Source organism: Alnus glutinosa, chromosome 11 (assembly GCF_958979055.1).
Source record: "Alnus glutinosa chromosome 11, dhAlnGlut1.1, whole genome shotgun sequence".
Taxonomy (NCBI): domain Eukaryota; kingdom Viridiplantae; phylum Streptophyta; class Magnoliopsida; order Fagales; family Betulaceae; genus Alnus; species Alnus glutinosa.
Genome location: NC_084896.1, coordinates 11,728,132 through 11,851,325, shown reverse-complemented (window position 1 = coordinate 11,851,325; position 123,194 = coordinate 11,728,132). Strand labels below are relative to the sequence as shown.

At 39.6% G+C, this 123,194-nt stretch overlaps 1 protein-coding gene across 9 annotated transcripts; it reads left to right on the top strand.

Annotated features, from left to right (window-relative positions):
• The first annotated feature begins 39,394 nt into the window (after positions 1 to 39,394).
• On the top strand, positions 39,395 to 82,269 carry LOC133881525 (sterol 3-beta-glucosyltransferase UGT80B1). Of its 9 annotated transcripts, XM_062320460.1 has the most exons (17): positions 39,397 to 39,630; positions 40,437 to 40,550; positions 42,750 to 42,846; positions 42,971 to 43,119; positions 46,360 to 46,430; positions 51,480 to 51,561; positions 51,750 to 51,851; positions 52,038 to 52,093; positions 52,462 to 52,491; positions 61,942 to 61,976; positions 68,675 to 68,888; positions 69,191 to 69,406; positions 77,819 to 77,878; positions 77,988 to 78,027; positions 80,472 to 80,693; positions 81,955 to 82,020; positions 82,112 to 82,269. In XM_062320460.1, the coding sequence occupies exons 1-16, from the start codon at positions 39,547 to 39,549 to the stop codon at positions 82,009 to 82,011; spliced, it is 1,629 nt and encodes a 542-aa protein (XP_062176444.1). In that variant the 5' UTR covers positions 39,397 to 39,546; the 3' UTR covers positions 82,012 to 82,020; positions 82,112 to 82,269. The 9 variants fall into 9 exon arrangements, with proteins under 9 accessions (XP_062176450.1, XP_062176445.1, XP_062176451.1 ...); XM_062320461.1 differs by having other exon boundaries at positions 39,396 to 39,630; positions 80,499 to 80,693; positions 81,955 to 82,129; XM_062320459.1 differs by having other exon boundaries at positions 81,955 to 82,129.
• The last annotated feature ends 40,925 nt before the right edge of the window (positions 82,270 to 123,194 follow it).

The window sequence follows — 123,194 nt, the reverse complement described above, 5'->3', positions numbered from 1 at the left end:
AGTCGTTCGAGGAAAGGAGTCGGGCAGAATCTTAACTTTATTCCTTTAGTAACCCCTAACCGAGGGGTTTCTTTCCATTGCATCCTTTCCATGACCCTTTCGGGTTGTCCGAGGAAAGGATGAGAGTGGATTCTTTTCTGGGTATCCCCCTATAACTCTTTCGAGTCGTTCGAGGGGGGAAGTCGGGCTATTTCATAATTTTTGAAATGAATTGGAAAGAGATCTTCTTTATTGAATATAAAATTGTGGAGAAAAAAAAATAATTACATATAATATTTCTTCAAGTGCTCGGCGTTCCATGATCTCGGGAGTATCTTCCCTGTCTCGGTCATCAGGCGATAAGCTCATTTTTGATGGCATCCTACTACCTTATAGGGACCTTCCCATTTGGGTGCCATTTTGCCTTCCGTTGGATCTTTTGTCATTAAGCTCACTTTCCTGAGTACCCAATCTCTGAGCTAAAACTTTTTAGGGACCACCAATTTATTGAAGTACCGAGCTGTTCGATTATGGTATGCTGCCCATGTAACTTGAGCGTCGTCTCTTTTCTCCTGTAAATGATCTAGATGTAACTTGGCCTTTTCGTCGTTGAGCCCAGGATTGTAGTAAGCTACACGAAAACTCGGGGATCCCACTTCGACTGGTATCACAGCCTCGGTCCCGTAGGTAAGTGAAAATGGTGTTTCACCTGTTGGAGTTCTTTTTGTGGTTTGGTACGACCAGAGCACCTCTGGAACATATTCAACCCATGCTCCTTTCTTCTTTTTGAGCTTTTTCTTCAATGTCCTTACCAGGGTCTTGTTTGTCGCCTCTACCTGCCCGTTCGCCTTTGGATAAAGTACCAAGGCATAATAGTTTCGGATACGAAGTTCTAAACACCACTTCCGTAATGGTTCACAGTCAAACTGCTTACCATTGTCTGTGACAAAAGCATGAGGGATCCCGAACCGACACACCACCGACTTCCAAAGGAAACTTGTGATATTTGTTATAGTTATAGCTGCTAATGCTTATGCTTCTGCCCATTTAGTAAAATAGTCTATAGCTACAACTAAGAACTTCCGACTCCCTTTCCCTACAGGCATTGGGCCGACAATATCTACCCCCCATTTCGCAAATGGCCATGGAGAAGTAAGGGGAGTAAGCTTCTCGGGACTTGTTTTCATAATTCTTGAGAACCTCTGGCATTTGTCACAATGCTTTACAAGAAGAGCTGAATCCTTACTAATCGTAGGCCAATAATAACCTGCTCGGATGGTCTTTTGTGGCAGCATTCTTCCTCCCGAATGGTTTCTGCAAACACCTTCATGGATTTCCTTAAGAACATAATCCGCCTCGGTCTTAGAGAGGCATTTGAGCAGGGGTTCGGAGTATCCCCTTTTATATAGTACTTCTCCAAGAAGGCAAAACCGTGTTGCTTGTATCTTTACCTTCCGAGCCGCAACCTTGTCTTCGGGTAGCAACCCATTTCTCAGAAACTGAATAATCTCTGTAGCCCATTCTGGTTCATTCGGCGTTGTATCTGCTTCCATAACGTTAATCTTCGGGGTTATCGATGGCTCGGTCAAAACGATAATCTACCGTCTAGACACTTCAATCTCTTCATCTGTTCCTGATGCAATCTTCGAGAATTCATATGCTCAGATATTTGCATCCCGAGGTATCTTTGTGATGACAACCCTTTCAAAATAAGATTGGAATTGGTGCACTTGTTCCAGATATCTGGCCATTCGATCTTCTTGTGCTTCAAATTGTCCTTGAACTTGGCCCACCACTACTTGAGAGTCACTTCGGATTTCAACATTAGTTGCTCCCATCTCTCGGGACAATGCCAAACCTGCTATTACGGCTTCATACTCGGCTTCATTATTCGTTGTGACAAAGTCCAGTTTTATAGCAAAACCGAACTCTTGACCTTCAGGATTCCTGAGGAGGACACCTACCCCGTTTCTGCCCCGTGCCAAGGAGCCATCCACATACACGACCCAGGTTAATTCTTTTGGAAGTTCTTCCGCTTTGGGGATGTTGCAAAATGCCACCAAGAAATCTGCCAGAACCTGTCCCTTGATAGCCGTCCGAGGATGAAACTCGATATCAAATTGTCCGAGTTCCACTGCCCAGTTGACTAACCTTCCCGAGAGATCAGGCTTTTGTAGAACCTTCTTCATCGGATACTCGGTTAAGACTCGAATAGCATGAGCCTGAAAGTATGGCCTCAATCTCCTGGCTGAGATAACCAAAGCGAACGCCAATTTTTTGATCCGGGGATATCTTTCCTCTGCTCCATGAAGTGCTTTACTAGTAAAGTAGACGGGTTTTTGAATAGCCGCATCTTCTTTGACTAGAGCCGAGCTTACCGCTGAGGGGGATACTGCCAGATAAAGATAGAGTATCTCCCCTTCAGTAGGGCGGCTCAACAATGGAGGGTTCGTTAAGTATTCCTTCAACTTTCCGAAAGCTTCCTCACATTCTTCACTCCACGTAAATGCTTTTCTCAAAATTTTAAAGAAGGGAAGGCACTTATCTGTTGACCGTGAAATGAAACAGTTTAGGGCCGCAATCCTTCCTGTCAGCCGTTAGAGTTGTTTTGTTGTTCTCGGTGCCTCCATCTCAAGGACAGCCTTGACCTTCTCTGGGTTTGCTTTGATGCCCCTCTGTGATACCATGAACCCCAAAAATTTTCCTGAACAAACTCCGAAGGCACACTTCATAGAGTTAAGCTTCATCTTGTATTTTCTCAGAGTCTGGAAAGTTTCTCGGAGGTCTTCTATGTGTTTGGTTGCCCGAATACTTTTAACCAGCATATCATCTACGTACACCTCAACGTTTCTGCCAATTTGATTCCAAAAATCTTGTTCACCAGTCTCTGATAAGTGGCTCCCGCATTCTTCAAACCGAAGGGCATCATCTTATAACAGTAAAGTCATCGGTCTGTGATGAAAGCAATTTTCTCTTGATCTGCTTCTTCCATGTAGATCTGGTTGTATCCCGAGAAAGCATCCATAAAGCTTAGGAGCTCATGCCCAGACGTTGAGTCGACCAACAAATCAATTTGAGGCAAAGGAAAACTATCCTTTGGGCATGCCTTATTCAAGTCAGTGAAATCTACGCACATCCTCCACTTACCATTAGACTTCTTCACCAGTACCACATTGGCCAGCCACTCGGGGTAATCCACCTCCCGGATAAATCCGGCTTTCAATAACTTCTCTACCTCTTCTACAACAGCTTGATTTCATTCAGCGGCAAAAGTCCTTCTTCTCTGTTTCACTGGCCGATGATTTGGGTCCACATTTAGCTTATGGACAATGACCGAGGGATCAATCCCTGGCATATCTTCATGGCTCCAGGCGAATACATCACTATTGCGCCTCAAGAACGCCACCAGATCTTCCTTCACGAGTTGGGGGAGTTGTGAGCCTATATGAACTTTCTTTCCCGGATCGCCAATTTCGAACTCCTCCAAGCCCTCTACAGGCTCCCCCAACGATGATTGCTATTTCCCGTCCTCCTTAGCTTTCTCACCCACATTGTGCTGCCTCGGGGTGCTTTTCAGGGACAAGTTGTAACAACGTCTAGCTTCCTTCTGGTCTCCCTTAACCACTCCAACTCCTTCTTCTGTCGGGAACTTCATACTGAGATGCGGTGTTGAGGCTATAGCTTTTAAGTCGTTGAGAGTTGTCCTTCCGATAATGGGGTTATAGGTTGAAACTCTGTCAACTATCAAGAATTTCACCATGATGACCTTTTGCCTTGGATAAGTCCCTGCCGTCACAGGGAGATCGATCGAACCGAGGGGCAGCACCTTCTCTCCAACGAAACCCTGCAAGTGGCATGAGACCGGGACCACTTTCTCCCGTGGGACTCCCATAGTCAAAGGCTGACTTAAATAGAATATCGGCCGAGCTCCCTGTGTCAACAAGGATCCGCCGAGTCTGATAATTTGCTACTGTTAGGGTGACTACAAGAGCGTCTGTGTGCGGAAGTGAGACTCCAGCATAATCATCATCCGAGAACCCTACAATCAGAGGGTTATATTTCCGAGACTTGGGGGGCTTTTGGACCGAATACACTTCGAAATCATCCAGCTACCTGGCATATGCCTTCCGAGCCGAATTGGACTCTCCTCCTCCTCCAAACCCTCTCGAGATGGTGTGAATTATGGGAAGGTTGCCTTGCTGCTCCACCCGAGCTCTACTTCTGCTTCTTTCCCTTCTTTCTTCCCCTCGAGGCCGAGGTGCTGGTTCTCTGCTTCTTCCTCTTCTCTCTTCCTACCTCGGTTGATAGTTTCTTCTTTCATTCCGATCTTCTTCTATTCTAGGCCGCGGATATTGGTCCCGCTCCTGTTGGTTTCTCTCGTTAACGAGAAATCGGACTAGCTTCCCATTTTCGATGAACTTCTCAATCAATTGTCTCAGTGATACACACTGCTCGGTCAGGTGACCATATGAATTATGGAAGGCACAATATTTATGAGCCAAACGTGGAGGCGGATCTCCTTGAATGGGCCTCAGCCTCTGGTAATTCGGATCTTTTTTTAGTTCCATAAGCACCTCGGTGAGGGAGGCATTTAATGGAGTCCACTTGTAATCTCTGAAATTCTTCTTTGTCTTCTTGTACTCCCCGGGACCGGCATCCTGTATGGCCTCGGGATTCTTCTTTCTCTTGGGTTTCTCGGTGGAAGGCTGTTGTTGCTGCTGAGAATTACCGAGAAGGGCTTAGAGTGTTTCCTCCTGATTAATGTACTTGTCCATCTTCACCATAAAAGTATGGAGATCCTTCGGTGGTTTCAACGCCAAGTCGGCCATCAACAGTCCGTCTTTCTTCAATCCTTGGAAAATCACGTCGTAAATGAAGTCGTCTGGCGCACTTTCTGTCTCCAACTTTTCCTGGTTGAATCTCCATAGATAATCTTTCAAAGATTCGTTTGGTCCCTGTTGTACAAAGAGTATATACCCTCTGGGTTTCCTTTTGGCCCTCCCGGACACAAACTGGGCCAGGAACTTCCTTCCAAGGGTGTCGAAATTATCAATTGACCTTGGGGGAAGGTTTTTGAGCCAGTCTCGGGCTTTTCCTGACAAGGTGAGGGGAAAAGCTCGGCACGCCACAGCGTCAGGTGTCTTGTGCAAGGACACATGAGATCAGAAATTATCCAAGTGCTCCATTGGATCTTCACTACCTCAAAAGAGAGAGATTTCGGGTACCTTAAACCTTCCGGGCAGGTCGAAGTTGGATACTTCTTCGGTAAATATAGACTTCTTATGCTAGAAGAGGTTATCCACAAGAGAGTCTTTCCCGTCGCGCTTCTGATCCATAGTTCTCGATAGTGCATCATACTTCGCGTCCAGGTCCAGTACCATCTGCTGCAGCCTTTTTTCAGCATCCGTTGGTGGGGTTGGAACCGGGTTAATGGGCTCCACACGGTCCTCGGTCCGTGGCTCGCCTTTCTCCCTTAACCCTTTCGAGTTTCCATTAAGATTTGTTCCTTCAACCGCATTGTGATTCAATGGTGGTGGAGTCTGAGCAGCTATCAGCAAGGCATTCTGAGCCAGCAAGTCCTCCACATTCTTTTGCGCTTGAGCCAACTGTTGGCTCAGCTGGGTTATTCTAGCCTCTAGACCGGCAGAATCTGCTTCTCCGTGGACATCATCTCGACCTAGATTAGGGCGTCGCGCTTCATCTTGGGTTTCATCTTGAACCGGATTAGAACGTCTCGTAGTCACCATCACAGATTTATTTTTCGTAAGAACAATTCCTCATTCCCACAGACGGCGCAAAACTGTTGGTACAGTTTCCAGTATGGTGACGTGTCACCTGGTGATTCGCTTCCTCCCTCAAACCGAACTACCTCGATCCCTGCAAAATAACAAACGACTAGTCAGGGGTGCCGACTACGCCCACTCCGATGCCTAAGTCAGTTCAAATCAATTTCCTGGAGAGTATCTGTAATCTCAAAAGCTCAGAGAATATATATCGTATTTAATACCTGGCGTAGTGGTCTTATTTATAGGCTTGTAGTTGCAATTCTACTGGGATTCTTGAAGCCCAGTTGAACTAGGAGTTTGAGTCCTAGTCTGTTCGAATCTTAACCTTATCTTCAGGAATTTGAATAAGGCTACAGAGTCCAAATTGGATAGCACGCATGCCTCTTCAATCTTAATTCCACGTTATTAGCAGTCTTATCCCGTTGATTATGGGATAGAGGCTTATCCCTGGTCTTCCGGGATACTGGCCTTATCTTACTCTAAGACAATTGTAGTATACTTTGACCAACCCCCCGAAATGATAATATCCTAGACATGTTCGCTCCGATCGGACTAGGAGATCTCGGAATATTATCGCACCGTAACAGGGTTGTAGAAAGTCCGAGGTGTTACCATATCAAGGCAATCTTTTTATACCGAGTTGTGATGAAAACTTCCTGGACGGTATCGTAGCTTCTGTCAATCCTCCGAGGCATAAATATCCGAGATATGTTCGCTCCGATCGGACTAGGAGATCTCGGGATATTTCTTACCATTACTGAATTCAATAGGACCGAGGTGTCATCATACCTAGACGATCTTCTTCTACTGGGTCGTAACAAATGTCCGAGATGTAACACCGAGATGTTCCAAGATTAGGATCCACGTGTCCTCGGGGTTAATTTTATCCCCAACAGAAGTCATTACAACAACAAAAGAGAAACAATCAAGTTGGCCACAAAACGATACTTGAAAAGCTTTTGGGACCAACCTGATTGGAAACCTAGTGCTTTGAAAGAAATGATTAGAAGGGATTACAATGTGAAGATGGCGTTGTTGAGTTGCCGCCATGCTAAGAAAATGGCGTTAGACTTGTTGAGTGAGAAACATAATGAGCAATACAAGCATACAAGAGAGTACGCCAATGCAATATTGAAATGGAACCCTAGTAACTCGGATTTTATACAAAGGGATGGAGTATTCTTCCAAAAGATGTATGTTTTGTTGGTTAGTTGTAAGCGAGGCTTTTTAGATGGATGTAGGCCCAAGATTTGTGTAGATGCATGTTTTTTGAAAGGCCTCCATGGTGCACAGCTCCATATTGCTATTGTTCAGGATGCAAACGACAACATTGATGTGGTCTTTTGAAAGCAAAAATATATCTATAATAAATAAACCACTCGCAATAGAACGAATCATTGTAGGACAAAGCTATAGAGAGGATGTCGAACCTCAAGGACTGCAAGGGTGTTGTTATTAAGTTTATGAAGATAAAAAATAACTAAATAAAAGATTTGTTGATTTTGATTTTAACTAAAGTGCTTAAAATAAATGTAAAAGATAATTAAAATGTAAGAGAGAAAGAGAGTAGAGTATTGACTTCACCGCAATCCGCACATCAATGGTCAATCATATTTAATTAGAGAAATTCATTCTATGCATGTTATAAATAAACAAGAAATTACCTCTAAAAAATAAGTATAATTCATATTCAGTTTGCACAGACCGTCCACCTAACCACTAAGATGTGGATTATCTCTAAAGAATAAGTATAATTCATATTAGCCAAATGGATTGTGGATTTTGATATTATTTTAGATAATCTGTTATAGAAATAGATCAATCTTGATTGAGGATTCGCTAAATGATTTATATTGGCTAAGCTTAAGGTTTTAAAAGATTAAATGTTGATATTATGATATCAGCCAAAGATTGAAAATTTGGTGCTTTTGGAGATGATCTTTAATTATCGGATTATTTAATTATTGAAACGATTACAGTCTCATTATGGAGATATGATTTGAATGTTCATTATTGGAGAATAATATGTGAAGATAAATCCATTTTGAGGTCCAACTTGATTAAAATTATGTCTATGAATTAAATTGTGATAGATTTTCCTATTTAGGATCATGGAATGATTCTGACAATATGAAGAATAGGTCCTGATATAGACCCTATATTGAAGTTTAACTGATTTTAGGAAAATGAGAAATGCTACGTAATAAATTAGGAAAAATCATGCTGAAATCAGGTAACAAGAACAAGATAGCTGATTATGATATCTGATGTTTAAGCCTTGTGATTTTGGAATTGTTGATTTACTGAATTGAATATTAAGTATATATTTGATTTCTGGCTGAACTATATTTGAGGTTAAAACTTGCAATGAATGTAAGGATATGGTATAAATTATAGACTATGATCTGTAGAATAATTTGAAGATAGGATTCAAAAATATTATTTTCTTACACCATTTTGGAGTATAAAAGAAACAAGGATTATTTATAGGACTAAATTTTAAGTCTTACATTCCAACTTGATGATAGCATGAATTTAAAGGATAGTCATGATTGTATAGACCAAAGTACCTATGATATAATGGGGATCTGAGTTCGAGGTAAATTTCTAAGATGTGTGATGTCAACCTAGTTGATTGGATGAGACGACTAACTATTTAAGTATTATCATATTGGAGAATCCCGTAGACTGAAATATGACTTGAGGTTGAACAAAAAAGAGAAATATCTCAGTTTCCCACTAAGTTGCATTTGAGGACGATTGAAGTAATTAATATATCTTGATTTGGAATTCGTTGCTTAGTGTAAATTATTATGAATGATATGGTTTATGTTTTCAAGGTCTAAAGAAAGAAACTCCGACCCCTATGGATAACTAAGGACGTACTTTTAATCGAGACATAGACCTTGAAGAAGTTTATTCCCTAGAATTGGGAAGTAGAATTTCAATAACATAAAATGAAATTTCAATAATAGAAAATAAGATGAAATTCTGAAATATTACTTGAGGTATTAAACAATGTGATGGTTTGAACATGCGGTATCCCAGACATACAAGTGATAAGGATCCATCTCAAGAGTAGACCTTTACACTAAAGCAGAGAAATGAAAATGATGTAGATGGTGAAAGTTTTTTTTTTTTTTTTTACATGTCCACACAAGAGGGGGGAGGGGGGATTCGAATTAGTGACCTCCACTTCATGAGGCGTGGTCTTGGTGAAAGTTGAATGTTGACCATATAGATAAAAGTTGTATGTCGAGATGATGTACAAAAAATGAATGTGCATTATTTTCTTGCAATCTTTTCCTTCTTTGGAATATTTCTAAATGGCAACAATTTGAGAAACCAACATTTAGCAAATAGGTGCTACGTTTAAAATTTGAGTCTCTCGATTTAGATTTAGAAATCTAAATCTTCTTCTAGTATAAACTTTATGCGTGGCATAATTTACGAATTTCGAGGACAAAATTCCGTTAAGGAGGGAGGGATGTAGCGGCCCAGATTTTAAGTTATAAAATATGACATCTTAAATTAGAATTTAAGATGACATAAAATAGTTAATCTAGAGTTGGCGCTCGATCCGCAAGACTCGGCGCTTGAGCAGCTTAATACTATAGGAAACAGTATTCACATCCAGCAACTAATAAAATTATGTGTCTTCGAACACAATATTAATCCTCGAGGAATTTATAAGATTACATGAATATTTATGAGAATAAGTATTCATTAGTCTTTATTATTTTATAAATAAAGAATATTATTATTAGATCCTAATAATATTACTGAATAATTATATAGACAAGCTTAAATAATCATTGAAAACCACACCTTCTATATAATTATTCAGTAAACATTCATCTCTTATGTGAAAACCACACCTTCTCTCCTTTTCTCTTCTTATCTTATGTGAGTCAGTCACCCAATGACTCTGGTTCTAGTGAAAACGATGAAAGTATAGCTGTGCTCCAGTTTTTTGGGTAAAGGTTCTACGATGAAGAGCCCGGTCAAGGCGACCTTATTAAAGAGAACACTCGGGACATAAAAGCCTATGGTAATCTCGTCCTTAGTTGCCGAATCTAATGGAGGTTTCAATTCGACGGATCAACCGTAATTTGAAGGTAAAACGAGGCCTCGACGGAGATGATGGATGGGAACTCCTACTCTGACTATAGTTGCGATCTCTAAGCGGGATTTTCAGTCATCTATCCCTTTTCTTTCCCTATCGAGTGAAGAACGAGTGGATGTTTTGAACGAGTGTTGAGCGAGTGAAGTGCCCCATAAGCTATAAGGGCGAGCTATATGTATAAATTCTATGAGTAGCAATTGAACTGAACGTTCCAAGTGCATCCAGCAGGAATCGAACCTACGAATTTGCCTATTTATTAGGTTGGTATAGGTTGGGCGCTTTAACCATTCAGCCATAGATGCAAAAAGACTCAGCGAGTGAACTAGGTTTTGGTGACAACGCACCTTTCCTTTAGAATTCCTCCTTCCTTTTGACTGCCTCTAACTTTGGACAGGGTTAGTATGGAATGATTCCCAGAGCAGGGGAGAGATCAAGCGCAGGAATCTTGGTTCAATTGCATGTGCCAGAGCTTTGGAAAGGCTCCTTTAATTTTGCATGGTTGGTCGAAGCAAAGGTCGCCAATGGATCCAAGGGCGATTTTCGGCGGGACAAGGCTAGCTTCCGGCGATTCATACTGATGAGTGCCAAATATTGTACACTTGGACCCCTTAATTTGCATTTACTAAACCTTTAACTTTGTTATTTTCTAATATTTTTTGTTTGTTTTAGTGTTTTACAGGTCATTGAGGAAAAAAATAGCGGTCTTTATGTAAAATTGCAAAGAAACTGTGATTCCGGGAGAAAAAATGAAGAGTTATGGGAGAGGTGTAATTTATGGGAAAAGTCGAAGGTTTAAATGCTAATCCGTTTGCATGCAAAGGACTTGGGGATTTCTCTTTTAGGAATTGAAGAGAAGTGTGTGGTGCTGTGTGTTTAATCAAGACATATTATTCTCCAACCTAGCAGCCATGCGTGAAAAATAAAAGAGACATGATTTCTTTTCATAATTGAAGAAACTAAAGAAAGCAAAAAGGACCAGCAGCTCTACATGTGAACTGCCAGCAATTCACATTTTTTTTTTCTTTTTTTTTTCCTCCAAGGAAAGTCAAGCAGCTTTGCGTGAGAAGTGGATTATACGTTGCTTTCTAGTTTTAGCACCGAATAAAAACAAAGAGAAGAAGAATGTATACAGTGGGTGACGTGGAGAGCACATAATTTTGACCTAAAAAACACACACACACACACACATTATTCTTGAAGTGAGAGCGTCAAAAACCATAGAGAGGGGAGAGTACATATTTTCTGGTTTATGAGGGAGAAGACAACAGACACACGGGCAGAAGGCTGAACGTGAACGAGTGTGCATGTTGGGGAGGCGTAGTACTTCTTCTTTCACACTCTTCTTTAGATTGGAGAGCAATGTGTTATTTTTTCTTTGAACGTTTTCATGTAGCACATTATCTTTTGTAAGTCAATGATATTTTTTATGTTTTCAATTCAATTTAGCATGTTGTCTTTAGTCATGAGAGGCAAAATCTTCAACTAAGGTTGAAAATGAAACCTCGTCATTGATAACGCACGTTCTTGTTATTTTATTTATACAATCCCGATATTTATCAAAATATTGTTCGAGTCCAATATTCAATTGATTGATTTGTCTTTTAATTGAATGATTATTTATTAAAAGTTGGATATTCAGTGTGTTTCAACCGATGGATACATTGAATCATTTAATTTGAAAGAAGATATTCGTTGTGATTTGTTTATCAAATGGATACATTGGATTATTTAATTTCAATTGGATATTCAATGTGATTTGTTATTGAGTTGGATTCATTAAACGATTTAATATGCATTTTTACGGAACCTTGATAAATGAATATAGCTTAATTGTTTATCGGGTGTATAAATAAAATACAAAAATGTAGTGTTTGATTTGGCGAGATGGATTCTAAAACCTTAGTGCCTTTTTTTTTTTTAATTATCAATTGTTCTTTATTAATTTTGATTTAGTTTATTATTTTGCGTAAAAATCCCAAAAATTCAGAACTTGGTTAAAATATGATTAATTCAAATAGGGATTAATTTTCGCAACGCAATTCCCTGTGAATTCGATCTCGCACTTGCGCACATACTATATTGCAACCGATTCGTGCACTTGCAAATTAATTAAATTTGCACAACACATATCGTTGCGGATTTCACCGTTTTTTCGGTGGATTTTCTGAGAAAATCTCCATGGCATATAAATCCTATAATTTAGTTTGATTTGGTTGTTATTGTTAATATATTGGGATTTTATGATTTTTAGGATTGTTTGGGTGTTTTAACCGATCGGATGTGTGTATGTTACGACTGAGTAATGTTTCGGATTTATGATTTTTTTCCCTGTTTTGCTGGCCGGCCGACTATGATTGTGGTTGTGATGTTCTATTTTGGATATATGTTCAGGTGTTTTGCTGTTTTAGATATGCGTGTATCACAGTTGAATGGGGTACTTTGAGTTTGATGTTTTTGGGTAATGCTAGCCGTGTGGTTTTAAAGTTGGAGTTTATTTCCCTAATTTTAGTTATTGCCTGATTGCCTTGTGATGTTTTGATTTTGTGATATGCTGAAGTGGGGCTTCTTGTTGGCTTTTGTAAGTTTAGCCCGTTGAGTGTGTGTTGGCTGTGAGTGATTGGTTATGTTCTAGAATTGGATATAGGTTTTGATGGTAATCGATTGTTGATAGTTACTGTTAGAGTACATGATGAATCAGCCTCCAACTCAACAACAGATGATCCAATAGATGATCCAGCTCCCACCTCAGCAAATCATCCAGCCTCCTCATCAACAGCCGAGGATCCTTCTGCCGAGGATCCTTCTAAGGATGCTTCCTCCATATCAGAATCAAATCAAGGCATTATTGCCTCATATGCCTTGACACACACGTGTCCAGATTCTCCTAGAATCAAGGCTCCCAATTCAGCAAGCAATATTGCTGATGTGCTACAATCCTTCAACAGCGCACAGAAACTTTCCTTATCTATCGTGCGTACAGTTCAAGACCTATGTGTGCTGCTCAAGAATTTCCTTACACAACTACACGTATTGTCCAAGAATTGACTTTCCTTCTATGTAATTTATTTGTATCCTATAGACTAGGAACATATTTTATACTTATTTTTTGCCTTGTATCTGCTCGATGTACATCAGTATAAATAGAAGCTATGCTACTGGTTTTAGTCAAGTTGACAAAAACCATTATTCCCAAAACTTCTTCATGGTATCAGAGCAACATTAGGTTAACACCTCTTTGATCCTCTTCCCTTACTTCCGCTCAACTTTTCTTCCTTTTTCAACAATTGTTTTTCAATGGCTTCCAGCAGCAACACTGATGCCTCTGCACCTGCTGCCACTTTTGTTTCCTAACTTCAACTAGTTTCTCACTTACAAACTGGATGAATCCAACTACCTACTCTGGCTATCTCAATTGTTCCTATACTGAAAGGCCATGAGCTGATGGGCATTGTGGATGGTTTTGAACCCTGCCCACCTCCATTCCTGACTAATGAAGGCAAAGAGGTCCCAAATCCGTTGTACTCAATTTGGGTCAAAAAGGACCAATGCCTCCTTAGCTGGATCAACGTGACTCTTACTGAGTTAGTGCTTGCCAGTGTTTATGGTCTCCACACCTCTCGGCAGGTTTGGACAACATTGGCTAATCGTTTTGCTTCTCAATCCAGGTCTCGGGTCTCTCATCTGAAGCGCCAATTGCAAAGTCTTCATCAAGGATCCAAGTCTTGTGCTGAATATCTCAAGACTGCCAAAGGATGGGCCAATCAATTTGCTGTTATAGGCAAGCCTACTGATGATGAGGACTTAATCTCCTTCATCATTAGCGGGCTTAATCCAACCTTCAATGGGTTTATCACATCCTATGGTTTAGCTACTAGGGATAATCCTTTGACTTTTACAGATTTCCAAGATGAGCTTCTCAATCATGAGATGTTGCTCAACCAACAGCAGACCCAAGTGCAAGATTCATCCACCTTTGCACTCTTCATGCAGCAACCAAACAATGGTGGTCCTACTAGACCTCATCACCCATCCTAGAAAGGCAAGGCAAAGATGTTTCCACCCAACAAGTTTTCTTCACGACCTGGACAGGCCAAAGGCTCAATAGGCTATGGCCATTTTGCTCCTCCACAATAGCCACCTTCTCAGTTTAGTGGCCCTCCTTTTCAGCCTGCAGCACGTCCTGCTTGCCAAATATGTAGGAAGACCAGTCATCAGGCCCTTGATTGCTTCCATAGAATGGATCATTCATATCAAGGCAGGCATCCTCCATCACAATTGACAGCTATGGTGGCTCACATCAACAACTCCCTTGAGGATCAACAATGGTTTGCTGACAGCGGAGCCAACTCCCACATCACCAATGAGCTGGAAAATTTGACCCTCCAGCAGCAACCCTTCCAGGGCCAGGAGACCGTAGCAGTTGGCAATGGAGGTGGACTTGCCATAGAGAACACTGGTTCAGCCATTCTTCACTCTCCTCACTCTGATTTTCACCTTAACAATATTCTACACTGTCCACAAGTTGCCATTAAATTGCTTTCTATTCAAAAATTTTGTCAAGACAATGCTTGCTATTTTTTACTCACCTCTACTCATTTCTTTGTGAAGGACCTTCGGACGCATGCAATACTCTTGGCAGGAAGGAGTGAAAACAGGTTGTACCCTCTGCGGTTCAAGGGTGCTTCATCAAAAACCTTTCCCTTGTTTACTGCTTTCTTAGGCTTAAGAGCTTCCCTACCCGTGTGACATTATAGGCTAGGCCACTCTTCTTTCAATAATGTCTTTCATGTAATAAAGGCACATAAGCTGCCCACTTCTAATAAGAATTTTAATAAAGATGAATTCTGTGATTCCTGCCAATTGGGTAAAAGCAAAAGGCTTCCATTTTCTGCATCTACCCGAGTCAGTACTACTCCCCTTGAACTTGTCCATACTGATTTGTGGACATCTCCTGTCCCCTCAATAAGCGACTGCAAGTATTATATCATATTTGTGGATGCCTTTAGCCGCTATTCATGGCTCTACCCTTTACATAATAAATCTGAAGCATATGACTCATTCTTGAAGTTCAAAACTCTTGTTGAAACTCAACTAAGCTGCAAAATTAAACAACTCCAATCTGATGGAGGAGGTGAATTCACCTCTCTCCGATTTCAGCAACTCTTATCTCATAATGGAATCATCCACAGAAAGTCATGTCCCCATACTTCTCAACAGAACGGTTTGACCAAAAGAAAGCTTAGACATATCCTTGAAACTGGTCTCACTCTCCTTGCTCATTGTGGCTTATCTAATAGGTATTGGGTAGATGCCTTCCTCACTTCCATTTACATCATCAATAGGCTACCAACTCTTATTTTACATCAGTTCTCTCCTTATGAAAAACTCTTCAACCGATCACCAAACTACTCTCTTTTTAGAGTCTTTGGCTGTAAGTGTTTCCCTTTACTCAGGCCATACACCTCTCACAAGTTGCAATACAGGTCCAAAGCTTGCATATTCTTGGGCTACAGCCATGCCGGCTATAGATGTCTTGATCCTCTTATAGACAAGGTGTATCTCTCCCGTCATGTGATTTTTGATGAGCACTCTTTCCCTGCTAAGGAACATGCCACGATGAAGCTGCCCTCTAGGATAAATGCATCCTCTAATTCTCCTTTTTTACTACCGGTAAGTTTTCCTTTCACTTCCTCTAATAGCCTTCCATCCACTGCTATTGACCCTACATCACCACCTGATTTTGAGGCCTCTACTTCCCTAGACAGCCCTCTCTCTGCTCCATCATCTCCCGAAATTCCTCCTTTATCACCCAGTGCCTCTCCTGTAGCTCCTATCTCCAATCCTTCCAATGTAGATACTGAGATCTCCCATTCTGCTGCAGACCTTCCACCATCACCTACCGACCCAACTTTACCTCCTGTTGAACCTGCACCACTCTCTAGTTCACTTCCTCCTCATAGTCATCACATGGTCTGATGTGAACCCCGTCAAGAATAACAAGACCCAACAATGAAAGGGAACCCAAGATCGTTCTAAGGACAGATTCGAATGGAAAAACCTCGACCCGTTGTTTATGACAAACAAGAACCTCGGTATAAGGAAGACGCCACAAACGGTGGTGGAAATTCCGTTTGATAAGTCGAGATGAACGCCACGGGAAATCCCGATAAGTTCGAGTAGTTCTTCAAAGAACCAAAGAGAATAAAACCTCACAAGTTTTATGAATCATCAATGTTTCCTCGATTACATGGTAGGTACACCTATTTATACAAGAAAATTACTTGCGGAGAAAGTAGTTCTAATCCTAATAAGTAAACAAATCAATTCCTAGCAAGGAAAGAAAATAAAGTCCAAATCAATTCCTAGCAAGGAAAGAAAATAAAGTCCAAATCAATTCCTAGCAAGGAAAGAAAATAAATAAAGATCTTAGGTAGGTAAAGAAAATAAGTCTTGCAATCCGATCCTTCTAAATTAACGAACAATCTCAGCAGTTCTTAGCCTTGACCGGATCCTTCTAGAACTTGAATCAAGGTGACAATTCTTTGTTGCCCACGTGGATCATGCTCAATGGGCCTCCCCGAATTTACTTGAGCCCATAACTCTTGGATGAGTCCGTTGAGCACATCCTTGAACTTCTTTGCTCGTGCTCTCGTAACCGGCCCAATTGGTACTTGAACGAGATCCTTCAAAGCGGTGCCTTGATCTCCATCATTCCCCTCCTCTTGAAAAGGATTTGCCCTCAAATCATCACCTACATCAAAAGGACTCAAATCAGTAACATTAAAAGTGGTACTGACATTGTACTCACCAGGTAAATCTAGCTTGTAAGCGTTGTCATTGATACGCTCGAGGACTTGAAAAGGGCCATCTCCTCTTGGGAGCAATTTGGAACGTCTTTTCACCGGGAATCTTTCTTTTCTCATATGCAGCCAAACCCAATCTCCGGGTTCAAAAACCAGGTTGCGACGTCCCTTGTTGGCTTGTGTGGCATATTGTTCCGTTCTTCACTCAATGTTGAGTCTTGCTTTCTCATGAATCTGCTTCACAAAGTCAGCTTTCTTTTTGCCATCTAAATTAATGTGCTCCGTCAAAGGTAAATGAGACAAATCCAATGGAGTTAAAGGATTAAACCCATACACAATTTCAAATGGCGAAAATTTGGTAGCAGAATGAACAGCTCTATTATATGCAAACTCAACATGTGGTAAACATTCTTCCCATGTTTTGATGTTCTTTCTAATGATTGCCCTTAATAGAGTAGACAAAGTCCTATTTACTACTTCAGTTTGACCATCAGTTTGTGGATGACAAGTAGTGGAAAACAATAGCTTAGTACCTAGCTTACACCACAAAGTCTTCCAAAAATAGCTCAAGAACTTAGCATCTCTATCCGAAACAATTGTCCTAGGCATGCCATGTAATCTCACAATCTCTCTAAAGAACAAATCAGCAACATGCGAAGCATCATCCGTTTTGTGACATGGAATAAAATGTGCCATTTTAGAAAATCTATCCACGACCACAAAAACTGAATCTCTTCCATGTTTAGTCCTAGGCAATCCTAACACAAAATCCATTGAAATATCAATCCAAGGCTCACTAGGAATTGGTAAAGGAGTATACAAACTGTTGGGCTGCACTTTGGATTTAGCTTGCCTACATGTGACACATCTACCACAAATCCGTTCGACATCTCGTTTCATGTGAGGCCAATAGAAGTGTTCCTGCAAAATAGCCAAAGTCTTTGCAACTCCAAAATGTCCCATTAATCCCCCACCATGTGATTCCTGCACTAATAACTCCCTCATAGAACAATTAGGCACGCATAGCTTATTTTCTAGAAATAGGAATCCATCAAGTCTAAAGAACTTACCAGAGGCGATTTTCTCACAAGCTCGATATTCCTCACAAAATTCATGGTCTTCAGCATATAATTCTTTAATGTGTTCAAAACCAAGCAATTTTGCATCAAGTGTGGAGAGTAAGGCATACCTGCGAGAAAGTGCATCAGGGACTACATTCTCCTTACCTTGCTTGTACCGGATGACATATGGAAACGTCTCTATGAACTCCACCCATCGCGCATGTCTTTTGTTTAGCTTGTGTTGGCCCTTCAAGTGTTTCAAGGACTCATGATCGGTGTGAATCACGAACTCCTTAGGCCATAGATAGTGTTGCCACGTCTCTAAAGCCCGAACCAATGCATACAACTCCTTATCATAAGTTGGGTAGTTTAAGGCTGCCCCGCTAAGTTTCTCGCTGAAGTAAGCAATTGGTCGTCCTTCTTGCATAAGAACGGCACCTATACCATCACATTCAATTTCAAACGTTTTCGAAAAGTTAGGTAAAGACAACAAAGGTGTGTTAGTCAGCTTCTCTTTGATTAATTGAAATGCTTTCTCTTGTTCTTCTCCCCACCGAAATCCAACGTTCTTCTTGATCACTTCGGTAAGCGGTGCGGCTAAGCTACTGAAGTCTCTCACGAATCGCCGGTAGAAACTAGCAAGTCCATGAAAACTACGAACATTACCAACACTTGTGGGGCTCGGCCAATCTTGGATTGCACGTACCTTCTCTTCATCAACCTGTATACCTTGTGCACTAACAACAAATCCCAAAAATACAAGCTTATCGGTGTAAAAAGTGCACTTCTTTAAATTAGCAAACAACTTTTCTTTCCTTAGCACATCTAAAACGGATTTCAAATGTACTACATGATCGTCTATGTTTTTGCTATAAATGAGTATATCATCAAAATAGACAACAACAAATCTGCCTATAAATGCACGCAAAACATGGTTCATAAGTCTCATAAAGGTGCTCGGAGCATTAGTCAAACCAAAAGGCATAACTAACCATTCATACAAACCATATTTTGTTTTAAAGGCAGTTTTCCATTCATCTCCTTCTTTTATCCTAATTTGATGATAACCACTTTTTAAATCAATCTTAGAAAATATGCAAGAACCATGCAGCTCATCTAACATATCATCCAAGCGTGGGATAGGATGACGATACTTTACCGTTATGTTGTTGATGGCTCGGTAATCAATGCACATTCTCCACGTCCCATCCTTCTTAGGTACAAGTAAGACCGGAACCGCACATGGGCTCATGCTCTCCCTCACGTGCCCTTTCTCCAACAATTCACTTACCTGCCGTTGAAGCTCCTTTCTCTCCTCGGGATTGCTCCTATAAGCTGGTCGGTTTGGGATGGTTGCACCGGGAACTAAATCAATTTGATGTTCAATCCCTCGGATTGGAGGTAACCCATGTGGTGTTTCCTCGGGGAAGACATCCTCGTACTCCTGCAAAAGAGAAACAATAGAACTAGGCAAAGCAAGGTCAAGTTCGTTATTATTTTAAAGTGCCTCTTTGTACAAAAGTACAATCATCGGCTGTTTTGAAAACATTGCCCGCTTGATCTCACTCACTTTTGCATAAAAATTCTTTTGTTTTCTCTCTGATTTTCTCTCAAGGGCCGAACTTTGATTTTCTTTCTCTCTCTCATTTTTCTCGGCCTCTCTCTGTTTTTCACTCTTTTTCTTTTGCTCACTCTCTTTCTTTTGATCACTCTCCTTTTGTAATCTCACTTGATCCTCGTATACTTGCTGCGGTGTCAATGGTACAAGAGTGATTGATCGTTGATTAAGTACAAAAGAGTACTTGTTCGTAAAGCCATCATGCTTCACTTGCCTATCGAATTGCCATGGACACCCTAGCAATAAGTGTCGCGTTTGCATCGGTACTACATCACACAACACTTCATCTTCATATTTACCGATTCGAAATGCAACTAACACTTGCTTGTTCACCCTTATCTCACCACTATCATTTAGCCATTGCAACTTGTACGGTCTAGGGTGCTTTATCATGGGCAATCCCAATTTCTCCACCATAATTGTGCTTGCAACATTAGTACAACTACCACCATCAATAATCACACTACATACCTTGTCTTTAACGTAGCACCTTGTGTGAAAGATGTTCTCCCGCTGTACTTCATCAACTCCTTTTGCTTGCAAGCTCAATGCTCTTCTCGCCACCAATGTCAATGCGTCAGGGGCTAAATACTCCTCATCGGAAACATCCTCCAATGGCCGCATGTTGTCGGTGTCGGAATCTTCATTATCGGTCACAATTTCTCCATTGGCTTGCAACACCATGGCTTGCTTGTTTGGACATTGACTTGCTATGTGGCCCCTGCCTTGACAAAACACTTAATATCACGATTCCTAGAGGTAGAGGCTTCGGTTTTACCTTGAGGAACGTGGCTGGTGGTCACGGACTTGGGCTCGGGTTTGGGCGTTTGTGACTTGTCCAGCGGCTTGGCTTGACTCAATTTCCAAGAGGTAGAACTAGAGTTATGGCCTGCACGTGTCCCACTCCCTCTCTTGAGTTGTTGTTCCACTTTGATAGCCATATGCACCATATCTTCCAATTCCACATAATGCTGCATCTCTACCTTATCATGGATCTCACGGTGTAAGCCAAGTAAAAATCTAGCCATTGTAGCCTCCCGATCTTCCTCTACATTAGCACGGATCATAGCAATCTCCATCTCCTTGTAGTAATCCTCTACGCTTCGACTCCCTTGTCTAAGACCTTGTAGCCTTTTGTACAACTCTCGGTAGTAGTAACTTGGAATGAACCGTTTTCTCATCACTACTTTCATCTCCTCCCATGTGTCTATTGGGCGTTCTCTATTCCGCCTCCTGTTTATCACAAGCTGATCCCACCAAGTAATAGCATATTCAGAAAATTCAATCACAGCTAATTTTACCTTCTTTGTCTCGGAGTAGTTGTGACAATCAAACACGAACTCCATCTTCTTCTCCCATTCAAGATATGCCTCAGGATCAGATCTACCTTGAAAGGACGGAATCTTCATCTTAATACCACCCAAGTTGTTATCTTCACGATTCCTAGCTTCTCTAAATCTTCCTCCAGGTCTCCTATTGTTAACAATGGAACCCCGATCTTCTTCTTCATCAAAACCAGACCCATAACGCTCTTCATCCTCCTCCCTCGGTGGAACTCTTTCCCTTCTATGAAAATTACGACCGTTTTGTGGTTGCTCCTCACGTCTATTCTCCATCTGATCTATCCGTTCGTGAACCTGCTCCATCTCCATCTTCATCACTCGCCTCATCTCACTCATCATGGCCTCCATAAACATTTTCGGATCGGCCAATTTTGTATCACCTTCGACAATGCTCTTACCACTATCGTGAGACATGATTGCTGCAAAACAAAGGTTAGAAAGAAAAAAAGATCCTCACGAATCACTCCCTTACGTGTTTACACTCAAGAAGGTGGATCACTCTCCACTCGTGTTTCACTCAAAATAATATGGCTTTTACCCTCTGATGTTCTCACCACTCTTGCCTTTTTCCACTCGATAATTCTCTCTTAGTTCTTTTGAAACTAAACAAACAACTCAAAATTTCCAGCAACAATTCACCCAGAACTACTCAAGGAATTTCAGATTTGAACACAAGGAATATGGAAATTTTCAGATTAGAAATAGAAGGAATATGACAGTTTGGAATTTTGGAAGCACAGAATAATGAATTTTTTTTTTTTTTTTTATTTTTTTTTTTTTTTTTCTTTTCTTTCTTGTTTTTTTTTTTTTTTTTTTTTTTTTTTTTTTCTAGTCACAAGCAGCAATAATAATTGTAATTGCCAAAAACGATTGATCAGATTTCAACAAGCACATGAAAACTATACAAAGGACAATTGAAAGAGACGTGTAAATCAAATTTGGAAATTGTAGATATGGAAAGAAAAATCCAAATCTTGAAATTATTGATCAGATTTCAACAAGGACATGGAAATAGACAAAAGGACAATTGATAACGACATGTAATTCAAAGATGGAAGTTGCAGATATGGAAAGAAAATCCAAATCTTGAAATTATTGATCTGAAAATTAAAGCAAAGATTCGCGTAATCAATTAAGAATGGAATTCAAATCTGAAAATTTCAAATCTGAAAAATTAAAGCAAAGATTCGCGTAATCAATTAAGACTGGAATTCACCTATTTATACAAGAAAATTACTTGCGGAGAAAGTAGTTCTAATCCTAATAAGTAAACAAATCAATTCCTAGCAAGGAAAGAAAATAAAGTCCAAATCAATTCCTAGCAAGGAAAGAAAATAAATAAAGATCTTAGGTAGGTAAAGAAAATAAGTCTTGCAATCCGATCCTTCTAAATTAACGAACAATCTCAGCAGTTCTTAGCCTTGACCGGATCCTTCTAGAACTTGAATCAAGGTGACAATTCTTTGTTGCCCACGTGGATCATGCTCAATGGGCCTCCCCGAATTTACTTGAGCCCATAACTCTTGGATGAGTCCGTTGAGCACATCCTTGAACTTCTTTGCTCGTGCTCTCGTAACCGGCCCAATTGGTACTTGAACGAGATCCTTCAAAGCGGTGCCTTGATCTCCATCATTCCCCTCCTCTTGAAAAGGATTTGCCCTCAAATCATCACCTACATCAAAAGGACTCAAATCAGTAACATTAAAAGTGGTACTGACATTGTACTCACCAGGTAAATCTAGCTTGTAAGCGTTGTCATTGATACGCTCGAGGACTTGAAAAGGGCCATCTCCTCTTGGGAGCAATTTGGAACGTCTTTTCACCGGGAATCTTTCTTTTCTCATATGCAGCCAAACCCAATCTCCGGGTTCAAAAACCAGGTTGCGACGTCCCTTGTTGGCTTGTGTGGCATATTGTTCCGTTCTTCACTCAATGTTGAGTCTTGCTTTCTCATGAATCTGCTTCACAAAGTCAGCTTTCTTTTTGCCATCTAAATTAATGTGCTCCGTCAAAGGTAAATGAGACAAATCCAATGGAGTTAAAGGATTAAACCCATACACAATTTCAAATGGCGAAAATTTGGTAGCAGAATGAACAGCTCTATTATATGCAAACTCAACATGTGGTAAACATTCTTCCCATGTTTTGATGTTCTTTCTAATGATTGCCCTTAATAGAGTAGACAAAGTCCTATTTACTACTTCAGTTTGACCATCAGTTTGTGGATGACAAGTAGTGGAAAACAATAGCTTAGTACCTAGCTTACACCACAAAGTCTTCCAAAAATAGCTCAAGAACTTAGCATCTCTATCCGAAACAATTGTCCTAGGCATGCCATGTAATCTCACAATCTCTCTAAAGAACAAATCAGCAACATGCGAAGCATCATCCGTTTTGTGACATGGAATAAAATGTGCCATTTTAGAAAATCTATCCACGACCACAAAAACTGAATCTCTTCCATGTTTAGTCCTAGGCAATCCTAACACAAAATCCATTGAAATATCAATCCAAGGCTCACTAGGAATTGGTAAAGGAGTATACAAACTGTTGGGCTGCACTTTGGATTTAGCTTGCCTACATGTGACACATCTACCACAAATCCGTTCGACATCTCGTTTCATGTGAGGCCAATAGAAGTGTTCCTGCAAAATAGCCAAAGTCTTTGCAACTCCAAAATGTCCCATTAATCCCCCACCATGTGATTCCTGCACTAATAACTCCCTCATAGAACAATTAGGCACGCATAGCTTATTTTCTAGAAATAGGAATCCATCAAGTCTAAAGAACTTACCAGAGGCGATTTTCTCACAAGCTCGATATTCCTCACAAAATTCATGGTCTTCAGCATATAATTCTTTAATGTGTTCAAAACCAAGCAATTTTGCATCAAGTGTGGAGAGTAAGGCATACCTGCGAGAAAGTGCATCAGGGACTACATTCTCCTTACCTTGCTTGTACCGGATGACATATGGAAACGTCTCTATGAACTCCACCCATCGCGCATGTCTTTTGTTTAGCTTGTGTTGGCCCTTCAAGTGTTTCAAGGACTCATGATCGGTGTGAATCACGAACTCCTTAGGCCATAGATAGTGTTGCCACGTCTCTAAAGCCCGAACCAATGCATACAACTCCTTATCATAAGTTGGGTAGTTTAAGGCTGCCCCGCTAAGTTTCTCGCTGAAGTAAGCAATTGGTCGTCCTTCTTGCATAAGAACGGCACCTATACCATCACATTCAATTTCAAACGTTTTCGAAAAGTTAGGTAAAGACAACAAAGGTGTGTTAGTCAGCTTCTCTTTGATTAATTGAAATGCTTTCTCTTGTTCTTCTCCCCACCGAAATCCAACGTTCTTCTTGATCACTTCGGTAAGCGGTGCGGCTAAGCTACTGAAGTCTCTCACGAATCGCCGGTAGAAACTAGCAAGTCCATGAAAACTACGAACATTACCAACACTTGTGGGGCTCGGCCAATCTTGGATTGCACGTACCTTCTCTTCATCAACCTGTATACCTTGTGCACTAACAACAAATCCCAAAAATACAAGCTTATCGGTGTAAAAAGTGCACTTCTTTAAATTAGCAAACAACTTTTCTTTCCTTAGCACATCTAAAACGGATTTCAAATGTACTACATGATCGTCTATGTTTTTGCTATAAATGAGTATATCATCAAAATAGACAACAACAAATCTGCCTATAAATGCACGCAAAACATGGTTCATAAGTCTCATAAAGGTGCTCGGAGCATTAGTCAAACCAAAAGGCATAACTAACCATTCATACAAACCATATTTTGTTTTAAAGGCAGTTTTCCATTCATCTCCTTCTTTTATCCTAATTTGATGATAACCACTTTTTAAATCAATCTTAGAAAATATGCAAGAACCATGCAGCTCATCTAACATATCATCCAAGCGTGGGATAGGATGACGATACTTTACCGTTATGTTGTTGATGGCTCGGTAATCAATGCACATTCTCCACGTCCCATCCTTCTTAGGTACAAGTAAGACCGGAACCGCACATGGGCTCATGCTCTCCCTCACGTGCCCTTTCTCCAACAATTCACTTACCTGCCGTTGAAGCTCCTTTCTCTCCTCGGGATTGCTCCTATAAGCTGGTCGGTTTGGGATGGTTGCACCGGGAACTAAATCAATTTGATGTTCAATCCCTCGGATTGGAGGTAACCCATGTGGTGTTTCCTCGGGGAAGACATCCTCGTACTCCTGCAAAAGAGAAACAATAGAACTAGGCAAAGCAAGGTCAAGTTCGTTATTATTTTAAAGTGCCTCTTTGTACAAAAGTACAATCATCGGCTGTTTTGAAAACATTGCCCGCTTGATCTCACTCACTTTTGCATAAAAATTCTTTTGTTTTCTCTCTGATTTTCTCTCAAGGGCCGAACTTTGATTTTCTTTCTCTCTCTCATTTTTCTCGGCCTCTCTCTGTTTTTCACTCTTTTTCTTTTGCTCACTCTCTTTCTTTTGATCACTCTCCTTTTGTAATCTCACTTGATCCTCGTATACTTGCTGCGGTGTCAATGGTACAAGAGTGATTGATCGTTGATTAAGTACAAAAGAGTACTTGTTCGTAAAGCCATCATGCTTCACTTGCCTATCGAATTGCCATGGACACCCTAGCAATAAGTGTCGCGTTTGCATCGGTACTACATCACACAACACTTCATCTTCATATTTACCGATTCGAAATGCAACTAACACTTGCTTGTTCACCCTTATCTCACCACTATCATTTAGCCATTGCAACTTGTACGGTCTAGGGTGCTTTATCATGGGCAATCCCAATTTCTCCACCATAATTGTGCTTGCAACATTAGTACAACTACCACCATCAATAATCACACTACATACCTTGTCTTTAACGTAGCACCTTGTGTGAAAGATGTTCTCCCGCTGTACTTCATCAACTCCTTTTGCTTGCAAGCTCAATGCTCTTCTCGCCACCAATGTCAATGCGTCAGGGGCTAAATACTCCTCATCGGAAACATCCTCCAATGGCCGCATGTTGTCGGTGTCGGAATCTTCATTATCGGTCACAATTTCTCCATTGGCTTGCAACACCATGGCTTGCTTGTTTGGACATTGACTTGCTATGTGGCCCCTGCCTTGACAAAACACTTAATATCACGATTCCTAGAGGTAGAGGCTTCGGTTTTACCTTGAGGAACGTGGCTGGTGGTCACGGACTTGGGCTCGGGTTTGGGCGTTTGTGACTTGTCCAGCGGCTTGGCTTGACTCAATTTCCAAGAGGTAGAACTAGAGTTATGGCCTGCACGTGTCCCACTCCCTCTCTTGAGTTGTTGTTCCACTTTGATAGCCATATGCACCATATCTTCCAATTCCACATAATGCTGCATCTCTACCTTATCATGGATCTCACGGTGTAAGCCAAGTAAAAATCTAGCCATTGTAGCCTCCCGATCTTCCTCTACATTAGCACGGATCATAGCAATCTCCATCTCCTTGTAGTAATCCTCTACGCTTCGACTCCCTTGTCTAAGACCTTGTAGCCTTTTGTACAACTCTCGGTAGTAGTAACTTGGAATGAACCGTTTTCTCATCACTACTTTCATCTCCTCCCATGTGTCTATTGGGCGTTCTCTATTCCGCCTCCTGTTTATCACAAGCTGATCCCACCAAGTAATAGCATATTCAGAAAATTCAATCACAGCTAATTTTACCTTCTTTGTCTCGGAGTAGTTGTGACAATCAAACACGAACTCCATCTTCTTCTCCCATTCAAGATATGCCTCAGGATCAGATCTACCTTGAAAGGACGGAATCTTCATCTTAATACCACCCAAGTTGTTATCTTCACGATTCCTAGCTTCTCTAAATCTTCCTCCAGGTCTCCTATTGTTAACAATGGAACCCCGATCTTCTTCTTCATCAAAACCAGACCCATAACGCTCTTCATCCTCCTCCCTCGGTGGAACTCTTTCCCTTCTATGAAAATTACGACCGTTTTGTGGTTGCTCCTCACGTCTATTCTCCATCTGATCTATCCGTTCGTGAACCTGCTCCATCTCCATCTTCATCACTCGCCTCATCTCACTCATCATGGCCTCCATAAACATTTTCGGATCGGCCAATTTTGTATCACCTTCGACAATGCTCTTACCACTATCGTGAGACATGATTGCTGCAAAACAAAGGTTAGAAAGAAAAAAAGATCCTCACGAATCACTCCCTTACGTGTTTACACTCAAGAAGGTGGATCACTCTCCACTCGTGTTTCACTCAAAATAATATGGCTTTTACCCTCTGATGTTCTCACCACTCTTGCCTTTTTCCACTCGATAATTCTCTCTTAGTTCTTTTGAAACTAAACAAACAACTCAAAATTTCCAGCAACAATTCACCCAGAACTACTCAAGGAATTTCAGATTTGAACACAAGGAATATGGAAATTTTCAGATTAGAAATAGAAGGAATATGACAGTTTGGAATTTTGGAAGCACAGAATAATGAATTTTTTTATTTTATTTTATTTTTTTCTTTTCTTTTCTTTTCTTTCTTCTTTTTTTTTTTTTTTTTTTTTTTTTTTTTTCTAGTCACAAGCAGCAATAATAATTGTAATTGCCAAAAACGATTGATCAGATTTCAACAAGCACATGAAAACTATACAAAGGACAATTGAAAGAGACGTGTAAATCAAATTTGGAAATTGTAGATATGGAAAGAAAAATCCAAATCTTGAAATTATTGATCAGATTTCAACAAGGACATGGAAATAGACAAAAGGACAATTGATAACGACATGTAATTCAAAGATGGAAGTTGCAGATATGGAAAGAAAATCCAAATCTTGAAATTATTGATCTGAAAATTAAAGCAAAGATTCGCGTAATCAATTAAGAATGGAATTCAAATCTGAAAATTTCAAATCTGAAAAATTAAAGCAAAGATTCGCGTAATCAATTAAGACTGGAATTCACCTATTTATACAAGAAAATTACTTGCGGAGAAAGTAGTTCTAATCCTAATAAGTAAACAAATCAATTCCTAGCAAGGAAAGAAAATAAAGTCCAAATCAATTCCTAGCAAGGAAAGAAAATAAATAAAGATCTTAGGTAGGTAAAGAAAATAAGTCTTGCAATCCGATCCTTCTAAATTAACGAACAATCTCAGCAGTTCTTAGCCTTGACCGGATCCTTCTAGAACTTGAATCAAGGTGACAATTCTTTGTTGCCCACGTGGATCATGCTCAATGGGCCTCCCCGAATTTACTTGAGCCCATAACTCTTGGATGAGTCCGTTGAGCACATCCTTGAACTTCTTTGCTCGTGCTCTCGTAATCGGCCCAATTGGTACTTGAACGAGATCCTTCAAAGCGGTGCCTTGATCTCCATCATGGTCACTCGTTCCCACACCGGTTCACTAAAGCCCAAATCCTTTTCTGATTACCAATTATTCTATCATACCAAACACCCTCCCACTGCCTTCCTTGCCACCTTATCCACCTCTGAACCTACATGTTTCTCTAAAGCAGTCACTGATCCTCGATGGCAAACTGCTATGTCTCAAGAGTTTGCTGCTCTTATCACTAACGGTACTTGGCAACTCTGCCCACGACCCCTCCATCATAATGTCATTCGCAATAAATGGGTGTACAAGATCAAACAAAAACCGGATGGCACTATTGATCGGTTCAAGGCTAGATTAGTGGCTAAGGGGTTTGAATAACAAAGTGGTGTGGATTACACGGACACATTCAGTCCAGTCATTAAACCCTCTACAATTCGGATCATCCTAGCTATGGCAGTGACCTTTAATTGGCCAATCCGGCAATTGGATGTTTCCAATGCCTTTTTGCATGGTACCCTCTTGGAAGAAGTCTATATGGAGCAACGACAGGGCTTCATTAGCAAAGAACACTCTGATTTTGTGTACAAACTTCGAAAATCCATCTACGGGCTCAAACAAGCTCCACTTGGTTCCATTGCCTTTCCACAGCTTTGCAGGAACTTGGGTTTTCAACCTCCTTAGTGGACTCTTCTTTGTTTATATTCATTCATGGTGATATTAAGGTGTTCATATTAATCTATGTTGATGATATTGTAGTTACAGGCACCCATATGCATGTCATTTCTGCTCTCATTCTTCAATTACAGCAGAAGTTCCCCATGAAAGACTTAGGCAATCTTGGCTTCTTCTTGGGCATTCAAGCTACCCGATGTGGAGACTCTCCTCATCTATGCCAAGCCAAGTATATCCGGGACTTATTGCATCGCACACACATGCTTGGTGCCAAGCCAGCTACCTCTCCATATCCTGCTGGTTCTAAACTGTCCAGATATGATGGGGAACCCCTGCCTGACTTCACTAAGTATCGCCAAGTTGTTGGGGCCTTGTTGTACTGTACTCTACTAGGCCTGAAATAGCCTTCTCTGTGAACCAGCTGTGTCAACACATGCATTCTCCTTCAACTTCTCACTGGACAGCAGCAAAACGAGTTCTCAGGTATTTAAAAGACACCATTGATCATGGTCTACTCTACAAGCCAGGCTCTCTTCATTTGCAGGCTTTCTCTGACTCTGACTAGGCTGGTAGCCCTGATGATCGGCGTTCTACTTCTGTTTTTGGTGTCTACCTTGGCCACTGTCTGGTGTCATGGAGTGCAAAGAAACAAGCCGTGGTCTCTCGCTCTAGCACTGAGGCTGAGTATCGCTCACTTGCCTTGACCACTGCCGAGTTATATTGGCTCCGGATGCTCTTTAAGGAGCTGAACATCCCTCTTATGTCTGCTCCTACTTTATGGTGTGATAATCTCAGTGCCTTGGCCCTTGCTTCTAATCCGGTATTTCACGCCCGCACTAAACACATCGAAGTGGACTACCACTTCATTCGGGAAAAGGTCCTTAATGGTGATATCCTAATTCGATTTATATCCACCTATGACCAACTGGCTGATATCTTTACCAAGGGAATGTCCTCTGCTCGGTTTTCTTTTCTCAAGTCCAAGCTCATGTTGGCAGCTCCACCCATTCGCTTGCAAGGGGATGTTAGAGTACATGATGAATCAGCCTCCAACTCAGCAACAGATGATCCAGCTCCCACCTCAGCAAATCATCCAGCCTCCTCGTCAGCAGCCGAGGATCCTTCTGAGGATGCTTGCTCCATATCAGAATCAAATCAAGGCATTATTGCCTCATATGCCTTGACACACACGTGTCTAGATTCTCCTAGAATCAAGCCTCCCAATTCAGCAAGCAATATTGCTGATGTGCTACAATCCTTCAACAGGGCACAAAAACTTTCCTTATCTACCGTGCGTACAGTTCAAGACCTATGTGTGCTACTCAAGAATTTCCTTACACAACTACACGTATTGTCCAAGAATTGACTTTCCTTCTATGTAATTTATTTGTATCCTTATAGACTAGGAACAGATTTTATACTTATTTTTGGCCTTGTATCTGCTCGATGTACATCAATATAAATAGAAGCTATGCTACTGGTTTTAGTCAAGTTGACAAAAACCATTATTCCCAAAACTTCTTCAGTTACAGTGCAGTGTTTTAACCGGTTGAGTGATGTTTTGGCCAAGACAGTATAGTTTTGAAGTTGAAATTCTATTGGTCTTTTTGTGGATTCGGCCGTGTATGTGTGGTGTGTAAACCATGGATAATGTTGATTATGGGGTTGGCTGAATGGTTTTTGGTAATTGTTTTGTTGGTGTATTTTATTGTAAAGGATTATTATGATTTTAATGTTTAAAGAAAAAGGATTTTGAGTGTTTAAATGATATGTGAAATGATATGAATTTTAAATGATTTATGAAGAATATATATAAGTGGTTGTCACGAGGAATCAATATGTGGAATTTTAGCATATTTGTTATGTTGAGTTTCTTAAAACTTATGATAATAAATATAAATGATTTTCCAAAGAAAAATGATAATTGTACCTATGTGAATATAATTAATATTCATGAGTGATGATGTTAACACTCTGTGTACATAAATGTATTAAATGTAGATGATGAAATGAGAACTGCACCAAAAGACTGTAAGTATTTCTAAAATACTTACTAAGAGTGATGCTGAATTTAATAAGGTTTATAGATTTATTTAATTGTTTGTGCATGACTGGAATTTGCATATTTTATTGTTGAATAATCTGATTAATAACAAGCTATTTCATTGGCGTTCTTAGGTTCACAGTGAATGAGAAAATACCTGAAAAGATATAATAAATACAAACCTGGCAAATCTAGACTCACAGGCAAGGCCTAGGCCTTTAAAACTATTAAATGTTATATGTGAGGAAGCCTAGGCTTCAAGTAACACATTAACCAAGCCTAGGCTGAAACAGATGAGTGAAAACAAAAATTAATTAAGATGTTGCATATAAAACTATCATATCATTACTTTATAGATATATACATATTCAATCTATGACTATGACTCGCGACCATAGACCGTGAATTGCATATACATATAGACATAAAGTTATATTATACATTGTGTATTTTCTTTAAATAAATAAATAAGTAAGCATCATATTATTGAAACAGTTCACTCACTTGATCACAGTGTGGGATTGTGAAAGAATCCACAATCACATATTTATTAGTGCAGGTTCTAAAGATGATTAAATGGATTATGCTAACTTTAATGATATAAAGTCAATATTTGTATATTTGGTTTTAATAATTGGTGTTCACGTACTTTTGTATAGAGGAAGGTTTGTATTCAGTAGATTTTTCATGTATGCTTTTAGAGTCATCTATGACACATGTCTTGATGTAATTAGCATAGAGTAATTAAATGATTTTTAATAAATGTCTAGATGTATTTCAGTCAGCTTTGATGTGTTATTGGTTTCTGAATTATATATTTATATTCCGCTACCAAATCTTAACTTTGATGATGTCGTAGTGTCACGTGAAAATTCAAAATTTTCATTTACGTCTTTTTGTAAAAGTCGAGCGTTACAATTATTGTACAAAAAAGTAATTTTAGTTGTTTTGCCATTAAAAAGTATAGCAATGAAGAGATGGTAAATTAAGATTAAATTAACTAAACTAAATATTTGAGAAAATTAATGGAAAATACTAAGGCTACAGGGATACACCTAGCAATCTATTACGTATTCTTGAGATATATATATTTTTTCTCAACTAGGTTGAGAATCAACTCTTCTAGTCGAAAAATAAAACAATTAAGTGCAAGGAAAAATAAAATATAAATTGAACCTGGGTTGATAAAAATTTGATTTTAATAACATGTTACAATAAATTAAGCATTCAATATATTTTCGAATTATAACAAATCAAACATGGTAAGCATTTGATATAAACAAAAATCATAATAGATCAAAATAAACTTGTCACATGAATTTACTTTCAAATAAAAATCATCCACAATATTTAATCATTAATCTATGAAGAAAAAAAAATAAATAGTTTCAAGAACACATAAAAAAAATACTAGGCTTCACCCCTAACCTGAGGAAGAGATTTAGTCGCTCATCATATTAAAATATATGACAAAGTACAAATAAAAAGACATGAAAAAAGAAAGAATTGAATTTTAGGAATAAATCCCCTGCATTAAAAGCTTTCTCCTCCGCTGCCTCTTCTTCTCCTTTGCTCCGTGCGAGAGAGCAACTGCAAAAAAAATGAAGAAAAAAAAAACCTCGCTGTCGTGCTTCCAATTCAAGAGAGTCACTGAAAAACTGAAAAAAAAATAATAATAAAAAATAAAAAATAAAAATTCCCTTCGTTGTTGCAGCGTCGGAAGAATATATCCAGAAATTTTCGACATTTCTTATTATTATTATGTTTCCCACAAGTTGACTTAGTAAAAAAGACATGAGAATTGAATGAGACAAAACTCATTCATCAACAACTAAATATAAAATGCTCAAGCTTTAATCCCACGTATAGCTTCTCTCATTTTGCCAAGCTTTGTCTTCTTCTTCGATTCCTACAAAAACACAATTCATTGCATTAAAGATATGACCTTCCGAAGTATTGAACACATAATCAAATGGACATGTCATCAGAGCATTTAGATTGCTGAAGACATATGTTATCAACTGAAGCAGTGAAGAACTCTTTAGTTACATCTGTTATGATGAGCTGGAAACAGTTGAATGAGCTGTTAAATAATTAGGATATTTTAACAAATTCTGTTTAGTTTTGTTAAATAGACTAGTGTTAATTTTACGTGTATAAATATAAACATTTCAGTTTTGTAATTCATTCAATGAGAATTAGAAATTTCTTCTGCAATACTTTATTATTTTCCAGCAAACTAAATGCTTTGATGATGTGTTCAATACGAAATTAAGTTTTAAGATTTTTTTTATGTGAAATAGGACCGAGCCTGTTTGGTTGTTGTTTTGAAAACATAAAACAGCAAAACGTGTTTTCATACTGTTGTTGTGCGTTTGGCAAAGTGTTTTGAAACACAAACGATTGAAAACAAAAACAGTTGAAATATGAAAAATGAAAACAACTTCAACCTGTTTCCGAAAACAGGTTTGAGTTACACTTAACAAAAACAAGCGGAAACAACAAAGACGCGTTTCAGTATAAGTGCACAATAACTAAACAGTGTATGAGGTATCTGGTTCGATTCTTGGAAACAAATGATGAGGTTAGTTTCATATCTTATTCTCTTCTACTTCTGCACCGTTTGAAGCTTTTCTCTAACATTATTCGTTTCTCTACCACTTTATCGTTGCGTCACGTAGATCTTGGTAAGTTACTTGAAATTTAAAAAAAAATAAATAAATAAAATAATAATGTATTCCCATTCAGACAACCAAGTATAGAGTTATGGCCTTTTGAAATTTTAGAGTTTTTTTTTTTTTTTAATAATTAATGCAAAAGAGAAGGGTTTTTTGGAATTTAAAGACGTTTCCGAGAATATTTTTATGACAAACTGGCTTTGGCCATTTTTCATCAAATAGATCTCAAAGGGTCACACGGAATTTAAAAAAAAAAAAAACTATCCACGCTGATTGAACTACCGAGTACACGTTAAAACCACGAACGACTTTCTGGTTTTTCTTATGCGAAACAAATGGTTTCTTTATGTTGAAATGGCGTATTCTAGAATAGTTTTTGGACAAATCAACTTCATCTATTTGCCATCACATAGATCTTAAAAGGTTATATGAGTCCAGAAAAACATTCGCCTTCATCGGGAAACCGAGTGCAAAGTAATGACCTACCAACGTTTTAGGGGTTTTTCTATTCAAAACAAGAGGTTTCTTTGGTATTTAAAAAGGTTTTCTGAAATATTTTTGGACAAATTGCGTTCGACCATTTCCCATCTCGAAGATCTGAAAAAATTACACGAAAACGAAAAAAAAATAAAAAATCACCTCTATCAAATATCCTAGTTTTGGAAATTAGTTTGCGAAAACATCTTTGCCCAGCGAAAAATAAAATTTTCAAGTCAAGATCAAACTTTATGAAGAACTATATTATTTTAAAATAAATTGCAAAACAAAAAAACATTTACTTGAAGAATTCGGTCACTCCTTGGCTTTAAGGGCAAAATTTTGCTCATTGCTCCTCAACGAAGAATGTGTGGTCTCAAGGATTATGAGACCTTCAGATATTCTTACCAATGACGGATGATAACCAAGAAAGTGGATTCTCAACTTGCTTTTCAAAATGAGTGTTAACTCAAGAATATCAGTTCTTAGTAAAAATTAAAGAACTGTTGCAGTTACTTATCATTTCAAGAGCTATATGCATATCTATTTATTGGCTCTCAATACTAGGAGAGTGTTAGATTTAAGCAATGTATGACAAGCTGTAGTAGAAGTTATAGTATAACTAGAACTCCACTAGGAGTGGAAGGCTAGGGCTTGGAAAACCCTAGCCTTCAACCTCATGGAGTTAACGCATGGGGCCAGGAAAAAATTCTTTGGCCCATGCGTTAACTGCAGTCCCTCTTGGGCTTGGGTTTTATCCCAATGTCCAATCTCCCATCTTGCATCTCATGCACAGTTTCTCTCTAGACCATATTTTTAATAAATAAAAATAAACAGCTCAACAAATAAAAATCCTTATCTGGTTAAATTAAATCACCTTGGTGAGGGACTTAAAGGAAAAAAAAAAAAAAAAAAAAACTAGCCAAAACAGTTTCGACTCATCAAGTCATTTTTTAATTACAGTTGATTCCACTAAACAATTGTAATTGCACTCTAGTTTATATTTTTATTAAAACAATTAATCTTTTAAACTTACTTAATATTGACTTTTGATTCCGCCATGAAATCTTCCGTAATAGAATTAAAGCCAATATACTGTCATTTAATTCTCTACCTCTTTATCCTTGCGTCATTGATTTTATCTATTATTCTTGTACTCATGAACGTCTTATCACATGTACGTTATATTTTAGTATCTTATACCAAAATGTTGTGACCAGAGATTGAGAATAATCAAATCTATCTCAATGAAAAATTTCTTATCATTTTAATAAAAGATTTGGATTTCTTCTTAAGAAAAGCTTTCTCACAATGTTAATTGCAATAACCAAACGCACCGAGAATGTTAACCATGATATTGGTCTCACCCATAAATTCATCAAAGTGATCTACATTTCACATTTGAGTATACAATCATCTCAAGATTTAGAATTAATATCATAAGAAGTCTTGAGAGTATGAGTTTTTCCCATCGACAGTATTTTAGTGGAAAAACAACTCACTTGGTCCGTTGAGTGCATAACACCTACACATCAACCCAAAGCCCCCAACTTCGCCTGATCAAAATAAATCACAAAGATTCGATGTATAATAGTTTTCACAAATGGAATGCCCAATTCCATTACCGATTGTGAGATACACAAAATATAAGACTACAAGGATTTTTTTTATTTTTTTTTTATTTTTTTATGAATATAAGACTACAAGGATTATGGACTAAGACCTTGTGTGATAACCCTGTTACTCACACCATAGACAATATTCAATATAATCCAATGGCTATTCACATGCAAAATATATATAATCATTATTAAGCATGTAAAATATCATATGCCTTATGCTCATAAATAAATCAGTGAATAACTACATTTATTCATAACAAACTTATATGTCAATAGTACATTGGGATTTAGGGCATAAACCCCAACACTGAGTGCACAGTTATGACCTTCCAAAGTATTTGGGTTTTTCATGCAAAACAAAAGCCTGCTTTAGTATTTAATGGCGTTTCTTGAGTTTTTTTTTTTTTGGACAAACCACCTTCAGCCATTTTTCATCTTTGTTAATTTTGAGGTTTATAATTGCTATCACAGAGGATCGAACGTTCGATCCTCAAAGGCCGAGCGTTAGATGGTGACAGCAACATACGATTAGGGTTTTTAATAATCGATTAGGTTTGTAACACTTAATTAAGGTTTTATGTGTACGATTAGGGTTTCTAGTATGCTTTGTGTCTAATATTAGAGTAGAATTTGCAGTGATATGAAGACTAAGATGTCAAGGATTGAGGATGATAGCCTGATGTAAGTAAAATGCTTACATAACTATTTTATTTCACTATGGGATATGTTAATGAACTGAGCATACTATTATTCCATGTTTCAATAAGAAATTATGTCATGAGCTTATTAAATTTATCAAATATTTATATATGCTTCAAACATATATTTGATTATTATACTATTTATAATAATTGAACATAGGGTGTAGATCGTTATGTATGGATGGCGAGCACATATTATATATGGGCTTAACCTTATGGTCACATAGATTGATTTTTTATTGTTTGGCCTTAGATACAATAATTTTATGGGTGATCGGCACACCATGTATGGATGGGGTTACAAATATGACATCGTTAGTGGTGTGGATCACTCAGGGTTTAAATCTGGTCAGACCACTAACGATGACAATATGCGACAATATCAGGACACTGATATTGTACTACATGTGGGTAAAAATACCAAATGAAAGACTAGTATTATTAGGTTTGCATAGAATAGTTATAATATGTTAATTTTTTAATTCTATCTCATTTGAGGCTCTATACGTGTTTTATACGATGATAATGGTTGATGCTGATGGAATGTTTAGATTCGGCTAAGATCATTTTTATTCCCCTTTTTACTATATCATTACTCTGATAAGTTAGTTGTTGATAAGTTAGTTGTTGAGGTAGTAAATTCCATTAATTACTAGCTAATTAGTATGGAGGAACTGCGAGTAACACTCCGAATTAATTAATTTTGGGGCATTACAAGATAGTGCCGATAGCCCATAATAATGTCTTTCATGAATACACAAAGAGTATAACTTCTATCAGGTCTGGGCATAAAAGGGTTATTTTTTGCCCTCCAATAATAACATGCCAAGTCAGTTTAGTACACCAAAAAATTATAGGCCGAAAACACTCGATCGCACTTAATTGACGAACTTCACACAGAAAGAGGCAAAGCCGGAGAATGAGCCTTCGTCCCCACCAACCAGGAAAAAAATTCTAAAAAATAATAACGAAAGAAGAAAGAACAGAAAAGTCAACAAAATACACCATTGCTTCCTATCCCCTTTCCAGGCATCACACCAAGAAAAATTCAAACTTGTAATGGGTATATTAGATTAGTGGACCCTAATCAAAATTCCCAATATTTTTGGTCAATAACTAAATATCCACAAGATTCCGTTTGAAATTCTAATCCAGCGCTGGAGCATGTGCAGGGTTGACTTTGTCCAGCACATGCTGGTACCACTGCGACACTCTGAATTCTGAAACGCCATCTAGAGATCGCCGTGGCTGGAGAGACTTCATCGCCGCCGGCAATTCCTGCCTCCATTGGATCAGACTCTTGCTGTATTATTGTTTTGTGCAGATCTGATTGTGGGTTGCCGCCGAAGAGAAGATCAGCCGGAAAAAAATCAAGCTTTCGATTTTTTCTCATGGATTTGGTGTGATTGGGTGTTTTCAGCTTATAGTGTTTTGGTGTGCTATACCAACGTGGCATGTTATTATTGGAGGGCAGAAAATAGCCTTTTTATGCCAAGATCGTATAGAAGGGGCTCTCATATACAAAACATACCGAGTTTGATTGTCATTTCACTCGTAATCATTTTCACTAGGGTACTCTACATTTACACTCCATTGCTTCCAGATCTCTTTATCAACTTCTTGTTGTCTTCACTAATCTCATCCCCTGGGCGTATTCGTGATCTGATTTGGAAACTCAATATGGCTTTTACCTGATTACTTTGAATTTGAGGGTGGATGTTATAATACAAAGGTTAGATTTCATTGCAGAATATTTTGATAATATTCTGCATTTTTTTTTTAACAAGATAATATTCTACATCTGAATTATTGTTGAATATTCCTGAATTTTTTATTGTATATTATTCTTTCATATTTCACTAGCCTCGTACAACTATGAAATAGGTTGGCCTTTCTTATTCTCCATTATCTTTTCTTGGTTTCATTATTTTTATTTTAACCTATAAAATAAAAACACTCACACTTCGAATCAATTAATGAAGATGAAACGGATTAGAATTTGTATTCATCATTCAATTCATACATAAAATGGATTATTATCCTATTCTCTTTTATAATAATATAATTTAATTCATAACAACTAGTAGCATTTGAGCTGTTCCTCACCGAAATATTTTGTCAATTAAGAGATTCGAATCTTGACCAATAATAAGTTTTGAATAAAGCTCTGTTTGTTTTGATGTAAAATGTTTCCTATAAAACATTTTTCCTATTTTTAGTATTTAGTACGACTGAGAATCGTGGTCAAACCGAAAACATTTCTCGATTGACTAAAAAATCTTTTTTAACTTTCGTAAAATTGTTTCATTTTTTTAAAACCGTAAATCATTTTATGAGTTTGAGTTTCGTCTTCTTGTACACACTCTCTTGCAGTTCATTCTTTATTCTCGTTGGAGTTCGCCCAAGTCTTCCACCACTCCCACAAGGTTTGTTGGAAATTATTGTCAGTTGCCAAAGTTTGCTAGAGCTCAATGGAATCTGCCGTCGGCTGCCGCCACTAGAGTTTGTTGAAATTCGCCATTGGTGTTCACTAGAAGTCATTGGCCATTGTCGAAGATCATTGGCCATTGTTCGCTGTCGTTGATTTTTGCTATGAGCCAAACGTTAAAAAATATTTTTTACGAAACTATTTTTCTTGAAAATTGATTTCCGGAAAAATAAAAATATTTTACGTTGAAATAAATGAAGGCAAAGTAATAATTTACATTCGACTTTGTAAAAATAAATAATAGTTAAAGAAAAGTTTAATAATTTATATAGAAGAATGCTATTTAGTAAACTGCTATATGATTGCCATATAATTTGATGATGTGACATTAAAAATCAGTTATTGAATGAGCACTTGTAAAAATGGCTGATTTTTACTATTACATTTCATCTCAATTTTATGATAGTCATATATCAGTGTACTAAATATTATTATTAAATTATTCTTGGCTTTATGAGATAGAGAATGCGTACCAAGTGTCGGTATTTACTATGTGGGAAGAGAAAACAATTAATTTTAGAAATTTTTTTTATCCCTTAAAAAATAATATAATTTTTAAAATTAGTATTGGATCAAATTTTAATAATAATGTATTTTATAAATTAAATCGTAATTTGAAAATACACAAAATACTTAGAAGGGAGACTCAGTAGCAATTGTTTAGAAAAAAACTACACGGGAACATAGAAATCAGACAAAATTTCAATGAGATTGATTTCTAACTCACCTCAATTCAAGTCCAGAAGTAAGGTTCCAAATACGTCTCAAGTCTGAGAGAACGAAAAGAGCTTTGTTTGGAGCACGTTCTGAAATAGTAATGGAGGCTGAGACAGAGGAAAGAACAAAACCAATTGCCATCTTCATGGCCTTCGGTACTAGAGGCGACGTCTATCCCATCTCTGTAAGACCGTCCCTCCGTTCCTTTTCCCTTTTGGTTGCTCTGAAACTATTTAGAGGAAAATCGAAACAGAGTATTTCTAAGTTTTCTGAGTCCTAGAATTTTCATTTTTTCTTTGGTTTTTCTCTGCAACCAAACAGAGAGTTAATATGTTACAAGTTTATAAATTAGCTAGATTCAGAGAAAATAGACAAAGGTAGAGAAAGAATCCTCAGCTATTGATTGATTGATTGATTTATTTTTATTTTCCGCAATACCGAGGGTTTGGATTAGAAGTTTCAAAACATGGGATTTGAAAAATTGTTATTTCAAAATGCAGATGGTAAAAACGCAATGTTTAAAAATGCAGACAAGCTTTGGTAAAATTGCAATTTGACCGATAAAATCGTAGTTCCACTTTAAAAATCTTGCGATTTAAAAACGCACCCTTGCAACCGCTCTTTTTTAGAACGAACTTCCAAACAGGATAATTTTTGCAATTTGTATGAAAACGCTCGTTTGGCTTGCGCAATCGTATGCCAAAAGGATTCTAAAAGAGGAAATATAATAATTCAACTGAAATGTGGCAAAACATTGACACTGGCTTTGTCTTCTTGGATTTATATGTGCAGATTTCTTGTATTCTTAATGTCAGCCCACTAAATTTTACTTCACTATTGTTCAAGAAATTTCTGTAATAAAACAAAAATTCTGTCTTCAACTGAGAGAATGTTTTATAAGAATCTGAGCCCTATTTTTGGTTATGTTTATAGATTGGTTTCTCTTTGTAATGCATATGGATATTGTAATGACAGTGCCATTCGTAACAGTTGCAATGTTTCCTACCTCCTCATCCTCCCTTACCTTTCCAGGCCATTGCTGAAGCTTTTGCTTGTGACCAGAAACAATACAATGTGGTCCTGATAACTCATTCAGCGCATGAGGTTTGTGCCGGTTTGCTTTTGAAATTCCTAATTTATTTTCATCTTTAATAGGTAACCAAATTGCTGATTATTTTCATTAGAGTTAATTCCATCAATAATTAAAAACAAGAATACAAGACATGAAGACAGGTCAAAAGGCTGCATCTTGAAGCCAGCTGTTGGGATCACGTGCTTAAAGATTTTTACACGACAGAAGTAATCCCATGATCTTTTACTTTAAGAGAACTGAACTAGAACATGCATTAAAATGAAGCACAAGATAGGTGCAGTTACATGGTAATTCGGCCATTCCTTGGCTTATAGGGTAATGTGAATTTTCTTCTCTTTGCATGGTGATGAAGAACACAGCTGGGGTGTGGGATGAATAACTTTCAAGTCTTCTCGTTGATGACTGAAGATGACCAAAAGAGTGGGCTCTCAAAACGTTTCTCAATATCTTGTGAATAATAGAATTCTAATGAACTCTATTGTGTAGTATGAGTGTATAAACCTCTAGAGAATTTTTGCTCTCTATTAAATGTGTTGTTTATGTCTCCTAAGGACCTCTATTTATAGGCTTAGGTTACTTGGAGAGGTATGAGAGAAATTTCAATCCTAGTAATACTAGGAAGTCGGCTAAGGGGAGGATTTCTCCCCTTTGCATACACGGCCAATGAGCCTAGGGCCAGGGTTTAAACCCTAGCCCAATGCATGGGCTTGGGTTTTATCCCTAGCCCAATGCTCATTTATTTGGTTATGCATAAGAATTAAATTCCTTAGCCCAAATACTTCCAATACCTTGACACAACGAATTAAATTCCTTGGCCCATGTTTTATAAATAAAACAAGCATCTAAAATAAATAACTGAGGCCTTATTATACTAGTAAAATTATATTAGTTCAAAGAGAGACCTAAAGGAAAAAATATAACTAGCTCCAATAGACATATGACACTTGTCATCTCATGACTTGTCACAAGTTACTATTAATTACAATTAATTCCGTTAAATAATTGTAATTGCACTCTAGTTAATATTTTCGAATTTAATCAATTAATCCCTATGACATATTTATTACATATTATCTCTCCATGAATATTCCGTAGTTGAATTAAAGTCGATTAAGACTGTCATTTTAATTCACTATCTTTTATCATTGAGTTCCCAATTTAATCACATGATTATTCTTTGTACTTTGTGAAATCTCATCTCGCTATGTACGTAAAGTTTAAGTAATTCTTACTGAAACACTTAGTCCTGAGATTCAGAATAATCAAAGGGGAATATCCATTATCACTTGGATTCTCACAAAGGACTTGGATTCTATCTCAAAGATGGTGTTTCCACAATGCTACATGCGATCATCCAAAGCACCGAGATTTTCATGATAATGTTAATAAAGAATGATGACTCACATGGCTCGTTCAGTGCATTGCATCAATATGCTTCCGCACCAAAACCTCAACCCGAAGTCTCTACTCCACATGATCAAGATAGATCATCACGGTTGATGTGTCTTATCCAATGAAATACCCAGTTCCATTTTCGACGACGAATAATATTTTATAAGCTACAAGAACTTATGACTTAGATCTTCTGTGTGATAATCACATTACTCACATCAAAGTCACATTCAATGTAACTCAAGGGTCTTACATGTACTGATAGAATAATATGCAATCAGAGATATACATGTAAATAATTATAAATGCCTTATGCTCATTTAATAAAATAGCAAATAAACAACTTTATTCTATAATAACTAAAATACCATGTAAAGTAATTGGAGTTTATGACACGCTTCCCAACACTAGCCTCTTGAGCTAATGCTGATATGTGGCAGTAAATTCAAACAAAAGCAAGTAAATAAATCACAAGCTGCATTACTAACAAACAAGCAACAAACAAGGAATTAACATGACAACTTTAACTCTAAAATTGAGCTGAGAAGAGCAAGAGTCTTTCCTTGGACTTCACTTACCTGGTGGTCCATACATGAATATGCTGTTACACCATTTCTTTGATAGACTCTAGCCTGCCCTTTGGGTTCACAAAACTAGAGTGGTCAGTTTTTAAAAGCTTTCTCATGGCATAAAACTTGAAGAAATAAAAACTACTCGCAAAAAGTTTTCATACCTTAAAATTGAATCATGACTTTTCTAAAAGTTGCTCAATAAAATTTTAAGCAAAGCCTGTTCATGTCATGATTCCTTGGTTGCAGAACTTAGGTCATCACTTGGCAGAAAAGCATGTTGCTTATTATCCAATTTCATCTGCACCTGTTCTTTCTACTGAACAAAATCATGAAACTGCTACAGGTTTGGATTACTGACTTTGGTCTCCTTGTTATTTTATATACAAAGCTAAATTACAATGGATGAAATTGGTTGTCTACAGTAATGAACAAGCTTACATCTTTAATGGATCCTTTTGTCTTATTAGGATCAGCCCCAGTGGAGTTGTCATTTTTGCTGCACAAAAAAAAGCTTCAAAGAGAACATAGACAAGAATGCTATTCTCTAGTTCAAAGGATATTTGGACGTGGCCCAATCCTGGAGGGTGATTTTATTCTGATAAATTTCTTTGCATTGGTATTTTTTTTATCGTTGAAAAAGTTTAGTCAAAATAAACTTTCACCAAAAAGTTTCAGAAATGGTTTATGAAGATAATTTTCACCTTTATTTTTGTGATTTAACATAGTCATTTATAAAACATAAAAGAAATTGAATTATCTGCCCTTTTAAGTTTGACATTTAATTTTGTCTATTATTAATGACTGATACGCCATGGAAGATATAAGGAAATGTTTTATTCATTAAAAAAAAGATAATTTTTTTTTTTTTTGATAAGTAATTTCAAATTCAATAAAAAAGCGCAGAGGGGCGCAACCCTAATACACGAGAAGTATATAAGAGTGCCCCTAAACGGGAGGAACAGCTAATAAATTTAGAAAGTATACAAAAGTAGAAACACCTAGGTGGCAAAGACGGGACGCTATCCAAAGATATAGCGTGTTAAGCACACGCTTCCTTAACACTACCATTACAGTCTCGACATCTTCAAAAAGCCTCGCATTCCGCTCCCGCCAAATGCTCCACAAAACACAATGAGGAACTAATTGCCAAACTTTTTTAGCTAGGCCATGCCCAAAAAACGCACCCCATGTAGTCAACAAATCCAGTACCGTTTGTGGCATGACCCACTCAACTCCAAATAAAGAAAACATAAAACTCCAAAGCTCACGGGCGGCGTCGCAATGAAGTAACAGATGATCAATAGACTCCCCCTTCTTTTTACACATACACCACCACTCAATAACCACAATATTCCTCTTTCGCAGATTGTCATGGGTTAATATTTTTCCTAAAGCTGCAAACCATACAAAGAACGCCACCCTTGTCGGAGCCTTAGCACACCATATATTCTTCCACGGGAATGATGGGCCTTCTTTCCTACTAAGCACTTCATAATATGACCTTACTTAAAAAAAACCCCTTGTAGAAAGGTTCCAAACTAACTTGTCACCCTCTCCTTGTCGAATCGAAGTGGAGTACAACCGCTCGAAGAAAGAAAGCACCATCTCCATCTCCCAGTCCTGGAATTGCCGCGTAAAGAGAATATTCCAATGAATATTTCCATTATGAACAGCCAAATTATCCACCACCATTGCAGCTTTGTTCCTCACAATACTATACAGAACTGGATAACAATGCTTCAAAGATCTCTCCCCACACCACCAATCATGCCAGAAACTGATATGTGACCCATCCCCTACCACAAACCGAACATAATTGCAAAACTTCTCCCATCCTTTCCTGATATATTTCCAAACCCCCACTCCATAGGAACCCGACACCTCAATAGAACACCACCCCCCCTTTAGGCTCCCAAATTTGGCGTCAATCACCAAACGCCATAAAGCCTCTCTCTCCCTACCATATCTCCACAACCATTTACCTAGAAGAGCTTGATTAAACTGGGTGAGGTTGTGAACTCCCAACCCACCTGAATGCAACAGAGTACAAATCCTGTTCCATTTCACTAAATGAAATTTGGCCTCATCCCCTATACCACCCCATAAGAAATCCCTCTGGATTTTTTCAAGACGATTAGCCACCCTCAAAGGAATAGGGAACAACGACAAGAGATACGTGGGGAGATTGGACAGCGTGCTCTTAATAAGAGTCAACCGCCCGCCCTTTGACAAATACATACGCTTCCATCTAGCCAGCTTCCTTTCCATTTTCTCAACCACCCCTTTCCAAGTAGAAACGGACTTGTAAGAGGCACCCAAAGGCATACCCAAGTAAGTCATAGGCAAAGAACCAACCTGACAACCCAAAAGCTGAGCCAACCCTTCAACATCCTCCACCTCACCAATAGGAACAATTTCTGATTTTCCTAGATTGATCCTTAATCCTGATGCTGCCTCAAAGCAAAGAAAGATGCATCTCAGATGTCGAATTTGTTCTTCTTGCGCCCCACAAAAGATCAACGTATCATCAGCAAACAATAAATGATTCACTACTATTGCCTCTGACTCTCTATGTCCCACTGCAAAACCTGTCATCGAACCCTGCTCCAACGCAGCAACTAGCATCCGGCTCAAAGCCTCCATAACCACCACAAATAATAAAGGTGACAGAGGATCACCTTGTCGCAACCCGCGAGAGCTGGTAAAGAAACCCGACGGAGTTCCATTGACAAGGATGGAGAATCTCACCGTAGAGATACAAAAACGAATCCAAGCCCTCCATTTCTCCCCAAAGCCACAACGTTGTAATAAGTAAAGCAAGAAGTCCCAATTCACATGATCATAGGCCTTTTCCAAATCCAACTTACACAGCAACCTAGAATCCCCCGAACGAATTTGACTATCCACACATTCATTAGCAATAAGCACTGAATCCAAGATTTGTCGACCACCTATGAACGCGTTTTGGGTGTTTGAAATAATCTTACCCAAAACTGATTTAAACCTGTTTGCAAGGACTTTGGAAATAATCTTGTAAATTCCCCCAATAAGACTGATAGGCCGAAAGTCTCTCACATCCAAGACATCATTCTATTTTGGAATCAGAGAGACAAAAGTAGCATTGAAGCTCTTTTCAAACTTGCCTCGAGAGTGAAAATCTGCAAAAACAGCCATAATGTCATGTTATAGAATATCCCAACACTTCTGAAAAAAAGCCATAGTGAAGCCATCGGGGCCCGGTGCCTTATCTCCGTTAAAATCTCTGATGACATCCCATACCTCCTTCTCCTCAAATTCTCTTTCTAGCCAACTACTCTCATCTTCATCAATTGAAAGAAAAGAAAGGCCCTCGACCCTTGGCCGCCAAGAACAATTCTCAACATACAATTTTTTATAAAAATGAACTATATGCTCCTGAATCTGCCTTGGATTTCTGGAGATTTCACCATTTATGCTTAGAGAGTCCACTTGATTAAACTTGCGACGCGAGTTGGCCAACCTATGGAAAAATTTTGTGTTCTTGTCCCCCTCCTTCAACCACAAAACTCTAGATTTCTGTCTCCATATTATTTCCTCAGAAAGAAGAGTTTTCTCCAGCTCTCTTGACATATCTATCTCCTGTCTCCATAAGGAAATGTTTTACAATATATATACTTTCTCCTGTCTTTTCTTTTCTTTTTTTCTAAAGGAAAGACATTAATGGAAAATGGCCTTCCATAAGATAGCAAATGGTTTGGAATATTATACATACATGCATACATACACGTATTAGACTTGTTGATTTGAAAAATGAATTCAGGCAGTAGGTGCAATAAGTGTATGATACCCGGAATATCTCCTTTGCTTGATGATGCAGGAAGGGTGGAGCCTTGCGGAAATGTTTTGTGTCCGTTGCATAGTTGCTGCCCCATATGTCGTCCCATATAGGTGAAGAATTTCATCTTCTTTTTACACAATTGAATATTGAATGTAACCATGTATTTTCTGTTGTGACTGGCTAGCCTCAAATTTGCCTCCTGAATAGTTAATCCAGTAGGAGTCTTCCCTATGAGGGAAAAGTCAGATGTTACTCCATTTTGGTCTTATAGGAAGAGAAGAAGTTCTACTGCTATAGATAACAAAGTTATCTTAATGTTACTTATAAAAAAAAAGGGGTTACTACCCATAGTTGGTCCTAACTGAATGGGGGGGTTCTGGGAGGGATGCCTTGTATCTGACGTTGACCTTCATTATTTTTTTCTAAACTTAAAGTGTGTATTCTCAAGACTTGAATCCACACACTTTGTGCTTGACAACTGAAAAGTTTACCATTGCACTGGACAATGACCCCTATGAATGTTACTTATCAATAATTTTTTCTCTGGAATGGGTTGATGTCAAATGGATAAATTAACATTTTAAATATTAAATGTTTTACTAATGAAAAATGGTCCATAACTATGTTTAGATATCAGCCTGTTGTCTGTATCCCCTATAGTTTTGACATATTGATGTAACTGCTGGTAGCTATATGGAAATATAAGTCATCTAATTTGGTTAGCGTCGACGTTGGAGGTGCTGATGGGTATTCCGGAAGATCAATAATTTGTCAAGTCTTTCCGAGAAGGTTCGAAAATTCTGATTGCTCGGAGGGGTGGCAACAAAACTGGGCGCTTCTTAGAGGTGATAGTATTTGGTTTGGGCGGTCGGAAAGGTTTCATTATCATCCCTGAGGGCCGTGGAGGGTGGGGATGGCAGAAATTCTCCGGCGAGTTGCGTAAGGCTGTCGATTTCCTCTCTGCTACGGTGGGTAGCGGGCAAGGCTCCTCGTTTTCGTCGACCAAGAAGGATGCTAAGGTGCTAGGGCCAAGCTTGGGCTTGGCCTCAAAGTGGACGGGGCCTTCCTTTGCGGAGGTGTTGTGCTCGGTTTCGACCTCTGCTCTAAATAAGTTGCCCTTGGCGGGGGAACTTTGTTCCGGGTTGAGGGCTTCGTCGAAGGAGCCGGGTGCTCTTGATCCCCTCCCGGTGCCGACTCATGCTGAGCAAGTCTTGAGCTCGGCGGTGGGTTGCCCACATGATCCGTTGGTTAAAGACCGGTCTCTTGATTCGCTGGGCAAGAAGCCTCCCCCATGTTCAAATTCGAATTTTGAACGTTTTATGATGCGCACGTGGAGCAAGCTGGTCAACGGTTTGAAAGTGGTCTTGGGCCGGACTATTAGGAATTGTTTGGGCCGGCTTGTCGGGTCTGGCCTAGGTCGAAAACGTTCTGGCTTTCGCTTGGCCTGACTCCTGCCGAAACCTAAAGCACATACGGCGATCGAACTAGGGACGCCTCCTTTTCCGGCGCCGTCTCGGCAGGGGCCCTCGTCGTCAGCAGGTCTAAAGGCTCTTCCGGTTGGTTTGTCTTCTTCTGGGGTCTCTCTGGTTTGTCCTCCTCTTAGGGGTTTGGAGGCTGTTTCGTCGGGGAAGGGTATAGCAGTTCCAGGGGCGTCATTTGCCTTTCCGGCGCCATCTCTTCGGCCAGAGACCTCATTGCTGGCAGTTCCATGGGCTTTTCCAGTTCGGTCTTCCTCTTCAGGGGGAGGGTCTAGTAGCTTGAAGGTGGATCCTAGCCGGGTCACTGCCGCTAAGCCTTTCGGTGCTTCTTTGGCAGTCTCCCAACTCACGGCCTCTCCTTCCGCTGGAGCGACTGAGTTGGGGGAGAAGCTGCGCTCTTCTCCCCCTGTGGTTTTTAAGCCTTTTCAGAGGTATATTAGGAAGGCGATGGTACTTAGGGAAGGGTTTCGTGGAAGTGGAATGATGTGCTACTTTCAGATTCCCTGAAAGCCTCGAAGATGGTCGCCGACTCAGCTGTTAATAAGGCTTTGGTTGCAGAGCCTCCAGCGAAAAAGGTTTCTAAGCCTCTAGTGAAGAAGGACTTTCTTAGAAATGGGTTTCTCAACCCTCGCCCGGTGTTGCCAACCACTTCCTCTTCGCCCCGGAAGGTCTTTGATGGAGAGATAGTCGGGCCTTCCTCCCCTCCTAGAGGCTGCTCCAGTTCTTCACCTGTTGAGGGTAATGGTTTCTCTCAATCTCGGAATTGGCCGATCGGTTTTGATCATAACGGGGAGATTGTGGTTTGGGAGGAGGATGTTGATTTTTGGGATGTTTTGCCTTTGGATTGGGCGTCAGAGGGTGCTTTTGGGGAGGAGGCGTTGACAATTCGAATTGCCATGGAAGAAGAATTTCAGCGTGACAAGATGATATCGCGCAAAAAGTCCAAAGGTAAAAGGGAGCTTCTAAATCTGCATAGCTCTATCAACTATGGCGACTCTAAGCCTTCTGCTAGGAGTAGGAAAGGAAAGAACCTTATGTTGTAGAGTTGTATGCTTGGGTTGGTTTGTGGGTTGTTCCTCAGGCTTTCAGTTTTTGCTTGGGATCTTTTGAGGGTTGTTGTTCTTGGGTTTTTCCCTCTGTATTTTGGGTTTGCTTGTATTTCGGGTTTAAGGTTTTGGGGGTGTTTTCATGTATCTTGGGTGGGGTTTTTTTGTAGTTTGGGCTTTATGGGAGTATCTTCTGGATATTGGGTTTTTGAGGGCTTTGGGTATTGTGTGTGCGTAGGTTCTTGTGAGTTTTCTTTTGTGGGCTAGCTGGGTGTTCCTATGTATACTTAGGGGCGCTTTTTACTTTTTTAATAAAGTTTTCTTACTTATATAAAAAAAAATAAAAAATAAAAGTCATCTACTAGTTATTGATTGTAGTATATTGTAATTTAATGGGCTCTTCCAGGGGTGGAACCACGTTGGAGCTTGGGGGGGGGGGGGGGGGGGGGGGGGGTCCCTTATTTATTTATTTTTTTAAATCTATCAAAATTCTTCTAAAATTAACTTTTTACACCCCCCCCCCCCCCCCCAACCCCCCGTTCTCCCCCAAAAAAAATTTATTGTTTTTAGTTACTTATCAAAAAGTATATTGTAATTAGACACTGAAAAAATGTTTTTTGTGGGGATCACATCTAAAACACATGTTTAGATAACTGACTTCTGAAAAGTATCTTTTGTGTTTAAACAACATTTTTGCTGTTTAAATATCCAATCAAACAAGCTGTTAGGGGTTTGGATGGCTGTTCCTGGGTTGTGGATAGTATAGGTGGTTTGGGTTCTTCAGAACTGGATTCTACTCCCTTTACCCTTTGGGTGTTTTACCTCCCGATTTGGCCTTGGATTGGGAGTTGGATAGTGATGAGGATATGGATCCGTCCTTGACTATTTTGGAAGCCATCGAAGAGGACTTCCATCGGGGAATTAAGACAGCGAGTCCAAAGACCAAAGGTATGGGGGAAGTTTTGAATCTGGTAAGCTCCATCAACTACGGTGATTCTAGCTTGTCCTCTCGGCTTAGGAAAGGCAAGGCTCACATGGTGTAGGATTGGGGTCTTCTGAAGGTTTTGGGTTTGAGGGCTTGGGTTTTTGAGGGTTGTTGGGTTTTCTTTCTTGTTGTAGGTTGCTTTGGTAGTTTCTGTGTACTTAGGGGCGCGTTACACTTTTTTTATAAAATCTTTATTACTTATAAAAAAGAACTGGATTCTAGGAAAATGATATAAGAAAATCAGATTAATATTGGTTGGAATTTGAAATAAAGAAGAAAAAAAAGACAAACATAGGTATCACTCCTAGTTTTCTTAAGTATCACACTTTGGGTTTCCTTGGCATCACACCTCAGAGAAGGGTTGCGTCAATTGGAGATTTCACAGTCGTCTTCTTTAATCAACTATTATAAGAAAAACCCTACATCTATATATATTGGCATATAATGCCTAACCCTAATGGACTTATACTAGTTAAAGCTCAAACCAAATATGCGAAACCCCATAAATAAAACCTAATAACTTAATAAACTCAGAATCAGATCTAATGGATCAAAAGTACATTTCATGCCCATAAATATAAAATTATAGAAATACCCTTGAATCTTAATAAATAAAATTGATTTCTCGTTGCCTGCATCACGTAGACTCCAAACAATGACTTTTTATATACTTTGGTATCATGTTGGGGATCCATGATGAGTGAAATAACTTAATGAAAATTTGAGAATATGTTCTCGTGTTATTACAATTGTGATGCAGAGTGAAACAAGAATAAATTTGTCGTTTTATTTTATTTAGATTATTAGTTTTATTGTAGTTCAATTAGAGGCTTGACCCAAAGTTTTGAGTTATTTGTAATTCAATAATGGGCTTAGCCCAAAAGTGAGTCACATTAGCTTAAGTTATTTGTTATTGGAAAATGATAGATTTACAACATCACCACAACAACTGTACAACACCCCCTCACATGGGGGTGGGGCCCAGTGTGTAGGGCCCACTCTAATGTGAGGGAGTGTTGTGCAGTTGTTGTGGTGGTGTTGTGTAGGAATCAAATCCCTTTGTTATTTAATAATGGGCTTGGCCCTTGGCCCAAAGTGAGTCACATTAGGGTTAGAGTTAGGGTTAGGGTTTAGTCTATGAGCCTATTTAAGCATAACATTCTATTGTAATAGTTAGTTGATGATGAATGAAAAATTGAGCGTGCGCCGCTATGTTTTCTCTCTATTTTCTCCCTCTCCTTCGGCTTTCTTCTCTCTTTCTTTCTTTCTTGATTTCTGTTTCTTCTTCCTCTATTTCTGCTTCTTCTTCCTCTTAATTTCTTGCTTTATTTCTTTGATTAATCATCCTACATCAAATTGCAATGGTCTTATACTCTCTCTCTCTCTCTCTGACTAGCAGGTTTCAATGTCCCTTTTGGCCTTTCATAGCTATTTTTTCATGCATATGAACCGCCTTTATATCTTTTAGATATTCACTGAGACTTTATAGTTTCCATTCTTCTTGAAAGACCATGTATTTTTTTTCAGTCAATTTTCCAGCGACATTTCTCTCAACTTTGTGTTAAATGTCCAGTAATCAGCAATAAGGATTTTGGAGCTAAATCTTTTTATGTATGATTGCATTAGCTCTTTTCTTGATTTACCGTGCAGTGTACCTTCATCATTTGAGCGCCGGTTCAGAAAAGAACTTCCACTTTTGTATAGATATCTCCAGGAAGCTCCCATTGACAAGGTACTCATGCTTCTCAGTAGATAAGCTTGAATTATGCCACTGTAGCTGGTTTTTTGCCTAGTCAAGTGATGTGCAATTTTGCTGATAGAAAAACATCATTAAAAAATAAATAGATTCTGTTCCTCTTTTATTCAAGTAGGTCTTACATCCATAGCTTTATCGATTTTGATCTACCTCCATGCACATAGGTTTGTTGGAAGGACGTGATTCATTGGATGTGGCCTCTTTTCACTGAAAGTTGGGGATCATGGAGATGTGATGAACTGAATCTGAGTCCTTGCCCTTTTACGGTTAGTGTTGTCTACACTTTGCTACATTATGTAGCCCCAACTCAGTTATTCAGAAGACAAAACCTTTACTTGATAGTTTATTCATGAAACAACATATAGCCTTGCTGTGTGCTTATTGTACTGTACAGAGCTACATGGCTTCTCTGTCTTTCTTAAACTCATCGCAGTGCTGCTTTCTTGACTCAGGATCCAGTAACAGGTCTCCCCACATGGCATGATAGGCCTCCATCTCCCCTATTATTGTGAGTAATTAGTTTCACACAAATATACATCCATACATACTTACATATATACATAAACATGTATATATATATATATATATATATATATATATATATATATATATATATCTATGTTTGAGATAAAAAGGGCTATATTTATAGGTTATCCTGTGATGTAACATGGGACATAAATGTGTCTGTAGGTTTCTTCTTCTTGAGCATTATTTGAACTTTTCAAGCCTTGATACTTGTGCATTCCATCTGGTTTGAAATAACATGGAAGTTTGAAATGTGGAAGTTCAATGCTTGTGAATTCATGAAATCTTTTTTTTTTTTCTTTATTTGACAAAAAATAAATTGTTCCTTTCCTATTTTTATTTATGATGCAGGAGCATTGGAATTATTGTGCTGACAGTCATGTGAGTCACTTGAGTAGGGTAATTATTTTTGATAAGTAATTTAATCATATTAAAAAACACAAGGGGGTGCAACCTTAGTTTACTGGAAGTATACAAAAGAATCCCCTATTCAGTAGAAAAAGAACAAAGATCCAAAACGTTAGAAAAACTAGAAAAAAAGAAAACTATTATGAGCTGTTATCCATGTGTAAAGGGAGTTTATTATAATCCTTTTCAACTCCACCGCCAAAGTCTCTTTATCTTCAAAGCTCTGTACATTCTGCTCTGTCCAAATACACCACATTAAACATAAAAGAGCTAACCTTCAAACTTCTAAAATGTCATGATGCCCCACCTGACCCCCCCAACTCATCAATAACTTTCTCGCCCTTCTAGGTATAACCCAATTAACACCAAACAAATTATATAGCGAGCTCTATAAATTTCTTGTTACTTCACAATGAAGAAGGTGATCAATAGACTCCCTACTCTCCTTGCACATACAAAACACCCAAGTCTTTTTAATGATTAGGACAATACTAGTGTTATGTCGAGTTATAAATAAATCTTAAGAGATTGTAAGCAGTCACTTTGATTATTCTTTTTTTTTTTTTAATAAGTAATTCAATTTAATTAAAAGTTCAGAGGAGCGCAACCCAAGTACACAAGAAATATACAAGAGAACACCCTATTTAGGGAATAAAAGAACACAAGTGCAGAAATTCCGAAATTTTAGAAAAGTGATGACTATTGTACACCACCATCCAAGCATAAAGAGATTTGAACATGACAACTATCTCTCAGTCTACGAAACTCCTCGCACTCCGCTCTCCCCAGATGTACTTCATTAAGCATAGATGAGCCAACTTCCAAGATTCTAAAATGCATTGATCTCCCCATTGTCCTCTCCAACTAGCCAATAACAACACCACCCTTGTAGACATGACCCACTCTACACCAAAAAGATAGAAGATCGAAACTCACAATTCTCTAGCCACTTCATTGAGTAGAAGGTAATCAATAGTCTTCCCTCTCCTCTTACACATACAACACTAGTCTACCACTATGACATGTCTTTTTCTCAACTTATCCGAAGTTAGAGATTTTTTCTAGTGCCGTCCACACAAAGAACACGACTCTCGAAGGAGCTTTAATTCTTCAAATGCTCTTCCAAGGAAATGGGGAGCCAACAAGAGTGCAAAGCGCATGATAGAAAGATCTAACCTCAAACTTCTACTTTTTGGAAGGGATTGAACACATTTTATCTTTGCCACTTTGTTTCAATTTGAGATAATGCAAAAGATCAAAGAATGAAGTGACCAAGTCCACCTCCCAATCATGCACTGAACTGGTAAAAGAAAAATTCGACTGAAGGTTGCCGGTAAGGAATTGCACATGATCTGCCATCAGAGCCTCCTTACAACAAGTAATTCTAAACAATTCTGAAAAGAAGCCTTTAAGGGATTATTCCCACACCGCAAATCATGCCAAAACTTAATCTTAGACCTGTCTTTCTTCTCATATTTGACAAATCTAGAAAACAATCCCCACCCATCCTAATTTTTTTCCACACCTCCACCCCGAAAGGACCAACACCCTCTTTGGAACACCCTCCTCCCCTGGTGCTATCATATTTGGTTTCCACCACTGATCTCCATAATGCATCTCTTTCCATCGCAAAATGTCATAATGACTTCTCTAACAGAGCTCGGTTAAATTGAATCAGATTTCTATCCCCCAATCCACTAGAGTAAACTGCAGAACAAATTTTAGACCAACTGACTAGATGAAATTTAAACTCATTGCCAACTCTACCCCACATAAAATCCATTTGAAGTTTCTCAATCCAGTTGGCAACTCCTACGGGGATGGGAAAAAGAGATAGATAATAAGTGTGCAAATTTCAAATTGGGCTGTTTTTGGTTATGTCTAGATGAGTAGTCGACTTGTATGGTTGTTGGTGGACTACCGGTAGCACTTGGAGTGCTGCTATGTGGAAGATGGTGCCTTCATGCCTTTTGTGCTGTTTATGGAGGGAAATGAAGGATAGAAGTTTTAAGAACTGTGAGAAGACTTTGGAAGAGATTAAGTCTTTATTTTTCAATACCTTGTATCTTTGGACATTTTTTTTTTTTTTTTTTCCATTTCCTTTGGTGATTAGTTATCAGGATTGTTTTTGTTCTTTTTGCTCCTACTAGCTAGGAGGTTTTCTTGTATACTTCTTGTGTATCTTGGGGCACCTTTCATTTTTAATGATATCTCGATTACTTATCAAAAAATTAGAGTCACCACACTTCGATAAGTAGAGCCTCTTCCAACTAGCTAAAGGACGTTCCATCTTTTCAAGAATGCCATCCCATATTGATTTAGCCTTATACGAAGCTCCCAAAGGAAGAGCCAAATATTTCATAGGCAATGATGACACCCTACGACCAAGGATACGAGCCAAGCCTCCAATATCATTCACCATGCCAACATGGACCAACTCTAATTTAGATAATCTTCAACCTTGACAAAACTTCAAAACATAAGAGATAACGTAGATGACGAAAATGGTCCAGCTTTGCCTCACAAAAGATCAAAGTATTGTCTGCAAACAAAAGATGGGACACTAGGAGCTTATCCGTATTCCTTGACCTTGATGAAAAACCTCATAAAATCCTGCTATTCACTAAGGTGGACAACTTTCTACTCAAAGCCTCCATGACAACCACAAATAGCATAAGGCATAAAGTGTCTCCTTGTCTTGAGGCCACGAGAGCTATTAAAGAAACCTGGAGGAGAACTATTAACCAACATCGAGAAATGCACCCTAGATATACAGTGAGCTATCCAATCTCTCAATTTCTCCCCAAAGCCACATTTCTACATTAGAAAACTTCAGCGAGATTTCTTTTGGAGAGGTATTAATGAGGAGTTTAAGTTCCATTTAGCTCATTGGTAAGAGATTTGTTCTCCGAAGCAAACTAGTGGATTTGGAGTAAGAAACTTGATGAAGTTTAATCAAGCATTGCAGGGTAAGTGGTTCCGGCGTTATGATACGGTGAGGGAAGCTTTGTCGAGACCGGTTGTGGAAGCAAAATATGACAGTATGAGTGGAGGTTGGTGTTTTAAGGAGGTAGAGAGACCCTTTGGAGTTTGAGTGTGGAAACATATTAGGAGGGGGTGAAGAGTTTTTTTTTCGAGATTTGTCAGATAGGAAATGGGAGATGGAACTGGCGTGATTTATGGTGTGGGGATTGTTAGAAGAGTTATTTATGAGTCATTAAGGTTTGGGGGTATTTTGGTCATTGTAATGTTCCCTTAAACCTATATAATGAGATGTGTGGTAGGCTACTGTAACAGAACAATAGCCTCCACATTTTTTGTCTAAACCGTTTATGCAAACATGTTATCAGAGCCTTAGGGTTCAGATTCTTGTTCCCTTCGTTTGTAGTCTTTATTTTCCTCTATATTCTTGGATTTTTTTTTCTCTAATCCTCTTACGTCTTGGTGAGTCGTCTTTGTTGGTAGCACCGCCCGTGTGGGCGGTGCCTGATAGAGCTGTTTGTTGTAAGAAAAAAAAATCCGTGTAGTTAATCCGTAGTAAAGTTTGAAAAAAGAAGAAGGTTTGTCGTGTGTTTTCACAGTGGTTCTGGGTATTTGACTACGTGCAGTGTTCTTTGGCCATGTTTGTGGCATTGTTGTTTCTCAGTGGCCTCAGTGGCTGCTTTCCTAGTTGTCTCCCGCACTTTCTGATCATTTGCGGCGACATTTGCCTGTATCCGGTGAATTTGTGGCAAAATCTGGGTGATCATAAGTAGTTTCGTGGCTTTTCAGTGACTTTGTGGTGTTTTCCGACGCTGTCTAGTCGTCTCCGGGGAGTTTTTGGCAGTTCTGGTGACTTTTGGGCATTACGGTAGTTTTCGTGGTTGATGGGGGCTATTGTGGCGTTTTCCGGAGACTTTTTGGCAGATTGTGGCATTTAATGTTGTTTTTTGAGTTCATTGGCGACTTCTATGGTGTTTTGAAGTGTTTCCGTTGAGTTGTGGGTGTTTTCTGCCAGTTCTGATTGTCGTTGACAGGTTACCGGGGAATTGGTTGGAGAAGACGTCCCTGTTTAGTTACTGGTTGCTCCTGGTCTGTAACAGGGATAAGGCTATCCTCTTTGAGATTGGGAATAGCCTAATCCCGGTTTTCTTTTGGATCCACATTCCATAGCTGGTTCTTGGTATTTTTGGAATGTTTTCTTCTGGTTCAGTCCAATTCTTGTTGTTTTGCAACTGGTTTAGCTTGTTTTCTTACTGGTTCAGTATGTTTAAGACCGGTTCATTGTTTTTCAGACCGTTTCAATATGTTTTAAGACTGGTTCAATGGTTTTCAAACCGTTTCAGTGCCTTTCAGGTCCGGTTCAGTGGTTTTGCAGACTGGTTTAGTGCCTTGCAGGTCCCGTTCAGTGGTTTTCAGACCGGTTCATTAGTTTTCAGGCTGGTTCTGTGTGTTTTAAGACTGGTTCAGTGCCTTACAGGTCCACTTTAGTGTGTTTTTCACCCGGTTTAGTTGTTTTCTTTCCAGTTCAGCATAATCTTTGGCTGGTTCTTGCTATTTCTTGACTAGTTCAGTGGGTTTTCAGCCAATTCAATTGTTTTTCGGCCCTTTCAAGTAATTTCTTCATCAGTTTGAATGGTTTATCGCTCCATTGGTTTACATGGAGCACCCATTGGGTTTGTTGCTAGGGGGAGTAGTTCCCGTTCAAGTTTTCGTTGTTGTTGGTTGTTTGCTATCGAGATCCGACTGGCCTAGGAGTTTTTTTGCAGTGGTTTCCGATCAGTTAGTTGTTTTGCAATGAGATTCTACTGGCCTTGATGTTTTGCGGTGAGATCCGATCTACTTTTGGTTGTTTGTTATTGAGATCTGACCAGCCTAGGTATTTTGCGGTGGTTTCTGACTGGTTAGTTGTTTTCTGGTGAGATTCTACTGGCCTTGGTGTTTTGTGGTGAGATCCGACTGTCCTAGGTGTTTTGCAGTGGTTTCCGACCGGTTAGTTGGTTCTCGGTGCGATTCTAGCAGCCTTGGTGTTTTGTGATGAGATCGTCTGGCCTTGGTGTTTTGTAGTGAGGTCCGATCTACTCTTGGTTGTTTGTTATCGAGATCTGACCGGCCTTGGTGTTTTGAGGTGAGATTCGACCGACCTAGGTGTTTTGCGGTGATTTCCGACCGCTTAGTTGTTTTCTGGTGAGATTATACCAGCCTTAGTGTTTTGCAGTGAGATCCAATCGGCCTTAGTGTTTTGCATTGAGATCTGATATACTCTTGGTGTTTTGCAGTGAGATCCTACTAGTCTTGGTGTTTTTTGACAAGATCCGACCGCCCGTTGCACTTTCCCGGCAAGTTATTGACTGGTGTTGTAGCTTTGAGCAAATTTACTTCTATTTTATTTTATTTATTTGTAATCAGTCTTTGTATGGTTTGCTCCAAGCTGTTCCAGCTTGACGGGAAGTGTTAGAGTATGTTTTTCTAGGTGTTTTTCGTTTGCTTGTTTCTTCCAAACTAAGCTTATATGATATATATGCTCCAGCTTGAGTAGGAGTGTTAGAAGAGTTATTAGGGTTTGTGAGTCATTAGGGTTTGGGGGTATTTTGGTCATTGCAATATTCCCCTAAACCTATATAATAAGATGTGTGGTAGGCTACTGTAACAGAACAATAGCCTCCACTTTTTCTATCTAAATCGTTTATGCAAACAACAACACGGATCAATCACCGGAGGAATTTTTGTTTAGTATTGTTTGTTGTAAGGAGGCGTCGGTTGTAGATAATATGTGGTTTTCTAATGGTAATCTTCAGTGGAATTTATATTTTTTAATGCTTGCACAGGATTGGGAGGTCAATATGGTGATTGCATTTTTTGATTTGTTGTATTCCGTAGTTTTAAAGTGGAAAAGTCCATACTCTCTCTCTCTCTCTCTCTCTCTCTCTCGCTCTCTGCCCTAGGAGTGGCGCGTGAGAGCGCGTTACGCTAGGGGTTTGCCCTGTTTCGCCTATCAGATATCCGGTTGCTGTGCGGGGAGAGTCTCTTGAGCGTCAGGTGTTTGTGGGTAAAAGTCTCTTGCAAGTTTTGGCAAAGCAGCCTCACAGCTTGGTCATAAAGAGAGGTTCCGCATCCATAAGAGATCTTTTTCTAGGAAGTTGCGTTTCTCTGGATTTCAGCCATGTGAGGCGTGGCGGTGGGCTGTTGCGAACCCCTTTGGGGGTTGTCGTGTGAGGTAGGGCATGGAGAACCGATTCTTTGTGGAGGCTAAGTCCTTCATCTTCTCGGTGGTGGAAGGGTCATTTGAGTTGAGGGTGGCGGAGAAGAGGAAATGATTCTTAGGATGGATTCGGCAGGGCTCGGGATGCGTTGCTTGGTTACTGTCGATGGTGGAAGGTGTTGCAAAATCCGGGCTTCAAAAATTTTGTTAAATCTTTCAGAGAGGGCTCGAAGGTGACCATCGTTCGGAGAGGTGGGAATAGCTCCGGCCGGTTCTTGGAGGTGGCGGTGTACGCTGTGGGTGGTCGGAGAGGGATGATTGCATTTCCTGAAGGCCGTGACGGGCGGGGTTGGGGGCGAGTTTCTGGGGAGTTGAGCAAAGTGTTGGTTTTCTTTGGTACCTCGGTGGTGTCGTCTTCATTTAGTGGCGTCCCGGTGGGGAAGAGTGTGGGCAAGGCCGCGGGTGTTTTGTCGTTCGCAGAGGTGGTGGGCTCGCCGGTTGTTGGTGAGCCTCTGGTTCAGAAGGCGGCGGCGGTCTGGTGCGAGGCGGAGAAGATCTTTTCGCTGGATCGGGAGCGGGAGCCATTCCGGCAGGCGGTGGTTTGTTACGATTTGGAAAGGTCCTCCTTCGGTCCTCTGGGTAAAGGCCTTGCGGTCGACTACTACGCTCTGGAGAGTTCCTCTCCCAGTCCTCTGGGTAAGGACCTTCTTGCGTGTTCCAAGAAGAGGGATGCAGTCGATGCTGTTGAGGCTGCAGGTGACGTTGCAGTGCAGGAGTTGGGGATATTCATGAAGCTTCTTGATATTTTTGAAAAGTGGCTTCTTTGGGCTTGTGCGCATAGGTCTCATTTGGGATGGGTTTCCTCTGATGGGCTGAAGCGTAGCATGGGCAGGACTAAGTGTTGCCTTGGGTTGGGCAGTATGCGTTTTAGGGCTAGGTCAAGAAGGGTGGGCTGTAGGTCTTTTTCTAAAAAGACCAGGAAGTCGGGTCTTAGAAGAGTGGATTACTTTAAGAAGGCTAAGAAATGTGGGTTAACTCCGGTTCATGGATCTGACGCGGGTATGAGTTCTGTTCCTTCGGGCTTGGGTGCCCCGGCGCCGGAAGTTGTGGGTTTTTCTTCAGCCTCTCTTCCGAAGTCAAAAGAGCGTTCCTCTCCCTTTCCTCCGGTTTCTTCTGCCACGGAGATTCTTGGGGAAAAGTCCTCTACTCCGTACAGTTTTGAAGCTCCTAACGTGTCGTCGTCGGCCGTTACTTCTGGTTCCGAGGGCGTTGGTGTCTCTGCTTTGGTGAGGTCAGCTCTGGGTGGGGATCCTCCTTTGTCGCCTTCGTCTGAGATGGCTCCTTCTCCGGCTCTCTTTGTTCCAGCTCTCAGCGTTTGCTCTTCAGGCGCGGATGCTCTAGGTGAAAGGCTGCGTTACTCCCTCCCTGTGATGTTGGAGTTTGGTGTGCCTATTTACCCGTCGGAATCCAAGTCGGTGCTTTCATACTCTCGGAAGAACAAGGTTGGCAAATTGGATAAGCATCTGCTTGCAGAGGCTCTTGAGACTTTCAGTGCTCCTAAGGAGCTTTCCAGGCCAGTTTGTGGGGTTGTCTCCAAGCCCTTGTCAACTCGTGCAAAGTCTACGGCTGCTCAAGACGAGGGCTATCAGCCTATCCTTCGGCGTGGCTTCCTTCTCCCAAGCGGCGCGGCTCTTCCTCCGTCAAAAGTGGGAGTGGTTCCACTCTCTTTGGTCCAGTCTGTGCTTGGGTGCCTGCCTTTAATGTCTTTCTCAGAGGTGGGCAAATCTTCGCGGGGACGTGGTTTTGAAGAGATTGGTGATCCTCCCAGGGCAGCGATTGATCTTAGCTTCTGTGTTAATACTTTAGGGGTCTTCCCACAAGGGGAATGTGAAGGGCTTTGTAGACTTCATGACTCTAATTGATGCGGAGCATCGTCTAGAGGCTTCAGTTTCCTCTTCTAAGTTTAAAGGGAGTCGTGAAGTGAAGAATTTAGAGTGCTCGATTAATTATGATGCTAGAGGTTTTGGTTCTAGTAGGGGAAAGGCTAAGCAGCCTAATGTGATGTATTACTCGGGGTTTTGTGGGCTGGTTTTGTAGGGGTTTTATGGGTTTCCTTCTGTTTGGGTTTTTCGGGTGTTTTTTCCCTTCCCCTCTCTTTCCTATTTTGGTGTCCTTTTGTATACTTTCTGTATGCTTAGGGGTGTCTTTACGCTTTTTATAAAATTCTCTTCTTACTTATCAAAAAAAAATTTGTTGTATTCCCTTAGATTGAGACATGGTGTTGAGGATTGTATTTAGTGGATCCCTTTAAAGAGGAGGAAGTTTGAAGTAAGGTAATTTTTTCACAAGTTATCTAGTTTGGGGGGTTCTTTTCCTTGGAAGAGTATTTGGAGAGTCAATGTTCCATTGAGAGTGAGTTTCTTTTTGTGGATGACGGCTCTTGGAAAGATTCGAACTTTGGATAACCCGAGTAGATACAAATTCAAGAAAGAATCGATTTGATTCAGGTCAAGAGAAAAGTAATAGTGGTGGATTGGTGTTGCATGTATAAAAGGAGCGGCGAATCCATAGATCATCTTCTTCTCTATTGTAAAGTAGCAAGAGAATTATGAAATGTATTTTAGCCTTTTCGGAGTAGAATGGGTCATGCCTAGGAGGGTGATAGAGTTAGATTGTTGGTAAGGTCAGTTGGGAAGTCGTTCAGTTTTAGCCACATGGAAGATGTCCCCTTTGTGCTTAATGTGGAGTATATGGAGAGAGCGGAATGCGAGATGTTTTGAAGATCGTGAGAAGTTGATGGAAGAGCTCAAGAACATCTTGATCAATTCGCTATATATATGGACATGGGCGAATAATATCTCACATGTTTCTACCTTTTATGAATTTGTGGATTTATATTATTTTAATCCTTAATGGGGGTTATCTAGTGTATACATCTTGTGTACTAAGGCTGCGGCCCTTTGCGTTTTTTAATGACATGCATCACTTGCCAAAAAAATAAAAAAATTGTGTATCACTACTAGAGATGAGACTAAATTTTTTCTCATAAGCCAATGGAAAGTGCTAGTAAAGTAGTAAGAATATTCTAGCGATGATGCTTAGTTTACTCTTTTTTAATGAGGTGGTTTGAATGGTGTTGTCGTTTACAAATTTTCATCATCATCATCATAAATGAATTTGCTTCTTTCACTAAAATACATACTCGTACTGATTTCTAATTTTTCACTAATTTTGTATAACAGGTACGGATTTAGCAAAGAAGTTGTTGAATGCCCTGGTATGCTTATCTTTTTCACATATCATTTCAAAATTTTCATTCTTGAACTTTGTACAGCCACTTCTTTTTCCTTGTTTGCAATGTGCGAAAGGCTGGTGAAAGTCTGAGGTATGAATCAGGTGCTTTTACTAAATAATAAAAATCATGGGAAATTTGAAAAGCTCCATTAACTACGGTGATGCAAGCGCATCGTCTCGGCGTTGGAAATGCAAGGCTCACATGATGCAGTGTTGAGTGCTCCATGTGGGTTTCAGGTTTGAGGGATTTAGGTCTTTGCGGGTTTGTTGAGTTTCTTTTTGTGGGCTGGTTTGGTTGTTCTTGTGTACTTGGGGGTGTCTTACGTTTTTTTTTTTTTTTTTTTTTAAATAAAATTTTATTATTTATCAAAAAAAAAAGGGAAATCATTTACAGTGAGGAGACAATTTTGGCCTTTTTGATTTAGTTCTATTGACAGAATCATCATTTAGGTGTCTACTGACTGTCTGACATAGGAGAAATTTAGAAACTTGGCTACAATTGCTCATGTTGTGGGATTTAGAGTTTGAAACTTGTGGTATTGGGGATTAGGATTTTAGAAGCAGTTAAGGGTTCAAAGATTGTTTATTGGTTGAAAAGGAAGAAAGCTTAATAGCTGAAATTTGCCAAAAAAAAGTCTGGAAATTGTGTTTGCTGTAATTACAGGGCAGCATAAAAAATAGGGTTTAAAAGGGTTTCTAAAGAGTGATTTCAAGGACTACTTTATCGATAATTGTTCTGTGGGGTTTTAGGCTTTTGATAGGTAAGGGAAAGGGTTTAATTTGGGGTCACAAAGAAGGAAGTAAATGTCAAACTGATTGCGAAGAATGATCTGAACAGTAATAAAGAAAGAGAAAGTGAGGCAGAGAGAATCATGACCAAAATATTAAGAGCCTTTTTTTTTTTTTCTGATAATTTTTTTGATAAGTAAAGCATATTGAAAAAGCGCAAAGGGGCGCAACCCATAGTACACAGGACGTATACATGAGGCCCTTAATTCGAAGAAAAAAGAGCATCTATCTATGAATTCAAAATAAGAACACTCATGGATAAACTGAATTTTCTCTCTCCACATAAACAACGTTTGTAGGCATCATTTTCTTCAAGTTCATCAAATCAGTCTCACAATCTTCAAAACAACGTGCATTTCGTTCCCTCCATACACACCACATCAAACACAATGGAGCCATGCGCCAAATCGGTATCAAAGTCCGATTACCTTTTTGCCCCCTCCAACTCCCCAACATACTTTCACCGATCGCGGCATTACCCACTCCACCCCAAACATTTGTAGAATCGTCCTCCACAATTCTATAGCAACCATACAATGCAGAAACAAATGGTCAATAGACTCTCCAGAATTCTTACACATATAGCACCACTCCATCACAATAATGTTTCTCTTTCGTAAATTATCCAAAGTTAAGATTTTCCCTAAAGTTGCCGTCCACACAAAGAATGCCAATCTCGGGGAGACCTTAACTTTCCAAATACTTTTCCATGGAAAAGAAGACTGAATAGGACTAGATAAAACCTTGTAGAAAGACTTTACCTGAAAAGATTTCTTTCGCGCTGGAATCCAACACATTTTATCCTCTCCCTCACTTCTAACTTTAAGAGTATACAACATCTCAAAAAATCTACTAACCCCTTCCACCTCCCAATCATGAACTGGGCGAGAAAACAAAATATTCCACAGAATTGTGCCATTTTGCTCTGCATATTCTCCTCCACCCAGGCATCCTTGCCTCTAGCAATGAGAAACAATTCTGGAAAAAGAGTCTTCAAAGGAAACTCTCCACACCACACATCATGCCAAAATAGAACTTTCGAACCATTCCCGATTTCATATCTCACATGAGCTGCAAACGCATCCCATCCCCTCCTAATACTCTTCCAAACTCCGAACCCAAAAGAACCCCCAACCTCCTTAGAGCACCAACCACCCCCCATATTTCCATATTTGGAATCCACCACTTTTCTCCACAGAGCATCCCTCTCCAAGCCATATCTCCATAATCATTTACCCATCAAAGCTTTATTGAACATAACCATATTTCTCACTCCTAGTCCCCCCGAAACCTTTGAAGAACAAATCGTATGCCAATTAACCAAATGAAATTTAAATTCATCTCCAATACCACCTCAAAAGAAGTTTCTCTGAAGTTTTTCCAAACGATTTGCCACTCCCATTGGAATAGGGAAGAGAGACAGAAAATACGTAGGCAAACTTGAAAGAGTACTATTAATCAAAGTTAACCTCCCACCCTTAGATAAATACAACCTCTTCCACCCCGCTAATCTCGCTTCCATCTTCTCAATAACGCTATTCCACATATGAGTGTCTTTATACTTAGCACCCAATGGCAGACCCAAATACTTTAACGGAAGTGAGGCCACACCACACCCAAGAATACTAGCCAACTCCTCCACATCCCCTACCTCACCTACTGGAACCATCTCAGATTTAGACAAATTAATTCTCTAAGCCCGAAGCTGCTTCAAAACAAAGCAGGAAACACCTGTGGAAGTTTTCATAAAGTGTTTTCTTTTTTATGTTTTAAGAATTGTTTTCTCTAAATACAGGGGTTAAATCTGAAAAAGTGTTGTATGTGGGGGATACGTCCGGATAACTATTTTGAAAAGTGTATCTGAAAACATTTTTTTTTTCAAAAAATTTACAAAAAAAAAAAAATAAAAAAAAATTAAGGCTTGCTGGAGGCTGGCCTCCCCAGGTGCCTGCCACATGGTTGCGCCCAGACAGATTTGGTGGCCACTAGACAGGTCCGGCAACAGTGCAGTGATCTGCAGACAGGTTAATGGCCGCACGGTGCTGCCAAAACTGGTGCGGCAGCCATATGGTGGCCATTAGTTTAAATCTGGTACCCATTGCGTGGTTGTCAAAAGAGGTTCTGCGGCCATGCGATGGCTGTCTGACAAATCCAATGGCCACACGGTGCTGGTTGCCAGAACAGGTCCAGTGGCAACGCGATGGTCACCAGAATAAGAGCTGCCACGTGGACAGATCCGTGGCCATGTGGTAGCTAGCAGACAAATCTAGTGGCTGCTAGACTGTTCTGGTGACAGGTAGTGGCCGATGCAATGGCTGCTAGTCACATATGTGACATTGGTTCTTATTTTTCTATTTTTAATAGTATTTTTCAGGCCAGTTACCAAACATGTTCTCATGAAGATTATCAACAAAAACCTTTTGTTTTGTGTTTTGAAACTATTTTTGAAAACACTATAAGAAAACCTTTTTTTTTTTTTTTTGTGGGGACGTATCTGAAAACTTGTTTGTGCAATAATTTTTGAAAAGTATTTTCCGTTTTCAAGAACAAAAAGTCATTTTTTGAAAAGTGTTGACAATCGATAAGCAAAGGACTAGGACTTCAAGTAGGTATGAATAGAAACTAAATACGTTAAAGGCTACATATAGAGCCGATTAATTACACAAGCCTCACAAAAATATGACATTGGACCCACAACTGCAACCAAATCCAAAATTACAAGAATTAGAAAAATACTAATGGTCTAATTTACTAACTTGGATGCCATGGACTAAAACCACTTTTTGCTTTGCCTAGAGGTAATTGCCTTTCTATTTGGCTTCTAGTTTATATCTAATCACACTAGAAATGCGTCATTTTACTGTCAAACTTAGTTCAAGTTAAGCAAAAGCTCAATTATTAATTACAAATCATGAAAAGAAGTGTTCTGATTCATAGGTAAAATAGCAATACAAAGAAAGAAGAGCGCATATTAATATTAAAAGAAGAAAATTTCTGCTTTTTGATTCAGTGATACACATTTGTAGAAAGATTTAATCAATGGTTACTGGAAAGAATTTCACAGTTGTACTGACCATGCTGGGAGCCAGGGATGACATTCACTAACAGAAGGTTGAATAGGCTAAAAGGGCACTCTACACCTGGTGTCAAATTATACAATTGTTTACTGTCAGTTCCCCTTTACCATTGCTTCCTAGTTCCAGGGTTCTACACTTCAGTTTCGTCCTTTTCCCAGTCTTTGTAGGCCTTTCTCGGGTTGCTCGGGAAGCCGCTGGAGGTTTGTCGGTGGGTTTCTACTGGAGTTGGTAGGCACTCATTCATTTTGGTGGTTCTGGTCTGCTGTCTCTCATCTCTGGTGGTTCTTGGGGGGTTTGTTTCGGCTGAGATCCCCTATTCCGGCGACGATGTGAGTGATGCGTGGAGGTGCGTCAAGAGCGTCCTCCTCAAAGGTGGTTGCGGGTGGTAGTGGTTTTTGTGCGAGGGTTTGGAGTGGCGTTTCTTTGTTGAGGTGAAATCCTTTCTCTTTTCGGTGAAAGAAGATGTGGCTGTGGTGTGGTTGGAAGAGATAAGGAAGGGTTTTGCCGGCTTTGGAAGAGAGAAGGAAGGGTTTTGCCGGCGTGGTGTCTTTGGGTCTTCCATGTGTGGTCTGGTTGGTTGCAACGGTGGCTGTGGCGTTGCGCAACACTGGGATGAAATATTTCGTCAAATCCTTCTGGGAGGTTTAGCGATTCTTGATCGTTCGCCGAGGTGAGAACAAGGCCGGTCGTTTCTTGGAACTGGCAGTGTATGCTGAGGGGTTTGGCAAGGGCTTATCTTATTGCCAGAGGGTCGTGACGGGAGAGATTGGGCTCAGTTTGCAGGGGAGTTGAGGAAGGTGGTTGCTCTTCTTCTTCTTCTTCTTCTTCCTCCCTCCTCTTCTTCCTCTTCTTCTTCCTCCGTTCGAAGTTTCCTTCGAACGCGGCGGCGCTGCGAGTGGAGGCTTCTGCAGTTGTACCTCTTGGTCCGTTGGGTATTGAGCAGGCTTTTGATGGAGATTTGTGGGGTAATTTTTTCAAATCTCAGCTGGGTCCAATTCTCGAGGGATGGTGGAGTGTGCTGTTGGAGTTTCAGGGTTTGGTGAGAAGCTCTCTGATGTAGGTTTGCATCGCTTTTGTTTTGATGCTGAATCTGAAGGAGTTGGATGTAACGTGGGAAAGGAGAAGAAGCTTTCTCCTTTTTGGGCGAGAAGGGCGAAGGCTGAAGTGTAGCGGGCTATGCAGCAATTTCTTGCGGGGCTTTTGGAGTTGGGCTTTTTGTGTGGTGGGCTCTCCCGTAAAACGTAGGCCCTCTCCTTTATTCAGCTTAAGCCTAAGACCAGGTTTCTCTTGAAGCCCAACAAGCAATTTTCTGAGGTGGTTTTGACAGGTCAAGGTTTGACGGGTCAAGGTTTGACGGGTCCAGAGCCCCATCCCAGTGCTTGCAGTTCGCTTGTGTTCCAGACTGAGACTCAAGTGTGTTCCTCTGGAGACGGTTTTGAGTAAGATGATTCCTTCCTGGTCTTGAAAGGATGTCGGTAGCTCGACATCTTTTGAGGCCGCTGAGCTGGGTGTTAGACTCCGTTTCTCTCTCCCAGTGATGTTGGAGTCTGGGACGCATATTTACCTGTCAGAATCCAAGAAGTTGCTGAGGTATTCTCGGAAACTGAAAGGTGCAAAGATGAACGAGAACTTGATCGCTGAGGCTGTGGCGGCGATCAACATCCCTCCTTTGTCTCTGGGTCCTCGCTATTCTCTGGCGCTTGCGCCTTTTCGTGATGAGGTCTGTAAGCCTCTTCTTCAGCGTGGCTTCTCCCGAGTGGTGTGGTCATTCCTTCGATTGAAGTGGGTGGGTCTTCTCTCCCGTCATCCCATTCTGTAGGTGAGAAGATGCTGGGCGTTAATGCCCTGTTGAGGCTTGTGGCCTCTTCAGTGTTTGGGTGCTCTCCTCTATTGTCGTCTTCCTCAGAGGTGGGTGAATCTTCGAGGGGAGGTGATTTTGAAGGGGCCAATGATTTATGTTTTCAAATGCTGGGGGTCTCCCACGAGGGAAATGCGAAGGGCTTTTGGGACTTAATGTCTAAAATTGATGAAGAGCAGCTTCAATAATTTTCAGTCTCCACTCCTAAGTTTGAAGGGAGTAGAGAGGTGAAGAAACTTAGAGTCCTCGATTAATTATGATGTTAGGGGTTTTGGTTCTAGTCAAGGAAAGGCAAGAGAGCCCTTTCTGTGATGTATTGTTCGTTGGGATTAGTGGGCTAGTTCTTGTAGGGTGCTTAGGTTTCCTCCTGTTTTTGGATTTTGCAGGTTCTGTTTTCTTTCTTTCTTCTTTCTTTTCCTGTTTTGGTGTCCTTTTTGTATACTTCCTGTATGCTTAGGGCCGCCTGTACGCTTTTTATAATATTTCTCTGCTTATAAAAAAAAAACCATTGCTTCCCAAAGTCATTTCAGTTCTATCATAATCCATTATCCACTACAAATGGATACTGGTTTTCCAGCTTGTCAAGTAGGCCTCAAATGCTGCCTTGGCACCAAAGAGGTTTCCTATGCTAAAGATAATACTAGATTTTCATAGTCAAATGGTATCGGATGGTTCTTGGTAGAATTTTATGCATAGGATTGCATAATATTAACTCTTCCATGATTAGCCATCTATGGGAAGCTTTTGTTGGTAGATGATTTATTGAACTGAGAGTGGGCTGGAGATAAATTTGCCCCCCAACCAAAACTGGAAAATGATGAAGTTGTTTGCCATATGGATATGAGATTGCCCCTTTTCTTTTTAAAGGAGAAGTTTATGTGCCCCATGATGAAAAATTCTATTTTCAACTTTTGTTCCTCCAATATCATTACCATGTTTATTTCACTACATTAACAGATTATTGGCCATCGAGTGTCTGTGTTTGCGGCTTTTGGTTTCTGCCTATGGAATGGCAGTTTTCATGTAAGAAGTGCAGGGAAATTTCAGCACTTGTTTCTTCAGGACATCTGCAGAGAAAAGAAGAACTATGTTCAGCTCATCTTGATTTACAAACTTTTCTGAAGACTATGTCAAGGCCGCCTATTTTTGTTGGGCTGAGTTCTGTTGGAAGGCAAGGTCCTCATTTAATTTTGTTTCGACTTCTTGTTACTGTCAACAAAAAGTTTATTTACCATTAGTCCTAGTTAATTCCAATTGACATTGTTAATTGGGTTGAAATACATCATTGTGTAAATATAGCAGGTCTAGCCTATTGATTATCATTGCTCTTCTGTTTGAATAGGCTCTTCATTTTGTATTGAAGTATGAAGGCCTTGGACTGCCACCATTTTTATTGTTGTAGTATTATTATTGTCGATTTTCTCACTGGCCTTATTTTTCGGTTTTTAAATGAGTTTCCCTTTTTGTTTGCAGCATGGGGTTTTTAAAAAATCCTCAAGCATTTCTTCGTGTTCTTCAAACTGTTATAGAGATCACAAGTTTCAGATTTATTCTCTTCACAGCTGGTTTTGAACCTTTAGATGCAGCTGTTCATATGATTGCTGCAGAAGCATCATCATGTTTAAGTCAAAGACAGCCCAATGAAGATTGCATCTCTCTCTTCAACGGTCAGCTTTTCTGCTTCACTGGGTGAGTATGTCTCTTGAATACTAGGAAAATCGTTGAAAGAAGAAGAATGCTGTTAATAGAAAGTTATCAAAAGATAATTGTGATATCTATCAAATTTATTCAAGTTTATATAGATCTTGAACTAACTGGCACACTCTAGAGTTGCAAAGACAATTATATATTGGGGGATTCAGCTCTTTCACTTGAACACATGCCATTACTTGCCACAAAGCTCCTCCAAATAATTTTCCAAACTAATTCCCGCAAGATTTTCTGTAATGGGTATAGAACTAGATGAACAATTAATTTTTTATTTTTTATTTTCCATTTTTGGTGGTTGTCATTGTCGTGTTGGAGGTTTAAGTATTCATAATTTTATTATTTTTATGCTAAATTTTAGAATGTGGCTTTATAGGAACATTTGCATGGTATTTCTTCTTGATATCTATGTATGCTATACCCATGGACACTTTGTGTTAGGCTTGGCAATTCAGGTTGCCGTGTCAACCCATCGGGTTAGCGTGTCAACCCATTTAGCTAATTTGGTAAAAAAATATGTAATTATCGCGTCATAAATGTGTTATAAACGGGTCGATGGGTCATAAACGGGTCATAAACGTGTCATAAACATATTGGTGGGTCATAAATGTGTCATTAACGAGTTGACGGGTCATAAACGGGTTATAACATAAACCCAAACCCTATATATTTGTGTCGTGTTTGTGTCGGATTCGCGGGTTGTGTCAAAACTGCCAAGCCTACTTTGTGTCCACTTAGTAATGTAACACTGGACTCATAATACCTTTGTTGACGAAATGTCTTAATTTTGGTGAATCTCCTGCTTTATAACAATAATTGAGCACCCATATTACTCATGTGAGACTTATGGCTGTCTGGTGACGTAAGTCTTGTCCTATGATGAGCGCTACTGGAACTTGAGGCTGTTTTTGTAGTTCAAAATCTCAATTGATGTAGTTTATGAATTCAGTCTAAAATAGTGGGGAAAAAAGGATGGCATCCAAAGCATAGCTTAACACATGAAGTTCTTATCTTCTTTTAGCCTTTTACTTTTCAATGCAGATTAACATATCCGGTAATAACTATTTATGGCTCTCAAAGAGAAGGGAGAGATATTTTCACGATGTTTTTCATCGGGCAAATGGCTTTTGACCTTTTCATTATGTTGTTTGTAATTCTGTAGCTACTCTTCTGCACTATTGATGTTATCTTAAGATATCAATTAATTTCCTGATTTTATTTTATTCTCGAATTCTATGCTCATTATTGTGTTAAATCATCAGTTATCCTAAAAGCTTAAGCTGATAGGAAGAGTTAAATTTAATAATTTAATTAGTACTTTAACATTCCTCTTCACGTGTGGGCTCAAACTCTCTTTTAATAGGTGATGCTCAACATGTGGAATATTTGATAGAAATTGGGGGTAAATGATGGAGTTAAGGTTCGAACTCAAGACCTCTGGCTTTGATACCATGTTAAATTACTAGTTATCTTAAAAGCTTAAGCGGATAGGATAATGCTAATTTAATCATTTAATCAAATACTAAACAGAGGTAGCAAGATCAAAACATGGTATATTTAATTTTTAGCAAAAATATGTTCTTGATCTTTTCAAGGAAACATGGATGCTCGGGTGTAATGCTGTTGATAATCCAACAAAGCAGACTAATAAGTTAGGGGAAAATAGGGAGGGTCATCTGGTGGAATAAGGCAGATATCAAAGATTGGTTGGTAGATTAATTTAGTTGTCTCACAACCAGCCAGACATTGCATATGCAGATCGTGTGGTGAGTTAGTTTATGCACCTAGTTTATGCATCCACCACGAGTCCCATATGGAGGTAATCAATTGGATTCTTCGCTACGTAAAATCTTCAATTGGAAAAAGGTTTGTTGCTTTCTCGACATCATTGCTTGAAAAATAAAAGCTTATATAGATGTCAATTTGGTAGGATCGATTTTGGATAGACGGTCTACTTCAGGATATTGCACATTTGTGGGAGGTAATTTGGTTGCTTAGCATAGCAAAAAACAGTCTATGGTTGCTAGATCGAGTGCAAAAGCATAGTTCAGAGCCATGGCCCATGGAGTATGTAAAATATCATGGTTGAAGATTTTGTTGAAAGAACTTGGGTATGATTCTAAATTTTCCATGAGATTGTATTGTGACAATCTAGTAGCTATTAACATTGCTCACGATCCAATCCAACAAGACTGAACTAAGCACATTGAGGTTGAAAGACATTTTATTAAGGAGATATTATGTTTGGGTTTAATCTGTATACCTTGTATGAAGACAAGAGAACAACTTGCAGATATTTTGACAAGGGGAATTTCAAGTAGTGTCTTTCACACATGATTAAGCAAGTTGGGCATACGGGATATCTTTGCCTTAGCTTGAGAGAGAGTGTTGATATTAGGATTTATCAATAATTGACACCACCCACAAACCCGACATGAACAGGACATGAAATTAGCGGGTTAGAGTTTAGTGTATTAAGATTCGGGTCAAATAGGGCTAACCCAATTAGACACGATTAATAAATGGGTCAATTTTAGGTCAACCCATTTAACCCGCAATTGATTCACATAACCTGTAAAAATTTCAATTGCATCTATTGCCCATTCTATTAATAATTAATAGTGCTTAGTCACTTTTGATCAACCGGCCATCAGAGACCACATTGTTCATTTCTGTGAGTCTCTTTTTTTCTGAGCAATACAACTGGAGGCTCAAATTGGACGGCATTGCTTTCAACTCCTTATCCTTGGAGGAAGCCGCTCAGTTGGAGCTTCCTTTTGAGGAAAGGGAGGTCCTAGAGGTGGTGAAATCTATGAACCAAGACAAGGCTCCTGGCCCTGATGGCTTTCCCTTGGCTTTTTTCCAAGATTGCTGGGATGTGATCAAATCGGATATCATGGGGGTCTTCACAGATTTTCATGCTCATAACAAATTTGTGAAAAGCCTCAACGTCTCTTTCATTGCTTTAATCCCCAAATCCTCTGGGGCAACCGATCTCGCAAACTTTCGGCCTATCAGCCTGGTGAGTGGTATTTATAAGATCATAGCAAAAGTTCTCGCTAATAGAATGAGCCGAGTTTTGGAGAAGATTATTTCAGAGCCTCAGAATGCTTTTGTCAAAGGTAGACATATTTTGGACTCGGTCCTCATAGCTAGTGAATGCTTGGATAGCCGTATCAAGTCTGGTATCCCAGGGGTTCTTTGCAAACTAGATATTACAAAGGCTTTTGACCACGTCAACTGGAAGTTCTTATTGTACATGCTAAGAAGATGCGGCTTCGGGGATAAATGGGTCTCTTGGATTTCTCATTGCATCTCATCGGTGCGCCACTCGGTTTTGGTTAATGGTTTGCCAGCTGGCTTCTTCAATAGTTCTAGAGAGCTGAGACAGGGTGATCCTCTTTCGCCCCTCCTGTTCATTCTTGTCATGGAGGCTTTGAGCAAAATGCTCTCTGATGCTGTTGATAGTGGTCGACTCTCATGCTTTTTGGTGGGTTCTAGGCCTCTTGTGATCAACATCTCTCATTTGTTGTTTGCAGATGACATATTGGTCTTCTGTGAGGCTAATCTTGACCATCTTCGTTTCCTGCGTGTACTAGTAGTTTGCTTTGAAGTTGTCTCTGGTTTAAAGGTCAATTTGGCTAAATCTCTCTTGGTTCCTGTTGGCAATGTGGACAATGTTGCTGAGTTGGCTTCTATCTTGGGTTGCGGGACTTCCTCTCTGCCCTTGAAGTATCTTAGCATACCCCTTGGGGCACGCCACAAGGCTACGTCCATCTGGGATGATATTGTGGTTAAGATGGAGCGTCGTTTGGCCAGTTGGCAAAAGTTGTATTTGTCAAAGGATGCTAGGGTTACCCTCATTAAGAGTACTCTCCAACCTCCCTACGTATTTCATGTTTATTTTTCCCATTCCTACTCATGTGGCTAACCGTATTGAGAAGCTTCAAAGAGACTTTCTTTGGGGTGGGATAGGTGAAGAATTCAAATATCACTTGGTCAGATGGGACAAGGTTTGCTCTCCGATCTCTGAGGGAGGTTTGGGTTTCAGAAACTTGAAGACTTTCAATCGTGCTCTTCTAGGCAAATGGCTATGGCGTTATGGGTCTGAGCGAGATGCATGGTGGAGAGTCGTGGTGGATTCTAAATATGGCAGCCTAAGGGGTGATTGGTGCTCTTTCGAGCCGATAGGAGCCTTTGGGGTCGGGGTATGGAAAAACATCAGGAAAGGCTGGGATTCGTTCTCTCGTTACACTAGATTCGTCGTGGGGATGGCTCCAAGATCAGTTTTTGGCATGATTTGTGGTGTGGGACACTGCCCTCAAAGTAGCATTTCTAGCTTTATTTGACATTGCTCGCCTCAAGGACGTTGTTGTTGCGGATAATTTGGAGCTGTTGGGTGACTCATTCCAATGGAATGTGAGCTTCATCAGGGAGGCTCACAATTGGGAGGTGGATGTCTTTGCCTCTTTCTTCCGATTGCTACATTCAGTTAAAGTAAACAGAGACAATAAAGACATTTTGTGGTGGGTCCCCTCCAAAAAAGGAGTTTTCAAAGTCAAGTCCTTTTACTCCTTAACTAGCGCTGGTGGCAGACGCTTTTCTTGGAAAAGTGTTTGGCGTACTCAAGCTCCTCCTAGGTCTGCTTTCTTTGTGTGGACTGCGGCTCTTGGTAAGATCCTCACCCAGGACAACCTTAGGAAACGACATGTTATTGTGATCAACCGTTGCTGCATGTGTAAGAAGACCGAGGAAACTGTGGATCATCTCCTTCTCCACTGCGACGTGGCTTCTGTTGTGTAGAATTCTCTCTTTAGTCGTTTCGGTGTGTCTTGGGTTATGCCTAGATGGGTTATTGACTTGCTTGCATGTTGGTAGTCATCTGGCAGATCAAGGAGTGCTGTTGTTTGGAAAATGACACCTATTTGTATCTTCTGGTGCCTTTGGTGGGAAAGAAACAATAGAAGTTTTGAAGACTTGGAAAGAACCTTGGAAGAGACTCTTTCTTTGTTCTATCATTCTTTGTATTGTTGGACTTCGGCTTATGTCCATCCTTTGTTTATTTCTTTTTCTGACCTTCTCTCTCGCTTTTCTATTTCTAGTTAGGTGTTTTCCTTGTATACTTCCAGTATACCAAGGGGCGCCTTACGCTTTTCTAATAAATTTGATCTCTTATCTATTAAAAAAAAAAAAATTAGTAGTGATGCTTTGTGAGAAGTGTGAGGGGCGTCTGCCCCTTCGGTAATCCTTGGGTATTTGGGTCTTGTAGCCGGTCTTTTTGCGGCTTGTTCTCGTTTTCTGGCACCGGAGATGCCTTCCACGGTATCTCTGATTGCGTCCTCTGGGTCTGCTTTGGGTCCTCATGTTTCGCTTGAGATGGCTCGCCGGAAGGGGGGGTTCTTCCAATCTCATCTCTAGAAGAACCCACGTCCAAGGCTTTGATTTAGTACAAGCGCAAAGGGAGGAAGCCGAAGTCAGCGGTGGGTCAAGGAGAACAAGAAGATATGGGCTTTCTCAGGCGGGGGTTTATCAAGTCGAGCTCATCCTCTCTTCCTCTAGCAAATTGTGGTGTCTTAGGAGGAGGTTGTTCTAGTCGAGGTCTTCCTCTCAACTCTGCCGGTGGTCCCCAGTTTTTCTCTCCATTGGAGTGGTTTATGTTTTGCTCTTTGATGGGGTTTAGGACTAAAGAGCAAGAGGCGGAAACTGGGGCCTGCCTCTCTGAACAAATGAGGAGCATATGCGGTTGGATTAGATTGAGGGTTGTGAGCTTGAGGAGCTTTAGGGGCTTAGGGGTTGGGTTTTTTTTGTGGGTTGTGCTTGGGTCGGGTTGGTGTTGAGGCTATTGCTTCTTTTATACTCCGTGTGTACTAGGGGCACCTTACACTATTTTTAATAAAATTTGCACTTATAAATTTGTTTTTTTGTTGGAATGTAATCTTATTTTCTTTATTGCTATATATTTGTGTTAGAATATAAATTAAATAATTAAATTAATCATTTTCTAATAACTTAAGCTTTTAGGATAAGTGGTGATTTAACATGGTATTAGAACCAAAAGTCTTAAGTTCGAACATTGTCTCCGTCTTCACCTCCCATTTCAATTAAATATTCCACATATTGAGCCTCACTAATTAAATGATAGTTTAAGCCCACACGTGAGCCGTGAGGGGGATTGATAGGTTCAAGTGGAAGTGCAGTGATGTATGTAGCTGAGGCATCCTAATTCTAACAGACCGGTAGACTTGAACCTTGTTCTTACATAACCTGATCAATTCAATCAAGCACTCGTAATCTATTTTCATTGTTCAACTCTTTGACAAAATGAAAAAACCAAAGGCCACTGCGCTTCCATCCCTCGGATAAATAGAGAGGGAGGGTAGGGTAGAGGCCTTTGGTATCCCCTCCAGTCAAGAATTGGGTCTCAATCACTAGCCAATATGCTTTTCCCTCATGCCTTTCTTTGTTCATGGTTCAATATTCTGGTGTCCTAGACATAAAGGAACCACACCAATTCATTCCGAACTTGGTGGTTAAACTATTATGGCAATGATACTGTATGGGAGGGCTTGCAAAAAAAATAGCTCGATGTCAGGATGATAAAAATAAAAAGCCTAACACCTCTCATTCTTATTAAAATGCTTGGGGGGTGGAAATGAGGGAATGATACAATACATGGATTTAATCAAATTCAATTTGAAGGGTTTTGTAGATTCATTTATTAGTTCCTAATATCATTCTTTATCTTAAAGAGTGCTTCGAATATATGTGTATATATATATTTTGAATAATTAGTTCCAAGTGGTTGGCTCAAGTGGTAAGGCTTTGATCTTTGTGGTAGTCCCATGAAGTTTAAGGTTTGAATTCCCTTGGATGCAAACTATTCCTTGGGGCCAACCTGCCTGCCGGTGAAGCCGGAGTATTATCCGATCTGTGTGAAAGAGATGCTTTACACAGGTCCGAGGTTTAATTTACAAGGGTGGGTACATGAGTAGTCCTGCCTTGGAGGGGTTCTTCGTCATAAAAAAAAAAAAATTGAATAATTGGATATCAATTATTAAATTGATTGTCATGAATTTAGTTGTGAATGTGTGTATAATTGATATAATTTTTGCTTGTAAGACATGAAATTGTATTAATTAGGTCATACCAAGTATTGGAACTTGGGAACCGTTGCGCTACCCCTGGCGAAAGAAGCGAATTAACTATGTCATGAACTCGACCCATGAACCCAAATTGCCACCCCTACTTGATATTTTGTTAGGAAATCCAATTAATTTCTTGATTTTATTGTTTTCTCCGACTCTATGCTCATTATTGTTGTAATATGCAATTAATCCGATTTCCATAAGAGAAATGCCTGAAACCATACTTTTATCTCACCACTATCCCACCCTACTAACACTGCAGTGCCAATTAGCCATTGTTTAAAAAACATTTTAAGGGTTGATTGGCACTGCCACGTTAATAGGGTGAGATAGTGGTGAAATAAAAGTGTGGTTTCTAGCACTACTCTTTCCATAATAAATTGTATTTTTACTCTATTTAAGCATATAGAGGTTGTATGGCTTAATTATCCTATTGAATACAATTTCTCCTTTCTTGCTTTTCTCTTCTCTTCTTTTATTCTTCAACTATCATGTTTACTTGGGTGTTTCCATTTCTAATGAAGTATTTATTTATACATCATATAACAAAATATGAATCTTCCCATATATTTTATAACTTAAGTAAACGCATGCAGATGGACACACGAGTACATAGATGTATAGGGCTGTGAAACAAATTGAGTTATTCATTAACAACTTGAGATTGAGTCATTTACCTTCCTCGGGCTCATTAACTCTAAACAACCCATACTGAAACTTAAGTTTCAAGTGCAATTACTTAAACAACCAAGCTTGGACTTTTTTCCTAGGCTTGGTTTCTTATCCTGAACACCAGTTGTACAGATTGCGTGAAGCGACGATGACACTTCATAAAGATGACACTTTGCAATCTGTAAATATGTAAATTCTACTCTAAAAAACACTAAATTAAATAGAAACATGTTGAGTGAATATTCTCTATTAATAATTCGGAACCCTGTAAATGAATTTAAATACATTTTTATCATTTGTCAGAAAAAGTTCCACATGTGAAGCACGTGCTCTAACACTTGTTTCTTGAAAAAGCCATTCACTCTGTATTGTGAGCATGAGTTCATGCCCATATTATTCATGGAGGTAGCTTTATTTTATTTTATTCTATTCTATATAATTAATTTTGGCATTATACAATAGATAGTGCAGATCAATATACAATGTGGTAGCTTTTGTAAAGTCTCAATATCATTCTAATAGAGTTGGTTTTGATCATTGTTTTCCTCTCTGGAAATTGATCTTTTCATGTAAATAGTTCCATGCCATACAAGTGGCTGCTACCAAAATGTGCGGCTGCAATTCATCATGGGGGAAGGTTGGAATATTCTATGGTGATTTGTATTGATGTTGTTCATCTTGTTGAAATATGCAATAAGCAAGGTACTAATATGTGCTTTATGTTGCCTGTTATTGTGTAAGATTAGTGGAATTACTGCTGCTGCATTACATGCAGGAATCCCACAGGTATGATGTGAATCTAAACACTTCGCTGCTTTATTTCATTGTTGTTAATGTCGAGTAGTGTTCATGTGGTTTAGCTTTTAAAACTTATATGAAATGGCTCATTGCTTCAAATAATTGGCATGAAAATGTAGAAAGTATGTTGTGGGAGTTGAGGATAAAAAGTCTTCAACATTTTCAAAAATTATGTAGGATAGGCACATCTTGAGAGTTGAGACCTATCAAAAAGGGTTTGGAAATATATGACGGTTTCTATTGATAGGCCCTCTTGAAACATCATTACATGATTATTCCCACATTATTGCCAAAAGGAGTGCGGATGGTATTCATAACTTGATAAGGAGAAGATGATGTTTAAATGTGAAATCGCTGATGAAATTTTAAGAAAAGAAGTCAAGGCCCTTCAGTTGAATGAACGGATGCAAGTGTGCCCTTTGGCAAGGTGCAAAGCAACCTGATGCAGTGCAGTGGCTGAATCCTGCAACTTCTTCCTTAAATGTTGGGAATTAGGGTTAGGGTTTAACTGCTCACATTACTGTAGTAGTAGAGTAAGATGTAGACAAGGGTATGGTCATTTAGGGTTTATAGTGGAAATAGGGTGTTTTGCATGTCTGATTTGGTATAATCTTTTGATCAATCACAGAGAAGTAAAGAGAGGAAAGAATAGATTAGAGGATGATTAGAAGATGAAGGAGAAAGAAACAGAATTGATTGATAACAAGGAAATAATCAAACAAAGCTCTAAGCTATCAATTCGCAATCATTTGCCATGCTCTCAGCAAATTTCTTCTTTATTGGTAATCTAGTTGGGGCTTTGTCAGCAATTACTCGACCCACAAAGGAGACTTTACTAGAGGTAATGATTCAGTGGTTTGGCTATGCGACACAGTCATTTGGTTTGAAGATATTGAATCATCTTCTGTGGTATTTGATACTAGGACTGGTGGATCTGGATCCATGACTTTACAATCACCAAGGCGTGTGGCATGGAGACCTTGTGTGGACAAATATATGAGTGGCACTGAGTAAAAATGAGATTCGAGGTATTTGGTGAATAAATTGGGTATTACAATGGTGCTAACATGTTGAGGCTTAGGTGGAGGTGTTAAATTGTAAGGGGAGTATGGGCAGGGTGGTGTTTAGTGTTTTAGGTGGTAGGGGACAATGGTGTCAGTGGGGTAATGGTGGGTAGAATTGAAAAATGACAGATGGAACAGGTAGAAAAGCTGGTGAGGGAGTTTGTTAGGTTGTTAGGCGAGGTTTCGAGATATCCATAAGGTGGCAATTGTAGTAGAAATGGAGGAATTTAGAATACTGGGTGTGAAACCCAAGAGAACCTGCACTCCGTCAGGGGTAAGCTCTCACACAGGGAGAAAGCATATACTCTAGGAAGTAGAAATTTGTTATCTTCCAGTTCAATAAAATACAATAAATTTCTGAATTGTTAGCTCAATTTGTCTCTAATATTTTAGTGAGCGGAAGTGCACTTCCAGTCTAAATTCAAGATCCACTGACATCGTCTATCCTGTGGTGGGAGGCTGATGGACTCAAATAATAAGCTATATAGTGGCGAAAATGCTATAAAAGAAAAGGGAAGGCTGATTCAAAGTCAAACATAGTAATCTGGAAGATTTTATTTTAGTTAGTAATTAAGCCAGAGATATTTTGGTCCTTTCACTTACTTTCCCTGCCAATGGCTAGTCTTGGACGTATGGGTTCCATTTTTTTGGCTGTCTTGATTCCCAAGGTTGGGTAAGTTGCACCCTTTGCAAAGTTGAGTGTTGGTATTTTGTCCTTTTCATATTTGATGCATCTTTCTTTTGGATGTAATGTACAAGAACCCTATGTGATGCTAAGTTCATCTATCTTTGTTCTTTCTGTATTTTCTTCCTATCTGCTGTTTGTTGTATTCCAGCCCTCAAATTAGTGAATTGCAGTCCCAAATACAACAAGAAAAACCTAACCATTTAGTGATATTTCAAATTTCTAGACCTTAATCACTAAACCAATGCTATATCCATATGCTCTTGCTGCTGATTTAGTTAAGATCTTGCATCCGTAAGATTTGGTTGTATGGGTGTGCGTATCTGTTGTATATGTATCTTTCATTTCCATTTGAAAACGCTTTGTACTTCCATGGCCCTCTGGAACCCTAAATATGGACAAAATTCTTCTTCTTTTCTTAGGAACACATGATAGATTTATTACTTCAAAGAGTATATGGGTAACCTGCCATGAAGTACTTCATTGATGTACTTTGAACTAATAAGTTGCATGTACTTCCAAAAAGATTTGCCACTTGTATCTCTTAGCACACAAATATCTGGACCATGCAAAGTGGTATTTGATAGTTCTCTCTCTCTCTCTCTCTCTCTCTCTCTCTCTCTCTCTCTCTCTCTCTCTCTCTCTCTCTCTCTCTCTCTCTCTCATGTAATGTTGGATGACAGGTAGTATGTCCGTTTTTGCTTGATCAGTTCTATTGGGCTGAGAGGATGTTTTGGCTTGGAGTTGCACCAGAACCATTGAAAATAAATCACTTGCTTCCTGATAAAAGCGACAATGTGAGCATCCATGAAGCTGCAACTGTGCTATCTCGGGCGATAAATAATGCGTTATCTCCTAAAGTCAAAACATGTGCATTAGAAATTGCTGAGAGAATTTCTCTGGAGGTAATACCTAATCTTCGATTATGGGGGTGTATTTGTTGGTGATATATCTGAAACACCAAACTTGAGTGTTCCCTGTGTGTTTTCCGGTTTTGTCTTGTAGACTAGTTTTCAATTTGATCAATTTAAGAGCTGGAGTTTTATGAAGATTTTAAATCTAAGACTTTTGTCTATTTTTTCCTTACATAAATAACAAAAATTGAAAGAAAAATGCAGTTATTCCATTTCTGTTAAAAATTAAAAAAAGCAAAAAAAAAAAAAAAAGAAAAAAAAAAAGAAAGGAAAAAAGAAAGGAAAAAAGAAAAAAGAAAAAGGAAAAAGGAAAAAGGAAAAATGAAAGAGCCAGGGGCCGTGAGCCCCTATGGCATTGTGGTGGCTATTACCCCACTGTTTGGGGTGGCTCACGGTCAACCCACTTCTTTTTTTATTTTTTATTTTGTAAGTTTCTAATAGGAATGACATAATTTTATTTTCATAGTATTTTTGTTATTATTTTAAGTAAAAGATAGAAGAAAGCGTTAGATTTAAAATCTTCTTAAACTTGGGTCTTAAATTTGTCACATTGAAAACTAGGGGTTTAAAAGACAAAATCGAGAAAAGTATGAGGAGGTTCTAGAATATTTTTCCTATAATATATAAGATACTAATGATACATTTAGTATGCGGAATGGTTATTATATTAGAAAAAAGGAATAGCCTTATTAAGAATGTAAGAAAGTGGAATAAAATAGCCTTAGGGGCTACTCCTCTCATGTACTCTAACCCTAAGGCTATTTTATTCTACATTCTTTTATTTTCAATAGAAACTATTCACTTTTTCTAATGGAATAGCCATTCCGCATACCAAAACTAACCTAATAGTTTCCTACATTCTTTTACTAATGTGACGACTCTTTAACTTACATAAGCAAAGGTATAAAAGAACTGTAAAGAAAATATTGATTTTATCCTGGAGAATAACATGTATGTTTGATCTTATGCACTTGAAATTTATTGTTTTAATCAGTTATGTTAATTATTTCAATGAGTGATATGTGTGCATGTGTGTGTATGGGAGAGAGATAGAGGATAAGATTATCTGTAAATTAATTAATTGTTTTCATCATAAATTGATTAAGTCAATTGAAAAATGAATAAGAGACTTCTAATCAGTATGCTTCTGAGGACTGTTGGCTTTTATTTTGAAAAACACGCACACAGACACCGTGAAAGAGATACCCTGAAAGCAAACTTACATTTGCAAGACTTATGCTTCTGCTTTCAGAATGGAGTCTTGGAGGCCGTGAAGAAGCTCAAGGAGGAGCTGAGTTGCCCCCGTTAACATAATCAAGTGACTGCTACTTCTCCTATATTTTGCTCTATATAACTAACTTGGTCGTTGTCTGTTATTTTGCTAATATTTCTTTTTCTATATTTCTCAGATTTCCCTGTTTGGGATACTTATGTGGTTGAATTGCCGAGTCCACAAGCGAATTTGTGGGTTTACAGACAATTTCTTCTTAAATTTGGAACTAAGAAAATTCCAAAAAACAAGTGAAAAAAAAAAATGTAGATGGAAGGATGGTTGGGAGTCTACCGTACTATTGGTTTTGTTTGTCAAGCAACATTACAGAACAGCATTGGTCATGTACTTTTTTTTTTTCATTTTTTTATATTTTCCACTACTAATCAACATTAAAACATTCCCACTTTTTTCACTTTTTATATCACATCAATAATTTTTTATTATTATCCAAACAAAATAATTCACTACAATACAAAACTTTTTCACTTTTTTATACAAATTCTTTTTATTTTATATCACATCATCACTTTTTACTAATTTCAAAACTAACAACCTCACTACTCTGTTTTGTTCTATTCTGTACATATCTTTGCCAAACAAGCCCATTATCTCTTGTTGCGATTGCCCAAGGTCGTGCTGTTGTACACGGCCGCTTTCACTTAACCGCAAAGAAAGAGAATATGGTACAGAGCATACCTTATTGAACAGACCGCTCTTCCGAGTCCGGTCCAAGCGGGAAACCAACCGAGCTAACGTTTTTTTGTCTAGGTGCGGGACCAGACGCAAGCAACCGCGGAATTAGGTGCTTGAATTGTGACTCGACGGGGCCGTTTGGGAGAACCACGAATAGAATTGATCCAACACAACTAGCCCTATCCTTTGTTGGCTGAGACATAAATTTCTTACAAATCGGTTTGTAGGAAATTTTATACAACTCACATATAAAAGTGATGTGTATTTTAAACATGTAAAAAAGATTTTTTATTTTTATTTTTTATTAATGCTATTAAAAAAAATGTGAGAATCACATGTTAATACAACATGTGCTTCTCACATGTTAAGGAACACAGGTCAATGTTATATGTGAGTTGTGTGAAATTTTCTACAAACCGATTTGTAGGAAATTTTTGTCCTGCTAGGCTGGTTGTCCTTCAAAAGCATTAGCGCATTAGTTTTATTGTTTGAATCAAAATAGACTAGATTATCTTTATCTAAGTGATTTTCAAAGTTAGCCCACGTCACAAGAGTGAGTCATAATTTGAATATAAAAGATATGAGGACGAATAACAGGGATGATATCATTTTTAAGGTACCAATGAAGGTGGATGTAAACCTCAAACACTGGGATAGAAGGGAAATAGGTTGTTAGGTTCCTGGTTTGCCGTCTGGGATTGTTGAGGTGGGGGATTCTTCTAAGGGGGTTGATCCAAAGGATAGTGTTGTTGTTTACCCCAGGGTAGTGGAAGATAGTAAGTCGTGTTTTTGCACGATGGAGGTTTCGTTCGTGGGATCTGATCAGAAGGGATTTCTAGATTTTTTGGCTTTGATCGAGGATGAGCGCTTTGACTTTGATTCCCCTCCTAAGAAGGATAAGGAGATAAAAAGGAAAAAGGGGAAAAGAGAGGTCAAGAATCTAGAATGTTCTATTAATTTTGATGTTAGGGGAATGGGTTCTAGTCGGGATAGGGGCAAGAAGATGGGGGTTTGATGTAATTTTCTTCTATTGGGTTGTTCGGGTGTTTTTTTTTTTTTTTTTTTTTTTTGTGTCCTTTTTGTATACTTCCGGTATGCTTAGGGGCGCTTTTTACGCTTTTTTAATAATATTTTGTTTATTACCTATCAAGAAAAGGAAAGCCGTCCATTGACCTCCATGATGTGACTATGGTTCAAATCTCTTTGCTCAACTAAGCATTTTTTGGGTCAAGCTTTCCTTCCACAAAGACTCTGGTTTACCTAATTGTAGGGACAATATGATTGAACCCTTGTGTGCTTTACCTAATCTTGACATTAAGACTCTAGTTTGAAGTATTGCAAAATTTAAGACCTTAGTTTACAATTATTTTAAATAAAAGATCGTCTATATTTTTTGTCAAATCTTATATATATATATATATAATAGAGGAATCAATTAGGCGGCTGCATAATATTGCGACACCAAAACAATACCAATACCAAAACAATCACGCTCATTGTGTAAGAAATTAAAAAAAGAAAAGGATATAAAAGAGACAGGTTCATGCCTAGCCATGACTCTGGCTAGGACGTGCCCAGCTCTGATAGTTGGGTTTGGCTGGGTAGGACCTAGCCACGGTCATGGTTGGGTTACCCAGTTACGGGGCTGGGTGAGAGCCCGGCCACCGTGATTGGGTGAGAGCTTGGCTGCGACAGTTGGATTCATTACTATGCTTTTATGGTTTCACTTCTGATGCGTAGTCCTCGTTAAGTATTTAGGTGAAAGTTTGTTGAGGAATCGATTGCAATCCTCTTTGATAATTTAATAATGCCTACTCGTTTATGAGTTTCCTCATAAGCAAAAACTTTTCCATAACATTGCTTCTGCCGTTGACCAATTAATTGATTTTATATGGCTTTTTTCCGAATCTAAGTTGCTGTGTTTGCCAAAGGCAAATTGGGTAATATCCCCTAAATCTCTTACGATTTAATTGTCCCATATCTATTAAGTGCAATCTTAATTATTTGTATTAAGCTCTTGGACACCTTTCCCTTGCAAGCATGTTTTTAATGATGAGTTTTACTTGAAGTTTGTATCATTTGACATCAGTGCAGGTACCGCATCATGAGTTCTAGTTACAGAGAGGGCAACCTATAAATTATATTATATTGTCTTCATATTATGTATGAGCATAATGTTCAGTGTCATTAAATACTGATAGGTTAATGCCTAATGGAGTCACTAAAAGAGAAAGGGTTACCATTGAATCAGTGCCGATAGAATGGGCTGCCTATTAACGTTGAATTCTAAAGTGTGGTAGTATCAAAATTTGAAATTACGCTCCATGGAGGTTGAGTATATTGTCTTTCTTTCATTCCTTTTCCAATTTCTATTTGACAGCTTTCAATGTAGCATTGCAATTTACACCAAGTATATACTTGTTGATAATTTGCATTGAAACTTAAAATTATTTCTCTCCTTTCTTGCAGACTAGGTTTGATATTTGATTAAGTATATCCTTCTCTCATTTGAGAGGGAAAATAATATAGTAAATTTGGATAACCCACAAAACGAGAAAAAGAACAGTATAAGCTACATATTGTTAGATGGATTTCGGAGCCCTAAGTTAGACTTCAATGGTTGATCAAATCACATACAAACTCTAAGAGAGTTAGCACATTTAATAATATCTGCCTAAACACCATCTCTTAGCACAATAGAATTTAGTAGCGATTCATTAAAGAATACATGTCTAGAGACCTCTATATATAGGCTTTAGAAGACCTAAAACAACTCTGATTCGGAGTTCTCTGAGCGACGTCCGGACTAAGATAGTGGGTGTCCAGACGACAAGCAACAACTGACTTCTTTTCACGTGGTCTCATTCGTTTCTTCATTAATCTTCAGTTATCATGTCCAGATGACATAATCCTAGTGTTCAGATGGTTGTATGCTATCTTCATTGTTCACAGCCTTTAGTTTACTGTTTGGACGCCTGTGAATAGGTGCTCTCGGGAGTTGATGTTTGCTGGGTTGTCCGGACATTTGTGCGAGCATGTGTTCCTTGTGGTTGGTGTCTGTTGAGGTGTTTGGACACTTCTTCGAATACTAGTGGGCGGATGGACGCTTTCTCTGGCTGTCCGGACAGTCACAATAGAATCGCCTTTGCTGAGCTGTAAGCGTGTCAGAACCTTCATTGACTTTCGAAAATTGCCTTTCTTGATATTTGTGACACTGAACTTGTCATATTAGGCCATTTCCATATTGAAAAAAAATATTTTGAATGTCTCTGAAAAATTCTCTACAATGTTTCTGTTTCAGCAGTACCCTAATATGGTAGTGATTTTGTCAACAGAATATAGCAAATAAACACACACACACACACACACATATATATATATATATATATATATATATAAAATTAATTTTTAAAAAAATTAATGTAAATATAAAATCTTAATTAATGTAAAAGTTTGATTACATACCTGTCACACTCTAAAAAGAATCTAAGTAATTGAATTGAATTGTTGAATGCTTGAAGTAGGAAATAAATATTGTTAAACGACTTGAAGTAGGCTTGAATTGTTGAATTCGCAAATCACAATCCCAATACCCAAATTGGTGTTAAGTGTTTTAAGATTCTAAATATATACTGTATACCTAGGTCTAATGCCTCTAACGGTGGTTACTTTAAAAAGGAAGTACAAAAGGTCAAAGAGTCAAAGTCGATTGTTGGCTTGATGGATATTGCAGTGTTGCTTAGATTTTTTTTTTTTTTTTTCAACTCTGAAGTCTCATGAAACGGCGCCATATGTCATTGATATCAAATTATCAATTGGCCAGTTGGCCTCTTAGTCTTTCACACGATCATGACTCACAGACAACGCGGTGTCACTTTAACTCTTTAAGTCCAAAAATAAACCAAAAGGTAAGACAAACAAACGGTCCAAACGGTGTCACTTTGGCAACAACAACATCCAGCAAATAAATGAAACAGTGTGTTTTGTAAAATCTTCCATATGCTTAAACCAAGCGATGCGTTTTGCGAAATGGAATGTTCATCTTCAACTTTGGTTTCGTCTGAATATTCTGAACTGAATAGATATCACCTCAGTGCGACCTTATTGATCAAAACTTACAAAATTATGACAAATCGTTGGCTTGAGTCGTAAATCTCGATCTTTTGAAAAAATATTTGTTCCTTAATGAGTGATTCGAGAGTCGGCAACAAAGATATTCAAAAAAATTTCACAAATGGTAAGAAAATTTTTTGGGAGGTGAAAGGGGACGTTAGCCCCTTTGGACGCCCCTCCCTTCGCCCCTGAGTGTAGGTTTGTGTGCATGCTAGTCTAATGTTAGTTTCTTTGGGTTTTGTGCCACTAATTATCATATATTATTTAATAAATATTTTACAATTTTTTAATACTTATTTAGACATTATTTTGAGAATTAGCGTGCTATATATGCGTTTTGGAGAATTATCATGCATATCTTGGCATCAATTTTTTTAATTTTTTTTGTCCATAATAATTTAATGTCTCATGAGTTTGATGCATATATATATTTTCTTTTTTTTTTTTAAAAAAAGAAAGATCAGAGTATTTCATTGATCAAAGATTACAAGTATAAAGCCCTTACATCACAAAGCATAAAGTTCTGCAAAATCATATACACATTCTATGAGGTTAAATAGGCATAGATACAAACAAAATTCTTATAATAAAACGCTATCTATGACTTTCATTTTCGGCTAACCCATGTACAAAAATAGTTAAAGAACAGACTTGCTTTGAGTAGACAAGATCTAAGACAAGGGTAGTCAAATATCATAATTTTTTTTTTTTTTTTTAAACTGGCCGTGAGAGATAATCTCTCACATCAAACTATTCAGGCCGTGAGAGATAACTCCTCACACCTGACTAACCTTCATGTCATAGATCGCCCATAAGGGTAGATTTAAAGAAAAGAAAACTCTTATTCAAAGCAAAAACACAACCGGTAAACAGAAGCAGCGGCCAATGAGAAGATGAACGACACAATACGGAGGTATATGAACAAATGCATCGCCGATAGGCCAAAATTGCTGATCTGGTCAGAGAACACCTACAAATAAAAGAGAAAATCAGAATGGGAGGAGAATGTTAGAAGCAGGGAGTTGAAAAGAAAAGAGAGAAGAGGAGGAACAGATTTGCTCCCTCCTCTCAAATCTATTTTATTACTCTCCTTAGAATTATTCACGATGGGCATATTAATTTTTAGAAGTATATGTGAGTTATTTATTTCAATTAAATGAGTGATTATTGCATAATGATATTGTTTGGTGAATGAAACTAATTGTTAGGGAAATATCCGTCCCCACTTTGGAGTGGGGCCAGGTTTGCCCCACAAGTGGGATTTCGGACTCCGGACTCCAGATGAGTCCCCGGACCTTGAGCCTTGGTCATTAGCAGCCTTCAGTATTTATGAGACCAGTCAAATCAAGTCAGAAGAGATGTTGGACGCCTACATAGAGCCTTGTGCTTGACAGAGGCAAAATGGACATATAGCATGCAGAGGTATAAAAGGGGGTATCAGGACTACTAAAAGGGGATTATCTTCTCTCTCTCTCTCTCTCTCTCTCTCTCTCTCTCTCTCTCGCTTTTTCTTCTACACACTTGATTGACTTGACCGTCGGAGGAGGCTCCGCCGGCCAACCCCCGGCAGGTCTTTCTTGTTTTGCAGGTCAAGACACAGACGAAGGGACGTCTCTGATAATGCCACGTCACCGGACAAAAATTGCTTCAACAATTGGTGCCGTTTGTGGGAACGACGTGGTCGTTCATACAAATACAAAAACTCAGAATGGTGACTGGTGATCAAGAGCACCCTTTGACTAGGAAAGGGAAAGTGTAAGGAGTCTGGACTTGCGCGCTACGGACCCGAACTCGAGAGCGACAGATCTGCACTTATGAACAATGTTTCTGTGGGAACTCGTCCCAGTATGACTTTCTGTGGGCAATCATCTCTGTGTGTGTGGACAAGATGAGTTCTCTGCTCTTCTTCCATGGTTTGAATCAGTTGCGATTCTGTATCTTCGTTTTAGAAAATTTTAAATTCAAAATGATATTTTGATAATCTTGACGGAAGAAGGTAATTTCTTGGTAGTCAACCTCGGAAGACAAAGGATGAGTGAGGATTCCCATAGTTGATTAGAAAGTTTATGGAAGGTGATTGGTGATTTCACACGTATGAAAGGAATGGCTTTTAATATTTAATGTATTTGTGAAAAGCACTGGGTTAAGAAGTGGACACGTTTCAGATTAAAAGAAGGTTGTAAGAAGCATAAGCCTTTGCTTTATTGGTTGTCGTGTAAAATCATGATTATCTGACAATATTATTGATTTTGCTTGGAAACTAATGAGGGTAAAATTTCCATAGTGTCCTTGTCTTTAATGAGGTTGAATAAACTTTCTCTTTGGTATTGCTGGGGACAGAAGTCCGAGATCGGAGAGGGAATATACATTGAAGTGGGGTCCATCTGGCCTCGTTAAATGGAGCAAAGATTTAATATTCAGCTCATCGATCATGAATATTATGAAGGAGAGTTATGGCGAAAGAAGAAGCTTGTCGAAATAGATAAAAACTTTCTTGACTTTCCCGAATAGTTCACCAAGGGCAAGTTGATGCTCATTTTTGCATGCACATCATGCCCTCCTCTTGATTTGAAGGCCTCTTTGAAAGGCTCCTGTGGAGCACGAACTTGTTAGCAAGAATTGAGGGCTTGAATGGTTCTGAAAGGAGTTCCAGGTTAGTCAGAGAATGTCCAACGTCATGGTGCGCTGTGGACGGCCATCTCCGTGCGTGGGCAAGGAGTATTGCTTAAAGAAGATTCATCTTAAAGGAGGATCAGGGTCCCATCGGCAGATGGTCACTTCCCTCTTTTGCTCTTCAGCTATAGGAATTATGGTATCTTGCAAATAACACTGGGTTTTAGTCTCTAGGCTCCTCGAAGTAGTTAACCGAGAACATGTTCGACCGCTTCCGGAAATGGACAGGTGGAAGTTACTAGAAGGGCAGCCCGTGAGAGATCAACAGTTTCTTGCATGACTGGATGGCGGTCTTCTCCTGAGGAAGTAGCTTGATATAGTTGCCCCTGTAGTAGTCGGGAATCATATGGGGTACAGGAGCAAGCGCCAAGTTATCGAATGTCGTAGTTGTGAATCCGGTTGGAAATGGCATAGGTATTCAACTATCAGTCGCCCGGACCCCGGACTTCGAGTTGGACCCCGGACCTCGGAGACAGCGAGCTCTACTGTTGATTAGAAAGCCGTTAGAACTGCTCGAGGTACACTTGTAAATAGGAGGAATAGGACTCAGTACCGCCGGCTTCCCTCCAGAACTGCAAGTTTTTATAAGGAGAAATTCTTAAATTATGAGGAAGAGCGGTTAAAGAAGTATGGAGAGAGTCTAAAGGGATATGTCTGCATAGTCTTGAATTTAGCTTGAGAACGAATAGGTCTTGTAATATCAAGGGCTACTAGAGGAAAGAGGATGGTCGGAAAGGTGGGACCTCGATGACTTTGACAAGAATAAAGAACAGGGGTCGAAGAGCCGAGGCCCACCTCCTCGGCGTTGTCCGGAAAGGTCTTCAAGTTTGGAGAAATTAGCTCAATTTGGAGCACTTCGTGGCAGTCGTGCCTAAAGCGTGGAAGTTCTATCCCCAAGCCTGGGATCTTCAGGGGGAAAGGTCATCTCCAGTTCTTAGTATTCAGGAAGACTTGCATGGTTCTTGCTAAAGAGCCATAATGGGTAAACCTCACTTTATGTGTGAAATAATCTGGAGCCAGTCATGGGACACTTGCAGACCCACGTTCCAAACAACTAGGTAAGCTCACGAACAAACAAGTATATTTCAACTACGACCAGCCAGATGACAAGGAAGGAGAATTAGTCCTGTGGTAAAGATCGGAAACTCACTGCATGTTCGAAAGTCTGGGCAGGTGCTCCGGTGTCGTCGCTCGTTGTTTCTAGTTCGAAAACCACAACACCGTAGAGCCTGTGAGTTGTACAAAGGAAATCCACCCTCCATGTGACACCTTTGCATGAATCTCGTTCATAAAAGAAAAACGAAGCAGAAAGGGAGTTCCCGATGGTCCGAGATCATTTCCGGAGTCATTTCCAAGAATCTGTCCGAGATCAGTTCCGGGAACATTTCTGGGGTCACGACCGACTCTTGCGGTCCTTTCCGTCTCGGACACGTCCGGTGGTCACTAAAGATCAGAAACCGTAATTTCCATCAGGCAGAGCCCGGCGGAGAGTATGAGCGTCTCCTCAACAGTCAATATGGAGATAACGAATAGGGGTACGGGAGCTTACCGTGGAAACCATCCCCGTTTGGGTGTGGATCCGGAGTTCACCATTGGCAGAGACGGGAAATATGGGGAAAGGAAGTCTGGGTTCATAGAACCGTAGTGGCCTCTTAGTCAGGTCCTCTCCACCGGACATTGGCTTCTGACCCCTGATGAAGTCGTCCAAGATCTAGGCACAGGGAAGGGTGGTTGTGGACGCTTGGTCGAACTATACAAGGGATGAGAATCGTTGGGTGGACCCGGAAGCCTCACGACGTCGGTAAACCCAAAAACCTCCTGCTCAAACGACCCCCATGTAAGCTCGTGATATTAAACCATTACCTGCCTCCCCCGGACAAATGAGATAAGTCTTTCTTTCTCTGTCTCTCTTTATTCTGATTAAATTACAAAAATTAGACACTTGTAGTATGGATAAATATCTTATGAAAAAATGCATGGGAAATAATTTCGGGGTGTTAGACCCAAAACGGTCACCCCAGCAGAAGACAAAGACTAATAATTAATGGACTATTGTGCCCCTATGGAGCATAATTTATGAGATCTTTGATAATCTCATGATTTCAAGAGTAAATGCTAGACATACTCTTCTGTGCCTGCTGACTCTTAATTGATGTTTGGGCTTATGAAAGAAGGTACCCGAAAATATTCGGCTAAATTTATTCGTCCATTTTCCTGGAACCAAATATAGGGAGCAAGTTTTTAAGCTCATTGTAGGAATGGGAGCTGATTCAACCTCGGTCTCATCTTGGTAATCTCCCCCTTTGGATTTATTAATCTCTTTCTATAGCACTTTTGCAGGAGCTTTTGTTTTTATTATGCAAACGGATAAAGCGAAAAGGAAAGCTCTCGAAGTTACATTCCGAGAGCATTGTTTGAGGGCGAGGAGTAATAACCTCGTTAAAAAATCAGGAGAGGAGTAATAACCTCGTTAAAAAATCAGGAGAGGAGTAATAACCTCGGTCTCATCTTGGTAATCTCCCCCTTTGGATTTATTAATCTCTTTCTATAGCACTTTTGCAGGAGCTTTTATTTTTATTATGCAAACGGATAAAGCGAAAAGGAAAGCTCTCGAAGTTACATTCCGAGAGCATTGTTTGAGGGCGAGGAGTAATAACCTCGTTAAAAAATCAGGAGAGGAGTAATAACCTCGTTAAAAAATCAGGAGAGGAGTAATAACCTCGTTAAAAAATCAGGAAAAGGGCGAGGAGTAATAACCTCATTAAAAAATCAGGAGAGGAGTAATAACCTCGTTAAAAAATCAGGAGAGGAGTAATAACCTCGTTAAAAAATCAGGAAAAGGGCGAGGAGTAATAACCTCATTAAAAAATCAGGTGAGGAGTAATAACCTCGTTAAAAAATCAGGAGAGGAGTAATAACCTCGTTAAAAAATCAGGTGAGGAGTAATAACCTCGTTAAAAAATCAGGAGAGGAGTAATAACCTCGTTAGAAAATCAGGAAAGGAGTAAGGACCTCGTTAAAAAACAAGGAATCCGAGGAGGTGACCTCGTTAAAAAACAAGGAAGAAGACGAGGATAAGGCCTTGTGAGAATCAAGACACCGGACAAGGACACCCTTCCTGGATGAGGACAGGGGGGTGCCGAGGAAGACGCCCTTGAAAGGGATTTGCGAGGAACGTCCGATATCTCGGACAAGGATACCCCTCCTGGTCGAGGACAGGGGGGTAATATAGGATTTGAGGCCCTAACAACATCGGCATTAGGCTTTTCATATGCTTAGCGATTCTTCCCCATCCAAGCCGTTGATTTATTTTCACGGGCTCTTGTCGCTATACGACCTGGTCGGATCTCTGTTCCCAGGACAAATCACTCCGGCTAGCTTTCGTCAGACAAGAGTGCTTTGGGGGGGGGGGGGGGGGGGGTAAGAGATTGGAGGATTGGTTATCGAATATTTGATACACTTCCGGGGTAGATCGTAGCAGAACTAAGAAGGAAATTCTGACAGATGAAAACTTTTGTTCTCGTTGAATTCGCAAGAAAAATCAGGGTGAGGAGTACAACCACATTAAAAAATTAGGACATAGAATAAACCCTTATAATAAATCAGGGGAAGACAACTCATCTCCACTGGCAAGACTCCCTCAGATTTTTTCTTGAGAAGTTTCGAAGGGATAATTGAAAAGATAACCTAATCTCAATGATGAGCTGCGAGCCCAGGCCTATATTTATAGATGCATAAGGGAGGAGATGAGAAAAGCATTGACGCCTTACAGACCGACTTTATAGAGTTGGACCTTGGATGGTTGGGGGGTAAATCTCTCCACCTAACGATGTGGATCCCATCGGTGAATCGCGAGGAATAAAACTGGAGATAAGATATATCGGTCGAGACCCCGGACAACGAGTCCGACAACAGACACTCATGGTCATTGGACAAGGAAGGATGAGGATAAAACCTTGTAAAGAATAAAGGAGCCCACTCTGAAAGTGGGATAAATTAGGAGGACATCCTCCGTTGGATGAGCCTGAAATTCCTACATCCCGGCCTTAGAATAATCCTAATGAGTACAGGGAAGTAGCCACAGAATTTAAACAGAAGCGAATCCGTCCATGGATAGCATCGAAATGATTGCTGGGAACGCTAGAGAGGCTGACCTACCGAGTGCTGTAGATTAATGATAACGGATTTGGAATGGGAAATTATAATTTCCCATCTTCAAGATCGCTTGCTGCTTAGGAACCCTTAAGAATGGGGAGTGAACCCCTCTAACAAATCGGGCTAGGGGAATGTCCCCTGCGGCGGACTTTGCTCCCAGGATACTATTGGCATTCGGGCTTCTATTGTAGGATAACACAAAAAATGAATGGGATGTTTCATGGACCGTTCCTCCCTAGATAAGGGGGTCCTTCTCGGATAAGGAAACTGAAAAATTCTTCTCGGATAAAACATCCCCTGTTGAATAAGGGAATGAGTCGAACATCGGCTCTTTGTAGACTGGATCCATTGAGTTGGAGGGGAAGTAGCAAGTGAAGTCCCTCTTTGGATGGAGTAGAGACTTAACTCAGATGAGGAGACCGACGTAGCCCCCGGAAAGCGTGTGATGAGATAGAGGTAGCCATGATGGCTAACCTCCTTCAAGCAAAGGACTATGCGTATGGATTTGGATGATTACCCTCTCTTGGAGGGAGGGGTAACCCTGATAACTATCTTCTCTTTGGATGGAGAGGGGGGTAGCTCAAAGACAACCTCGGACGCCACTTCCCTTCGGATATAGGGGGTAGAAAGAAGACCCATATAAACTTTGTCAATTTGAGCAGGCGGGCTCCGAATTGTGAATCAATGCACCCTTTTTGGGTTCAGGCTATCCTGCCTAATCAAAATGGATTCCTCGAGCACCCCCGACATAAAAATCATAACTTAAAAGAACAACTGACCAGAGCATACACAATTGACCAGACCCACCGGAAGAGTTATCCAGTGATAGAAAAATCCGACAAGGATAAAATTGGGGTCTAGAGGTGTTGATATGCTCGCAAGCTTGTGGCATAAATTTGAGAAAAATGGAGAAGCCAAGCCGAGAATGATAAAATTGTTTGTAGCATCTATAAGGCCGAGGAGTGCTGGAATAATGATTGAGGAACGATTATTAGGACATAAGTCCAACGACAGGGATTGAGGGATCAAGCCATGGCTGGTGTATATGAGCAAGGAAGCCCCGATGTCCCTCAAGGTTTAAACGTTGTCATTTAAGGCAATGGAGAAGTCTTCTGACTTGTATATTGGAATGTTTGATACAAGGATCAAGGGACACCAGCCCTTATGTAAGGCTTAAACTGGGAAAGTGTCTCGATGCGGTAAGTTGACCTAAATGCCTGGTCAATTGGAAAAATCTCTCAGAAGCAGGGGTATTTGTGAGAAGCAGTTGTGGTTCCGACTGACTTTCCAAACGTAGAAAGCACCCACTAAGGGAAGTCGTTCCCGGAATCTCGACCTTTACTGCGCTGTTATCTCTCATCACAGTGCCAGGCAAATGCTTGAAAGCTGGGGTGTGCTGCGACCCTGGAACCACCATCTCTATTCGAAACACTTCTTGGACAAGTTGAAGGTTTGACGGGCTGAGCCTATAATTTAGGTAAGGAACCCCCGCACAGCGCTCTGGATTAACGATAGCGTTCCAGCTCTCCAGTGGCAGGCTATGGTCAGCCTAAACCATCGTGGTCGGGGACAGTTCCGCTTAATTACGCGGTTTGTCCGGCATCGGGCCAAAATTAATTTTCCAGATGCTATCTGCGCTCGGAGCTATATCAAGGACAGGAAATTTCCGGTCTAAAGACCTAGAGGTCGTAGATAAATTGAGACGATTGCTTCTTCTTTGAAGGAACGGAAAGGGCCACTGCTCCCTTAGTAGTCCCCGGACTTCAAACATGCCGGTTAACAGGCATCTGTTAGCCATAGGAAATTGGTGGTCCGGCGATAAATTCCTGACTATTGAGAACGATGGACATGTTAAAGTGCTACCAGAGTTGTTGTCTGGGGAAGCATAATGCGAATGCTTGGCACAATGTTGTGCGGGCATAATTTTATGATTTATGAGACGTCCATTTCGGTGGTAGTCCGAAGAGATTATAGAAGATTGATTTGAAATTCATGTTGCCAAGAAGATTTTATTAGATTTACTCAGAGTACACACATGCATGAAGACAAAAAGAACAGACAACCCTGAAGGAATACTGTGCAGGGTAGTCATCTGACTACAAGTAATCCTGGCACTACAAAGATGAATTGTCTGAAAATTTTGAAGGATTCACCCGCGCAAAGTTCAAGTACGGCTTGAATGGTTGAGCTCTCGTGAGCAGTCGGGGCGAAATTGGGGTGTTGCACAATTCCTGCAGGCTGGACAGGAACAGGTTGGCGTAAAGCCGGAGGTCACACACCCTTGTGTGTCTAAAGCCGGAGATCGCAAATTCAGTAAAACCGCCGTGAGTAGCAAATACTCCAGGGCCATCCATGATAAATTTGTGAATATGCTCGGTCGTGAGGACCGCGCCAGGAATGAGGAGTATTGTGAGAAGATCTGGAGAATTCAAAAAGAATGAAAGGGAAAATCCGATCTCCGGGAAAGGGATAAAAAGAAAGGAAGATCTACTCAAATGGGCAATCTGAAGGCCAATGACATTCCAGCGAAGGAAAGTGTGAATATATAGAAAAACAATAATGATCACTGCATGCACGATTTACGGGGTGTTAGGTGCACCTAACTGATGGTGAATTTATGACGGAAATAAATTCCTGATTGCTTGCCATAAATGGCTTGGAGCCGCATGGAGCGGCGGTCAAAGAAATGCTTAAGTTTCCACGGAGTCCGAAGAGGGCATTACGCAGAGTGGATGAAGAATGATCGGCAGAATCAATTGAATTCTAGAGGTTCCAATAGGTAAATTCTCCCTACCTTTATAATAAAGATAGAAGAATTGGGGGGTAATTGTTAGGGAAATATCCGTCCCCACTTTGGAGTGGGGCCAGGTTTGCCCCACAAGTAGGATTTTGGACTCCGGACTCCAGATGAGTCCCCGGACCTTGGGCCTTGGTCATTAGCAGCCTTCAATATTTATGAGACCAGTCAAATCAAGTCAGAAGAGATGTTGGACGCCTACATAGAGCCTTGTGCTTGACAAGGGCAAAATGGACATATAGCATGTAGAGGTATAAAAGGGGGTATTAGGACTACTAAAAGGGGATTATCTTCTCAAGCTCTCTCTCTCTCTCTCTCTCACTTTTTCTTCTACACACTTGACTGACTTGATCGTCAGAGGAGGCTCCGCCGGCCAACCCCCGGCAGGTCTTTCTTGTTCTGCAGGTCAAGACACAGACGAAGGGACGTCTCTGATAATGCCACGTCACCGGACAAAAATTGGTTCAACACTAATTGATGGGCATGACGACTATTCCTATTACCCATTTAGTGAAAATTTTAAAATTGAAGTGGATAGTAGCCATCAAAGTGGCACATTCGAGAATATTTATGGAATTGTGTTGTTTCTTTTAAATTATTGCATGTAATTTTAAGACAATATATATATATATTTTACCTGAGTAAAAAAAGTCCTTTTAGAGTCATATATGGCGGCTTTAGGGTTTTATTTAGTGTTACTTTAAAGCCGTGAAACGGTGAAAGTGGGAAGGGATGAGAGATTTAGAGGGTGGTTGGGTGGGTCTTGAGTAGCAGGAGTTATTATTTAAAGGTGGGATCTGATCTGCCTGAGCTTTCGAAATGAATTTAATCCTGGTGGAGGTGGTTGGCTTTCCAAGTTATTGACAATTTGACCCTGGTGGTTGGTAGGTGGCTCCATTTTTTTATTTATTTGGAAATTGTCGGTCTTCAAAGAAGAAAGAGACCTTCATTCATTCGTATATGGGTAGAAGACTTTGGAATTTATCTAATTACCTCATATTCAATGACACGTACCAATACAATAGTAAGAAAGTCGTCCATTAAAGCCTAAACTCACCCCAATACCAACGCCAACTCCATATATGCGAAAGAGCTGTCCCAAATGACTAGAAAAAGATGGATTGTTAAGTATGTTTTATCTCACTTTTTTAAAAATAAATCAGATTTTATTTCATTTTTTTTTAATTATATCTCAAAAAGTTAAATTATTGAAACATCTTTTTCAACTTTATTTGCCTCAGAACTCGATCACTAAATTATAGTTGAATTCAGATTTCAAAAAATTGAACACCTAAACGTGCTTCCTTCTTCTCCTGAAAATGGATAGTATATATACTATCCATAGATATTAACAGATTTATTATGACAATCTGGAACAACTGACATAAGAATGACATTAAGATTACCTAGCTAGAATCAATGGGGGACTCGCGACCTTCTGATACAAGTTGCTGTAAATCAATAGCCATGTGATGTTGCTAAGCACAAAACATTCTAAAAAATAGCAAAATACAACATACGAACAGCCTATAATGAAGTTGCCCTAACAAACTAAAAAATTTAATATTAAAACAAAAGAAGAAACATGTATGGATAAAGTTAACAAAATAAAAAAAGATTTGGAAAAAGTTAAAAAAGAAAACATTCCTTCAACCTTTTTAGCCATAAAAGTCTTTAGCAGACAAAAAACAGCAAGTAAAACAGAAAGCTCGACACCTGAATCAGAACAAACTACTGACACAGCTATCAAACAAATTGAAAGTCAATTTAAACAACTTCAAGTAAATAGAATAATGAAACCAAAGTTTTTTTTTTTTTTTTTGATGAATAAAAGCTTTATAGATCAAACACAAGAACAAAAGTCTCTCCAGAAATTCTGGATACAACCCCAAAGTGAAGGGGAACACCAAGCTGAAAAATCAACCTAATATAGCAAGTAAAAACACCAAGCTGAAACAGCAGCTCAATCATCACAACAGTACCACTACAAAAAAAAGATGAATTATTGACGGTTTTTTTTCTAGATGGTTTCTAAAACCGTCTGGAATTAAATTTTTAGAGATGGTTTTTTTAGAACCGTCCGTAAAAAAATTAATATGGACGGTTTAATCAAACCATCCATAAAATTCCAGACGGTTTGTACAAAACCGTTTGGAAATGTAAATTTCTAGACAGTTTTATTCAAACCGTCTATAAGTTTATAGACGGTTTGGACCAAACCGTCTAGAAATTTACATTTCCAGACGATTTGGTTCAAACCGTCTGAAATTTTATGGACGGGTTGGGACAAACCGTCTAGAAAAATAAATTTCCAAATGGTTTGGGGCAAACCGTCTGTGACATACTTAGAAATTTTGTGAACGCCTATAAACGCCTGCTGATGAGTGCCAAATATTGTGTATTTGGACCCCTTGATTTGCATTAGTTAGACCTTTGGCCTTGTTGTTTTCTGATGCTTTGGTTAGTTTTTGTGTTTTTGTGTTTTGTAGGTCAATAAGAGAGGAATGACAAATTTCATGAGGAAATACTTGGAAATTTGGAAGTCGTGAAAAGTCGATCGATCGAAATTTTGCCCGAAGTCGATCGATCGAAATTTCCCAGAACTGACTTTTGCAAACGCGCACCAGAACACCCAATCAGGGGCTTCTCCATGACAAAAAGCATTTCTCCCTCTGATTTTCGCAGGAGAACACGCTGGTTTCGTGACCTTGGTTGTCTCTAGCAAGAGAGGAATCCTAGAGAGGGTAGAGGAGTCATTTTACATGGGTTTCTAACCCTAATTTCCTTCTATAAAGCCATAGCCATGCCTCCTTTTTGAGGAGAGGAATTTTCAGAGAACAGTAGCTAGGTTTAATTTCGTGCATTTTGTAGTTTATTTCAGTAGCTCTTTTTTTTAGACATTTGTCTTTGTAAAGCTTTTCTTCTATTTTCATGTTTGTTCTTCAAGTTTTTGTGGTGTTCTTAGTCATGGGAGGCTAGAACTCTCAACTAAGGTTGAGGATGAAACCTCTCCATTGATGACACTCACACACTTGTAGTACTACTTGCACATTTAATGTTATATCATTATGTTATTCAACTTCCATTCATTTAATGCTTTATCTTTTGCAATGAATGTGGTTGGTGGTAGAAATAGGACATTTGATGTGTTTCAACCGATGGATACATTGTTTTATCGGTTTGAAAGATGATATCCATTGTGATTATTCTTTGAATGGATACAATGGATGATTTGATTTTAAATGGGTACTCTTTGTGATTTATCTTTGAGTTGGATTCATTTAATGGTTCTAAGGTTTATGGTTGAGAAACTTGAATGACACCCTAAGCTTAATGTTCTTTGGGTGTTCAAGTGGAAACCAAGAGTGTGAGTTGTTGGATTTGGTTTGGTGAATTCCTTAGCCTTAGTCCCGTTTTACATATCTCATTTCGTCCTCTTTAACTTAGCGTTTTTGGTGCATGTTTAACCCTCAAACTCTTGGAACTAGGTTAGAATAAGGTTGATTAAGCAAAATACTAACTTTTGACCATTTCCCTGTGGGTTCTACCTCGCACTTGCACACACTATATTGCAAACGATTTGTGTGCTTGCGAGTACTCTTTTAAACTCACATCACCTGCCATTTTTTTTTTTTTTGGACTGAAATACACACACACAGAGAGAGAGAGAGAGAGAGAGAGAGAGAGAGATTCATCGGGAGAGAGAGAGAGAAGGAGAGAAAGAGATCGACTGAAAAATGTGGGTTTCTTCAAGGTAGATTTTATCCCTCTTTAGCCTTTGGTTCTTAATTTTTTGTTTACATTTGGGTTGTTTGAAGCTAAACCGAATGGGTAATGTGATTTCTGGGTTTGACAGAGAGAGATCTGGCCGGTGTGCATGGATTTCTGGCCGGATCTCTCTTCCTCTCTCTTTCTCTGTCACCGGCCAATGTGTGTGGGTGTCAGATCTCTCTTCCTCTCTCTCTTTCTCTGTCCCCGGCCGGTGTGCGTGGGTAGGCATGGGTTGACAGATTTTCGGCCGGTGTGCGTGGATTTCAGGCTAGATCTCTCTTCCTCTCTTTCTTTGTCCCTGGCTGGTGTGCGTGGGTTGGCGTGGGTTGACAGATTTCCGGTCGGATCTAATTTCCTCTCTCTTTCTTTGTCGCAGGCTGGTGTATATTGTTGTAGATCTGCTTTGTTGCTGTTGTTCTGAATGTTATGGGTTTTGAATATTTGTTTATTGTCGTTCAGAGAGTGAAAAAGGTTTGGGTATTTATGATTTTTTTTTCATTTTGTTTTAGTTAATTGGTTTGAATTATTTGCAATTTGTTTTCTGTGTAGAGTGAGGCTGAGCAAGAATGTGGTTCACCAAAGGGGCAAGAAACCGATCTGCATACTGAGAGAAAGAGAGAGAGATTGTGGAACTGAATATGGAGTTTGCGAATTGATGTGGTCTTTTGTTTACCAAAATATATCAATAATAACTAACTACTTGCAATAGGACAAATCCTTGTAAGATAACCATAGAGAGGGTGTCAAACCTCAAGGACTGCATAGGAATTACTATCAAGTTTTTCAAGATTAAATATAACTTAATTTAAAATATGTTTGTTTTGGTTTTGTTTATAACTAAGTTAAATGTATAAAACTAAAGACATAAATTTAAAGAGAGTAGGGATGAGATGAAGAATAGAGGATTGATTTCACCACTCACCGCATAACAATGGCCAATCATAAATTAACAAGGAAAATTCATACTATGCATAATATAGGGCTCATCTCACTCGAGTAGTCAAGAAATTACCTTTAAAGAATAAATATAATCTATCTTCGGTTGGCACGGACCGTCCACTTAACCACTAAGATGTGGTACGACCTGTCTTCCCTAGGTATGGATTAGCTACATCTTTAATAGGATACACACAATCAATGGAAAAGTATAACCCATCTTCGGTTGGTACGAACTGTCTACCTAAATTACACTAAACTAGGGTGTAGTACAATCCGTCTTCCCTAAGCATGGTCTATCTAACCCTCTTGATTATATGTTAATTAAAACCATTGTATAACAATCATTTATATAATCACAGAAAATATGAAGGATTGAGTTCAATCAATATAAAAGACTTTCTTAGACAAGATAAGAAATTCATAATGATTGAATATAAACATTAAGATCAATTCTCACAGTTATACAACCATCATGCATATAGAAAATACCAAATTAAAATACAATTAAACCATTGTTACTTGGAAAGGGCTACATTAACACCCTAGTACGAATTTAGCCGCTCATCGTGGTGTTGAGATGGCCTACTGCCATGTTCTTCTCCTCTTCAACTTGTCAAGCATCCAAGAAGAGTTTTTAGTCTAAAGTTAAGCACAAGCACACTTTTCTCTTGAAGCTTTGGAGTCTATTTATAGAGACTAGGAGAGGTCTAGAAGCTCTTGGGATTTCAAAAAAATCGTCTCTTTAGTCTTCTTGTCCAAGTAGGAGATTGAAACTTCAATCCAAGTAGGAAAAGGACTCTAAATTCGTCCAGAATTGCGGTCTTTTATTGCGGGACGATTTTGACATAGTAAATATCTGAATTGGAAAAACCTATTTCTGACATATTTGTTTATTTTTTATTATCTTTTCAACGCCACTAATTTTATTGCAATACGATATCTGAGCCAAAAGTAATGATCAAAACACTGACACATGTTCATAATCCAAATTTGAATCCAATCCGATTTTGATTCTTAGTGGAGAAATTCTAATTTAATCCTTCACTTAATTTGATTAAATTTAACCACATCATATAAGTCTTCTATTATGATTGGTTAAGCTTAAACATATCTTCTAGGTCTTCTCAAAGTGTGCTTTAAGCCCAAAATCAATGGAATTTATTGCATCTTTATTTAAAACTTGAAAACAATAAAACAACACAAAATCAAACAAATAACAATGCTAAGGAATTAACATATATAAGTTAAGAGGCTTGAATTTGCAACATTCAATGCTTATCACACCCCTGAACTTACATATTGCTAGTCCCTTAGCAATACAAAACAAGAAATAAAACTGAAAAACAACAAGATAAATCGTTTTTTCGTGGGATGTACGATTGCATTTAGCATATGCAGCAAGCCTTTTAAACCCCTAGGACTCCCTAGTGGACGAGTGAAGTCTCGTGAGGGTTTTCTAGGAATGATACCCACAAACATTGTTCCTACCATGTTATCCCCAAGAATGCAACATCATAAAATAATGGTTCTTATTCATTGGCAAGCTTAACAAAATAAACTTCATCTTCACAATTTCAGGGAATTAAAAATTAAGCTACTAACATGGCATTATGAGATATCACAAGATTCAACTAGTGTAAAGTGAACTTAACACATAGTCATGAGGTTTCAAAACTAATCTCAATCATGAATGGTTCAACACTCAAAATTCGTTGGACTCCCCATTAGATAAAACAACCAAGGCATATATATATATATATATATGCAGGCTGTGCAATGCTTAGCTCCCTTAAGCTTTCTAATTGACCCATGTGACGAGTGTTAGGTCAATGACTCCCAAACCAGATGGTTTCAGGGCACTTGGTGTAAAACACCCTAAAGACTTACTAGCTTGAGTGAAAAAGGCTACGAAGCTAAACTTAGCTATTTTATCAATCAAAGAAAACTTCCACTTCTTGATGCGAATACTCAATGCTTAATGAGGCAAGAGATCCGGTTACTCAGTGAAAAGCTCAAAGTGATCAATATTATTCTCTCTTTTTTTCTTTCTTTTTTTTCTTTTTAATTTTTTTTTTCTTTATGCCAAGGTTATTCCTCTAATAAATTACCCAATTGCATCCAACATATTGATAACAGATACAACTGATTTCAAATTTCATACCCCACAAACTACGTACTAGTGTGCTTGTGAGAATCAAATTGAAACAAGTAATATCTCATGCTGCCAAAGAAAATAACAAAACTTCTTAATTCCCTAGTCAAGTAATCATGTGTTCATCATGTTAAGCTCACCAATGAAATATGAATCAGAATTCAAAATCAACAGCATGCTCAAGAATAACATAGCAAAATATTGGACAGTGTTTCATTCTTCCATACCCTCAAAACTTGAATCATACATTGTCCCTAATGTGTGTATAGAACTGAACATAACAATAAGAGGATAGGAATACCTGAATGAGCAGATGCGAGGCATATCATACCCCCAAACTTGATTGTAAAAACACGTTCTAAAAAAGAGAGTGATACTCCAACCAAATACTAGTCAAGTGCAACACATTGTTGTAAAAATATAAACTAAGAATGAAGCAACAATGGAGAAGATAAACCTGGAAGGAGATCATGTACCCTAGCCTGATAGAGGGCTTGAGCGTACAGGGCTTGTGCTCGAACCTATGAAGCTGACTCATTTAGTCAAAATATGTGGGATCCGCCAAGCCAATGGAATCCACATCCTTGATGCACTCAATGCTCTCTGACTCTTAAATTTAAATTTGAAGCACCAATCTTTTCTTCTCTTGGACCAAAGAGAATAAATGTTACCTACAAAAAGGTAATTCTGAATGGCCGCATATCGAGGTAGATTCTTCTGAGTATTCTCAAACAGTTTCTCATCCGAAAGGGTATCATGAACTGGAATAAAATAAGGAGAATACACAAAGAAGTTTTCTACCTTGATGGTCTCCTTTTGCTCTTCTAATAGCCCTAACAAACTACTTTCCTGACTTCTTGGTAAGTCATAAGAAATAGGGGCTTGGGGTTCATATGGCGTCTCGAGAATAAGAGTGGATGATGAATGAGCCTCAATGCTCACTTCCTCGCCTTTTGCCCGATGTAGAGCTTGTGGGGCCTCAATTTGCTCCTCCTTCCTCTCTTCCACGCGAGTTTCGACCACTTCTCCATTCTTCGTTGTGGTGATGGCTTGCTCATGATAAGAAGTACTCTCATCCACCATGTAGTGTCCATCAAGATTGGCCACCGACTGTCTTTGAAGCTCTTCTTCTTCTCTGTTGAGGTGGTTCATGATTTGTTCAAAGTGAGCATCCATCTTGGATTCTATCTCGACGAAGAATTGAGGAGTATATTGTTCCTATTGAGACTGTTGTTGTGGAGGCCAGTAGATGGAGATGGCTCCTCTTCGTGAGCTTCTATCTTGGCAATGGATTTAGAGTGAGAGTTCAATGTTTGAGTGAGTTTTTGATTGATCTCACCCATAAGTTTCAATATCTGAGCTTGAACGTCAGAATCTGATTGAGGAGATGGTGTAGCTTGAGAAGAAGGCTGCCAGTTATCCTTAAAGTCAGCATAATATGGAGATGATTGCCATTGCTGGTGGGGAGGTTGGAAGTTAGATGGTGGATAGACCGCTTGATCATTGAACTGCGGATATGCATGATGGTATAGTTCATGAAATTGTGGAGCATAATTTTCAGGAACTTGAGCTTGCCACGAGATATTAGATTGGTTGCTCCATCTCAAGTTATAGGAATCACAGTAAGGTTCATTCCTCGGTCTAGAGAACTTTGTGTTCATATGCTCATAAGAATAGTTAGAAAATTTTCCTACAGTAGGACAATCTTTAACATAGTGATAAGGATAGCAATATGAACATGGTTCATGGGGTGTGGGAATGCCTCCTCACATGAACTAAATTAACAAAAATAAAATAAAAACAAAAATTGAAAAAAATAAAGTTAAAGAAACCAAAAATAAAATAAAATAAAATAAAATAAAAACAGAAAAGAATCAAGTTAAATTCAATCTTTAAAACTTAATAACATAACTGTTTGCAGTCCCTGGCAACGGCGCTAAAAATTGATGTGGTCTTTTGTTTACCAAAATATATCAATAATAAATAACCACTCATAATAGGACAAATCCTTGTAGGATAAGGCTATAGAGAGGGTGTTGAACCTTAAGGACTGCGTAGGAATTGCAATCAAGTTTTTCAAGATTAAATATAATTTAATTTAAAATATGTTTGTTTTGATTTTGTTTATAACTAAGTTAAATGCATAAAAATAAAGATATAAATTTAAAAAGAGTAGGGATGAGATAAAGAACAGGGGATTTATTTCACCACTCACCGCATAACAATGGTCAATCATAAATTAACAAGGAAAAGTCATACTATGCATAATATAGGGCTCGTCTCACTTGAGTAGTCAAGAAATTACCTCTAAAGAATAAGTGTAATCCATCTTCGGTTGGCACGGACCGTCCACCTAACCATTAAGATGCGGTACAACCCATCTTCCCTAGGTATGGATTAGCTACGTCTTTAATAGTGAAAAATTGAATTGACTTCTAAAAACAAAGTGTGTGCATAAGTGTCAACAAAAATTAAAGCACAGCGGAAAGTAAATGACACACAGATTTTTGTTGACGAAGTGGAAACTCAGTTAAGAGAAAAACCACTCCGGGGCAGCCAAACCCAGGAATTCCACTATTCAGAAGACATAGCTAGATACAAGACAGTAACACTCACATGTACCGATGCAGTGGTCGTACCTTGATCTCTGACGTGTAACCCAACACGAACGCTTCCTAACCAGGTTCACCTACCTGAAGGGGTCTTCAATGGAACTTTTTACCTTAGAGCCGACCTTTAAGATAGACTTCGGTTTACAGCACAGCACACTTGTAAAACGGCTTCAGAGGAAATATCACGTCTCTGAGCAAGTGAGGAATTCACACCGAATTCTTGCAGTTCACAGTGCCCAGGGGCCTTTATTTATAGGCTGGGGGCTCAAATGAGCGTCAGGCAAAATATACCTAGGCACCGTCCGGACGGTGGACATGGGCCGTCCGGACGGACAACTGTGCGAACAGATTTTCCGTAATTTCCGCGGAGAAATCTTTCCTGTTTAAGGACATCGTCCGGACGGGATGGTACATCATCCAGACGGTCGCACATCCGTTGCAAGTAATTTCCTTATAAGGATCTCGAGCGTCCGGACCATGGGGGATGGGCGTCCGGACGGCTATTCTTCAACACGCAATTTCCATATCGGTAATGCGCGCGTCCGGACCATGATAGGCAATCGTCCGGACGGTTGAAGTCGAATCGGCAATTTCCTTCTTTGATGCACGTGCGTCCAGACCACAGCTGTCAGACGTCCGACGGTTAATTTGAATTGCGATTCTTGCCTTACGGAGACACGTGTCTAGACGGGATACCACATCGTCCGGACGGTTGATTGATCTTCCCTTTCTTGGAACTTGGAAAGAAATCAGAAACTGATCGAGTACTGGGAGGCGTCCGGACATGCTGCTGGAACGTCCGGACAGATGCAAGCTGGCACAGAAACTTCTTGATACAGTATGGGGTTCGGACGGAATGAACACTTCGTCCAGACGGATGATGCTGGTCTGTTTTAGCGTCTGGACGGGATGACACGTCGTCCGGACGGATGGAACAGTGGACAGGATGGCTCGATCATCCGTACGGCTGACGGGGAACTTGAATTTCTTCTGACTTGCAGACTTTGAATAATGGAATCCCTGTTTACAGCATCTTTACACTTAAGTGATTTTGTCCAAACACAGAATGAGGCCAAAATACTAACAAACTCCCCTTTTGGCCATTCTGGGACAAAAATCACTTGACCGGTTTGGAAATACATTCCCGGTCCAAAATAAAAATTAATCCCCCTTTTTGTCACAAAGGGACAAAGGGTAAAACAGAGTAATAAAAACTAACTGTCATAAAAATTACTCCCCCTAACGGTCTCAGAAGGACCCGGGAAACAGAGTAATAAAAGTTCAATAGTTTATCAAAAACAAAGATTGAGCAAAAATGCTGATGAAACCTTCTGAAGAGAGAGAAATTACCAAAGTTAGGGCCTTCACATGGAAAGCAGCACACGCAAGTATTTCTATCTGAAAAACTAGTCATAGAACAAGTCAGTATTATGAGAGCATGGAGGTGATAGACAAGTATAACACAGACAAAAGTTTCCTTGCCAAAATAATGAAGATAGCCTGCTCAACTCATGTAAAACGTGTGTGTGTGAAGACTCTTATCCATAAGGTTTGCATTTTACAAAAATGACAAGAAACCACCATATTTTCTAGACAAGAGAGAAAATCAGAGACAGATTAGCCAAAAGTCAAACCTTATAACTTGCTAGGGCCTAGACACCCTCATCTGATACACTCCCCCTAAGATACAGCACATATTCTATTTTACTTGTACCATATAGGACAAGGTAAAATTTTTACTTGCTCATAGAGGGCAAGGTAAATTTAAGCACATACGCAGTGATTAAACAATTTAAAGCATAAAACTTTTTATGAATTACTGCTTGTAACTTATGATACTGCAAACTGTAGGGAGTGCCAGAATTTATAGGTGCTAGGATCAACTAGCCTGTGGTCAATTTGGCCATCCAAGCAAAAACCTCTTCCCTTATCCAAAAATTCTAGGAGAAGAAAAAAAAATGCGTACCTCTGGGGAGTCTAGGATAGTGCACGAGGTCATCACATGAGACAAGCTACTATTAACCAGAACAATGAGCAGGAAAAACTTTTGTACATGTCAGACTAATGTTTTCACCCACATGTAAGCATAATATATCAATGCTCAACAAAACTAGTAAAACAGAGAGAATACACGAAGTAGCTGACATACCTTGTGAAAGACTTAACCTGCTACGAAGACTCCCCCCCCACCCCCCATTTTTTTTATTTTTTTTATTTTTTAATAATACAACATCATGCTATCAGAGGACAAAGAGTTCATCCTAGCATGGAAACATCATGTCTAGGACATGGCACAAACACCAATGGCTTTCCGAAGAGACTCAAACCTGCTACCATCTAGAGGTTTGGTAAGAATGTCAGCCAATTGATTTTCAGTGGGGATGAATGAGAGTGATACTACCTCAGATTCCACAAGATCACGTAAGAAGTGATGCCTGATGTCGATGTGCTTGGTCCAAGAATGCTGAACGGGGTTCTTGGAAATATTGATAGCACTAGTATTATCACAGTTGATAATCATAGTATCTTTAGAGAATCTGTAGTCCCCTAGCAATGTCTTCATCCACAGTAATCGGGTACAGCAGCTACCCGCAGCAATATACTCAGCCTCAGCAGTGGAGAGAGATATGGAGGCTTGTTTCTTGCTCATCCAAGCTACAAGATTGTTCCCCACATAGAAACATCCTCCTGAGGTGCTCTTTCGATCATCAGCATTTCCAGCCCAATCTGCATTAGAGTATCCTGCAACAACAAGATTTGTTTCTCTAGAATACCAAATGCCATAAGGAAGGGTATCATTTACATACCTGATAATACGCTTTACTGCAGTGAGGTGAGATTCCTTAGGATTGGCTTGAAAGCGAGCACAAACTCCTACACTGAAGGCAATATCTGGTCGGCTAGCTGTAAGATACATGAGGCTCCCTATCATGCTCCTGTAAAGGGATGGGTCAACCGATTTTCCAGCAAGATCACTGCTAATCTTGACACTGGTGCTCATGGGGGTGCGAGCACGACTCTTTCCATCCAATCCAAACCGTTTGACCAGATCCTTGGCATACTTAGATTGAGAGATGAAGATGCCCTCAGCAGTTTGCTTGACTTGAAGGCCAAGAAAGTAGTTCAGCTCACCAATCATGCTCATTTCAAACTCCTGCTTCATTTCTTCAGAGAACTCATGTGCAAGAGAGTCTAAAGTAGCTCCAAAAATGATGTCATCGACATATATTTGAGCAATCAGTTTATGAGTACCTTGATTTCTAATGAACAAGGTTCGATCAGCTTGCCCCCTTGCAAAACCTTTGCTTAAGAGATAAGTGGTGAGACGCTCATACCATGCTCGAGGCGCCTGCTTAAGTCCATAGAGAGCCTTCTTCAGCTTGTACACATGATGGGGATGATGAGGATCTTGAAAACCCTTCGGCTGTTCTACATAGACTTCTTCTTGAAGAACACCGTTCAGAAATGCACTCTTTACATCCATCTGGTATAGCAGTTGTAGGAGACTTGATTAGCTACTTCATTGGCAAGCTGAATGACTCTGCTTCTCAATCTGCGCCCTTCATCTAAATTCCCAAGAAGCTGCTGAGGAGGATGATTGTGCCTCACTCATGATTGCCTAGGAGGATTAGATGGAATATCCTCATCTTCGGAAGTAATGGGAGTGGAACCCGAAGTGGTAGGAGAAGATTCATCTGGAGATTCTTTTAAAGAGGGCTTAATAATATCAGTTGGAGCTGCTGAAGAATCAACTGAATCAATCTATTTTTCTTCCCCGCTGATAGATCTCTGAACTTCTTCATCATCAACAATCACATTTATCGATTCCATCACAGTCTCTGTTTTTTGTTGAAGACCCGGTAAGCTCGACTGTTTGTGGAATATCCCAAAAAGATGCCTTCATCACTCTTGGTATCAAATTTCCCCAGATTTTCCCTGTCACGAAGTATATAACATTTACTCCCAAAAGTTTTAAAATACTTCACTGTGGGTTTCTTACCTCGCCAAATTTCATAGGGAGTCTTGTTTGTTTCAGGCCTAAGGTAGACCCTGTTGATGATATGACAGGCAGTGTTTATAGCTTCTCCCCAGAAGTGTTGAGCAAGATTCTTTCAGTGGATCATCACACGAGCCATCTCCTGAATCACCATGTTCTTCCTTTCAACAACTCCATTCTACTGAGGAGTGATAGGAGAGGAAAATTCTTGCTTGATTCCGTATGAGTGGCAGAATTCTTCGAACTTGGAATTTTCAAACTCTCTTCCGTGGTCACTGCGGATTCTCACAATTTGGCAATTTTGCTCAACCTGAATCTTCTTAAACAAATGTTGAGCTGTATCAAAAGCATCAGATTTTTCCCGAATAGGAATAGCCCATGTATATCGAGAGTAGTCATCAACTATAACCAGAATATATCTTTTCCCACTAAGACTAGCAGTTCTAGTGGGACCCATGAGATCCATGTGTAGTAATTCCAAGTTTTTGGAAGTTTGAATACCTGAGGTCTTCTTATGGGCTGCTCGAGTCTGTTTCCTTAGTTGACAGGGACCACAGATTCCTTTTCTAGTCTTCTCCATTTTGGGCAAGCCTTTAACAACATCTTTGCCTGCAATTTTCAACATATCAGAGAAATTGAGATGCCCTAACCTCTGGTGCCATGGCTCACTGTCATCTATGGTTGCTTTGTTGCAGAAGATCTGAGGGTCTCCAATCAAACCAGCAAGGCCGTAGCAATTGTCAGCAGTTCTTTCTCCTCCCATGAGCCATCTGCCACTGCTGTCAAATATATTACATTCCTTCTTGGAGAATTGCACCACCAAGTCATTATCACAGAATTGGCTGATGCTGAGGAGGTTCGCTTTGAGCCCTTCAACATACAAGGCTTGTTGAGATGTTCCGAGGCCTGGGATGTCGATGATCCCTTTACTGATGACTCTGGATTGGCTCCCATCTCCATAGGTAATTCGCCCGCCTTTGCCCATCTAAACTTCTTTGAGCAGAGTCTTATCACCTGCCATGTGTTTAGAGCAGCCACTATCCAAATACCACAAATAAGTATCAAGAATTTTTAGTGCAGTATGAGAAACTAAGCACATATTATCTTCCTTTTTGACCCAGTCGTGTTTGGAAGTTTTCCTATGTTTTCTAACCAGGACAGACTTTTGCTCATTAGGGGTGAGGTATGCTAACTTCTCACTAATGAGATTAACCTGATCACTTAACATGCTGACTTGTTCTTCAAGACCTGGTTCTTCTTTTCTAGGGATAAGACTTTTGTTCCAAGGTTGCTGAGACCTAATTTGGAAACAATTTGGGCGAATATGACCACTAATACCACAATGATGACACATAGGTATAGATTGATTTTCCCCTTTATCCTTACTGACAGAATGAGTATGATTATGAGATACGACAGGCTTAGTAAACATGGTTCTATGCACATTCATATCATGAGAAATAGAAGCAAAGTGTGTGCATAAGTGTCAACAAAAATTAAAGCACAGCGGAAAGTAAATGACACACAGATGTTTGTTGACGAAGTGGAAACTCAGTTAAGAGAAAAATCACTCCGGGGCAGCCAAACGCAGGAATTCCACTATTCAGAAGACATAGCTAGATACAAGACAGTAACACTCACATGTACCGATGCAGTGGTCGTACCTTGATCTCTGACGTGTAACCCAACACGAACGCTTCCCAACCCGAACGCTTCCCAACCAGGTTCACCTATCTGAAGGGGTCTTCAATGGAATTCCTTACCTTAGAGCTGACCTCTAAGATAGACTTCGGTTTACAGCACAGCACATTTGTAAAATGGCTTTAGAGGAAATATCACGTCTCTGAGCAAGTGAGGAATTCACACCGAATTCTTGCAGTTCACAGTGCCCAGGGGCCTCTATTTATAGGCTGGGGGGCTCAAATGAGCGTCAGGCAAAATATACCTAGGCACCGTCTGGACGGTGGACATGGGCCGTCCGGACGGACAACTGTGCGAACAGATATTCCGTAATTTCCGCGGAGAAATCTTTCCTGTTTAAGGACATCGTCCGGACGGGATGGCACATCGTTCGGGCGGTTGCACGTCCGCTGCAAGTAATTTCCTTATAAGGCTCTCAAGCGTCCGGACCATGGGGATGGGCGTTCGGACAGCTATTCTTCAACACGCAATTTCCATATCGGTAATGCGCGCGTCTGGACCATGATAAGTAGTCGTCCGGATGGTTGAAGTCGAATCGGCAATTTCCTTCTTTGATGCACGCGCGTCCGGACCACAGCTGTCAGACGTCCTGACGGTTAATTTGAATTGCGATTCTTGCTTTACGGAGACACGCGTCCGGACGGGATACCACATCGTCCGGACGGTTGATTGATCTTCCCTTTCTTGGAACTTGGAAAGAAATCAGAAACTGATCGAGTACTGGGAGGCGTCCGGACATGCTGCTGGAACGTCCGGACGGATGCAAGCTGGCACAGAAACTTCTCGATACAGTATGGGGTCCGGACGGAATGAACACTTCATCCGAATGGATGATGCTGGTCCGTCTTAGCGTCCGGACGGGATGACACGTCGTCCGGACGGATGGAACAGTGGACAGATGGGCGTCCGGATGGGATGGCTCGATTGTCCGGACGGCTGACTGGGAACTTGAATTTCTTCTGACTTGCAGACTCTGAATAGTGGAATCCCTGTTTACAGCATCTTTACACTTAAGTGATTTTGTCCAAACACAGAATGAGGCCAAAATACTAGCAAATAGGATACACACAATCAATGGAAAAGTATATAACCCATCTTCGGTTGGTACGAACTGTCTACATAAATTACACTAAACTAGGGTGTAGTACAATCAGTCTTCCCTAGGCATGGTCTATCTAACTCTCTTGATCATATGTCAATTAAAACCGTTGTATAACAATTACTCACATAATCACAGAAAATATGAAGGATTGAGTTCAATCAATATAAAAGACTTTCTAAGACAAGATAAGAAATTCATAATGATTGAATATAAACATTAAGATCAATTCTCATAGTTATACAACCATCATGCATATAGAAAATACCAAATTAAAATACAATTAAACTATTATTACTTGGAAAGGGCTACATCAACACTCTAGTACGAAATTAGCTACTCATCATTGTGTTGAGATGGCCTACTGCCATGTTCTTCTCCTCTTCAACTTGTCAAGCATCCAAGAAGAGTTTTTTGTCTAAAGCTAAGCACAAGCACACCTTCTCTTGAAGCTTTGGAGTCTATTTATAGAGACTAGGAGAGGCCTAGAAGCTCTTGGAATTCCAAAAAAATCATCTCTTGAGTCTTCTTGTCCAAGTAGGAGATTGAAACTTCAATCCAAGTAGGAAAAGAACTCCAAATTCGTCAAGAATTGCGGTCTTTTATTGCGGGGCGATTTTGACATAGTAAATATCCGAATTGGAAAAAAGCTATTTCTGACATATTTGTTTTATTTTTTATTAGCTTTTCAACGCCACCATTTTCATTGAAATAAGATATCTGAGACAAAAGTAATGATCAAAACACTGAGACATGTGCATAATCCAAATTTGAATCCAATCTGATTTTGACTCTTAGTGGAGAAATTCTGATTTAATCCTTCACTTGATTTGATTAAATTTAACCACATTATATAAGTCTTCTATTATGATTGGTTAAGCTTAAACATATCTTCTAGGTCTTCTCAAAGTGTGCTTTGACCCCAAAATCAATGGAATTAATTGCATATTTATTTAAAACCTGAAAACAATAAAACAACACAAAATCAAACAAATAACAATGCTAAGGAATTAACATATATAAGTTAAGGGGCTTGAATGTGCAACATTCAACGCTTATCACGAACTGAGAGAAAGAGAGAGAGATTATTAATTCTGGACTAAAATGAATATAATAACATTATATCATTAATTCAAATAATACAAAAAAAAATTAATTATTAATTTTGGACGAAAAATCCTGGACGGTTTTAAACTGTTTGGACTTTATTCCATACGATTTTTTTACCATTTATGGACGGTTTGAAACCGTCCAGAAATGGTGATTTTTTTGTAGTGTACCCTAACTCTATAAGAAGAGAGAAAGAAAACCCCATTACAAAACACAAACCAGAAAAAAAAAACACTAACTCTGTAGATCAATCAACTAGGGACCAAGTACACCACACTGCAGATTCCAGACTTGCAACAGCTGGAGGTTGCGAGAAGTATCCTTGGCATGGAGACTAGCCATCATTTTCAATCTAACCTCCCACCGAATGCGAGCTACAATACTCTCTTTTGTACGAGGAACATTGCCATGAACAAGATCATTCATCTGCTCCATAAATTGTAAACCGTAGCCCCCAAACAGAGTTTCCATAAATTATTCCATAATCCTTTCCCTTTCAACACATCAGACCAGGCAGCAACTTTATCTCATTCCACTTCCACATTAGTGATGAGGCAAGTGCTCATTACTTCTCTCCAAATGCGTCTACTGAAGCTACACTGAAAAAACATATGATCCCTACTCTCTTGGCACCCATGATAAAAAAGGCAAAGGCTATTACCTCCAAACCTCCAATGACATAACCTTTCCTTTGTGGGGAGAGCATCACGGAATATGGTATCCTAGGCCAACACCCCCGGATATTCCGTATGAAGAAAGACATTTTCAAAGTCAATTTTCAGCTTCTTCAGGTAAACTACATGAATGGAATATTGATGGTTTATTAGAACAAGAAATTTTAAATAAGTTACAACATATATTCATGGTTGCTAATAATTACCTTAGTAATCAAGAAGTAAATCATGAAGATATATATACTTATTTCTCGGTTTTAATACTAATTTCATCAAAATTTATTAGAGAAATTAGCTCGAATTTCTCATGAGTTTTGACAAGGTAACAATTAGGCTTCGAGTTTCTAATTTTGACAATTACATATCTAAGCTTTGGCCTTGTGAAAAATAAGTTCTTTTATAAGGTTTTTCATTTAGCTTTCAACATAAGACTTGACTGGTCTTATTCTCCATGTCAGACCATAAAAATGTGCCACATATATCCTTATCCATATCAACATACCATCTACGTAATTATGCCCAAAAAGTTCCAAAAAGAAAAGAATAGGAATGAAAAATTGAAATGACTTCTAAAACAAAGTAAGTGTGTGTGTTCACAAAGTGTTAACAAAATAGCAATGCGGAATTTAAAAGACACAAGAATTTTTGTTAACGAAGTGGAAACTCAATATGAGAAAAACCACTCCGGGGCAGCCAAACCCAGGATATCCACTATTTAGAAGACAAGACTAGTTACAAAGTAGTAGCACTCACATACCTCTGATGCAGTGGTCGTACCTTGAACTTTGACGTGTAACCCAACACGAACGTCTCCCAACCAGGTCTTCTACCTGAAGGGGTCTTCAATGGAATCCTTTACCTTGGGGCCAACCCCTAAGATGGACTACAAATAAGTGCAGCAACAGTACACATAGTAATGGCTTTAGTGAGACAACTCAGCTCAATAATCTCACAATATAACTCTCTAAGCACTAAGAGAATTCAATACCGAATTCTTGCAGTTCTCAAGCCTAGGGACCTCTATTTATAGGTTGAGGGTTCAAATGAGCGTCTGGCTTGATAAAACCTAGGCGCCGTCCGGACGGTAGTAATAGGGCGTCCAGACGGACAACTGTGCGATCGACTTTCCAAAAATTTCACTGAAATTCTTCCCTGTTTTGAGCGGCGTCTAGACGGTGGTGTCCTGTTGTTTGGATCGTCGCACTTCCGCTGCAAGTAATTTCCATACCAAGACTTCGCACGTCCAAAACCAAAGGGATGGTCGTCCGGACGGTTGATCTGATGCATGCAATTTCCATATCTGATGCTCGCGCGTCCGAACCATGCTGATTGGCGGTCGGACTTCTGGATTTTGAATGCGATACTTGCCTTATGGATGAGCACGTCCGGATGGAAATCTACGTCGTTCGGACTGTTGCAGCGATCTTTCCGTAATTGTGTTTTGGAAGGAAATCCTGAAGCTTGTCGAACACTGAGAGTCGTTCGGAGGTGCTGCTGAAACGTCTGGACGGATGCAAGCTGGAGCAGTTTTGAAGCTTCTCGACACAGAGGAAGGTCCGGACGGAAAGTTCTCGTCGTCCAGACGGATGATGCTTTAGATAGTTGGGCGTTCGGACGGTATGGCAAGTGGTCTGGACGGCTGGTAGGGATTGTGAAATGTGCAAAATCTTTTGGAAGCATTCTGAATAGTAGAATCCCTGTTAAAAAGCATCATTACAAAGAAGTGATTTTGTCCAACAGAATGTGGCCAATTACAAACTAACAAACTCCCCCTTTGGCCATTCTGGGACAAAAATCACTTGATCGGTTAAAAATACAATCGCGGTCCAAATAAAAATTACTCCCTCTTTTTGTCACAAAGGGACAAAGGGTAAAACAGAGTAATAATAAAACACACAAAAATTACTCCCCCTAAAGGTCTCAGAAGGACCAGGGTAAACAAAGTAATAAAATATCCAGGATTTTAAACAAATGTAGCAAATTATCAAAAAGATAACATAAATGTCTCAAAATATATCAAAAGCTACAACGAGAAAAGAAAATCAGGATGCATCTGCCATCGGTGCATCGTCCTCGTCATCACTGTTGGACGGGTGGTGGAACTTGAGACACTCCCGGAGATCAATCTGATTTTGCTCCACATGGAGGTTGATGGAGTGAACCTCCTGCTGCATGGCCGAGATAGACTGCTGCATGGATGACATGGAAAGTTGCATAGAACTCATGCCCCCTTGAATAGCGGCCAACGCCTCCATAATTTGAGAATAGCTGACATCCGGCTGTGGTGGATGAACAGTCTGAGAAGAGGACGCCACATCTAGTATGCCGACAGGAATAGGAGGAGGCGGGGGCACATCATCATCCTGATCATCTCTCCACAGCTGAGCATTGGACTTCATCAGAGTCTGCTTGCTGATAGGATCCTGGATCTTCATCTTTGGCTCACCAGCAATACTGATGCCTGACTGCAGAATAATCTGTGTGAGCATGCAGCCAAATAGAAGACTGGTATTGCCCTCATCACGGGCCTCTAGAATAACGCCCCAAAATATGCTTGCATAGGCAGAAAGGCAAGCGAAGACTGATAGCATAGACAAACTAGGCCTTTTTCAAAATCAGGTCACTGCGCCTGACAACAGGCCAAAGGTTGTGCTGGACAATCTTGGCTAGCATGCGGTGAGGGGCAGATAAGGCACCGATCCCGATGGTGGTGGCACATTCCTTTCCTTGGGGAACAACATGAAAGAATTCTCTGCGATCATCCAGAGAAGGAGGGAGCACCACCTCATTATAAGGGCTGCTAGGAATCTGAAGAACAGGTACTCTTATGAATTGACTGATGATCTGGGGATCAACAGTGATAGTATGCCTTCCAACAGTAGACTGAAGCACCAACCCGCGGTCGTCATCCTGAACCACCTCGAGGTTGGCATAGAATAGCCTGACCAGCTTGGTGCACACAACACAGGCACAGGTGTGTAGATACCCCCAATGATAGGTCTGGATAGTGTCGTGGATACTATCCAGAGGAGCCACCATGATGTCGGACCGAACAACGTTTCTCTCAGCAATTACTGGTCGGTCCATAATTTTGGCTCGAAGGGCTGCCCTATATCCCTCTGTCCTCTGTCGAACTCTGCATTGTGGACTGCATGCAGACATGATTCTGCAAAAGAAACCAACAAGATTTGCCAAAAAAGAATCCAAAAGAAATAATCTTGTTAGTGCACATAGAAAATCTGGCATTATATTGGCAGTAAAAGGGACTTTTCCAAAAATTACAAACATGAGATATCACAAAACAGTCTTCAATAATACCGAACCAGATAATCTCAACACAGCAAATGTCACAAAAGGAAATTCTAACATTCCCAAAAGAAACTCAATAACATTCCCAAAATTATCACTATTCTAACAGTTTTAAAAGGAACTGAAAAAGAATAAATTTAACTGAAAAAGTACCTGGAATGTAGTGAGTAATGCACAAAAGGACAAAAGAGGGTGAGAAAATGCAAAAACTCGGGAGAAGTCACTCACTAGAATCCAAAAGAGATGAGAAAATTGCGGGGTTGCTCTAGAAATGCGGTGGCCAGGTTTTATAAAGGCTGTGGGGTCCCTGTTCGGACAGCTCATTAACCCCGTCCGGACGCATGTTGACTAGTAAACATGCGGACAGGCCACGAGCGTTCGGATGTGTAACCTTACAGTCTGGCCGTCCGAGTTGCACACGTCCGGACGTGTAACATAACCGTCCGACTGACTGAGCCACACTCGTCCGGACGCTTCACACGGAAAAGGCAAAACCGAAGGAAAAATTAGCAGAAAATATTTTTCCTAATATCAGCCTTAGAACATGCATGTATAATCAACTGATAAAGCAATCATATAGCATCTCAAAACTATGCAGAGATATAAAAGAGAGTTGAGAGTTCAATCAGCACAAGGATTTTCCTGTAGATAGAAAATTTAGATAGATTACTCAACTTATACAATGCGTGTGTGTGTGAAGACTTTTTCCCACAAGGTATGACTTTCACTGATATAACAAAAAGCAACCAGATTTTCTAGACAAGAGAGAAAATCAGTGAAAGATTAGTCAAAAGTCAAACCTTCTTTAGTACTAGGGCCTAGCCACCCTCATCTGATACACTCCCCCTAAGATGCAGCATCCAATTTTTTTTTACTTGTACCATGAAGGACAAGGCATATTTTAGCACATAAGCAGAAAATATATAGCGCAAAATTCATAAGAGTAACTGCTTGATTCTTTTGATGCTGCAACCTAGAGAAAATGCGAGAATTTTTAGGTTCTAGGTTCAACTAGCATTTGGTCAATTTGGCCATCTTATCAAAAACCTCTTCTCTTATCTAGAATTTCTAGAAGCCAAAATTCAGAGAAGGAAAGATGTACCTTTAGGGGAGTCTTGGATAGTGTACATTTTCATCGCATGAGGAAAGAAGCTATCCATCTTTTGCATATACAGGAAAATGCTTGGCAGATATAGTCATAAACTCTCAATCAAATCTAAGCAAAGTAGATTAATGCATAAAGAATTGAGATATCAGGTGAAAACACATGCAATATCTGATATGCCAAGAAGAGGAAAAAAAAATTCCTACAATTTCTCCCCAATTTTTTTTTTTATTAAAGAAAATGCTATATGGAAATGACATCATTTAACATACAAGGCATGATCAAACGTGTGTAAGCTCGATGTTGCCAATACAGAAAAACTGTCGCTCGACCTGCTTTTTCTGTCTTCCCCAAATAGTACCTGCAATATTCTCTCAAGAGAAATAGGGGGCAAAACAAAAACTGGTTCCTAGATTGCATAGTAGGCATAAAATATAACAAGTAAAAGTCAAGCAATCAAACCTGATGCCTTAGGATTAGGAACCAAATCCTAGGCATGTACACCTTCTCATACTAGGTGCATACATTCCCCCCCTTGGGGTGAACATCGCCCTTCTTTCTGACCCAAGCCTGCCTTCTTGTGGGTGGTTGCTAGCAGGACTTCATCTGTTGACCCATCCACTCCATCATGCTTTGCATCCAAATAGGTGGTTCCCTGTAGTATTGATCATCTTCCACCTTCTGCGACCTCTTAGAGTGCTTTGATTTGATCTTGGATTTGCCACTATGATTGGTAGGTACAAATCGTTACTGAGGCCACTGATGCTGTGATGCTTGGTGCCAAGGTGCATGAGACTAAGGAGCTTGATATTGAGGAGCCTGATGCGTTGATGCTTGCCTCCATGGAGCTTGGTAATGATCCTGATGCCATGGAGCCTGATACTGGGTCAGAGGTCTTGTGCCATAATTTGCTTGCCAAGGCACTTCTTTCTTGACTTTCGCTTTTTGGGCTTTCAGAAGTGAGCACTAGGGTCAGACATGCCTGCTTAGACCACAGTGATGGCATATAGGAGATCTTCTGATGGAAGGGGGCTTCTGAGTGCCCGGAACATCTCCATTAAGCTTGTCCTTCCCTTTATCTTCAATAGTGGGGGGAGGATCTGGGACTGCAGGCTTAACAAAGACAATCTTGGAGGTAGAGGGAGTATCAGAGGGAGGAGCTACATACCCGAGACCAGTCTTGTCGGTTGGGCTCTTCTGAATTGATAGCATGTGAGTCAGCTTTTCATTAGTGACTCTCTCTAATTGGAGTTGTGTCTCTAGTAACTTCTCTTCTTGTATTTTCTGTTGCAAAGAACTCTTCTCAGTCTGCAAACTGTTCAGATCATGAAGGTGTTGCTTACGACCTTCCCTCAGTTTTTCATACTCTACATAGAGAGTTTTGTACGCCTCTTTGAGTTCATCCCCATTATCACTGTGCTCTGAGTAATAAGAATCCTCATTTTCTACAAGAGGAGCCACAAAGGCTAGAAATTTTTCTGACTCAGGAGCTTCTTCTTCTTCTTCTTCTGACTCATCACTAAGAGTCACATTGTATGCCTCCCTTTGCCCTTCTTGAGGTTCCCATAATCAACTCGTATATGCTCAAATCCTGAGCACTCAAAGCATTTCGGACCTTTGGGATCTTTCTTCTCTGCTTCCTCAGGTTCAGCTTCTCTGGGAACATTCTTCATTTTTTTTAGAAAACTTCTTCTTGAATAGGTCATCTCTCATTAGTCTTCTGAAATTTTTGGCCAACATAGCCATAGCTTTTTCTTCCTCCTCAGAGTCATCTTCAGATGAGGCTTTTACCTTTTTTCTTGGAAGCTTTCAGGGCAATGGTCTTCAGCCTTTTGATTGGGGGCAGAGACAACTCATAAGTTTGAAAAGATCCCACCAACTCTTCAATCTTCATTTCTTCTAGATCTTTGCTCTCTTCAATTGTAGTCACCTTGATTCTGAAACGCTCAGGAAAAGATCTTAGAATTTTTCGGATGAGTTTTACATCCGAGACAAGCTTTCCAAGACTCACCACGGAGTTTCTCAGGTCACTCATTTTTGAGTAAAACTCTCCAAATGTCTCTTCTTCCAACATCTTAATTTCTTCAAATCTGGAAATCAACATTTGAAGTTTGGCAGATTTTACAAGTTTGGTGTCTTCGTATGTTGTTTCCATGATTTGCCACGCTTCTTGAGCAGATTGACAGTTTGAAATTTTGCAAATTCAGACGGTGAAAGTGCTTGACATAGAGCATGGAGGGCTTTATCATTAGAAAGTCATGCGTTTTTCTGAGGGACTAGTTCAAGTGTTGCATCCGCTGGTTTAGTCCAACCAGTTTCAACAATACTCCAACAGTCAATAGATTTTAAAAAGAACCGCATACGAGCCTTCCAATAGCCCTAGTTCATACCGTCAAAGACAGGAACAATATTAAGAGTTTGAGACATTTTAATAGATAGAAGTCAAAAAAGAAACACTCAAGAATTGAATCTCAACAGAGTGTACCAAGCTCTGATACCAAATGAAAAATTGAAATGACTTCTAAAACAAAGTAAGTGTGTGTATGCACAAAGTGTTAACAAAATAACAATGCCGAATTTAAAAGACACAAGAATTTTTGTTAACGAAGTGGAAACTCAATATGAGAAAAACCACTCCGAGGCAGCCAAACCCAGGATATCCACTATTTAGAAGACAAGACTAGTTACAAAGTTGTAGCACTCACATACCCCTGATGCAGTGGTCGTACCTTGAACTCTGACGTGTAACCCAACACGAACGCCTCCCAACCAGGTCTTCTACCTGAAGGGGTCTTTAATGGAATCCTTTACCTTAGGGCCAACCCCTAAGATAGACTACAAATAAGCGCAGCAACAGCACACACAATAATGGCTTTAGAGAGACAACTCAGCTCAATAATCTCACAATATAACTCTCTAAGCACTAAGAGAATTCAATACCAAATTTTTGCAGTTCTCAAGCCTAGGGACCTCTATTTATAGACTGAGGGTTCAAATGAGCGTCTGGCTTGATAAAACCTAGGCGCCGTCCGGACGGTAGTCATAGGTCCTCTGGACAGACAACCGTGTGATCGGCTTTTCAAGAATTTCACTGAAATTCTTTCCTGTTATGAGCCGCGTCCGGACGGTCGCACTTCTGCTGCAAGTAATTCCATACCAAGGCTTCGCGCATTCGGACCAAGGGGATGGTCGTCCGGACGGTTGCTTAGATGTACGCAATTTCCATATCTGATGCACGCACGTTCGGACCATGCTGACTGGCGTCCGGACGTCTGGATTTTGAATGTGATACTTGCCTTATGGATGAGAGCGTCCGGGCAGTTGCAGCAATCTTCCCATAACTGTATTTTGGAAGGAAATCCTGAAGCTTGTTGAACACTGAGAGTCATTCGAACGTGCTGCTGAAACGTCCGGACGGATGCAAGCTGGAGCAGTTTCGAAGCTTCTCGACACATCGTCCAGAAGGAAAGTTCTTGTCGTCCGGACGGATGATGCTTTGGACAGTTGGGCGTCCGGATGTTATGGCACGTCGTCCGGACGGCTGGCAAGGAACTGAATTTTTTGATTTGTAAAATGTGTAGAATCTTCTGGAAGCACTCTGAATAGCGGAATCCCCGTTAAAAAGCATTATTATAAAGAAGTGATTTTGTCCAACAGAATGTGGCCAATTACAAACTAACAAGGAAAATGATGTAGGACAACCAAGTGTAGGGCACTCCGCTAGACATGTGCTCGATCAAAGTTAAGACAAAACACTTTGCTAGACATGGGCTATACATGTGCTCGAGCACAGATTGCACTTGTTCTGTTTTTGGAATGTTTATGATTTTTGGCAAGCGCCAAGACATGATTTCATCATTTAGATAACATGATTGTACCATTAATTTGTAACAATTCTCTAGCATTAGTATTACTTTCTTCATCACAATTAATAAGTATTTGAGAAAACTTTCCAAAACTCCTTGAAACTTCATCTTGTGACCCACCACGGGTCATTGGTGACCTATGATGGGTTTGGTGACCCCACCGTGACCAACGAGACAGAGACCTTTTTTTTAAAAAAATTAAATGAGAAAAGATATTTTTGTCATTTTCAAGGCATCCATTAGGATTTAACGCCAAACCCTAATGGAAGGGTGACATTGCATCAAATTAGAAGTTCGATGGTTGAAATTGAGAGATTTTTTAACTTTAGGGGGGGTAGTTTCGAAACAAGTGGAAGTTCATAGGAGTTTTGTGAAGTTTTTCCTAAATATTTTTAACAAGTTTTCTTTAATATGACCATCTACTTCTAATTCATTTATTTGTTTTTTTGGTTT

Excerpts from the sequence above, each read along its gene's own strand:
- LOC133881525 (XM_062320460.1), top strand. The coding sequence starts at position 39,547 with ATGGAGGCTGAGACAGAGGAAAGAACAAAACCAATTGCCATCTTCATG. Across the intron at positions 39,631-40,436 it reads GCGACGTCTATCCCATCTCT|TTGCAATGTTTCCTACCTCC; the intron begins GTAAGACCGTCC and ends CATTCGTAACAG. Across the intron at positions 52,094-52,461 it reads CCTCCATCTCCCCTATTATT|GAGCATTGGAATTATTGTGC; the intron begins GTGAGTAATTAG and ends TTTATGATGCAG.